Source organism: Phyllobates terribilis, unplaced genomic scaffold (assembly GCF_046119375.1).
Source record: "Phyllobates terribilis strain yellow unplaced genomic scaffold, ASM4611937v1 Scaffold_1__5_contigs__length_1240528914, whole genome shotgun sequence".
Taxonomy (NCBI): domain Eukaryota; kingdom Metazoa; phylum Chordata; class Amphibia; order Anura; family Dendrobatidae; genus Phyllobates; species Phyllobates terribilis.
The window spans coordinates 974000058-974144236 of NW_027362761.1; the positions used below are offsets into that span (position 1 = coordinate 974000058).

The window sequence follows — 144179 nt, forward strand, 5'->3', positions numbered from 1 at the left end:
TTATTTGGTCACTATGTGGTGGTAATATATGGTCTGGCGGTATTTCTCCCTTGTATGTGATATTATTCAGTCACTGTGTGATCTGGTCATGGTGTGATGGTATTTTTCCCTTGTATGTGGAATCATTTGGTCGCTATATGCTGGTAACTTCTGGTCTGGTTATAATGTGGGAGTATTTCTCCCTTGTATTTGGTATTATTGATCTTGGTATAGTGGATTGTGTTGTGTATGGTGGTCAATTGTTTTCTCTGATATTAATTAGGAGAAGATTCTTTATTTTCATTAGTGATTAAATACTTGGAACAAGATACACTTACAGGAGTTCTCTGGTGAAAACAAGTAATCACCTCTCCACAGGATAAGTTATTGATTGGTGGGGGTCTGACTGCTAGAACCCTCACCAATCAGCAGAATGTGGAGCTTTTATCCCCACTATCAGTGGCTGCGAGCGTTGCGCTTGTTTTTTTCTGGAAGCCCCAAAGAGAATGAATGGAGCTGCGGTCAGACATCCCACCTGCAGCTCTATTTTAAAATGGGGATAAAACTTCTGATCGGTGCGATTTCCAGTGGTCGGAACCAAATGATCAATAAGTTATCACCTATCCTGTGGAGCCCGTGGATTGGTGTGATTTAACCAAAGAACCCCTTTAATGCCAAACTACCATAATAATAAGCTTTATTTTTTTATATAGCACCAACATATTCTGCAGCGCTTTACATACATTATCATTGCTGTCCTCAATGGGGCTCACAATCTACATTCCCTATCGGTATATCTTTAGAGTGTGGAAGGAAACCGGAGAACTTGGAGGAAACCCACACAAACATGGGGAGAACATACAAACGCCTTGCAGACATTGTCCTTAGTGTGATTTGAACCCAGGACCCCAACGCTGCAAGGCTGCAGTGCTAACCACTGAGCCACCATACTGCCATAATTATACATCCCAGTTATATTTGACGCACAGTAGATGTGCAGGAGCCGCCTGTGTTTTACAGTTGACACTCAACTATAACAGGGATAATGGCTAACAGGTATTTGCATATAGCTGTAGGGTGGGCCCCTAAGGTCAATTCCTCCTGTGGGCCCCAGACACCCCAGTCTGATGCTGCTGGCAGTAGTAGGCCAGTAATGAAGGCTTCATCTCACCCAGTACACTAAAAAGCCTCCAAGTCCAGAATATACTAAGCTGGAATCTTTCACCATGTTGTACAGGTGAGATACCTAAGCAGAACATATACACCATGTATGGCTTCTTCAGTCACCGCCTGACAATACATATTTTGTCTTTTTCATAGTCTCGTGAACAGTAGACAAGTAGAGGACTTTGTTAGGCTCACTTTGTGAAATGGACTCACCAAGCCCCAGGTGGGTACACGGACCCCGGGTGTAGGTGCAACTGGCAATGGAATGTGGGGAGCGAGGACGTGGCACACAGGATGAAGTGAGGGTAGCAGGGATAGAAGCAGGTTAGCACAGTGTGCACAGGAGGTGGAGTATGCCACACTAGAATCTTCAATCACAATCTGAAGACACGTGTGTGTGTCCTAATAGGCCTTAAATAGGTCTAGGGAAATTATGTCACAGATCCACGCTGTGCAACTTGCAAAACCCAACGTGGAGCACAACAGAGGGCAGTGGACCCTGGAGAAGGGAGCAAATTCCAAGATACTTGGAACAGGAGTGCAGCAGACTTTTTGCACCATGTTATATTGTTTTTTGCTTTGTTTTTTGTTGTTGTTGACTATGCATTGTCTGATTCTCTTCTTTTTTCTTAGGGGTTTAGTAATAATTTATGTCTCTCTTGTTTTTTCACGTATTTCCTGTATATCCATTTGTATCTGGTGGTTTCCTTAGGCGGTCTTGGATCTCAGCTTAAGGCCCCATCACACTAAGCAAGTTCACTAGCGAGATCGCTGCTGAGTCACAAGTTTTGTGACACAACAGCGACCTCAGTAGCGATCTCGCTACGTTTGATACTTAGCAGCGACCAGGCTCCTGCTGTGAGATCGCTGGTCGTGTCGGAATGGTCTGGACATTTGATCGTTGAAGCCCCGCTGGGTAGCATGCATCGGTGTGTTTGACACCTTACCAACGACCTTGTTGACGACTCAGACACAGAAACACATAGGCGTGCATCGTTATACAGATCGTTACAGGTCGCCGCATCGTTGCTGCGTCGTTGGGAAGATCTGACTGTTTGACATCTCACCAGCGACCACATAGCGACGCAGCAACGATCCCTGTAGCGTCGCTTAGTGTGACGGGGCCTTTAGTTTTAGGTTACCACTTGAAGTCTCCTTGAAGATGTAAAGCAATCTAGAAGTGTATTTGTATTTACTGATCGTTCGCATTTATAAAAAGCCGTGAAGACGGATACATAAAGGCGCGCATCCTCTTTAGGGCCTTCTGCAGCCGCCCTACGTTGAGAAGTATAGCTTTCCAGTTTCCAGTTGCTGGCTGTGACGTGCTGAGTGCATAGGGAAGTGAAAATGAAATTGCCTTTTTCCGAGAATGGCTGATCTGGGGGGCGGTCTCACCAATGAGAAGGCTGCAGTAAAAAACAGATCCTCCTCTCCCTGTCCTTGTGCTGAGCAAACATGAAACAAACAAATCCTGGGAGGGGGGACTCTTCTGCCTGAGCTCTCTCAATTTCCTCTCCTTGTTTTGCTTTCGATCTGGAGCCGTCACTTTTAGTTTTGATCCTGCGATCATTTACTACTGGTATGTAACTTGCATTTTAGAGCGCACCTTGCCACCTTGGAGCTCTAATCGGTATCGCCACTTCTATTTGGGAAACCATTAAATAACAACCTGATATGTTCCAGTTTGTCTGCTCGTAAGCTTCCAGCGACGTCCACATTTACTACAAACACAGGAAGCAGTAATTACAAAATAAAATCCTCTAGAGCCAGGCTGTTAGGAAGCTTTAATTTGGGGTGAAGTTTTAATTTCGCTTTTGGATTTAAGCTCGATGATCCTGCCTCTTGCCTGGCAGGCTGCTCTGGTAGACCTTCATATATGCAGCTGGATATCTCCTCCACAATAGGAAGTATGGACTGGTGCAGGTAATCATTACACTGCTTAGATAACAGGAAAAATGTGTCTTTGTACCGATGTTAGCCTGTAGATAGAAAAATAATCAAAATTGAGAGTCCACAGTGCTGGATACATTTTCAATTGGCCATTAAAAGGTATCGACCAGTTTTGATTATTTTACTGTTTCGATAATTCAGGCTTTGTAGCTGCTTGGAGGGAAGGGCAGCAGTGTTACAGTGTGATTGCTGGCAGGATGGTTGGGCAGCAGAGCCCAGCTGACAGGCTGCTATTTACAACATGAGCTAAAAGCTTCCAAAATAGCAGTGATCTCAGCGGGCACACACTGGGAGGACTGCTAGCAAAAGCTGCACTGCATGGGGGGAAGAAATGCATTTGTGTGTTATTTTACGTGCTTGTAAATCATTTTGTAAGATTACTTTTATGTAAAACATAGAGATTATTAATTTCCAGGCAGGGTGCTGTGGTTGCATAAGGTGCTATTGCATTTGATTATAGCTGCTGAATGTGTGATCCTTTCTTTTCTCCATTCTCCATGTTTTGCAATGCTGTGACAGTGTCTTAAATAAATACATTAGATTTGGAGCCCCTCATGGGGTCCCCAGTAGGGTGCCAGCTGATATGCACTTGTCATTATCATAGCTATTTGATATCTGTTGGATTTGTTGAAAGTTTTGTTGTGGCTTCACCATATTGTTAATTTTCTGCATCTGCAATCTTTCCTGTCTATGTGGCATATGGTTGCACTCATTTATTATGCCCAGCTCTGTTTACAAGCAGTACACATTTGGTAAGCGTGTCCTGCTCAGGCCCATGTACTATGCCCTGAGATTGTCATTGAGGTCTTCCTTCAAGACACTAGGTTTTTTTTTTTCTGTTTCTAGTTTATGTCGCCTTTTTCTTCCATGTATGGAGTAAAGCTGTCAGGGGCTGAAGTGGTTAAAGAGCTCTAAAGCTTTTTCTCTCCTTTCAGTCAAGTAAGTTTGTTGATTGATGTCTGACACAGCCAATGGGATTGCAGGGCTGAGTGCAGATCAGCCAGTCCGGGCACTTGTGACTGTCAGGGGGAAGGGAGGTCTGTGTGCTGGCAACTTGTAATAAGCTGCGGGGGAAGGGACTTGCAGGCCCAGGCTGGCTGACTGTGGCACCATTGCCTCCATCCAATACATGCACAGTGCAGACAAGACTCATTCTCATCACTGAATACTGTGAGCAATGAGCAGATCGCTGCATGTTACACTTCGTCCTTTATACAGAGCTTATAAAACACTGTATATAAAACACACTGCAATATTTACTAAACTTGGAAACACTATAAAAAAAACAACAAAACATTAAATAAAAAAGTTCTGTAGTGAATCGAAGTGTAACGTGAAGACCCCTGCCCCGATGCCAAATCCGTAATAGGGCCCGTGCTTACCATGGGCTATTTATAATACCGCTGCCTCCTTATGGGGCAGAGGGACCTTTCCGCCTCTCGGATACCAGGGCCTCTGCACTAATGTTACTTTTGTATCCCCTATATCTAGCTTGTTTGGTGAACCTTTATCAAAGCAAAGGCTACAAATCTAATTATTTGCTGTGTGATACACAAGCGTTTGTAATTTTTGGCATCATTTGTATTGCAAGCACAATATTTTTGGGGGAATTTTCTAACCTTGACTTGTGTAATTTTACTAATTAATTAAGCTTTCATTTTGATAGTGTTCTTGTAAAATGAAAGCTGCATTGTGATTGGCTACTGAAGATGGCATCTGATACAAAACTTGCCATGAGCAGTACATTGTAATCGAGAAAGGTGCAATGCGACCTGGGCAGTTAGGTTTAGGCTACGTTCCCACATTCAGGACCCACTGCGGCCCCGACGCTGCAGAACTTCCGCACTATTTCATGTAAATTAGCGGACTTTTTTTTTTACAAATGCAGATTTTCCCCATCTAAGAAAGTGTGCGGGGAAAATCCACATACGTACTCGCAAGAGAAATTTACATGCTGCGGATCTGAAATACGCGCCACATGTCCTTGTCCACTGGTGATCTGCAGCTGCAGGGAGACGCACAGTAGACGTTGGATTTCTAGAAATCCCATTCACTATGCTGTAACATCTGGCCGCTGCGGTTTTGACGCTGCATAAATATGCAGCGTCAAAACCGCAGCAAATTGTGAACATAGGAACGCAGCCTAAGGGTATGTGCCCACGATGCATCCCAGCCTGCGGCCCTGACGCTGTGGAGGAGCCGCCGGCGGATATGCAAATGAGCGGCGCCTTTTTTTTTTTTTTTTTGTCAGCTGCAGACTTTCCTCATAGAGATTAGATCTATGGGGAAAGCCCGCATGTGGACCTGCCAGAGAAATTGACATGCTGCGGTTTGGAAAGACGCGCCACATGTCAGTTTCCGCAGGTGAGCCGTAGACGCATAGTGGACATGGGATTGCTACAAATCCCATCCACTATGCTGTAACATCTGGCCGCTGCGGGTTTGAAGCTGCATAAGTCCGCAGCGTCAAACAATGAGCGGAGCAATTTTTTTATTTTTTTTTCATCTGCGGACTCTCCTCATAGAGGTTAGTCTATGGGGTAAGCCCGCATGTGGACCCGCAAGAGAAATTGACATGCTGCGGTCTGGAAAGACGCGCTGCATGTCATTTTCCGCTGGTGATCCGCAGGTGCACGGAGACGTGTAGCGGACATGGGATTTCTACAAATCCCATCCACTATGCTGTAACATCTGGCCGCTGTGGGTTTGACGCTGCATAAACCCACAGCGGCTCCTGACCGTGTGCACATAGCCTTACAGGTAGGTTGTGGCATTATTTTTGAAATGCAACATCTTGTAATTAGCTGATCAGAGAAGAGAATGGTTGATCGTTTGCCTGAAACATTATTTTAATTGGGTGGAGGGAGGATGTGGCTGCAAAAACAGATATGGTGGCATCTATTGCTATTCAGAGCCACTTAGAAGCCCCTTTGGTAAAATGCCATGCCCTAAGGTTGATCATTTTGAGGAAAAATATTTGTAACTTCATTTTTTTTCTCCTTAAAGAAGTTCTCTCACTAACTTTTTTATTCATTAAATGTGTGTACATGTATTAATATGCACACCTACCGCTGTTCCCTCCAGTGTCCAACACCATTCTGCTCCTCTTCTCCGTGACGTCACAGCTCTTTAGACTCTCCAGGTCACACTGTGCTTTGCGTAACCCAGAAGTGCCTTTTACAATTTAAGTCTATGGAGCGTTAGAACGAGGCCCCATAGGCTTACATTGTAAAATCGGCTAGTCGCAATTGCGGTTACGTCACTCAGGAGAGAAGAACGACGTTGTACACCAAAGAAAGCAGTGGTAGTGGATTATCACAATCCCACTGCGATAACAACAATATCCACTGGATACTTATGTATTCCCTGCTACCCAAAGCACCTGGAAAGTTGTGTTAGACTGTGTGCCCACTATGCGTTTTTTAAGTGCTTCCGCAGCGGCAATTTCGCTGCAGAAACGCTTAAAAAAACGCTTGGTAGAAGGTCTTCCATGTTCCCCAATGATAATCCGCATGTGCTGTGCACATGCTGCGGAAATTTCCACTGCGGATTATCATTGCGGAAAAAAACGCAGCACTACCAATTATTTTGTGTAAAGGCGGCATTTTCGCCGCCATTGACTTGCATTGGAACGCATGGAATCCGCATCACTTCATCTGCAATGTGCGGATGGTACCCGGGTTTGGAGAAGAGGAGACTCTCCTCTGGACCCGGGTACCATAGTACCTGTGAAAAAAAAGAATAAAATAAATATTATACTTACCTTCTGATGGCCCCCGGTCTCCATAGCCATGCGTCCTGGCTTGCCGGCAACTCACGATGGTCTGAAAAGGACGTCGGCAGGTCCTTCAGTGTACCGCGAGCTGCCGGCAAGCCCGGACGCATTGAATCAAGAAACCGGGGGCCATCAGAAGGTAAGTATAGATTTATTTTTTACCATTCTTTACGGTCACACTATATAAATCCATGCCGTTTGCATGGATTTTTATACTGTGACCAAGTTGTCAAGCACTTTCCAAGTGATGCTAAAATCGCTTGGAAAGCGCTTGACAACCCGCATGCAGAAATGCATGTGAAGAACGCTTCACATCCGCATGTCCCTGGCGGGAAAAACACATGTACAATCCGCATGCGTTTTTTCTGCCAGGAAGATGCAGAAACGCTCAGGAAAAAATCCGGAGCATTTCAGCATCGTGAGCACATAGCCTAAAGAGGTTATCCAGCATTAACTAACTTTTTTTCTTCTTAAACAGTGACTGACGTTTTAATCAGGGGAGGACACTGACAGCTTAGGGTCCCTGTGCAAGAAATGTGTCTGGGCCCCCATACTTTTATGGCGATAAAGAGATTATATATATATATACATATACATACATATATATATATAGTACAGACCAAAAGTTTGGACACACCTTCTCATTTAAAGATTTTTCTGTATTTTCATGACTATGAAAATTGTACATTCACACTGAAGGCATCAAAACTATGAATTAACACATGTGGAATTATATACTTAACAAAAAAGTGTGAAACAACTGAAAATATGTCTTATATTCTAGGTTCTTCAAAGTAGCCACCTTTTGCTTTGATGACTGCTTTGCACACTCTTGGCATTCTCTTGATGAGATTCAAGAGGTAGTCACCGGAAATGGTCTTCCAACAATCTTGAAGGAGTTCCCAGAGATGCTTAGCACTTGTTGGCCCTTTTGCCTTCACTCTGCGGTCCAGCTCACCCCAAACCATCTTGATTGGGTTCAGGTCTGGTGACTGTGGAGGCCAGGTCATCTGGCGTAGCACCCCATCACTCTCCTTCTTGGTCAAATAGCCCTTACACAGCCTGGAGGTGTGTTTGGGATTGTCCTGTTGAAAAATAAATGATGGTCCAACTAAACGCAAACCGGATGGAATAGCATGCCGCTGCAAGATGCTGTGGTAGCCATGCTGGTTCAGTATGCCTTCATTTTTGAATAAATCCCCAAGAGTGTCACCAGCAAAGCACCATGCTTCACGGTGGGAACCAGGCATGTAGAGTCCATCCGTTCACCTTTTCTGCGTAGCACAAAGACACGGTGGTTGGAACCAAAGATCTCAAATTTGGACTCCTCAGACCAAAGCACAGATTTCCACTGGTCTAATGTCCATTCCTTGTGTTCTTTAGCCCAAACAAGTCTCTTCTGCTTGTTGCCTGTCCTTAGCAGTGGTTTCCTCGCAGCTATTTTACCATGAAGACCTGCTGCACAAAGTCTCTCCTTAACAGTTGTTGAACAGATGTGTCTGCTGCTAGAACTCTGTGAGGCATTGACCTGGTCTCTAATCTGAGCTGCTGTTAACCTGCGATTTCTGAGGCTGGTGGCTCTGATAAACTTATCCTCAGAAGCAGAGGTGACTCTTGGTCTTCCTTTCCTGGTGTGAGCCAGTTTCTTTGTAGCGCTTGATGGTTTTTGCAACTGCACTTGGGGACACTTTCAAAGTTTTCCCAATTTTTCGGACTGACTGACCTTCATTTCTTAAAGTAATGATGGCAACTCGTTTTTCTTTACTTAGCTGCTTTTTTCTTGCCATAACACAAATTCTAACAGTCTATTCAGTTGTGTATCCACCAAACCTCTGCACAACACAACTGATGGTCCCAACCCCATTTATAAGGCAAGAAATCCCACTTATTAAACCTGACAGGGCACACCTGTGAAGTGAAAACCATTTCCGGTGACTACCTCTTGAAGCTCATGAAGAGAATGCCAAGAGTGTGCAAAGCAGTCATCAAAGCAAAAGGTGGCTACTTTGAAGAACCTAGAATATAAGACATATTTTCAGTTGTTTCACACTTTTTTGTTAAGTATATAATTCCACATGTGTTAATTCATAGTTTTGATGCCTTCAGTGTGAATGTACAATTTTCATAGTCATGAAAATACAGAAAAATCTTTAAATGAGAAGGTGTGTCCAAACTTTTGGTCTGTACTGTATATATAAAATTATATTCAGACTTGCATCTCTCTTACATAGTTTCCTTTTATGTCTATTACCGTCTTATTACAAAGTGCCCTCCCTTGTTATGTACAGCCCTGTCCCTTACATATCAAATTATATAGAGCCTTCTCTTTATTACATAGCGTCTTCTTTTGTTAGATATATAATGCAATGACTGCTGATGGAACAAGGGAAAGCTCCTTTTCTAATGTAGGAGACTGATGGACCGGTCTTCTGGTTAGATGCTGCCCCATCAGCAGTCATTTTATATGTAATAAAGAGAGGGAACTGTGAATAACAACAATACGCTATGTAAGACGCTATGTAAGGGAGAGTACTGTACATAAAAGCAAAGGAAGCTATATAATAAGGGAAGGCACCATATATAACTAGAGAGGATGGTAGGTAATAAGGGACGGTGTTATACATAATAAAAGAGGAAACGATGTAACTACGGACGGCGCTATACATAATAAGTGAGTACGCCACATACTAATTGACTGTGCTATATTCCTGTATGTGTCTGCAGTGTCGGTGTGCTGCCCGCTTTTACAGACGCATTGAGCATGTCCTATTCTGATCCTCAAAATCAGGTCAGAACAGGACATTTTTTGACCCTCACGGATCTCATTCTCAGATCCGTGATTTTCACGGATGTGTGAATGGATCTATAAAACTTTGCGAGTCTGTGTGCCGTCCGATAAAAAAAATCTGGCAACACAGGAACATTTCACACAAATGTGAGAATGTGGCCTAATGGATTTTACAAACTACATTTGTAATGTTTAATGTAAATCCAATTAAGGGCTCAGTTTGTTTATTTAAATGTCAATTTATTATGCCATGCATCTGCTTTTCTTTTCTTTTTTTTTGTGCATATATTTGTGTTTCTTCATATATCTTGTTATACCATACCTGAGGAACGAACCTAAGTTGTCTCAAAAGCTTGCCTTGTAACATCATTTATTTTATTTTTGTTAGCCATTAAAAGGTATCATAACTAGAAGATTATCTTGTTTTTCCCACTGAGAGCAATCTTTTTTTCAACTGGCTAACACGATACCAAACCACCCCCCTTTTTTTTTTCTTTTAACAAATTACATTCTCACTCCAAGTCACACAGTACAGATATAAAATAAATACTTACATCCAGTAACTGCTGACATCTCGTCTGATTAGTAGTTTTCTGCCATTTCTTCTCCATCTGGTCAGACCTTCATGTCGATATCTCCCAGCCACGACTCGTCTTGTCACGATGATCACTGCAGCCCTAAAAAATAACAAGGTCACATATATTGTATAGATACAAGTGTCTCCCCAGCACTGCGTCCTTGAATACAGATATGAACCCCACCATTAATATACTAATAGCCAAAATATATCAATCATTCCTCCCCCCCCCCCCACCTCCATCCTTGTCCTCTTCCCCACCATCCCTCATTGTCCTGGACCTCTCCCCAGTGTATTGGTAAAAAAAACCAAAAAAAAAACCACTCCACTCTCCATCTCTTCCCCCGCAGCATCAAGCCGCGCGTCTGTGTCAGGGAGAAAGCGCCAGGCTGGAAGCAAAGGACTGATTCCTGCAACTCCACTGTAATTTTCTCCTGTAAGCAGCGGAACTGCAGGGATCGCCGCATATGATGAGAGCAATCTGGCTATGGGCCCTCAGGAGCCTCGGGCTTCGAGAAACGGGCCAGATTGCTCTCATTATTACGGCCCTGCACGGGCCCCCCTCTACCTATGGGCCCCCGGTGCAGCTGCACCGGCAGTATGTCCACCCCTGGTTTTAATTACCTGACCAGCACCAAAGTGATACCATGATGTGTCACTTAGATTACTGGGTGCAGCAGTTCTGACACAATCAGAACTTTTAGATTTAGCAATGTAGCAAAGCTGAGAAAGCTAACCCCGCCCACACCAGGCTCTATATATAATGGCTATAGACCCTGAGCTGCTTATCACAGGAGGGGGCATGTCAGACTACCAGGCATTTACTGCTGTGTCCCAGCAATAATAAGCTCCTGGTGCTAAAACAATCATTACAGGTAAACAAAACCTGAGCTTAATAAGAGAGGCATCCCTGAAATCTGTGTTTCAACCTCTATCTCATGCTGTCTTCAGATTACATAGCAAAAAACTGCTGACAGATTCTCTTTAAGGCTAGGGACCTGCTAATGTCACTCGCCATGATTGGCAGTGGGCTTTATACAGTGTGATCAGATGTTAACTAAGAACTTGTTAAGTTTTGACATTTTTTGCTTAGCTGCAATAGATGATCTATGAGTTTTGTGCAATCTATGTCTTTTTTCAAATGAGAAGCCGAGGAGTAGTAAGTGGGGGAAGGTGGATTAATTGGGAAGCAGGATAAGGATAGATTGGAGGGATAATAGAGTGTTTGCTGGGAGTCTACTAAGTAGAATATTGCAGTCGTTGAGGCAGGAAATGATGAAACCATGTGCTGGCATTTTTTTTATTTGGGTTGAGGAAAGGATTCTGGAAATGTTTTTTGAGTTGCAGGCGGCATGAGGTGGTAAGGGATTGGGTGTGTGGTTTGAAAGACAGAGAAGAGTTAAGGGTTACAATGGACTTGTGATACAGGTGAGAGTGTGAAGTCATTTACATTGACAGATAGATGATAGATAGGGAGGTTGAGTGAGATGGAGAAAAGATGATGAGAAGAAGGATACAGCTGATAGTAACTCTGGGATTCTGGACAACAGAAAGGTGACGTGGTCCCAGAGATGAAGATGTGGTGTCATCAGCTTATATATGGTACTGCAAGCCAAGGAATAGATAGAGAAGAGTAGGCGTCCCAGGACAGAGCCTTGAGGGACATCAACAGACAGAGGGTGGGATAAGGAGGTAGTGTGAGAGATGCATAATGTGGGGTTAGGCCACGTTCACACGTTCAGTATTTGGTCAGTATTTTACCTCAGTATTTGTAAACCAAAACCAGGAGTGGGTGATAATACAGAAGTGGTGACGTGTTTCTATTATAGTTTTCCTCTGATTGTTCCATTCCTGGTTTTGGCTTACAAATACTGAGGTAAAAAACTCACCAAATACTCAAGGTGTGCACGTGGCCTTAGTGGAGTATGTGATTATCCTGGAAAGGGGCAAGATTTTTGATGCTAGGAGATAAAAGCATTTTGTAGGAAGGAATGGTCGACTGTGTCAAAGATGAAGAATAGGTTAAGGAGGAGTATGTCATTTGTGGCTTTCGTTAGGGCCATTGCAGTAGAATGGTAACAAATAGAATAACATAGAGGTGTACTGGCCTCCTTTCCACCCCCAACCTGTGTATCCAGTGTAGCACAATGGTCGGTGCTGGCTCTGGCAATCTGTGATTGACTGCAGTAGTCAGGTGTCTGCATCATTAAAGAATCATCCAATAATGAAGCTCTCACCTCTTCTTCATTAAAGTGGGGAAAACCTACAACAAATCAGCAGCAGCCCAAGCATGCTGCAAATAAACGCAAGCGCAGCATGCCTGGAAATAGTCTACAGCCCGTGAAATACCCACTTGCTTTTTACCCCATAAAATAGAAAAATTTAGTATTTTCCCCAAAAATTATGTAAATAACAACTCTCTGGATGTTTTCTTCTGGCAGAACTGAGCTCCCTAAGAAAACTTTTATTTTTTTTATTTTTTATACTTTTCTTACAGTGTCTTCTGGTTATTATGGAATTTGGGACCAGAAAGATTTTGGGACCACTACAGTCTTTATTTCTCCTTATGTTAGTCTGGTTAGATAGAGTGCCATGATATATATTTTGTATGATAAGTTCTCTTTTCAGTAGAGAAGTGTAACTGTGACTATTTCAAACAACATTATTGTGCAACTCCTCAGAACGAAACCTGAAGCACTTGTTCTACTGGCTAATAATTGTTATTTATACATACATTTTTACTTTCATCTCACATCAGTTTCTTTATTTTGGATAGTTGCCCATGTTGATACAATCAGCTTTATAGGTAAATGCCAGTGTCTATAAGTATGACTTATATGTGATCTCATAGTTCCAGATAAAATCAGAGTGGGGAATATTTTTTAAAGCTACTGTCTAGGAAAAAGCTCAAAATTCATGTGAATTGTTAAGAGATGATTATCTGCTATTTATTTTCGCCAATTCATGCAGCTTGGTTGCTTTTTAGCTCCGCTCCATTAGATTTGACCTGTGATCTGTGACTACAGTTTAAAGGGAATCTGTCAGCATTTTTTTTCTATATAATCTGAAGACAGCAGGAGATAGAGTCTGAAACACAGAATTCAGGGATATGTCACTTGTCAAAAGTATGTGCTGTTTTTTTACTAACTGAAGGATTTTTCACTAAAAGATTAACATTGCTGGACTAGTCTGGCAACGCCCCCTCCTGTCATAAGCACCTCACTGTCTATGGACTTTGTACACAGAGAGCCTGGTGTGGGCGGGGTTAGCTTTATCAGCTCTGCTTCATTCTCAATCTAAAAGCTCTGATTGTATCAGAACCACGGCACCCAGTAATCTAAGTGATACATCCTTGTATTCAGCTTATATTTACCTACATTATGCTGCTCTCAGATGAGGTAGCAAAAACCTGCTGACAGATTCCCTTTAAGTACAGTGTCACAGGGAATCTGAGACACACCTCTTTTCTCATCATTGGTTCATCATGCTGCTCTCCCTCCCATTCTGCTTCCTCTGATTGGCTGCTGTGTATAGACACATCTGTTACTGGCTTACTAGGAAGCTAATACACTGAGAATTAGGTATTTGCTGCATATATGTATGTTGTCAATAGAGCCTTAATAAGGGGGAGCCTGGAAGGTTAATTGTCTTCTATAGCGCACAAGTTATAGCCAATATAGTCTAAAGTTCATAAAATGTGTCTGTTGCATCAGCACACCCCCTCCTTATCTAATCAGTGTGTAAATATATAATGGGACTTTTTTTTTTGCCTGTGCTATGGATATAGCTTTTTATCAATGCCTCAACTCTGATGAAGCCTCCTGAACCGCTCAGATTAAAAGGTTGAGAGAAATGACACACCCCTGTCAGCAAAAAAGCCTCAAGAATGTCCTCCTGAATGGGTTACTGTTGAGCTAGGCACTCTTGGAAAACAGGTTTGACAACTCCGAGTCCTAAGTGTATAATTTCACATAGGTCTAACAGCAGCTCTGCTACTTGTAAGACAAGTGCCTTTATTCCCATTACTAAAGGCATTGTGAATATATAGGCGTTACTCCTGTGTAGTAGTCAGTAGGTTTGGAAATAGTCATTAGAGTCACTTATAACAAAGGGGTGATCCTTACTGTATGTAACATATGTGAACATGGTATGTTCATCCACATACAGAGGGTATATCACACTCAGTAGTGATGTGTACTAAGGTTGGGTTAATACTTTGTCATGTTGGAGTTTTTTGACCTTATCCTTTGCACTACTGTGTGGGCACACAAGTTTGTCATAGTTCTTCATCACTAATCTTACCAGTAAACTACTTTTTTTTCCTACCAGTTGTATGCATTTATTGATTTTTATTATTGCTTCTTTATTTTTTAAATATTACCCTTTTTGCTTTATACTATGTATGCACACAACGTATTTTTCAAGCGGCTCCACTCCGAACCCTTCCTGAATGTGTCCAGAAAACTCTCAAAAGAATGAACACATGCATTTTCTATGTAAAAACGCCTTGCTATGCATATGTTCAGTCTTTTGAGTGTGTTTTAACCCCTTCAGGTTTCCCAAGATGCCAAGCGGACCATTTTTCTTGCGCTTCAGAAAAAAGAACGCTGACATGTCCTGAAGCGCCTTCCTATTGAAAAACTGTGTGTTTGCCCGCCTGAAAAAAAGGTTGTGTGCACATTGTGCTCATACCCTAATTGTCCCGTTTACTTGTTCTTTGCACACTCATTTACTATAAGGAAAAGTATATGCATTTTGTGCAAATTTTTTGGTCCCAAAACCTTGATCAGAATCTCTTGAGTATACTTTTCCTTATAGTAAATGAATATGTGGTCTATTTTGTCTTTCATAGTGAAGCATGTGGGCATTGAACCCATCAATGTCCAGAACAGGATACTATGGATAAATATTAATTCCGGCTTATTTTTAGTTTGTGGGGATTATATATCATATGTCTCCAATTATTGAGAGATTTCTTCTCTTTATGAGAATAACGATTAGTTGGAATTAATGTGAAATGTCCATAGAGTAGTAACAGGCCCATGTACACTAGCCACAACAATTCTGATAAGAATCTTGATTATATCCTCTTGTATAGTAAACATTTTGCTTTTTATAGCATAGGTGGGCATTAAATCCATTGATGTCTGGAATAGAACACCACGGTTAAATATCAATTCTGGTCTATTTTTATTGCTGTGGGGGGGTACATATTATATATCTCCTACTCTTTGGGATATATTCCCTCTGTATTAGAACATTGATTAATTGGATATAATTTTTTTTTATTTATTTATATGTTTTTTTGTATTAGGATATTGATCAATTGGAATTATTGTGGTATATCTATCTAGTACCAATAGGTCTATATACATCAGAAGACTGTCACAACCAGAATTATTAATGTACATGTCTCCTTGGATTTGATTACCTTAATATTACTTGCGTATCAATATGATTGGGATGATATTTGGGTTCCATCTATTGATTTTGTGATCCTTGTTATTTTACACAATTATTTGACATCACTTAATTCTATTCTTTCATGGATGTTTGCTTATTTACAATCTGATTAGCTGTCATACCTGTCAATCTTGAGAGGGTGTATAAGAATCCTGAGGAGGCGGTCGATTTTGGCCTTAGAAAAAGCCGGTAACCCCGGCGAAACGCGCGTCAGGGACGATGTCCTGTTAATGTTTCATGTATCAGCACACTAGGGACCCTAATGCCAATCCCCGGTCCTGCCTTGTGCCGGCTTTGTCTGTCAAGTACCTCATGGTATTATGAGCAACATGCAGCAGACAGCTTGCTGCGGTGCTCTTGTTATCGGAGTCCATTTAACGGCACTGACCGCGTGCGCACCACCTGCACGTGATCAGTCTGGGAGTCTAGCGTGGGAGACCGCTCTGACTCATGCGCTGCTACCTTGCATATATCGGCGAGGTACCTATACAAGCGCTGGTGGCTCACTCACTCAATCGTGGGGTGTGAGTCTTAGTGCTGACACTTCTGTGGCATGCAATAAATCTCCTCACTATAGGACTGTACTGTCACGATAGCGATCTTGGATAATGATCTATTGTCTTTTTACCTACTATAGACACGAGTATATCAGTCCTATAGAACTGACATACAATTTAATATGAGGTCAACGGATGGTGGGCTTCACATCAGCTACCATTTATACTGAGGATGATTTCCATCACACGGCACATTTAATAGTAATAAATTTTGATAGGCAAAGACAGGGATGGATAGGGTCCCTAGATAGGAGATTTGATAATACCCAACCATTTAATTGTAGGGACATTGGTTGTGGAATAATCTATATTGGTGCTGCTACATTGAAACCAGCAGTGGCCCAATATACATCCCCTTTGGATGTATGATAATCTATTTTATTAATATTTTTAGTCTCAACATTAAAAGTTAAATTTTATTCACATTCTTTTTCTTCTTTGTTGCTCAGCTGAAGGCTATCCCTCCCGAGTCGCCCATGTACAGGAACACTCGACACTTCAGAGCTATCTTTTTTTGTGTTCACTGTAAGACACATCTCCCAGCTATTTATCACCCCAATGAACAAAAAAAATTGGGAGTTGGGAGGCCCCCCATACACATTGGACGGTGGACCAATCCCACCAAAATCAGTGGGTTCGGATGACTTTTGTAGACTGTATATGGAAGCTGTTATCAGGGCTGTTGAGTCGGAGCCCATTTTGGTGGAGTCGGTATAAAATGGACCGACTCAGACTCCTAAAATATATAATAAATTGTGTACAGTAGTTCAATGCAGTTTGTAGGGAATATTTTTTCATAAGAATTTGGGAAAGTTATGAAATGTCCTATAAATGTCTGTCCTATTCCTGATCTAAGGGTCTTAACTTTTAGCCAAGATTAATCTGTGCTATAGTAAATTTATCACTTAAACATGAGCTGTGTTTGAGGGAGTCTGAGTCGGTGGTATGGAAATTCAGGAGTCGGAGGTTTGGCTTACCGACTCTACAGCCCTGGCTGTTATATATGGACTCAGTATTCTCTGTTATTGGCACAACACAGAGCTGATAGCTGGTGAAACGCTTGTTGGCTTTGGATGGTGTATTTGAGGCTCTGCCTTAGTACATCCTTTGTATATATGGGGATTTTTCCTCTGGTTTGCATTTGGTTGTTGCGGTGGTTTGATGGTTTCGCACAAGGCACTTTTACAGTAGTGTGCATTGTTGCTTTTACTTTGCATATGCATAAACACAGCAAAAATGGCAACAGTATTTACCTGCCCAGGTCTCAGAACAGGATGCAGCAAACCCATATAATAAAGATGGCAGCAACACAGGTGCAAAATACTCAACAGCATATGTATATATTGGACATTTTCTTTGTAGCAGTTAAATATCATCTTATTCACAGTTTTGTACTTTTTTCAGAAGAGAAGATCATAGGTCTATTGTTAGAATCTGAAACAGGAAGTACAGGAAGGAAGGAACTTGCAGAACGTTAAGGAGCTTATTTTTTCGTTTTACTTTTTTTGTGGATATTTATGCATATATATATATTTTTTACAATATATTTATAATTTGATATTTAAATACAAAATTTTACCATAATTATGTAACTTTTAATAACACAACAACAAAAGAGATGATATACTAAAAACAAGAACGGAGTACTGATTTCCACATTTCTAGCACTAATATAATACCCTTATATAATCCTCATTTTACTGTGCATATCAGTAATTAATGTATTTGTTATAAATATTAGTTGTAAAACTATGACACCCCCTTATGCTTGATATATTCAACAGGGCTCTGCAGTCGGTAAGCCAAACCTGACTCCCGACCTCAACTCCTCAATTTCCCTGACTCTTACTCCACAGCCCTGCCTCACTACTGAGCATGTACATAAAGTGCAGCACAGATTCATCTCAACTAAAAGCTGAGATGTAGGACATTTCATAATTTTCCCAAATTCTTATGAAAAAATATTCAGCACATCCTGCATTGAACTATTGTACCCAATTTATTATATATTTTAGGAGTTGGAGTCGGTCCATTTTATACCAAGTCTAACTCCTCCAAAATGGACTCCGACTCTACAGCCTTGACAATATATTTAACTTTTATTTATAAAATGTTACCTATATAAAAAAATGCCTTTCTTGATGAGTTGAACAGTAATCATTCATGATGGCAAAAAGGAAATCTGCCTCTACCTATAGAAGAATTTCTCAGTGAACTACCTTAAGCACGACCTAGTGCCTAATGTACACATCTTCAGCAAATGGTGGACATACTGTACTGCTTGATCAAACAGGAGTACTGCAAAATAATACAGATAAAATTAGCAAATACTAAGGGTCTGTGCACACTATTTTTTTTTTTCTTTCTAGAACCCACCTGTAAAAGCGCTAGAAAATGGCAAAAAGAATGCACATATGCATAGCAATGTAAAAAACAACTTACAGTGCTGTATATATTGTGAACTTCTTTTAGCCACTTCAGGCTTCCAAAGTGGCAAAGTGGTTAAAAGAAGTGACCTGACCATTCTTCTTGCGGTTTCCGCTTGGGAGCCGCTGACCATAGCTAAAATTAAAAAAAAAAAAGGTGAAAGACATAAAAAAAGATGTTTCAGGATAAACACCGCCGGAGTGTTCCTGAAGTGTCTTATGTAGGAAAAATTCAGCACGTATTATAGCGTCTAAAAAGGTGCCATGTGCACATACCCTAACATACAAGGCCAAAATTTTCTCCATCTGGTGAATTTGTCTTAAGGTCTCTTTCACACGTCAGTGTCTACAGTACATATGGTTTTCACACGTACCGGAGACACTGACACACGTAGACCCATTCAAATGAATGAGTCTGCGCACATGTCAGTGTGTTTCCACGGGCCCTGTGTCCGTAGGAAACACGCTGACATGTCCGTTTTTTGCACGGGCCGCAAAACTTCCCACACTGATGACACAGATGATATCCGTGTGTCATCAGTGTGACACGTACTGGCGCCTGGGAATCAGTTGTACAGTTAGCACGGTTCCCAAGCGCCAGGTACTGAAGGCATCTGTCATCATTGTCTCCTGCTTGCACTGCGATCAGCACCAGCAGGGGACAAAGTTAACAGATGTATTGTGCCCTGCTGTGTCCACAAAGTGTAAAAATAAGAATAAGATGAAAAAATCCTTACACTCACCTGTCCGAAGATGTAAAAATCCAGTAATCCATCTGACTGAAAGGTGACCGTACACGCTCAGGAGCAGGGCAGAATGACTGAACTGCGCTGAGCTGAGTGAGTGACACTCAGGACACCACTCAGTGAGCTCAGCGCAGGTCAGGGGCCCGCTCGCTGCAGCGAGTCATTCTCCTGTGCTCCTGAGCGTATGTAGTCACATCAAGCCACCGCAGACACTGATGCAGAATTGTCGGTCAGATGGATTACAGCGTGGTCCAATATGTAGGACAGGTGAGTATTGTTTATTTTATTAATATTTTAACACTTGCTGGACACATCAGGGCACAATACAACTGTCAGCATTGTCCCGTGCTGGTGCTGATTGCAGTGCAAGCAGAGGACAATGATGACACATGCCTTCAGCACACTGCGCTTGGGAACAGCGCTAGCTGTACCGCTGATTCCCAGGCACCGGTACGTGTGATCCTGATGTGGCACATGGTTGCTACACAGGTAGACAAGAACACTGTTTTTTCCAGTACCGGAAATATCGGGACATGTGAAAGAGCCCTTTGACTCATTCCTGGCATATATGATTAATGGAAATATATCCACTGTGAAAAGACCCTACATGTGCTAATCTGCATGTTTTTGTCTTTGCCTAATGCCAGTACACAATGGTTCTCTCTGGAAAATATGACGACCTACTGTTTAAAAACAGATGTACTATATAGAGTTTCCATTTCAATTAATTCAAAGACGAAACAAATTTTTGGTTGAGTTGATGAAAATGAAACTATAGTTATTTTCAGACTTGGAGCCCATGTGACAGGAAAGGGTTAAAATAGCAGTTTCAGGATCTCTTCTGTTTATTTCAATGTGTGTTCGGACTTGATATTTTACGTGTTTCACGAGAGGATTGCAAGTCCTAACAGAATTGGGAGAAGCCTGTGTAAAAGCTGGAACAGTGGGTTACATTTGTAGAAATAAAATGCCATATGTTATTTTTCTGTAAGCAAAAAAAGCTCAAATTTCACATGTTTTTCAATAGTTTTAAAATAGCACAGAAATACGTACAATAATTTTAATTGGCAATACATCGGCTAAAATTCAACCTCTAATATAAAAAAAATGGAGCCATGGTCCCGCCCTGACAGCTGTAGCTTCGCTCAGTACACTACGCCTCAAACACAACTTTGCTTCAGTGGGCACAACTTAGAAATGGTCTTTTTTTTTTATTTAGGGCTTATGCAGACGTATGTGTAGCGCCCCGAGGGTTCGGCCGCTACAGGGGTATTGCACCTCAGCCCAGAGGTGTGGTATTCCACTCCCAGGTAAGGATGGAGTATGGACCAGGGCTCAGTTAGCTGCATACAGCACACACACCCCATTTCCGAGGGACAGCTCAACGGTGCTCCCACTAGACAGAAGTGCAGGCACGACCGACTATGTCCCTGGCTGGAGTGGGGAGGGGGGTGGAACACCCAGTGCTGTAGGAGCAGATAGGGGTTGGTTTCTGAGCGTAGGAAGGAGCCCATTGGTTGCTGGTCACCTGGGCTCATGGTCAGAGGGAGGTATAAAAGGTGGGCACCATCTTAGATCTGGGTTCAGTCTGTTCAGTCAGTGAGAGGAGAAGACCGGGAGTGGAGGCTCTGTTGGAGCTCCACTCAGGAGCGGGCCTAGAGAGAGGCCGAGGAAGAGAGAGTGGAAGAGAGAGAAAGGAGGTGAAAGGGAGCTGTGATTACGTCTCATCCCAGCTCCACGAGAAAGGAACAGAAAAGGAGAAGAAGAGACAGAGAAACAGAAGGGCTCAGGAACAAGAAGGTGGAAGGGACCCTAAGAACCCACGAGAATACAGGGTGAAGGGTCAGGCAGATTAAGGGTGCCGGATCCCAAGTTGGTGGAGGAGAAACTACCCTCAGCCAAAGACCGGACGTCGTGATCATTTACTGGTGCGACACCTGATCAAACCTGCTAGGAAGGCACCATATAGGACAGCGGAGAACGGGGCCCACGTTTACCCGCACAAGTCCGCGGCAGCTGGACAAAAGTGGGTCACTGGTGAGGCAGGCCAGAGAAAGGAAAGAAGGGGGTCCTGTGCCATATTCCTGAGCTGCCTGGGAGTTGACCGAGCCCCTCACCTGGTGGACGCAGCACGGCTCGGGCGGTCACTACCTGTACAGAAGTGACCCGGAGTACCTGAACTGTGAGTAAAAGACATGGGACTGCAGTACGTTGTCTGTGTGCTCTTTCGCTCCTCCAGCACTAACGGTACTGGGACTCTCACCACCATCACTCCCACCATCCACTACACTGCCCTGGGGCCGCACTCTTCCCGTGGGGAGTCACACCATCCCAGCTGCATACATCATCGGCCCCAGCGGTCTGCCCTGCAGCGGCGGTTCCTAATAACCGCAATCCATGGGTGGCATAGTCGGACATTATCTAAAACATCTAAAAGACTGCCACTGGTCTGACCACCCTGAGCCACGGGACCGGGTCGCCACTACTACCCCCATCGTCTCCCTATTGCCCGGTTCCGAGTGCCCCACGGCCCAGGGGGCGAGTCATATGTGGATCCGATCACGGACCACAATGCACGGACTGGCTGGAGCATGACAGCTTCATATATTTCTATAAGGCTGTCATGCTCGGGTTGGGAGACCCACAGCCAGTCTTTGCATTGCGATCCATGATCCAATTGTTTATAAAACATATGTAAAAAACAAAACAAAAACAAAACTCGACCTTAAAAGGTGTAGTCAGTCACCTAAAATGTTTTCTAACTATCTGTCCTTACACCCTAACCACTTTTGTAATTTGCTTTATTACACAATACCCTACACTTCTTCTCCCTGTCTATCTAATCTCTCTAATCTCCAAATGTGTGTGTGTGTGTGTGTGTGTGTATGTGTGTGTGTGTGTGTGTGTGTATATATATATATATATATATATATATATATATATATATATATATATATATATATATATATATATATATATATATATATATATATATATATATATATATATATATATTATTAATAATAAAATATTTTTTTTTTACTGCACTGTCTGTGGCGTCTCGTTTGAGAGGAGTCACAGGTGGCCGGGGCTGCACTTACTCCATGCAGCGTGATGGACGCTGTGGGAGATGTGAGTGGAGCGCCGGCTCTCTGTTTCTATCTCTGCCGCCGCCTCCATAGCTTCTGCGAAAGATGATGTTGTCAGGGGACAGAGATAGAAGCAGAAAGTGACACCAACGCCGCCCCACAGCTTGTAGCACTGCCCTTACAGAATCATTATGAGGGGACGGCGCAGTTGTCATTCACTGCTTCTAGCACTGCCCCTTGATGACTACTCATTTGAGGGCGTTGAGGATCCAGGATGTCTTCAGAGGGGGCACCACTGCTAGAAACTAGTGAGTATAGGATACATAGTTTAGAAAATAAATTTTAGGTGTCAGGACGACTCCTTTGAGTCTCACCAGATAAGGCTATGTGCACATGTTCAGTATTTGCAACATCATTTCTGCAGCAAAAATACATCTTTTAGTAGAAAAAATGCTGCATAAAATACATGCGTTTTTTAATTTGGTTTTCTGCATGCGTTTTTTCCCTATTCATGTGAAAGTTTAACAAACGCTGCAAAAAGTCTGAAGGAATCGACATGCTGCAGATGTGAAACTACCTTACATTTAAACAAATATACATAAAAAAGAATGTATATAATACAGCAAATTGCCTCCAACAGGAGACTGTCATAGTGAAAAAGATTTGTCCTGAGGTCAGGCGAACATTGGATCTTTCATTTTGAAACCTTATACCCACAAATATATTTTACCACAAACGCAATTATCCAATCTATGGTAATAATCATTGTGACTGTAATATTGACATTGCTGTACGTGGACAATTCTCAGACTTTATCAGATGAGTCAATTGTAGCAATAAAGACTGGAATCCAGGGATACTTTTTTCTTTCGCGTAATACAATTTTACGACAGATGGAATAGTTACCACACTGTCTGCATCACGTGCACGGCCACCGCACTTCTATCTGTTTTTCCTCTTAGAAAATTTTTAAAATGTACAATTGGCTGGTACCTTTCCCTTTGTCGATGGGATGTGTCCCGTCACAGCCTGACACTGCTAAAACCGTTTAGCAATGTTATACCATATAGGCATACGCGCTCAGCTGGTACCTAACACCCAGTTGCCAGATAATTCATACATGGTTAGGAGGCATAAAGGATGAATAATAGAATGCAGAGTTGTGAGAAAAGATGTTGCAAAATTATTCTCTTATGAAAATAACACTTAATTTCAGATAACTGTCATTCGACAACTATTCCTCCTTACCTCTCCCATATACATGAGTAGTTGACTAAGCCCAGCGTCCTTCAGAATGGAGAGAGGGGAATAATCCTAAACCAGAGCCGGCTGAGAGTTGCGCTGGCCTAGTCTGGTATCAGTCTATGGGCCCCAGGCAGATCCTAAAAGTGCACATTGTCCAAAACTCCAGAACATTTCAGAGAATATTATACCGACCTACTATTATGCAAGGAGGCTGAGATTCATGTTGCCTGTGGTTTGGACGGACAGCATGAATTGCCTGACAGGTTCCCTTTAATGGAAAAGTACACATGACAAAAGCTTCCAACTGGGACATCTTTACCTGTTGCTTGGACTTTGTAGTTCCATTTGTGTGCTCTGAGCACAAGGTGAGCAAATCAATCCAGCCTTTTTTGTGTGTCAAGAATGTGGACATTTGCCACAAATTTTCCTACATGGCTCTCTCGCCTTGGAACAGGGTTACAGAACTTACTGCCAACCTGTGATGTTCTCTTTAAACACCCTTTTCATTCTTTTTTAGAAGCCTTTTCTAAAGGCTCGCATACATATTAGACTAAAAATAGATGGAACCCTCCGATATCGACAGTGTAATGTGTATGGGAACCTCCCAACTCTCACTCTCATGATAGATGATGACGGGGGAGAGAGGGAGTTGTTGAATTTCAGTAGCCAATCCTTATGTCCAGGGCAGAGATAAGCTGCTGCCAGAGAAGTCAGATGTCAGTGACTCTCTTATAGAGGACACACGGACACCCCACTTGTCCCAGGCCTGAACCATTTGCACCTAGCTCTTTTTTTTTTTTCATTTGCACATTGTTGGCTGTGAAGTGGGTCAACTGAGAATAGTCCGTCAGCTTGTTCAGATGGAGAGGTTGTAACTCCTTTTATCTATCTTTTTCTGAGCTCCTTATGGTTGATTTATGACGATATCAAAATTAAATTCAACTTGCATGTGGTCTCTGCTCATAAATCAGTACAGAGGAGTTCAGAAAGTAACAGAGCTATAAACTCTGCCACAATGAGCTAACTGATAATTGTCAGCTAATCTCTTTCTGCAGTTACTAATGTGCAAGGAGCTTGTAAGAGTCAAGTGGTGCAAAATTTTTAGTAAAACCCAACTGCAAAAATTGTTTAGCTGGAAACAACCGAGCGCTGTACTTCCCTTTCTTCTGCAGATCCAAAGACTATGAATGGAGTGGAAGTCAGACTTGCGCACCTCAGCTTTATTCAAGATGGGGTTCTGCAAAGCTGGGTTCATGTGTTTCCGTCTCATTGTCAGGATCACTGGGGGTCCAAGCACTCGGCCTCCAGGGAACAGTAATTTATTTCCTTTCCTATTAATAGAGGATAACTTATAAACTTGGGAATAAGCCTTTTAATTAAAATCTAACTCAAAATCAAACAGTTCTGAAGGTACCTTAATAAATCCAATATTTTGTTTACATGAGTTCAGGAAACTAAAATATGAATAATTTACCCTGTAAAATGATTATTTCTTATTTGCGTCCCTATCCTTAACCAAGGTGGTTATGGATGTCTTGTTCCACATGTTCTGTAAGTTACACTCGGGATACTGGGTCCATGTTGGAAAGCAGGGACACACATGAAGTGAACCAGTGAAACGTTTTGAAATTCTTGAAACAAGACACTGTTCTTTCCATATTTCAGGTGCTTGATAGATGGTATAAATCCGACAGAAACAGTTGCCCACAATTTGTTGATTTGCTTATTGTGTTGTTCACTGTCAATACATCTTTATCTTTGCATTTCTTACCACTCTCTTCAAACCTTAAATGACATGGAATTTGAAAGACATGAATGAATACTTTGAACTGTTCCTATCTCTTAGGAGGGATAACGCACTGCTGTAATGTGATTAAAGCCCCCGTCTCACATAGCGAGATCGCTGCTGAGTCAAGGTTTTGGTGACGCAACAGCGACCTCACCAGCGATGTCGCTGTGTGTGACACTTTGCAGCGATCAGGCCCCTGCTGTGAGGTCGCTGATTGCTGCAAAGTGTCCTGGACCATTTTTTGGTCTTTGCCCTCCCGCTGTTCAGCACACATCGCTGTGTGTGACCAGCGGGAGCAGCGATCAGGCTGGTAACCATGATAAACAGCGGGTTACTAGGGGCACACGCGCACTTAGTAACCCGCTGTTTATCATGGTTACCACTCTGCTACGGTGAGCGGTAACCTCCTGCTCACCATAGCAGGCTCGTATCCATGATAAACAGCGGGTTACTAGGTGTGCGTGTGCACCTAGTAACCCGCTGCTTATCATGGTTACCAGGATGCTCCTGCTTCAGCAGGCTGGTAATCAGGAGCAGGACATCGTGGAAAGATTCTTTCCGCGATGCTCCCCTGATCGCTGGTGAGCCTGCCTGTTTGACAGCTCACCAGCGACCACATAGCGACGCAGCAACGATCCCTGACTGGTCGTATCGTTGTCGGGATCGCTGTAGCGTCGCTAAGTGTGATGGGGCCTTAGCTCGCTTGTATCTATGATACAGATAATAACCCGATCCAGCAAAACAGGACCAAACCATGATACTACCACTATTGTGTTTCACAGATGGTATGAAGTTTTTATGCAGTAATGAAGTGTTTTCTTTCTCCGAACTTAATGCTTTTGATTTAACCCCTTGGTGACCAATAGACGTCTTTTTTTACTAAACTGCGATATAAGAGACTAGCGTTCCCCGACAGGTGACAAGCCTGTAGCTGTCAGCTGTACACTATAGCTGACAACTTGCTGTACACTATAGCTGACAACTTGCTTCATCAGCCACGATCAGTGTTGGCACTGACCATGACCATTTAACCAGGACTGTGGAGTCGGAGCCTATTTTGGTGGAGTCTGTATAAAATGGACCGACTCCTAAAATATATAATAAATTGGGTACAGTAGTTCAATGCAGTTTGTGGGGAATATTTTTTCATAAGAATTTGGGAAAGTGATGAAATGTCCTATTCCTGATCTAAGGGTCTAGACCAGTGTTTCCCAAACTCCAGTCCTCACGGACCCCACAGGTCATGTTTTCAGGATTTCCATAGTATTGCACAGGTGAGAGAATTCCTGATGCCTTGATGATACTTCCATCACCTGTGCAATACTATGGAAATCCTGAAAACATGACCCGTGGGGTCCGTGAGGACTGGAGTTTGGGAAACACTGGTCTAGACTTTTAGCTCAGATTAATCTGTGCTACAGTAAATTTATCATTTTAAACATGAGCCATGTATGAGGGGGTCTGAGTTGTGGAGTCGGTGGCATGAAAATTGAGGTGTCGGAGTCGGCGGTTTGGCTTACCGACTCCACAGCCCTGCGTTTTAACCCCTTAAATTCTGCTGTCAATAGTGACTACAGAATCTAAATGGTTAACAGAGTGTGGGGGCTCCCTGTTTAACCTTATCGGCACCCTGAGATCTTGATTGTGTGGTCCTGATGTTTGCCATGGCAGCTCATGGCCAAATAACGGCCTTAGAGTCTGCCGGCTATAGCGGCCTGTTCAGAATTTATCAAAATTTAGGAGGTAAAAAAAAAAGTTTTCATTCCTGTCATGCCAGTTTCCATTACTTCCTGAAAATAACCAGAAGGGTTAACCAACTACCTGAAAGCAATTTTGAATATGTTGAGGGGTGCGGTTTTTAAAATGGTATGACTTTTGGGTGGTTTCCAACATATAGGACCCCTAAAGTCACTTCAAAACTGAACAGGTCCCTATAAAAATAAGCTTTGTAAATTTCCTTGGAAAAATGAAAAATTGCTGCCACATTTTTAAACCTTCTAAAATGTTAACAAAATAAAACACTACTTTACAAATGGTGCTGATGTAAAGCAGACATGAGGGAAATGTTATTTATTAATGCTTTTTTGTGGTATGACTATTGGGATTAAAGGGATAGTCATTCAAAGTTTGAAAATTTCAATTTTTAAAACATTTTTGTCAAATTTCTGATATTTTTTATAAACGCAAAACAAATCAACCTAAATTTACCATTATTCTAAAGTATTGTGTCACAGAAAAACAATCTCCAAATCAATGGGATGTGGTGAAGCATTCCAGAGTTATTACTACATAAAGTGACACTGGCCAGATTTTAAAAAATTGGTCCAGTCACTAGGGGGTTAAACCAAAAAGCTTGATTTTGGTCTCATTCATCAACAAAACAGTATTCCAATAACCTTCTAACTTGTCTAGGTGATCTTTAGCAAACTGCAGATAGGCAGCAAGGTTCTTTGTGGAGAGCAGAGACTTTCTACTTGCAATCCTGCCATGCTCTCCATTGTGTTCTCCTGATGGTGGACTCATGAACAGAAAGGCTATGTGCCCACGATGCAAAAATGCTCCGGATTTTTCCTGAGCGTTTCTGCATCTCCCCTGGCAGAAAAAACGCATGCAGATTGTACATGCGTTTTTCCTGCCAGGGACATGCGGATGTGAAGCGTTCTTCACATGCATTTCCACATGCGGGTTGACAAGCGCTTTCCAAGCGATTTTAGCATCACTTGGAAAGTGCTTGACAACTTGGTCACACTATATAAATCCATGCAAAAGGCATGGATTTATATAGTGTGACTGTAAGAAGGCCAAAAAAATAAAAATAAAAAAATCTATACTTGCCTTCCGATGGCCCCCGTAGTCTTGCTTCCCTCCGCCCTGGCTGCCGGCAGATCGCGGTACACTGAAGGACCACGTGACCCGTCACATGACTATGACGTCAGCGCAGGTCCTTCAGTCCATCGCGATCTGCCGGCAAGGGAGGACGAGTGCACCGGGGGCCGCCAGAAGGTAAATATAACATATTTTTTATTTTATTCTTTTTTTTTACAGGTTCTATGGTACCTGGGTCTGGATGGGAGTCTCCTCTCCTCCACACCCGGGTACCATCCGCACATTGGAACGCATGGAATGCGCATCTACATATACAGTAATGCGGAATCCATGCGTTCCAATGCAAGTCAATGGCGGCGAAAACGCAGCGCTTCCGCAAAATAATTGGTAGTGCTGCGTTTTTTTCCGCAATGATAATCTGCAGCGGAAATTTCCGCAGCATGTGCACAGCACATGCGGATTATCATTGGGGGACATGGCAGGCCTTCTACCATGCGTTTTTTAAGCATTTCTGCAGCGTTTTTGCCGCTGCGGAAACGCTTAAAAAACGCATCGTGGGCACACAGCCTAACATTAGCTTATGTGAGAGGTTACCTTGGGTTGCTTAGTTAGGTAATTGCGGAGAGGTTACCTTGCATTCTCTTGTGATTTTACAGACTATTATTCAGCTCTTTTGGAGTGATCTTTGTTGGTTGACCACTCCTGGTAAGGGAAATAATGGTCTTTAATTTTCTCCATTTGTTCACAATCTGTCTGACTGGATTGGTGGAGTCCAAACTCTTTAGAGATGGTTTTGTAACCTTCTCCAGCCTATTGAGCTTCAGCAACTCTTCTTTTAAGGTTCTCAGAAATCTTCTTTGTTTGTGCTATGAAACACTTCTACAAACGTGTTGGGAAGATCTGTTCTTTAAATAAAACAGGCTGCCCACTCACACCTGATTGTCATCCCATTGATTGAAAACATCAAACTCTAATTTGATTTGGTTCACTCTTTCTATATTTAGGACTTGTGTGAAAATCTGATGTGGTTTAAGATCAAAGTTATATATAAATATGGAAAATTCTGATGGGTTCACAAATGCTTAAGTTCTACTGTGCATATACTAGTTTACATTACACCAGAGCTATAAAATAAGACTTCTTACCCTATATTTACAATTGTATTATATGTATAAGTGATTTTTCCACTAACTTTACATTGTAATAGGACATCGTATGAAGTGGATGAATAATTTGTGGTACATTTAATGTGAAGGGAAATATGATAATAATGGATGCACATATGTACCTATCCTTCTGCACACAAGATATTACCTATTATGTGAAGCTACTGGTACAGAATACGTCACAATTTCTTACTCTCCAGCATATTTGGATGCAGCTTTTTTGGCTTTTCTTTGTAATCTCCTTCTCCAGTGACTCAAACCAGAATAGAAAGAGAAGGGAAATGACCCCAGGGAGACTTTTATCCATTTCCCACAAATCTGCTTCCAGATTTCTTTTCATTCCCAGTAGTGAATTGCTAATATTGACCACTTCGCCCTTTTTTGGAATTATTTGTCTTTGACACAAGTTATGGTAACATTGGTTTTACATATTTAATGCTGAAAATGTATGTTAATAACTAGGATACATTTTAGCATACTGATAAAGTACAGACAATAAGGTACATTTATTTATGGTAGTTATACTTTTACCATAAAAAAGAATAAATCATATCAAAGGGCAGGACTTCAAAGTCGCACCAAATTAGACTTGTTTGATCTTTGTTTAGAAAAGTGGCAGATGACAATAGCATACATACAGCTAGCTAACTACTTTTTTTTTTCAAATTAAAAGGTTATTAACAAAATGTAATGTTAATAACCCACTGAATATGCGTAACTTACTGACAGCTGGGGTCCAGCTGCTGCAACCCCCATCAATCAAAAAAAATTAGGGCTCTATAGATCTGTCTTGAATGGAGCGGAGGTGAGTATGCTCGACATTTACTCCATTAATTGTCTGAGACTGCCAGAAATGGCTGAATAGTTCCATATAAAATGAATGGAGTGGAGGTTGAGAATTTTCACTTCTGTTACATTCAAGATGAGACTCTGGAGTTCTTGGGAACACTGGGTGTCCAAGCCATTAGACCCCTAGGTTATCCCACAATCTGCATATTTAGTAAGAAGGTTAGTCAAGCATATTAAACATATTATATTAAATAGTTAACCGACGAACGCTCCCAGACATCTCAGCCAATGCTCCCATACACAGAAGAGCTGACTGACACATCAGCTAGTGGCTTGTCTTGACTTTCGCGATTGATCTGTCTCAAACATTAGTTGCCCATACAAATTAGACTGTTAGCAGAACCCATTGATATCAACGGGTTCAGCCTACATTAGCCTAATGTGAATGGGAGCACTAACCTGTTAAAGGGGTTATCCAGGACTATATTAATATTTTACTATTGGCCGAAGAACTAACAGGCAGTTAGTTACTGACTATCTTCCTGTTCTGCCCAGAGCAGATCTCTGCCAGCACAGAGCTGTCACAGACCGCTCCTCCCAGCGATTCAGCGGCTTTCACTGAGGTCACATCGATAGAGCGGCTCCTTCTGTTTTGCTCTGCTCTGACGGGACGTGACTGCCGATGTCATGCTGATTGACGTCTGGCTCCCCGCTGCCTAACTGCAGGAAGCTGTCTGTCAATCAGCATGACATCCGCTGTAATGCCCCATTGACGGAGCAGAGTGGAAGAAGAAGAGCTGCTCTGTTGAAGTGGAGCAGCTGAATCGCCGGCAGGAGCGGTCCGTGATTGCTCTGAGACAGCACAAGATAGAACAGGCAGATAGTTGCTAACTAGTTAAATACCTGCCTGTTAGTTTTTTTGTCTCATAGTAAAAAAATAATTTAGACCTGGATAACCCCTTTTAAGTAATTTTCGTTATTACTTTCTTTCTTGTGAATTTTTCTAGCTTTAGCCATCTGTGGTTTACATTGTGCAATATCTGGCCTGATATAAACGTTCATCGGTTTAGCGATTACATTCTTGACCTTATCAATATAAGTGCTGAAGGGAAACAATGACTCTTGGTTAGCAATCAGTGTGGGAGCAATAGTCATATGCTCATGTGTTACATGAAATTGTTGAGCAATTTCCGTAAGATATGTAATACAGTATGCTGCATGCTTTTGTGCAGTACTGTTTTGCAATAAACTTTTCTTGCTGCAATCTGTAAAAAGGTGAAGCACTGCTCATGTATCAGGTCATTTAAAGTTACACAATCCCTGAATTCAGAAACCCTTTCGTCATCTTTTCACAATACAGGTGCAGGCACAACTCATCCAAACAATGTGACGAGTGATCACATAATATACCTGTATACCCGCAGAGCCCAGGTCATGTAATTATATCACTTGACCCTATTCCTAGGTGAAATAAATAATAATCTTTTTATTTATATAGCACCAACATATTCCACATCGCTTTACAATTCAGACAATTTACAGACATTTTCAGCACTGTCTTCTTTGAGACTCACAATCTACATTCGCTATCAGCATGTCTTTGGCTTTTGGGAGGAAACCGGAGAACCTGGAGGAAACCCATACCAACTCCTTACAGATGATGTCCTTGGTGGGATTTGAACCCCAGACCTCAGCGCTGTAAGGCTGCAGTGCTAACCACTGAGCCACCATGCTGCCCTATCATACAGCAGGATACCGTGGGAGCTATATCGTTAAGCAGCTAAAAGACACAGATGCGAGTCTTTGAGATTTACACTGGTAATAGAATTTAATTGACTATAGATTTTCATCAGACACCGCGGTCTTCTGCTGACAGCCTCCAAACATTTCTTGCAGCCATCTATAAGCTTCTTGCACTTCTCAGCTGAAATTTTCTCCCACTCTTCCGTTGCAGTTTGTTCAAGCTCTTGAATGTTTGCAGGGTTCTTTTTCCCCAATGGCAGATTTCAGCTCACCCAAAGATTTTCAATGGAATTGAGGTCAGGACTCTTTGCTGGCCATTTTAAAACAGTCCATTTTTTCTTTTTCAACAATTCCTGTACTTTTGAATGTGTGCTTTGGGTCATTGTCTTGATGGAGGACCCATGATCTTTGACTCAAACCAAGTGTTCTTACACTGGGCAGGACATTTCACTCTAAAATCTCATAATTGTGATTTTCATGATTCCTGTGATACGGTCAAGGCCTCCTGTACCAGACGCAGCAAAGCAAACCCACAGCATTATGGATTCTCCACCATGCTTAACTGTTGGCGCAATGAAGCTTATAAGAACACCTTACCGTCTGTAAACAAACTGTTTCTTTGCATTGCCAAAAAGCTCTATTTTCATTTCATCTGTCATTCATTTTCCCAGGATTGTGGTTTGTCAAGGTACTCTTTGGGAAAGATCAGTCCTTCCTTTTTATGTCTCTTCTTCAGCAATGGTTTCTTCCTTGGCCTTCACCCATAAAGCTCTGCTTGGTTTAGTGTGCGGCATATGGTACTTGTTGAAACCATGACCCCAGACTGTTCTAGGTTGGCCCTCAGGTCTTTAGATATTTGACGTGGTATTTTTTCCACAATTCGCACCAACCTTCAAAGACCTCTCTTGCCAATTTTCCTCTTTCCTCCATGTTTAGAGAGGTTCTTGACGGTTCCATACTTGGCAAACTTCTTAATAACATTGCACACTCTTGAAACTGGGATAACAATGTCTTTGGAGATGGCCTTTGGCTGTGTGCCCACGTAGCATTTTTCAAGCGTATATGCTGCGGAATTTCCGCAGCGTAAACGCTTGAAAAACGCATGTATATCCGCACCCCATGGTCCCCAATGGGATTCCGCAACTTCTATGCACATGCTGCGGATTTTTCCGCAGCGTTTATGCCGCGTTCAAAAATCCGCAGCATGTCATTTAATTTTGCGTTTCCGCAAGCGGAATTGCCTTAGTCCAATGCATAAAAAACGCAAGGCAATTCCGCATGTGGAAAACGCGTGATAAACGCGCGAAAAATGCGCGATAAACGCGTGCGGAATTCCGCATGCGTTTTTCCGGGAGAGGACTTGCATTTATGCAGCAGAAATTTTCTGCTTCATAAATGCAACGTGGGCACATAGCCTTATACACTTTGGATGTCTTGTGTTTGCTAACAATAGTAGTTCTGATGTCCTCAGACAGCTTATTTGTCTTTTATCATTGTGACAAAGGACCAGAGACTACCATGTGGCTTTTTAAAACACTGAAATCATCATTCATTGGCTAATTCATGTCACATGGGCACCGACAATTAATCAGATGAATCTCTTTTGTGATTTACCTCAGGCGAGTTAAAATGTGTTTCCATACTAGATTAATGTAAAGGGCGCCAATACCAGTGTCACAGTAAGCTTTAGGTTTTTCTATTTTTCCCTCCCATTGGTTTTTGTTTTGAATTTATTGTTTATCATTTGCTCTTTTGTATTTAACACTAATGCTCTATGCAAAAAAAACTGTTTCACTTGAGTCATATTTTTCAGGAGATATTCCACATTATGTACTTAAACTTCATGGGTGCCAATAATGATGAGCAGGACTGTAAATGGGTGTCTTTCATCATATGAGACTGGTGTGCCTATATTGAAAATCCATGTCAGTATGTCTGTATAATCCTGATATTAAAATGATAATTTTATGAGTCCAGCTAAAAAAAGAGTTCATGTGCTCAAATATGTTCAGTACTGCCCACCCAGCCTGACAGCTGCAGCTTGTACTGAGCAGTGTGAGATTTCAGCAGCAGAAGGGAGGAGGGGCACACAAGAGCTGTCAGAGGTTAAAATAATAGAATGCATACTTATGCACTGACCCTTCTCTGAGCTGCCGTTCACATCCGAGACCGCCGGAGTGAGAGTAGTGTGAGAGTGACTATGCATTCTTTTATTGCTCTAATCCCCTGGTTGCCTACTTCACAAAAAAATGTAAATTTGGTGAGAACCCCATTATACTTAAAGAAAAAGATCATACAGTGAGTCTGACATGGATTTTTTAAAGTAAGTACACCAGTCTCATGGGGTCTAAGTAATCTATTAAATGATGTATGCAGTTTTTATTGTGATGATCCTGTGTCAGTCTACACAGCAAAAATGTATAAAAATTATTAGATCTAAAGGCTTTTTGCAAAAGCAAATATTTGTCATATCCACGTGACATAACTCTTGTAGAAATGCATATAGAAAATCACATGTGCCCAGCAAGCACTACGTTCTCATCAGCAAAAGACAGAGTCCGAGGGGTTAGAGCCACATATAGTCATGCCCGAAAGTGTTGGCACCCTGGAAGTTGTTCCAGAAAATGAAGTATTTCTCCCAGAAAATAATGCAATTACACGTTTTGTTATACACGTTTATTTCCTTTGTGTATAGTGGAGCAACACAAAAAAAACCCTGAAAAAAAAAGGCAAATTGGACATAGTTTCACACACAGCCTGAAAAAATGGGCCGGAGAAAATTGTTGGCACTTTTCCAAAATTGTGGGTAAACAACTTTGATTCAAGTATGTGATGCTAGTTCAAACTCACTTGTGGCAAGTAACAGGTTTGGGCAATATGAAAATCACACCTGCAACCAGATAAAAAAGGAAGAAGTTGACTCAATCTTTGCATTGTGTGTCTGTGTATCATGGTCACACTAAGGATGGAGAACAGAAAGAGGAGAAGAGAACTGTCTGAGGACTTGAGAACCAAAATTGTTGAACAATATCAACAATCTCAAGGTTACAAGTCTATCTCCAGAGATCTTGATGTTCCTTGTCTATGGTGCATAACATAATTAAGTTTACAACCCATGGCACTGTAGCTAATCTCCCTGGATGTGGACATCAGAAAAAAATGATGAAAGGTTGCCACACAGAATAGTCCAGATGGTGGATAAGCAGCCCCAATCAAGTTCCAAAGAAATTCAAGCTGTCCTGGAGGCTCAAGGTGCATCCATGTCAGCACGAACTATCCGTCGACATTTGAATGAAATTTAAACGCTATGGCAGGAGAGCCAGGAGGACCCCACTGCTGACAGATAAAAAAGCTAGACTGCAGTTTGACAAAATGTATGCGAGTAAGCTAAAATCCTTCTGAGATAGAGCTTTTTGGTAAAAAACATCTTTCTACTGTTTAACGAAAACGGAATGAGGCCTGCAAAGAACGGAACACAATACCTACAGTCAAATATGGTGGAGGTTAAAAGATGTTTTGGGGTTTGCCTCTGGGTTTCTTGACTGTGTGCAAGACATCATGAAATCTGAAGATTACCAAAGGATTTTGGGTCGCAATGTAGTGCCCTGTGTCAGAAAGTTGGGTTTGCGTTCTAGGTCATGGGTCTTCCTGCAGGACAATGACCCCAAACATACTTCTAGAGGCTCCCAGAAATTGATAGAAACAAAGTGCTGAAGAGTTCTGAAGTGGCCAGCAATGAGTCCGGATCTAAATCCCATTGAACACCTGTAGAAAGATCTTAAAATTGATGTTGGGAGAAGACGCCTTCAAATATGAGAGACCTGGAGCAGTTTGCAAAAGAAGAGTGGTCCAAAATTCCAGTTGAGAGGTGTAAGAAGCTTGTTGATGGTTATAGGAAACGATTGATTGCAGTTATTTATTCCAAAGGGTGTGCAACCAAATATTAAGTTGAGGGTGCAACAATTTTGTCCGGCCCATTTTGAGGTTTTGTGTGAAATTATGTCCAATTTGCCTTTTTTTTTTCTCTGTTTTCTTGTGTTGTTCCAATACACACAAAGGAAATAAACGTGTAGAACAAAACATGTGTAATTGCAATAATTTTCTGGGAGAAATTTTTATTTTCTGGAAAAATTTCAAGGGTGTCAACACTTTTGGTCATGACTGTATATGAAACATTTATGATATATCCTGTGAGCACATCATAAATGTCTGCGATGGGACAACCTATTTAAGTAATAGTAAGGCTGTGTGCCCACGATGCGTTTTTTAAGCGTTTCCGCAGCGGCAAAAACGCTGCAGAAACGCTTTAAAAACGCATGGTAGAAGGCCTGCCATGTTCTCCAATGATAATCCACATGTGCTGTGCACATGCTGCGGAAATTTCCGCTGCGAATTATCATTGCGGAAAAAAACGCAGCACTACCAATTATTTTGCGGAAGTGCTGCGTTTTCGCCACCATTGACTTGCATTAGAACGTGCCAATTCCGCAAGACTGCATCTGTACTTGCGTAATTGGCGCGTTCTAATGTGCGGATGGTACCCGGGTGTAGAGGAGAGGAGAGTCTCATCCACACCCAGGTACCATTAACAAAAGCTGTAAAAAAAGAATAAAATAAAAAATAAATGTATACTTAGCTTCTGGCGGCCCGCGCTGCGCTCCTCCTTGCTTCCCGGAACTTCGCGATGGAATGAAGGACCTGTGCTGATGTCAGAGTCATGTGACGGGTCACGTGACGCTGACGTCGGCAGGTCCTTCAGTGTACCGCTGCCGGCAGCCGGGACCGAGCGAAGCAAGACAGCGCGGGCCATCAGAGGGTAAGTATATATTTTTTTATTTTTTTACATTTTCTCGGGTCACAGTATATAAATCCATGCTGTTTGCATGGATTTATATAGTGTGACCAAGTTGTCAAGCACTTTCCAAGTGATGCTAAAATCGCTTGGAAAGCGCTTGTCAACCCGCATGTGTGGCGCCCTTGAGGGTTCAGTTGCCACAGGGGTACTGCACCTCAGATTGAGGTGTGGTATCTCCTCTTCCAGGTAAGGATGGAGCATCTTTCAGGACACCACTTCACCACTCCTGTCCTGAAGGGGGCCTAAATGCACTAGGGTGCTGCCCCGGTCCGGGATAGAGGAGATGGGGGGGAACCAAAGATAGGGGGAACCATGTAGTGGGTGAGGGTGGAGGACACACTTTTAGAAAACACTTATTCATTCATATTTAATCTACGGCCATCTTAAGTTCAAGATCTTTGATTGAGGGTCTTCTGTCAGGGTCCAGCAAGAGGCTGTAGCTGGCGGAAGGTTCGCGGTCCTCGTACTCTGGCCTTGAGACGAGGAGCGGGTCAGAGTTAACCACTGTCTCTACCCGGTCAAGGTCCTGACCTAAGAAGGCCTTGGAGGGGAGCGGAGGAGATAGGCTCCACAGGCAAAAGGATCCCAGGGGGATACGGACGGAGCGGAGTCGCCACCTGTATCTCTTAAACTGCGTTTATCCAGTGGGACCCGGCCTTACACCACGTTCATACCACACACAGTCAGGAGAAGACTCAGTGGGAGAACTTACCAAGGAGAGGAACACACACCAGAGGGATCTCGACAGGTGCTCCTGATCTACCTGTGAAGTGCTGAACCCCCTTGCCGGTGGCCGCAGTACGCCGTGTGTAGCAGAGAGAAGCTTTGCGGCTGAAAGTTCATCTGAAGTGAGTAAAGACCTGGATGACTTCATACACCGCCTCCACTTGTTATTTCCTGCGCGGCACTGCACCCACCATTCCTTCTCTCTGCCCTGAGGCCTGCTCAGCCTGTGGGGAGCCGTTCCATCTTAGCTGCCCCTGACACCAGCCTCAGTGGACTGTTGCAGCGCCGGTGTCCATTACCGGAGACCACAGGTGGCGTAGTCGAAATACCACTCATCCTTGAAAGCCCAATACCTTCTTTTTATTGTGACAGCAATGGGCACGGAACGGGTCGAGGCCACGACTGCATCCCCCGCGACCCCTACACTGACCCGGCTCCGAGTAACCCCACAGCTCAGGGAGGGCTAGTGCGCCCCACACACATGCGGAAATGCAAGTGAAGGACGCTTCACATCCGCATGTCCTTGTCAGGAAAAATGCATGTACAATCCGCATGCGTTTTTTTTCTGCCAGGGAGATGCAGAAACGCTCAGGAAAAAATCCTGAGCATTTCTGCATCGTGGGCACATAGCCTAAATGTCATTTTCTGGTAATGTAACAGTTTAATATTGCTTATGTATGACACATTTACGCTTCCTTACTACCTATTAAAAGATCCGTTCAAGCCCTTCTCATATTGACATTGGTGGATGTTGTGAATACCAACATTACTTTACAGGGTTAAGGGAAAACTAAACTTTTGGAAGTTTGTGCAAAATCTTGTTTGCTTTTTGATATGAGCCCCATGAGGCACTGCATAAGCATTTACACACTCTGTGTTTTCCAGTTACACTTGTTTGATCTTTATTTAACTCCTTCTCATTCTTGGTCACTTAAGGCCCCGTCACACTTAGCGACGCTACAGCGATCCCGACTACGATACGACCTTCAGGGATCGTTGCTGCGTTGCTATGTGGTCGCTGGTGAGCTGTCAAACAGGCAGGCTCACCAGCGATCAGGGGAGCAGCGACATCGAGGAAAGAATCTTTCCACGATGTCCTGCTCCTGGTTACCAGCCTGCTGAAGCAGGAGCAGGCTGGTAACCATGATAAACAGCGGGTTACTAGGGGCACACGCACACCTAGTAACCCGCTGTTTATCATGGTTACCACTCTGCTACAGTGAGTGGAAGGTTACTGCTCACTGTAGCAGAGTGGTAACCATGATAAACTGCGGGTTACTAAGTGTGCGTGTGCCCCTAGTAACCCGCTGTTTATCATGGTTACCAGCCTGATCGCTGGTCCCGCTGGTCACACACAGCGATGTGTGCTGAACAGCGGGAGGGCAAAGACCAAAAAATGGTCCAGGACATTTTGCAGCGATCAGCGACCTCACTGCAGGGGCCTGATCGCTGCAACCAGAATCCATGCAACCAGAATTGCCAACTTGACTTTTTAGTTTTTCTAGACCGCTTATAAAAAATCTGACAGACAATATTTTTTTATGGACACATGGGAATACCCCTTTAATAATTTACTATGGTTTTCCAAGATCCTATCACAATAAGTAGTAGTTGTAGTAATAATAATATTAGCAAATTCCTCCAATTAGAAATGTAGTATAGCTCTTCTGGTTCGCTATTTCACTTACCCCATGTGCATGTATTGCAGGACCTTCAGTATCCATGGTTACGACCACTGATATAGTAACAAATAGTTGCTAGTGGCCGTAACCATGGATACCTAAGGCCTTCATGTATACAACCCATTATTCTGATATAGAGATATCCGCTGCATTCATTCTAAACTGTAAAATGATAATTACAGTCATAATACGGTAATCTGTATGAGTTTCTCCAGCTTCAAATAAATCATAGACTCTTTACTTTTTTTTTTTTTTTTTTTTTATAGACAGGGCAAAAAAGTGCCTTATTTTTACGACTCCTGGAATTTCTGTATGATTGGCAACCCTGTGTGTACAGTTTGGGTAACAGAACTGTCTGTGCATACAGAAGAGGTGTGTGAACATATTGTGGAAGCTGCAGAGCTGTGTGTATAATGGACATGTGGCATAGAAACACTAACAGGAGCATACTGTTAACTATTACCTCCCTATTGTAGTAAGAAGATTAGTGCTACTGACCCATCCATTTATTTTCACCAGCAGGGAAGTTTTAATTAGCATTAAACAAATTTTTCCTATTTCCTAATATCTAAACCTATAGGTATATGTCCCTTCCAATCCTACTTCAGGGCAGGATGTCACGTGGAAGGGAAAGGAGGGCATTTAAGGGGTAGCAATGGAGCCCTGGCTGTTCTAGTTATGGCCCTAGATGTGTCTTACAAGCGCTTTGATTTTTAGATTCGCATTCTGTACAGGGACGACCCTCTTTATTAATTCAGAGTTCATTAATAGGGTATATGAAAAATGTTTTTTTTAAACCAGACAATCCTAATATTTTTTTATTGACTCGACTGGGAAAAATATGAAAAAAGTGTATTTTTTTTTTTACGGAGGTCTAAGAGGTAATGTTTCTAATTGTGGAGCGTGTAATACCAGCTCTGGCACGTCAATGTAAGGAGGCTTATTCGCAGTGCAATGCACCTCTGGGAAATTTAATTAAATATTATTATTAAATATGCAAATCTTTAGAGAGGAAGAGGACTAGAACTGTATAGCGCCACCTGTTGGAAGCAGCGATCCTATAAGGGTCAATAGTGACTTGTAGGATCGCTGCTTCCAACAGGTTGCGCTATAGAGTTCTAGTCCTCTTACTCTCTGAACGGGCAATTTGCATAATTATTTTTGGACAAAAATGCTAAAACAATTCTTTTTATATAGGGCCTCTACTTGTTCCTAAATGAAGCAGCCAGAAACGTTCTATGAACTATAGTGGACATCACTCCGTTCAGAGTGTGTTATTTCCTATACTGTTTAAATGTGCACTTTCTTCTTAGTAGAAGTCGCCTCGTATTGTAAATGTAAGCCACTCATCAAAGCCGTGATGAAAGGCGATGGACGCTCTATAAATACAGAGGCCTGAGTGAGAAGAACCGTTCTGGCATGCCATGATAAGACACATCGGCTTCCATCACGTTTACTACTGGAGTGATTTTAGTTTTTTGTCCAAGTTTACAGTAATGCTTCCTTTTTCGCATTAAAGGACTCTTTGTCTAGCAATAAAAACAACAATAATAACAAAAAATATTTTCTTCCAGGTTCCAGCTTTCATTCCTGGAAACATGCCTGTGGAACGGATGCGTATGCGGCCCTGGTTAGAAGAACAGATAAATAGGGACTGTATTCCAGGCTTGAAATGGTTAAACAAGGTACTTGTATATTGATTATTTTATAATATACATACATTCTTATTTTTAGATATTAACTGTCCCTGCATTTGCTACCATTCAGCAATGAACGGCGAATATGCTTTGCTTTTCCATTATTTGATGTACAGAATTAAAGGGGTTATTGAGGACCATTTTTTTTTTTTTTTTACTATGGGCCTAAAAACTAACAGGCAGGTAGTTGCTAACTACCTGCTTGTTCTGCCTGCCGCTGATCTCTGCCGGCACAGAGAGGTCATAGACTGCCTGCGTAACTGTAGGGGAGCCGGCTGTGAATCAGCATGATGTTGGCAGTCACGCCAAATCCGCAGAGCAGCCTGGAAGAAGAAGAGCTGCTCTGTCGATGTGAATCAGCGGCAGGAATTGTCTGTGACTGCTCAGCACAGTCGGCACCAGTAGAAAAGATGGGTGGGTAGTTACCAATTACATTTCTGTCAGTTTTTGGGCCCATAGTCCTGGAAAACCCCTTCAGAGTAATGAACTCACAAGCACAATATATCTTATTTTTTATGCCACACTCCCCAGTCACATGATTTTTTTCTTTCTTCATCTATCAATACAATGATATGTAGAACACCAATGTACATTGCGTTATGCACTAAAGCCTTGTGCACATGAGTGTATTTTGGTATTGTGTTAGATAGGTATTCCTGCCAGGAGCAAATATCACTTATCCTCTGTGTAGGTGATTAAGGCCAAATACTATCAGTATTTGGTCAGTATTTTTTCTCAGGAGTGGGAGCCAAAACCAGGAGTGGGTGATAAATGCAGAATTGGTGACTTGTTTATATTATACTTTTTCTCTGATTGTTCCTAACCTGGTTTTGGCTCCCACTCCTGAGAAAAAATACTGACCGAATACTGACCAAATACTGATAGTGGGGCCGTGGCCTAAATGTCAGATCAGTCGGGAGCAAACCCCTGGTTTGCCAAATTACAGGGACCCAGGTCTCCCATTCCCCCCACTTCATTCCAACCCCTCCTAGCGGCAGTGCTGGGGTGGGGGAATAAAAGACCAGGGTCCTCTTTCTGTAGAACGGATCTAGCCTTTATCACCCATTCAGCGAATAAATGATACATTGTGATCAGAAGCTTATATATTTTTGATGGATTTCAATGTGGCTGTGCTTACTAATATACAGTTAGGTCCATATATATTTCGACAGAGACAACATTTTTCTAATTTTGGTTCTAGACATTACCACAATGAATTTTAAACAAAACAATTCAGATGCAGTTGAAGTTCAGACTTTCAGCTTTCATTTGAGGGTATCCATATTATAATTGGATGAAGGGTTTAGGAGTTTCAGCTCCTTAACATGTGCCACCCTGTATTTAAAGGGACCAAAAGTAATTGGACAGATTAAATAATTTTAAATAAAATGTTCATTTCTAGTACTTGGTTGAAAAACCTTTTGTTGGCAATGACTGCCTGAAGTCTTGAACTCATGGACATCACCAGACGCTGTGTTTCCTCCTTTTTGATGTTGTGCCAGGCCTTCACTGCGGTGGTTTTTAGTTGCTGTTTGTTTGTGGGCCTTTCTGTCTGAAGTTTAGTCTTTAACAAGTGAAATGCATGCTCAATTGGGTTGAGATCAGGTGACTGACTTGGCCATTCAAGAATATTCCACTTCTTTGCTTTAATAAACTCCTGGGTTGCTTTGGCTTTATGTTTTGGGTCATTGTCCATCTATAGTATGAAACGATGACCAATCAGTTTGGCTGGATCTGAGCACACAGTATGGCTCTGAATACATCAGAATTCATTCGGCTGCTTCTGTCCTGTGTCACATCATCAATAAACACTAGTGACCCAGTGCCACTGGCAGCCATGCATGCTCAAGCCATCACACTGCCTCCGCCATGTTTTACAGATGATGTGGTATGCTTTGGATCATGAGCTGTACCACGCCTTCGCCATACTTTTCTCTTTCCATCATTCTGGTAGAGGTTGATCTTGGTTTCATCTGTCCAAAGAATGTTCTTCCAGAACTGTGCTGGCTTTTTTAGATTTTTTTTTAGCAAACTCCAGTCTAGCCTTTTTATTCTTGATGCTTATGAGTGGCTTGCACCATGCACCCTTTGTTTCATGCAGTCTTCTCTTGATGGTAGATTTGGATATTGATAGACCTACCTCCTGGAGAGTGTTGTTCACTTGGTTGGCTTTTGTGAAGGGGTTTCTCTTCACCATGGAGATTATTCTGTGATCATCCACCACTGTTGTCTTCCGTGGGCGCCCAGGTCTTTTTGCATTGATGAGTTCACCAGTGCTTTCTTTCTTTCTCAGGATGTACCAAACTGTAGATTTTGCCACTCCTAATATTGTGGCAATTTCTCGGATGGGTTTTTTCTGTTTTTGCAGCTTAAGGATGGCTTGTTTCACCTGCATGGAGAGCTCCTTTGACCGCATGTTTACTTCACAGCAAAACCTTCCAAATGCAAGCACCACACCTCAAATCAACTCCAGGCCTTTTATCTGCTTAATCGAGAAAGACATAACAAAGGGATTGTCCACACCTGTCCATGAAATAGCCTTGGAGTCAATTGTCCAATTACTTTTGGTCCCTTTAAAAACAGGGTGGCACATGTTAAGGAGCTGAAACTCCTAAACCCTTCATCCAATTTTAATGTGGATACTCTCAAATGAAAGCTGAAAGTCTGACCTTCAACTGCATCTGAATTGTTTTGTTTAAAATTCATTGTGGTAATGTCTAGAACCAAAATTAGAAAAATGTTGTCTCTGTCCAAATATATATGGACCTAACTGTATATACCTGTTATAGGTAGCGTATGGCTTCAGGGGTGCGGTTTACAGAGCAAAAGGAACAGAGCTATTTTTAAATTTATATATTTAATCCGGAAAAGTAGTCAGTGTTTATAAAAAATATACAAAGCTGTAACAAAGTTTGAACAAAACAATATGGTATATACAACCACATAGGGTAAAAGGGATAACAAAAGCAAAAGTGCTAAACCTGTGTCACAGAAATGGCTCAGAGCTTAGCGGAGGGAAGCACTCCTTAGAACAACTCCTTAGAGCAGCGGACAGAACCACACAGTACTGTGTCTTCCACACAAAAACTTTTCATGCAAATTTCAGATTTCTTTTTCACCACTTAAATAAAAAATAAACTATACATGTTTGGCATCTGCGTACTTGTACTGACTTTGTATTGCCAGGTCAGTTTTACCATATAGAGAACATGGTAAATAAAAAAACAAAACAAAAAACAAATGTGGAATTGCACTTTTTGCAATTTCACCGCACTTGGAATTTTTATCACGGTTTTCCAGTACACTATATGGTAAAATAAATGATGTCATTCAGAGGTACAACTGGTCTTGCTAAAAACAAGCCCTCATATGGCCATATTGATGGAAAAATAAAAAAGTTATGGCTCTTGGAGGAAGGGGAGGAAAAAACAAAAAGGAAAGAAATGGCCATGGCATGAAGGGGTTAAAGAACTGACTGTTCCCTTGATGTAACCCACTCGATAAATGGTGGGTGCAATTGTCATGAGATGTTATTCACTTCACTAGTTGGTTTTGGGCTATGTGCCCATGATGCAGAAATGCTCCGGATTTTTTCCTGAGCGTTTCTGCATCTCCCTGGCAGAAAAAACGCATGCGGATTGTACATGCGGATTGTACATGCGTTTTTCCTGCCAGGGACATGCGGATGTGAAGCGTTCTTCACATGCATTTCCGCTTTCCAAGCGATTTCAGCATCACTTGGAAAGTGTTTGTCAACTTGGTTACACTATATAAATCCATGCAAACGGCATGGATTTATATAGTGTGACCGTAAAGAATGGTAAAAAATAAAAAAATAAATCTATACTTACCTTCTGATGTCCCCTGGAGTCTTGATTCGATGCGTCTCGGCTTGCCGGCAGCTCGCGGTACACTGAAGGCCCTGCCGTCACATGACTGACGTCAGCGCAGGTCCTCCAGTCCACCGCGATCTGTCGGCAAGCGAAGACCAGCACACCGCGGGCCATCAGAAGGGCCATCAGAAGGTAAATATAATATTTTATTTTTTATTTTAATCTGTTTTTAACAGGTTCTATGGTACCCGGGTCCGGAGGAGAGTCTCCTCTTCTCCAAACTCGGGTACCATCCGCACATTGAATCGCATGGATTCTGCATGTACAGATGCAGTGATGCGGATTCCATGAGTTCCAATGCAAGTCAATGGCGGCGAAAACGCAGCGCTTCTGTAAAATAATTGGTAATGCTTCGGATTTTTCCGCAATGATAACCCACAGTGGAAATTTCCGCAGCATGTGCACAGCACATGCGGATTATCATTGGGGAACATGGCAGGCCTTCTACCAAGTGTTTTTTAAGCGTTTCTGCAGTGGAATTGCCGCTGCGGAAACGCTTAAAAAAACGCATCGTGGGTAAACAGCCTTAATGTAATGGCTCATCGGTGTATTATACACAACAATAATAGTTATTAATACTTTTTACATACTTTAGTTTGACGGTTATATAAAAAGTTGCATAATGCTGACAGCACTGCTAACTAAAGAGAAAGCAGTTCCTTCATACTCTCCTTAGGCGAAAGCTACACTAAAGAATTTTTGTAGCGCTACTGATTGATATTTAACTATTCAACTACCGGTGCAGTCCAAAGGAACACTTTGAGATGCATGTTATCCTGTGAACTGTAGCTGTCAGTTCATAGTTACAAATCAATCAGCAGTGCTGCAAAAAATCTGGGTGTTGCCCTAGACTTACTGACTTTCTTTCCAGAGCAGCAAGAATTATTTTGATTTGTTTTTGTAGCTTCCTTTTATAACACGTATTTACAAACATTAGTGGTTATCCACAACAAATCAAATATTTTGCAGAGGTTTTTCTCAGATGAGCATTTGTTGAAAATCAGTGGAGCACTGGCGGACACAGACAGAAAAGGGCCCCTGTGCAAGAACAATATATGGGCCCTTTGTAGCCCAAAAGCTCCTGCTTTGGAGGAATAAATGTGCAGCCAGATTTTGCCCAGACACCTGCTTAAAGGCAATGCCATACAGCAAAGACTGAAGGAATCTACTTGCTATAACCACGGGACAACTATTGGGGATCTCTCATGATATGGACACACTATAACACCTATGGTGACGGCAATTTACGTCCTATCCCTCACCTTAGTGTGCTGTTTACATTTTGTTCTATTTAGCAACTTTATTTTTATTACTTAATCTCTAATACCACCATCATTTTCTACAAGGTGATTTTTAAGTTTTCAGTTATTGGTAGCAGTTTAATCAGGTTGTTGCTTTTAAGCAGTTGTCTTTGGTGTATGGCATTGCCTATTAAGCAGTTGTCTTTGGTGTATGGCATTACATGTTAAGCAGTTGTCTTTGATGTATGGCATTGCCTGGTATACAATAATCCTTGCTGTATGGCATTCCCTATTAAGCAGTTGTCTTTGGTGTATGGCATTGCCTGGTATACAGTAGTCCTTGGTGTATGGCATTGCCTATTAAGCAGTTGTCTTTGGTGTATGGCATTGCCTGGTATACCATAGCCCTTGGTTTATGGCATTGCCTGTTATACAGTTGTCTTTGGTGTATGGCATTACATGTTAAGCAGTTGTCTTTGATGTATGGCATTGCCTGGTATACAATAATCCTTGCTGTATGGCATTGCCTATTAAGCAGTTGTCTTTGGTGTATGGCATTGCCTGGTATACCATAGCCCTTGGTTTATGGCATTGCCTGTTATACAGTTGTCTTTGGTGTATGGCATTGCCTATTAAGCAGTTGTCTTTGGTGTATAGTATTGCCTGTTAAGCAGCTGCCTTCATTATACTAATAGATATTCTTTACATACAGATCTCTCCCCATCCATCCATTGATCCATCCCATCATCCATGTCAGTGAGGGGGAGCAGGGGATAATCTTTGTCAGGGTTGGTGCAATGGTGCTTTGTGCATTTCTTCTATTCCCTGCAGTGTCCTGAACAGGAGATGCTGGGGTTGTGTGTGACTGTGTGGGAGTAGTGTAGGCAGAGTTATAGGTCTGTGCTCACTGCTGGCTTGCAGCTCAGCCCAAGGAATGATGGGAATTGTAGTATAAAGAGAGCAGAGGATTGTGAACCTGAAGTGACTGCCAGGACACAGGAAGCGAAACAAAAAGGCATAAAACAACATGAAACTTGGCAGAAATGGTACATGGGGATTTTTTGTGGCATTATCCTTAAAGGGGATGCGCGCCGTAAGGATTCTCCTGTATAAGCATCGGGAACGATGGTCACGTGACCGCAAGTAATACGATATGCATACCCCCGGTCAGAATCGAACTAGACTGTTTCCAGCGCGCTGAATGCAAGTGTTTTGTGTGAGGCCGGAAATAGTCTAGTCGGACTGTGGCCGGGAGTATGCATATCGCTTACACCGGAGAATCCTCACCGCACGCAGTGCACCCTGTGTGTGAGGATTCACAAGTCTTCAATCACCTAGAGTGACTACAGACTTGTTGTCTTAGACCGGCCAACCCCTTTTAAGCATTTATGGCAAAACTAGTAACGGAGTCAAGGTAGTAAACAACCTATTTAAGTTTTGTCAAAGCCAAATATCGGGAAGTTTAAAAAACAAAGCAGCTTAAATTAACACTGGACACACCAACAAGAGACAGAAACCTCAGCGTCAAAAATGGCTATACAAATGTTTGTAAAAATCGCAGTTAATCTAATTCGGGTATGTGCACTCGTTCAGTGTTGGCAAGAAAGACGCTGTGCAAAATACACGTTTTTTTCTTCCTGTTTGATGCTTATTTTGACCGTTTTTTCCCATTATTAGGACTCGTGCAGACGACCATATAGCTCAGACAAGTGCTACCTGTGGTTTTGATGGTTTGCACCCATACGCAAATTATTCTGGGCCTGTGCACATGTCCGATTTTTTTTTTTTTTTCTTTTTTCCCCTTAGATGAGGGGGTGGTCCAAGGAACTATTTGCCTCCCAGAATCAGATGGCACTTCAACTCTATGGCTCACTTTTTTCTCTCCACCTTCCGAGAGAATCAGATCACAGTCAGATCCGAGTGTGATTAGCATAATCAATAATCTGATTTATTTTCTTGGATGTGGAGAAAACGGTCATCTGCACAGAGTGAGTGAAAAATGCTGAATGAATTGACATGCTGCAGATATGAAACTTCAAATCTGCAAGGAAAAGACGAGCAGTGTGTGTATAAGATGTCAGAAATCTCATTCATTTTGCAGAAACAGTAAAATGCTGTGGTTTTTTTGCATAAAAAAAAAAGTGGCAAGAATGCATTAATTAAAGCAGATTGCTATTGCTTATTTCGGTGCAGGCACCAAAAAATGCAGAGTAAGGCTGTGTTCACACGATGCGTATTTCATGCGTTTCCGCGGCGTTTTTGCAGTTGCGTAAACGCCGCGGAAACGCATGAAAAACGCATGGTAGAAGGGCAGCAATGTTCCCCAATGGAAATCCGCATGTGCTGTGCCCATGATGCGGATTTTTCCGCAGCGTTAACGCTGCGGTCAAAAATCCGCAGCATGTCAATTAATTTTGCGGAAACGCGGCGATTTCGCCGCCATTGACTTGCATTAGAACGCGCCAATTCCGCAAGACAGCATTTGTACTTGCGTAATTGGTGCGTTCTAATGTGCGGATGGTACCCGGGTGTGGAGGAGAGGAGAGTCTCATCCACACCCAGGTACCATTAAAAAAGCTGTAAAAAGAAGAATAAAATAAAAAATATATATATACTTACCATCTGTCGGCCCGCGCAGCGCTCCCGCTTGGTTCCCGGCACTTGCAGTGAGTTGTAGGACCTGCGGTGACGTCAGAGTCATGTGACGGGTCACGTGACGCTGACGTCGGCAGGTCTTTCAATTCAAAGTTGCCGGCAGCCGGGAGAACGGAGTGAGCAGGACAGCGCGGGCCATCGGAGGTAAGTATATACACTCTCTCGGTTCACACTGTATAAATCCATGCTGTTTGCATGGATTTATATAGTGTGACCTAGTTGTCAAGCACTTTCCAGGTGATGCTAACATCGCCTGGAAAGCGCTTGTCAATCTGCATGCGGAAACGCATGTGAATCTGCATGTGGATCCGCATGTATTCTGCAGGAAAAACGCATGCACAATCTGCATGCGTTTTTTCTGCCAGGGAGATGCAGAAATGATGCAGAAATTTTCTGCTTCATTTCTGCATCGTGTGCACATACCCAAAAAGTGTTTTTGCACTTGTTTAACATGTTTTTTAATAAAGAAAAACAGTTGTAACACTTTTGATAAATTAGTGTGAACTTGGCTTTACATGAATTCTCTATGCAAATACTTCATGCTCTCTTGGATTGTCAGACTGTACTTAGCACGTCCTTGATGGATCGTTCATTGCTATAGACAATTGCAATCATTTTGTCTGTACTGTACTGCGCTCACAGGGAAGAATTGCACAATATTTTAGGATTAATCATGAGGAAGTTAAAATGTGTTTTTTGTCAATTTGCATCTGGTGTGTTTCCTGTGCACCGCTGATGATGGGTGAGTTCTTACAGAGTGCTTCTCTGGTTGTCACGGCTGGTTATTACATCTCAGCAAGTACATGCAGGTAAATCATTACCAATAGCAATTCCCTAGCTGTTTATCAAGTCAAGGCCTGGGCTCTGCTGGGTGGGAACACACTTCGTGACTTATCGGAGTGTTGTGGATGGGGTGGCAAGTCATGACATGAAAGAATGGGAGTCACTATAGTAATCATAAGGCACAGGAATCAGCGGATTTGTGTCATGTAGGATTATTGGATCACTTTTAAGAATTTTCACACGTTTTTGCAGTAACAGATCAAGTATGAGGAGTTCAACTAAAGGGCCTCTCAGAAAACAATTCTTAGTAAGGCTGTATCACCCAGACAGTAGATATTGCAGCTTTTTTTTTTTAAGGGAACTTGTAATATAAAAACCTTGGGCAGCCAGGTATATTTTTCTCTGGAACGCTCCAGCGGAGATAATATACTTTAAGGCCATGGCCCCACTATCAGTATTTGGTCAGTATTCGGTCAGCAGTGGGTGATAAATGCAGAATTGGTGACTTGTTTCTATTCTACCTTTTCTCTGATTGTTCCTCACCTGATTTTGGCTCCCACTCCTGAGAAAAAATACTGATCAAATACTGACCAAATACTGATAGTGGGGCTGCGGCATTAAGATCTGGCCTGAGACCATAGCTGGAATCCAGACTAGTCTGGCGCAACCCCCGGGCTGGCTTTTACTGCCATTGTTATAAGTGATTGACTAGTCCTTCCCATAGTGAGAGACCTCTCAATCAACTACAGTGGGGCTAGTAAAAGCCTGTCCGCATGAATCAGGTGACAGGTTCCCTTTAAAGGTGTTATCCTGGACTATTTTATTATTTTACTATGGGCCTAACAACTATCAGGCAGGTAGTTGCTAACCACCTGCTTGTTCTGCCCGCAGCCAATTTCTGCCTGCTCAGCGATTCGGCGGCTTCCGCTGACATCATGTCAGCAGTGTAGCTGTTTCTCTTTCGGGCTGCTCTGATGGGTCGTTACTGCCGATGTCATGCTGATTGACAGCCGCTTCCTGCTGTTTTATCAATCAGTATGACGTCAGCAGTCACTCCCCATCGATGGAGCAGAGCGTAAGAGGAAGAGCTGCTCTGCTGACATGGAGCAGCAGAATCACTGGCAGGAGCTCTCCGTGACCACTCTGAGCCGGCACTGGGTAGAACATTCAGGTAGTTAGCAACTACCTGCCTGTTAGTTCTTAGGCTCACAGTAAAAAAAATCAAATAGTTCCTGGTAACCGCTTTTAAGTTGAAATGCTGGATGCAGGAAAAATGGTCTCATGTGAAAAATTATCTTCAACAGAGCAGCCCAGAAGAGGAAGAGAAGCTCTGTTAGATGAAAAGCTGCAAAATCACCAACAGGAGCTGTCTATGACCACTGTAAACAGGCATGTAGTTCTTAGGTCCATAGTAAATTTATTTATTTATTTTTATTTTTTTCTTTTGACCCACTTATCTAATATATATAATTGTCTTATCCCGTCTGTCCAGGAAATCCCACGTTTCTGATTGGTCCGGCCGCGGCCAATCAGAGACGCGGGATTTCAGAACAAGATGGCGGCCGTTAGCGGCTCATCTGCCGCACGGAGGTCAGCGGCGATTCATCGCGACCAATCAGCGATATTGGCGCCAAATTTACACTCTCGCCCTCACACGCTCACCCTCAGCCGCTCACATGCACACCCACACCCGCTCCCAAGCACACCCACACCCGCACACCCTCACCCGCACCCGCTCACCCTCACACGCACACCCTCACATGCACACCCTCACATGCACACCCTCACATGCACACCCTCACACGCTCACCCTCACACACGCGCTCACGCTCACCCTCAGACGCTTACGCTCACACGCTCCCACTCACACCCACAGACGCTCACACGCACACGCTCCCACTCACACCCTCAGATGCTCACACTCACACCCTCACCCTCACACGGTCACCCTCACATGCTCTCACACTCACACCCTCACACGGTCACCCTCACACGCTCTCACACTCACACCCTCATACGCACACCCTCACACGCCCTCATACGCACGCCCTCATACGCACACCCTCACACGCACACCCTCACACGCACACCCTCACACGCACACCCTCACACGCACACCCTCACACGCACGCACCCGCACACGCACGCACCCGCACACGCTTACCCTCACGCGCTCACCCTCACGCGCTCACCCTCACCCTCACGCGCTCCCCCCCAGATGCTCCCCCTCAGACGCTCCCCCTCAGACGCTCCCCCTCAGACGCTCACGCTCACACGCTCACCCTCAGACGCTTACGCTCACACGCTCCCACTCACACTCTCAGACGCTCACACTCACACGCTCCCACTCACACCCTCAGTCGCTCACACTCACACCCTCACACGGTCACCCTAACACGGTCACCCTCACACGCTCTCACACGGTCACCCTCACACGCTCTCACACTCACACCCTCATACGCACACCCTCACAGGGTCACCCTCACACGCTCTCACACTCACACGCTTTCACACCCTCACACGGTCACCCTCACACGCTCTCACACTCACATCCTCATACGCACACCCTCACACGGCTACGCGCTAACCCTCATACTCTCACACGCACACCTCCACACGCTCACCCGCTCACCCTGTGCTAGCCGGTCATCTTCCTCACACGCTCACCCGCTCACCCTGTGGTAGCCGGTCATCTCCCGGCTGCTCGCAGCAGAAGTACACCGACCGGCGGCCTCACTCCCTGGTCCTCCAAAATTCATTAGGGGCCCCGGGGGGATACATTGGGGGGTTAATTTAAAGTAGTGCTCAACCCATTTAAATACTGCTTCGCTGATTAGTCGCGCCTGGTCGGCCACATACATATTCTAATCTAGAATACCCGATGCGTTAGAATCGGGCCACCATCTAGTGGCTTTATATTAAAGTGGATCATAGGATTTTTACAATGCATACTATCTACAGTTGCACATGGCTTTATATTAAAAAAGTGGATCATGGGATTTTTACAATGCATACTATCTACAGTACCATCTGAAACCTTTTTGCCTTTTTGGCACACATAGCCTTTAATAGTTATATGGCATGTCTGCACAAATGAGAGGAATGCCTTCTAAGTGTGAATCCCAACATTAGAACTAGAGCCTAGGGCCTAATTCATATCATCATGTGAACGGAAGGGGCTCTGACTAGTGATCCGTTTCTGTCTATCTGTATTAGGGCTCTTTTGTCACAGGTGTGTCAGATATGACAGACAGAGGCCTGCAGTTGGTTGCAGGAGATCTCTTCGTTTGGCATTACAGACACCTTCTGAGATCTGTCTTACTCTAGGACCCAGCGGCTACCTTCCTCTTGCTAATTAACACCCTGGCCTGGGTGTATAAATACCTTCACTTTGCAATAGGGATGCGCCGGTGATATTCACATGATCCCTTGTGAAGGCTTGGCGCAAGTGCAGTTCTTACTTCCTCTTTGGTGCTAAGAGGACGTGTGTGCAATCTCTCTGAAGTTGACTCAAGCTAAGCTACTTACCTCGTGTCTGTCTCCCCTTGCTGTCTTTACTGTTAGTGGGGACCGACTAGCGCTCATTCCCCTGTTCCTTAGCCAGACCCTAGCTCTAGGGAGAGACAGGGTTTTAGGTTCCTGCTCGGCGATTGGTGAGCAACCAATATAGGGATGGTAGGGAAGGACAGGGTGATATCAGATCAGCCTAGGAGGTCTCCACCCCCTCTGTCCTTAGTGTTTGGGCTCCCTTCCCCTCATCCCTTCTTGTTGCACTTTGTCTTTCCTACACTGTGTGTGACATCTTTCACACATCCTTATATTTCCGGTACTGGAAACAACAGTATTTGAGATGTCCGTGTCTACCTGTATGGCATACATGTGGCAACCATGTGCTGCATCAGGATCACCCGTACCAGTGCCTGGGAATCGGCGGTACAGGTTGTGCTGTTCCCAAGTGCTGGGTGCTGAAGGCATCTGTCATCATTGTCCACTGCTTGTGCTGCAATCAGCGTGAGCAAGGGACAGTGCTGAGAGTTGCATTCTGCCCCCGCTGTCCAGCAAGTGTAAAAATTAAGAATAAAATGAAAAACACTTATAATCACTTGTCCAATATACTGTCCCACACTGTAATCCATCTGACCGACAATTCTACATCAGTCTCTGCGGTGGCTTGAATCGACCGCGCACGCAGAGGAACAGAGGAGAATGACTCACTGCAGCAAGCGGGCTCCTGTCCTGTGCTGAGCTCAGTGAGTGACAGGACACCGCTCAGTGAACTCAGCGCAGTTCAGGGGCCCACTCACTGCAGTGAGTCATTTTCCTCTGCTCCTCAGCATGTGAAGTCTCTACCACAGATGCTGATGCTGAATTGTCGGTCAGTTTGATTACAGCATGGGACAGTATATCGGACAGGTAAGTATAAGTGTTTTTTATTTTATTCTTATTTTTACACTTGCTGGACACCGCAGGGGCAGAATACTACTATCAGCATTGTCCCCTACTGGTGCTGATCGCAGCACAAGCAAGGGACAATGATGAGAGATTCCTTCAGCACCCAGCACTTGGGAACAGCGCTAACTGTACCACTCATTCCCAGGCACCGGTACATGTCACACTTACACACGGATGTCATCCATGTGTCATCAGTGTGAGATGTTTTGCGGCCGGTGCAGCGTAAAGAAACAGACACATCTACGTGTTTTGCACAGGGACACAGTCTGTGGAAAAACACTGACGTGGGTGCAGACTCATTCATTTGAATGGGTCTACGTGAGTAAGTGTCTCCAGTACATGTGAAAACTGTCACCACACATACTGGACACACTGACCTGTGAAAGAGCGGGCGCATGTATTACTATTTCATGCAGAGGTTTTTATTTTTTTTACTTAGCAATCGATAAAGGACCAATTGTCAGAGTCTATCGGACTTAGGGCACATTCACGAGAGCTACTAAATACAGTGGTGGCCAAAAGTATTGGCACCCCTGCAATTTTGTCAGATAATACTCAGTTTCTTCCTGAAAATGATTGCAATCACAAATTCTTTGGTATTATTATCTTCATTTAATTTGCTTGCAAGGAAAAAACACAAAAGAGAATGAAGCAAAAATCAAATCATTGATCATTTTACACAAAACTCCAAAAATGGGCCGGACAAAAGTATTGGCACCCTCAGCCTAATACTTGGTTGCACAACCTTTAGCCAAAATAATTGCGAACAACTGCTTCCGGTAACCATCAATGAGTTTCTTACAATGCTCTGCTGGAATTGTAGACCATTCTTCTTTGGCAAACTGCTCCAGGTCCCTGATATTTCTCCAAACTGCCATTTTGAGATCTCTCCACAGGTGTTCTATGGGATTCAGGTCTGGACTCATTGCTGCCCACCTTAGAAGTCTCCGTCCAGGCTCCACCTTCCACAGTCTCACCACCCACTCATGGAAAAACTCCACTTCTGCACCACGTCCTCACCAATCACACATTAACAGCTCCTATCACACACCCAGCCAGCAACTTTTGTTTTGGCCAAAAGATTTTTTAAGCTGCCACCAGGACAAGGAGTCTCTTTTGGCCGGGCCCTACTCTACTCTAACTTATTAAACATTTCTTTACATATCCAAAACTCTTTTTAGGTATATTTTTATTTATTTTTCTTTAAGGGAATGTGTCACATACATTTTCCCCTGAGATGAACGGAGCAGTTGGTCAGATATGCATGTGGCCACTTCATTCATTTCAATGGGAGTTCTAGCCATTTCCAGAGCTCCCAGTCAAATGAATCAAGCGGCTGCACACATGTCTGACCAACCGCTGTTAATTTTAGGGGGCGGTTAGAGTTACGGGGCCCCTGTTCTCTGGATCAGTGGGAGTTCTACTTCGGGGACCCCCCATTGATCACAAGAACGGGGTCCCCGGAAATCTCATCGCCCCCTGAAACGAGTGGAGCTGCTGATTGGGCATGCGTTCAGCCGCTCGGTTGTAAGGGCCAGCTCACACTACAGATTTTCAAGCAGAATTTTGGTGCGGACAGGTCTTTTCTCGGCACAGCTGCAGGTAAACCCGCCGTTCCACAATCCTCATCGCTGTCTCCCATAGAGATGAACAGGTGGCATGAATTAGGCGGCCGCCATGGATATTCAGCAGAATGTCGGCGTGGCCAAACTTCTGCTTGTAGATTCGCAAAGTGAACTGGCCCTAATAATTATCCCATATGTTGTGTATAGGGGATAAGTATTTGGTTACTAGAATATCCCCTTTAAGACAGGCAACTGTACCTTATTCCAGGCTGCAGTCAGTAGGGTTTAACTTAGTAGTACTTAGTAGTTTGCAGACAGGCAGCAGACAGAGACGTGCCACCCTCACTGCTCATGCAATGTGAAGTTGGAGGCCAAGAAGAGAAGCGGGTGGGTGAATGGGGAGGTTGAATGGGGTAATTGGTGGTCGGACGGGCAAGCACGGGCACCTCATCACTTTCCGCCAACTCCTGCTTATAACATGCCGCAAGGTCGTGGGGTGGGCAGGCAGCTTCTGATGTCACTGATGTCAGACATGGCTAGCCCCCTCTGCTGCGGCCATACAATGTAAGTAGCTGCAGCTGTGAGTGACTGGGACCCTGGGGCTTAATAAAGTAATTAGCCCGGGACCCAACGTGGCTCGGCTGTTCTGCCAGAGTGTCTCACCCAGTCGGGGCCCCCCCTCTTTGCTTCTGCTTCTGCCCCATACACCAGTAATGGCAGTAATGCCCTGATGGCGGCTCAGGAGAAGCAGAATGGAGTGACCTGTCTCCTATATATACTGCTGCTCCATCCAAAGTCTATGGCACTGACTAGGATAGCCGAGCCCTGCATTCGGTTATCATCCTCACTTCCATTGACAAGCAATGGAGCGGCCAGGGGAGAATCTAGTAGATCTGGTTGCTAGATGCTATTTTTTTGTAGAAAGAATTTCCCTTTTAAATTTTCAGAATAAAAATAAATTGATCAGCACATGACTGTAGTAACAAAGCAGAGCTGTGTGTCCGTATACACACAGTATGTACTATGTCGGGATACTTTTGTGTTTTTAAAAATTGCAATGAACTGCGCTTCATTACAATTGCATTGAAAAAATGTAAAGCTAATAGTGAGAAGATGTGTTTGGGCTCGTTTAAATCCCATGTATTTTACAGAGTAAATGTAGTATTTTCTATGAATTAAAGAAAATAATTAGATATAATAATTGGGTATGACAGTGTATGACCCAGCTCTGTACTGCACTATTGTTTCAGCCAAGTGTTCCCAAGCCGTTATCGGGATGTGCTGGCTCAGCATAAAGTATGCAGATCTGAAGTTTTACTTTCAGATTGCCAGATAAGCAAAGCTCAGCAGAACACACAGGAGAGAAGTTATCACACCACATTTTGTAGAGTAAAAAAAGTCACAAATTTTGCGCAAGTCACATTTTCTAAAAAATGTTGTGATTATTCTTGTGAATTCGCATTTGCTCCACACTTTTCAGACCTGATGGCAGGGGGGCACAGGACCTCCCATTCTCCAACTGAATATAATTTAGGCCAGGAATGGGTGTAATTTACACTGTAAATTTGTACCAACTCCTAGCTGGCATGGATATTCAAAGATGTGCCAAATATGTGCCTCTTAATTCAGTGGAAGACTGTTACATGAAAAGTCAGAATATGTAAAAATTTCCTTATAATATGTAAGGAGCAAATGATAACATGCTGAATTAATTAAAAAAAAGTCTATTCACTTATATTGAGAACTTACAGGGGTTGAAAACAGGCTGATCAGTGAGTGTCCAGCGGCTAGGACTAGCACCGATCATCAAAATGGGGAATTTTTTTGCTCTGTGTCAAAATATGGATCTGCATATTGGATGCCCGACTGCTGCTGCATGCACTCTCTATGGGGCTGCCAGAAAAAGCCGAGTGCTGCACTCAGCTGCCTCATAGTGAATTAAAGGGGTTGTCCAGGTTTTTCAGGAAAGTCTGCAGTCACTCCATGTGACTGCAGACTTGTAAATCCTCACATTTTGTGCAGCGCATGCTGTGAGGATTCTCCGATGCCTGCGGCGAGACCAAGCGGTCATCTGACTGCAAATATGCAATATGCATACTTCTGGCCACACTCTGACTAGACGTGCACGTACCAGTGAACTGAGCAAGGCGGCGCACATCTAGTCAGAATGTATCTGGGAATATGTAGATTGCATGCCTGCGGTTACATGACTGCTCGGTCTCCCCTCTGGCACCACAGAATCCTCACAGCGTGCAGTATTCACAATGTGAGGATATTAACAAGTCTGCAGACTTTTGTGATAAACCTGGACATCCCCTTTAATGGAGGGGCAGTCGAGCATGTGCATTGCCGCTCCATTCGAACAGGGATAAAGTGCCTTGTTCTGTCGATCAGTGCAAGTCCAAGCAGTCAGACCCACATCGATCAATAGCTTCTCATAGATGATAACTTGTTTTCACCAGACAAAGCCTTTTGGGGGGAAAATGGAAAATAGACAAATAACTGGTAACAAGTATGCAGTAATTATGTTTCCAGATTATGTCCGTTCTTTCCATCCCTCTTCCCTTTAAAAAAAAAATCCACTATATATGACTGGTCCTATTGATTTCTTTAGGCCTCAAACTGATAAATAAGTGTTCAAATATTCATCAATTCCATCGGGATAGCTTTTATTTATATTCTATTAAGATCCAATAAACTGAACATTAGGCGTTGTGATGTAGGCAGTCTGTTCACACTATATTTCTCTATATTACCTATCTTCTAGATTTCTCTACATTAATGGGTAATGAATTCCATAACTAATACCAAGTACATCTCTTCTACAGTACTGTAACATCATTGTTATAATACAATATCATTCTTGACCTCAAATATAATAGAAACAACATAAAGCTCCCTGTCCATCCTCCTCCATCATTACAAGTCACATCTCATAAGAATAGAAATTTGAGTAATGTGTTAGCTTTTTTTCATATATCTATGACCACCTAAGGCCTTATTCACACTTAATTTTTGTTCCTGTACATGATATTTGGATCAAATATTCATCTGTTTTTGGTATCTGTATCCGCTTTTGCTGTCAGTGTGTTATCTTTTTTTCTTGTATTAAAAAAAAAAAACTGATGGAGGTTTCCCAATCTTTTTGACCCTTCACAATGCAGCCATGCATGTTAAAATTTTAATGCAAAGCAGCAAGTTTTTATTGGATTACAATTTTTGCAGTAACTTCTATGCATGGTGAATCTCTACTATATGATTTCACTAGGCAATGTGTTCCTTACATCAGGTGCATTCATTCTTCTGGTTGTCTTGATGTACCGTGCTTGATAGGAAAGGGTACAGGAGTATCGAGAGGTAGTCAGATTATCAGATTATTGCCGCTGAGTAAAATAAAGCACAGTTTCAAAGGTCAAGACCATTAACAAATTTGTATTGTTTCCATATTAAGGAGATGAAAATATTTCAAATTCCATGGATGCATGCAGCTCGACATGGATGGGATGTGGAAAAAGATGCTCCGCTATTTAAAAATTGGGCAGTTCATACAGGTATTGAGCATGAAAATCACACAATCACGCTGTACACTGCTTCCAAATTATTATGCAAATTGGATTTGTGTCATAAAGATGTAATTTTTTCTGTTTTTCAAATAAACTCATGGATAGTATTGTGTTTTGTGGCTCTTTAGATAACTGAAATCAACCGTAAACACCTGTGATAATTAGTATTAGTTTAGTATTAGTAAAGGAAAACTACTTAAAGGGGTACTCCAGGGAGATGAAAAAAAAATAAATTGTAATGTCCCAGCCCCCATACACTATAAAGATGAGATGCCCAGTGCACCTCTATTATCTTTAGAACACTTGTAATTCTGTGTGACAGCAGCTGCTCCTCACTGCTTCCCTTTCCCCCTCACCCCCACCTCTAGGTCATCACATCACACACCACACCAGTGTGCAGCTGCCCTCTGTGAGTAACAGCCAGCCTGAGAAAAGGGGCATGGGCACACCCCCTGTTTTCTACAGAGAAACAAGTATTATTAGCTAATAGGTATATGGGATATCTGCGCTGGTCCTGGTCCGGTTAGAGGTACTGATAAAGAAGGCTATGAGAGGGTGAGGTTAAAATGAAGATAATTTATTTAGTGGTTAAAATGCTCAAATAATACTTAGTCTAAAAACACATGTATAATAGAGTCATGAGTTTGTCAGGCTGGGAGTGACTGATCAAATTCAATTTAAAAACACATAATTGATATATTCCTGAGTGGGTCAGGCTAGATGGGAATGGTGGGTATGGAGCTTGATGTTGGATGAAGGTCACCTGAAAGGAAGGGAAATGTGGTTAGAGGATGCCCTAATCCCTTTTTTTACTTACACATAGGTTGTATTGTTGATGCAGATTGTTACCTGCTTGGTGTGAGATGGCAACTCTTGTGGTGGTCCAGATCCGTGTGTGGATGCTGTGTGTCGACTGACTGTAGGGAAAAAAGGTGGGGGGGAGATCAAAGGGAGCACACTAATGGTTGATAGATAATGGCGATCTGTCAGGATTTTACCTGGCTTTTGGAAAGGGAGTGATGACACAGGTGCAGTTGATTCCAAAACCACTGGAGGTACTACAGGCTGTGCGCTGTAATCTGGGTAAGGTTTAGAGAGTTAGAAGTCTCAGTAGAAATAATACATTTAGATTAGTAGCTAAACAGTAATGAGGTGAATTACCCTGGGTTGGTAAGTGTGATTTCTCAAGAGTAACCGGTTATCCGGTCGGTATTACTGTGCACCTATTTGTGGTGGAAGTTGGTGGGTACCCTAGGTTCCCCAATCTTCAGCAGTCCAACCCGTGGGTCAATGACCGGAGAGGTTTAGTTCCTGGGGAACGCGATCCTGTAGAGTCCTGGATTGGCGGATTATTGCTGTGAAGGTTGCTGGTTGCTGCATGCAGAACGAATCAGGTTGTGATTCTGTTCTGTTAATCCAAGGTGGTCTGTCAGCTGGTTGCTGACAAGGATAGGCAGCCAGTGGCGGTTCGCCTGTGCTTGAGAGGTAGTTTAAACCACCGTTAATGTCCTGATAGTGGTCAGTGATACGTGGTATGGCTGAGGTCGGTGGTGCCGCGTGGTAGACGGCAGGTTGGTGGTACTGGTTACGTACCTTCTTGTAGCGGTATTAGCCGGCGGTATTCCGGAGTCGTTCCAGGAGCCTGTCGCTTTACTGACCTGCAAATGGGAAAGTCTCATGCTCTTGTAGTGTAGGTGTCTCGCCGCACATGGAGTCCCGGCCAGAGGCTCCAGTGGAGGCGGGCACCCGGCAATTAGCGGTACCTTTTCGTGCGGGCAAGGACCTGCGTGATGTCAGGTCACGTGATGCCTCGAGTTAAGGTTGGTGCAGCTAGCACTGAGGACCTTTCCTACGCGTTTCGGATTTCACAGAATCCTTGACGAACCACTAAATAAATTATCTTAATTTTAACCTCACCCTCTCATAGCCTTCTTTATCAGTACCTCTAACCGTACCAGGACGAGCGCAGATATCCCATATACCTATTATTTAAACCCTTGCAGTCTTTTTGGTTTACTGCCTGTATCCGCAGGAGGTCTCGGTCGTAAGTCTAACAGCGCCCCCTCTATATCTACCTAAGTATTATTAGCTGACTGGCTTATAGTAACAGCATGAGGGGTGAGCAGTGCAGTGAAAAGCAGCTCATGTCACACCAGCCCCTGATAAAGTCTCCCTGTCTGTAGTCCCTGCAGTGAGGGGGTGTCGCGGAGGCGTGGCCTGCCCCCCCCCCCCCTGGCTTCTAATAGCAGCCACCCCCCTGATAATGTCTCCTTCACTGCAGGGCTACTAGCAGGGAGCAGGCCATGCCCCCTCTTCTCAGGCTGGCTGTTACTCAAAGGGGGAAGCTGCACATTTGTGTGTGAGGTAATGTCCCAGATTGGGAGGAGGGAGCAGTGAGGAGCAGCTGCTGTCACACAGAATTACAAGTCTTCTAAAGATAATTAAAGTGCATTGGCATCTCATCTTCATAGTTGGAGGGCAGGGACAGTACAAACCATTTTTTCTCTCCAGAGTACCCCTTTTAAGAAGGACGTTCCACATTATTAAGCAATCCACAGGTTTCAAGCAATATGGGAATATGCTGCTGAAAAACATCAAATAGTGCATTGCATTGGACAAGGTATGAAAACATTAGATATGTCACAAAAACGTAATCCTGATCATCGTACTGTGAAAAGATTTGTGACTGATAAAGAGCACAGACTGGTTTGTGTAGATAAAGGCATAATGTTGAAGGTTTCTGCCAGATAAATTTATCATATTAAGTGAGCAGCTGCTAAAATACCATTACATAGCTGCAAACAGGTATTTGAAGCTGCTGGATCCCGTGAACCTCCAAGGTGTAGGATCCTCCAGAGGCTTGAAGTTGTGCATAAACCTTCTATTTGGCCACCCCTAAACAGTGCTCACAAGCAGAAATGGTTGCAGGGGCCCAGACATACATCAAAACTGATTTTAAAACAGTCTTGTTTACTGAGGAGTGTCGTGCAACCCTGGATGGTTTAGATGGATGGAGTATTGGTTGGTTGGTGGGTGGCCACCATGCCTCAACAAAGCTGCAACAAAAGCAAGGAGTTGGCAAAGTCATGTTTTGGGTCAGAATCATGAGGAGAGAGCTGATAAGCCCCTTAGGGTCCCTGAAGTCTTGAAAATGACTTTGGCAAATATAGAGTTTTTGACTGATCACTTTCTTCCGTGGTACAAAAAGAACCGTGCCATCTGTAACAAAATCATCTTCATTCATAACAATGCACCATCTCATGCTGCAAAGAATACTGAGTCATTGGCTGCAATGGGCATAAAAGGAGAGAAACCTATAGTGTGGCCATCATCGTCCCCTGACCTCAATCCTGAGTATCCTCAAGCAAAAGGTCTATGAGGATGGAGGCAGATCACATCACAACAGCAGCTCTGGATGCTATCCTGACATCCAGCAATAAATTCAAGCAGAAACTATCCAAAACCTCACAAGTTCAGTGAATACAAGAATTGTGAAGGTGATATCAAAGGGACCTATGTTAATGACGCGCCCCCTGGGCCGTGGGGTACTCTGTGCCGGGCCGGTCGTTGCTAGGGGAGATGTCACAGTGGCGGTGACCCGGTCCGTGACCCAGGGCGGTCAATAAAAGGGGTTATTTACAGGGGATTTATAGTTTTTATATATAAAGTTTGTGACGCCACATGTGGTATGCGGCTATATGGAGCCGCCGTTGCGGTGCAGATCCTCTGGAGCTGTTGTTAATGCAGCAGAGTTGGTTCAGCTCTCCACAGGTAGAGCTAAGCTCCAGGACTGTGCTGAGATGTTATGATGAGGTAGATGATGCTGGGCAGTGTAGTGCAGGGGGTGATGGCGCAGCAGTAATAATTCACAGAGACAGTGGGGTGCAGTCTTCTGGGTTTACTCACAGTTCTCACTTTGCTCCTGGTTACAACTGCAGATCATAACTTCCCACATCGTGCTGCGTTCACCGGGCAGAGGTTCAGCAATCCCTCAGGTATTTCAAGAGTGCCTGACAGGACCCCGTTCTATATGCCCTTCTCAGCCGTCTTCCTGTGCTGGCTCTCATCCTTCCTGCCCTGCGCCTCGCAAACAGTGTCCCAAGCCGGTATCCTCTGATCTTTCTGGGCAACCTGGAGTTCCCTGAATCCTATGTGGCTACCTTTTTAGAGAATGAGTGCGGATGTGGCAACTGCACCCTGAAAGAACAGAAGCCTCCGGTTTCTAGTTGAACTTTATAATTCTCACTAGTTAGGGGCCGGTCCCCTCTGCGGCTCGATCCCTCCACCGCCTGGTAGATTCGGGCATACGGGTGGCCTCAAGCACTGCCCGTACCCCTGGGATCCCTTCTTCACTCATGGAGCCTTCCCTCTGCTCCCATTCCTTCCTCCTCTCCTTCTCCTGGGCCTCCTCACTCAGGCCCGCGTTTCCCTGAGCAGAGCTCGTGCTGAGCGCCTGCTCCCTCTGCTTCTCCCCTCTGACTGATCAGTCTTTCCAAGATGGCTTCTCTTTTTATATCCTCCCTCTCTTGTGCTCCCCTGAACTACTTCCTCCACCCACACCCACTATATGGTTCTCCCTACTTTGGTTCCCCCCACTCCAGCCAGGGACAGGGCTCAGCAGGAAGCGACGCATCTTGCCCCTCCTGCCGGTCTGGAGTAGTGTAGTGTTGGATGCAGGTGTTAGGGTCCTGGGCAGCACTCTATCCTTACCTGAGAGTGTGATACCACACCTCTGGGTGAGATGCAGTACCTCTGTGGCGACTGAACCCGCAGGGGCGCCACATTAACATGTAACTTGGCCTGTTAAGATGTTTTTGATTGAAAAAGCTTTTGATTTCAGTAAATCTGAACTCTTAATGCTGCAAATTCAATAAATGACCATTTTTAGTTCTTTACAATCTATTAAATGTTTGGAAACTCTGAGCATAATAATTTGGAACAGTGTATTTTGAGGTTTTTTTAGTTAACAATATTTTCTTATCATTGGGAGGTATGTCCAATAAAATGTGATTTATCCTCTAATGGCTGATGATTTGAACATTATACTGACTCATTTGCATCTACCATTTAGGAAAATCAGAGAAAAATATAATTTGCATAATAATTTGGAACGTGGTGTAGACTGCAAAATTATAAGCATGAGTAGACCACGTGTGTGTTTTCTGATGTCAATGTCTTGTTACGATTGTAGGAAAATATCAACCTGGAGTAGATAAACCAGATCCAAAGACATGGAAGGCGAACTTCAGATGTGCGATGAACTCCTTGCCGGATATAGAAGAAGTGAAGGATAAAAGTATAAAGAAAGGAAACAATGCCTTCAGAGTGTACAGGATGATACCAGTTGCAGAAAGACCATCAAAGAGAGGTTTGATTTTATTTTAACGGCATCTGTAATCATTTACCTAGGTCACAACTTGTTCCCTGTGTGGCAAAAGTAACACGTGACCTTGCAACTTGGGCCAGATTCACATACAGTACAAACCAAAAGTTTGGACACACCTTCTTATTTAAAGATTTTTCTGTATCTTCATGACTATGAAAATTGTACATTCACACTGAAGGCATCAAAACTATGAATTAACACATGTGGCATTATATACTTAACAAAAAAGTGTGAAACAACTGAAAATATGTCTTATATTCTAGGTTCTTCAAAGTAGCCACCTTTTGCTTTGATGACTACTTTGCACACTCTTGGCATTCTCTTGATACGCTTCAAGAGGTAGTCACCGGAAATGGTCTTCCAACAATCTTGAAGGAGTTCCCAGAGATGCTTAGCACTTGTTGGCCCTTTTGCCTTCACTCTGCAGTCCAGCTCACCCCAAACCATCTCGAATGGGTTCAGGTCTGGTGACCGTGGAGGCCAGGTCATCTGGCGTAGCACCCCATCACTCTCCTTCTTGGTCAAATAGCCCTTACACAGCCTGGAGGTGTGTTTGGGGTCATTGTCCTGTTGAAAAATAAATGATGGTCCAACTGAAAGCAAACCGGATGGAATAGCATGCCGCTGCAAGATGCTGTGGTAGCCATGCTGGTTCAGTATGCCTTCAATTTTGAATAAATCCCTAACAGTGTCACCAGCAAAGCACCCCCACACCATCACACCTCCTCCTCCATGCTTCACGGTGGGAACCAGGCATGTAGAGTCCATCCGTTCATCTTTTCTGCGTCGCACAAAGACACGGTGGTTGGAACCAAAGATCTCAAATTTGGGCTCATCAGACCAAAGCACAGATTTCCACTGGTCTAATGTCCATTCCTTGTGTTCTTTAGCCCAAACAAGTCTCTTCTGCTTGTTGCCTGTCCTTAGCAGTGGTTTCCTAGCAGCTATTTTACCATGAAGGCCTGCTGCACAAAGTCTCCTCTTAACAGTTGTTGTAGAGATGTGTCTGCTGCTAGAACTCTGTGTGGCATTGACCTGGTCTCTAATCTGAGCTGCTGTTAACCTGCGATTTCTGAGGCTGGTGACTGGGATAAACTTATCCTCAGAAGCAGAGGTGACTCTTGGTCTTCCTTTCCTGGGGCGGTCCTCATGTGAACCAGTTAGCAGTCTATTCAGTAGGACTATTAGCTGTGTATCCACCTGACTTCTGCACAACACAACTGATGGTCCCAACCCCATTTATAAGGCAAGAAATCCCACTTATTAAACCTGACAGGGCACACCTGTGAAGTGAAAACCATTTCCGGTGACTACCTCTTGAAGCTCATCAAGAGAATGCCAAGAGTGTGCAAAGCAGTCATCAAAGCAAAAGGTGGCTACTTTGAAGAACCAAGAATATAAGACATATTTTCAGTTGTTTCACACTTTTTTGTTAAGTATATAATTCCACATGTGTTAATTCATAGTTTTGATGCCTTCAGTGTGAATGTACGATTTTCATAGTCATGAAAATACAGAAAAATCTTTAAATGAGAAGGGGTGTCCAAACTTTTGGTCTGTACTGTATCTGTCTTTCGTAGTCTTGAGTATGGACCAGTTGTGGGTTTTCTCACATGAATTACTGTACTGTGCAAAGGCTTTATGTGTGGAAAAATTGCTGCAAAGTGAGAGCTTTTAAAACTAGAAGTGTTCATGTATCAATTAACAAAATACAAAGTGAATGAACAAAAGAGAAATCTAAATCAAATCAATATTTGTTGGGACAGCCTTTGCCTTCAAAACATCATTGAAGCATCAATTCAGCAGGGAGGTTGCTCCAAACATCTTGGAGAACTAACCACAGATCTTCTGTGGATGTAGGATTACACAAATCCTTCTGTCTCTTCATGTAATGCCAGTCACACCTGATGATGTTGAGATCAGGGCTCTGAGAGGGCCATATCATCACTTCCAGGACTCTTGACTTGTTCTTGTTTACCCTGAAGGCAGTTGTTAAAGAACATCATTGTAGAAATACATGGAAGGTTTCTATAGTTTCATCAATCCATCTAGAATGTACATGTCAAGCTCTGGCCCGTGGGCCGAATCTGGCCCTCAGGATCATTATACAGTGCTCAAAAAAATAAAGGCAACACTCAAATAACACATCCTAGATCTGAATGAATGAAATATTCTCATTGAATACTTTGTTCTGTACAAAGTTGAATGTGCTGACAACAAAATCACACACAAATCATCAATGGAAATCAAATTTATTAACCAATGGAAGCCTGGATTTGGAATCACCCCCAAAATTAAAGTGGAAAAACACACTACAGGCTGATCCAACTTTGATGTAATATCCTTAAAACAAGTCAAAATGAGGCTCAGTATTGTGTGTGGCCTCCACGTGCCTGTATGACCTCCCTACAACGCCTGGGCATGCTCCTGATGAGGTTGCGGATGGTCTTCTATGGGATCTCCTCCCAGACCTGGAATAAAGCATCCGCCAACTCCTGGACAGTCTGTGGTGCATCGTGACGTTGGTGGATGGAGCGAGACATGATGTCCCAGATGTGCTCAATTGGATTCAGGTCTGGGGAACGGGCGGGCCAATCCATAGCTTCAATGCCTTCATCTTGCAGGAACTGCTGACACACTCCAGCCACATGATGTCTGGCATTGTCTTGCATTAGGAGGAACCCAGGGCCAACTGCACCAGCATATGGTCTCATAAGGGGTCTGAGGATCTCATCTCTGTACCTAATGGCAGTCAGGCTACCTCTGGCGAGCACATGGAGGGCTGACACACTCCACCATTATTGACCCACTGCCAAACCGGTCATGCTGAAGGATGTTGCAGGCAGCAGATCGCTCTGCATGGCATCTCCAGACTCTGTCACATCTGTCACATGTGCTCAGTGTGTGAACCTGCTTTCATCTGTGAAGAGCACAGGGCGCCAGTGTCGACTTTGCCAATCCTGGTGTTCTGTGGCAAATGCCAAGCGTCCTGCACGGTGTTGGGCTGTGAGCACAACCCCCATCTGTGGATGTCGGGCCCTCATACCACCCTCATAGAGTCGGTTTCTAACCGTTTGTGCAGACACATGCACATTTGTGGCCTGCTGGAGGTCATTTTGCAGGGCTCTGGCAGTGCTCCTCCTGTTCCTCCTTGCACAAAGGCTTAGGTAGCGGTCCTGCTGCTGGGTTGTTGCCCTCCTACGGCCCCCTCCACGTCTCCTGGTGTACTGGCCTGTCTCCTGGTAGCGCCTCCAGCCTCTGGACACTACGCTGACAACACAGCAAACCTTCTTGCCACAGCTTGCATTGATGTGCCTTCCTGGATGAGCTGCACTACCTGAGCAACTTCTGTGGGTTGTAGAGTCCGTCTCATGCTACCACGAGTGTGAAAGCACAACCAACATTCAAAAGTGACCAAAACATCAGCCAGAAAGCATTGGTACTGAGATGTGGTCTGTGGTCCCCACCTGCTGAACCACTCCTTTATTGAGGGTGTCTTGATAATTGCCAATAATTTCCATCTATTGTCTATTCCATTTGCACAACAGCATGTGAAATTGATTGTCAATCAGTGTTGCTTCCCAAGTGGACAGTTTGATTTCACAGAAGTTTGATTTACTTGGAGTTATATTCTGTTGTTTAAGTGTTCCCTTTATTATTTTTGAGCAGTGTATTTGGCCCGTGATGCCATATGGAGGAATATGTGGGGCCCATTATACTGTGTGGAGGGCTGTATGGGGATCACAGTTGGGGCATCATACGGTGTTGAGGTCACCATACTTTGCCAGAGGAGTTGAGGAAGGGGGGTACAGTAGGGTCATCATACCAAACGTGTGGAGGAATTCACTGTGGGGGTATCATACTGTGTTTGGGGGGCACTTTTGCTGGCATCATACTTTTATGGGGGCAATGAAAGGGCAATATAGGGGCAAATGAAAATTACTCTGTAATGACTGCAAAGTTGTGAGATATGCTCTTCTGGGACCCCACCGAATATGAAGTTTTTGTGTTTTTTTTTTTTATAAATATCAACAGTGGCCCGCGACTTTGTCCAAGTTCTTAATTTTGACCCTCTGCGTATTGGAGTTTGACATCCCTGATCTAGAATTATCATCCACAACTTGTTCTTTCCACAGTATCCACTTCACTGCCACAATTAATATCTATACATATATTATACTCCTGTATTACTGTATATTGGTTGCCATTGATCGCCGTGTTGCAGTTTACATACAGATATAATTGACATAAAGATCTGAGTACTCCAGGCCATGAACAGTAAGTAGATGTAGGCACATGTATCTTTACAACAGTACAATAGAGAACATCGTATTATAGGAACTTCGCATACTATTTACTGATTTAATAATTTATAGTTTTAGACCCTGTTCACATCACTTTTTAACCTTATGTTTACATAAAAGACGTCAAAACATTGTCCTTTGGACCTCCATTAGATCAATATATGTATTTTTTGCTGTATGGAATAGTGTTGTATACACTTCATCAATCCTATACTATGCAGTATGTATTATTTAAGGCGTGAAACTTTTTGAAAACTGAAAATGACTACAAATGTATTTTTAGTCATTCTGTATCATTCCTTTCAAATGTATATGCTGGGCTATGACTTGTGCCCTGACAGGTGCTTATGCTTGAACCATGCGCAGCTGATGACAAGTTGTGCACAGTTCTGGTGACTCTGCCCAAACCAAAAAATGTTACATGCAAAGACTTTTAATAATAAGTGATGCACTGGCAACGATCCTATAGAAAATTATGGGTTCACTTATGATCTTCAGTCTCCCTCCTTACGACATAGAGTGGTAAAGCATAGAGAGAATGCCTGCTGCCATCGCTAATATCCCCAAATAGAAGTATAACCAACTGAAAGCTGAACAAGTGCCCCTTTGATATAACTTGGCCCTTGCTTATCTTATAGTGCTTTATTCCTGTTACTTCCCCTTAAGGTTTATATAAGACCATTTGTAAAAAAATTCATTTTCATAATCTCTTTTTTCACTTCCTTTTATCTGTAGTGTTCCTTCCTTAACATCTAGCCATGTAATACTAATAGCTTAATTGGTGACAGTGCCAACTACTTATTACATGCAAACAGCAAGGGTTATATATGAGGTGTACTTATGTGGCACATTTATTATAATCAGTGTTTAGGACTCATACTCTTGATTGGACAGATTAAAAGGAACCTGTCATGTCAAAAAACACTAATAACTTGCAGATATGGGGTTAATCTGCAGGTTATCTGCATTCTGAAGCCACGCGGCTGTTGCACTGAAAACATGCCAGCCAGGAGGAAATTAATTTTATTTCTCCCAGTAGCCTCTGGCTTTCAGTCATAGAGGTGCGGCCGGTGCAGCTTCAGTCACTGCTCAGTGCATAGTGAGTGGCAGCTGTAACTGCGCCCCAGACACTGACTGACTGCAGCTCTGTACTGATGCACTACTGAGCTGGCTGTCAGTGCCTGTGGTGCAGTTACAGCTGCCATTCATTATGTACTAAGCAGTGACTGAAGCTGCTCTGGCTGCACCTCGGACTGAAAGCCGGAGGCTGTCAGGAGGAATAAAGTTTATTTCCTCCCGGTAGCTGGACTGTCCGTGCAGCAGCCTCGCGGCTATAGAACGCTATTAACCTGTAAATTAACCTCATATCTGCTGGTTAATAGCATTTTGGAACATGATGGGTTCCTTTTTAAGTTAACAGTAAAGAAATAATGAAAAATAAAAGTGTCAAACATGATGCTGACACATACAGGAAACGTGAAAGTACAGAAATATATAGAAGTGTATACAATGTTTGCATTTATGACATATAAGATAACATATAATGTTTGCACTTTTTATATCGAACATTGTTTTTATGCTTTTCGGCTATATTTTTATTGTTAAAAGCCGTATCCAAAACATGAATTGATTCCAGATCAGACTAATGCCTCTACATTGTTATAACAATCACAAAGCCTTTCTGTCCGATAAGAACTGATTGTAAAAACTGTAGAGTAAAGGCCCCGTCACACTAAGCGATGCAGCAGCGATCCCGACAACGATACGACCTGTCAGGGATCGTTGTTGCATCGCTAATACATCGCTGGTGAGCTGTCAAACAGGCAGGCTCACCAGCGATCAGGGGAGCAGCGACATCGTGGAAAGAATCGTTCCACGATGTCCTGCTCCCGTTACCAGCCTGCTGCAAGCAGGAGCAGGCTGGTAACTATGGTAAACATCGGGTAACCCGATGTTTATCATGGATACGACTCTGCTAAGGTGAACGGTAGCCTCCGCGCACCGTAGCAGAGTGGCATCCATGGTAAACAGCGGGTTACTAAGTGCGCGCGTGCCCCTAGTAACCCGATGTTTACCATGGTTACCAGCCAGATCGTTGGTCCCGCTGGTCACACACAGCGATGTGTGCTGACCAGCGGGAGGGCAACGACCAAAAAATGGTCCAGGACACTTTGCAGCGATCAGCGACCTCACAGCAGGGGCCTGATCGCTGCAAAGTGTCACACATAGCGACATCGCTGGTGAGGTCGCTGGTGAGTCACCAAAACCGTGACTCAGCAGCGATCTCGCTAGCGATCTCGCTATGTGAGACGGGGGCTTTACACTTGTGTTAGGAAGCACTTAGTCATATGCAAGAGCATATCCTATAATAATACAGGTGGCACCAAAGTCCAATAAAATAAGTCTCATTGCTTGTCTATATAATGTGTGGATGGATAGATAGATAGTGATACTATTGAAAATGTGAATACTGAATATTCTTTTACATTTTTGTTTTAGGAAAAAGAGCAAAAGCCGAAAAAGAAGAAAAATTAAAACAAGAGAAGGTGTGTATCTCCTTGCTTTTCTAAAAGCTTTTTAATAGCTATGTCTAATGACATGGGTAGCATAACGGCAGTGACTGTCTGTATGAGATTAGTGGCAATATGTTGGCTATGGGTTGGACTAGCACCAGAGGATGCTTTCATAGATAGAGGCTACCATAATAATGGGAGCTTCCTAAAACAAAAGGCCACTCAGGACATTATAAAATTGAAACAAATTATCATTGGTCATTTCTATGATTTTTACCCTTAGGCTGGAATCAGACGAACGTATAACATCGAATGTGGTATGCTAATGACACTCGGCTCCAGCTCTGCTGCGAGTTTGACCCGAGTGTCCGTGCTCTGTACTCTGATCCTCTCTCCTATGTGAGCCCGCCCCATTGTGTGACACTTGTTCGAGTGCTATACAATGTTTTATCACAGAGCACTCGGCCATGTTATACTCTCGTGTGACCCCGGCCTTCTATTATCCTTATGCAGATTTTGGAGTATAGTTTAGCCCATGTGGCAATTTATAAGTCAGTTTAAATGTCCCTGTTATAATTGGGTAATAATGGGGATACCCAGTCTACTTATCCACGTTTGGGAGACACTGGTATGGCTGCACTATGGACTCACTGAACCATTCCCTCTGGTGGTGTCTTTGGACACTTTATGGACCCATCTTCCTATCTCCATTCATTAGATATTCGTGCAAAGAACTGACTTCCTCCAGAAAAGTTGCAATTTTAGCAACTAGGCAGGGTAAACCCAAGCACAGGTTCATGCAGCGTGTTCCCCCGCTGCGAATGAGGGCATAATGGTGTCAACTAGCACCAAGAGTTTTACTATTGGTCCCCTTTCCAGCTTGCAAAAAAATAAAAATGCTGTTGAATTGGACTGGAGTAAGTTATGACAGCGGAGGGAAGTAGATGGTCACAAGAAGAACAGATTATTGGGGGAAGGGCAAAATATATGTATATTGTTTAAAAGTATAAGACCTGTACAGAGTATAAGGAATGAAGTGTGGGATAAAGCAGAACACTACAATTTGGATATTATTCTTGGATAATTGACAGAAGTCCACAAGATATCATCTGTGTTGTGTAAGAAGGGAATTGGAGAAAGCTTACGACATAAGGAAGTATCGTCTGTCACAGAATAGTGACACGTGGATATCAAACTTGGTGTTAATACTAGTTATACACCTGGATACAATAAAATGGAAAAGCAACTTATATGAAACTCATTTTAGGATCAGGAGTTTCACCATTTTTCAGTGTGGAAGCTTTTATTATTTTCCATATAGGTTACATTTATCTAAAAAAATATACATATTTATACGCTTTTTATGGCATTTACCAAAATCATCCCATCAGGCAGCACGTTTTGTGTCCTGCCAGCCATGAATTTTACATTTATCTTTTCTGTAAAAATGGAAGTGAATAGAAATCCTGCCACATGACCACTTGTCTGTACATGATGAAGATGACGTGCGTATCAGGAGTATTATTTTCACATCCCAATTGAAAATGAGAAATGAGCGACCGGTTTGTTTCAGGTCTACAATATCAGCGAAAACGTTTTGCAATGAGACAGTTTGCAACAGGTGTCAGAAATTTAAGATACTTTCATATAATGTTGAAAATGTCTGGCACCAGTTAAAAAATATATTGACCTTGTTTGACCACCATAAAAATTACCATAGTTTCAAGCTGCATTTTGACTTTTAGGACTCCTGATCACAGCAAAAAAAGTGTTTATGATAAATTATGGTCCCTATGTGGCCACACATGGAGTCCTATGTGTTCATATCACAGACTGTTGTCACACCATGGTGCCTCTGTAATGCTTCTAAGAGAAGATGACTATATAATGTGGCATATATGCAATCATTTTTCTTCTCATTGAAATTTGCAGAACATTTGGCTCCATGGTAGGTTGTAGATTACATGTGTATGACTCTTGAGCCTTGTAGGGTTGCTGAGATGTCATATAGATATGAGATCTGGGCTGCTGGTAAAATGTACCACAAATACAGCATCTAGTAATTTATAAGGTGTGGTCCAATAAAATGATGTTTTCTTCTTTTTTTGTCTCTAGTATTATCATACTGCTATTTAGTATATACTTAAAAATGAAACTACTCAGTGCACAAATTGGCCAATTAAAGGGAACCCACCAGCCACAACAAGGCGTACCTTTCTTGGATGGGACCCTAAACCTAATGTTTATCAAATATGCCTCTCCCGTTTAGGCTCCCGTCAGAGAAAGGCTGACTTATCCTGGCTGGTGGGCTCTCATGAATTGGTCAATTTGTGCGCTAAGTACCTTTAATTTTTTTAAGTATATCCTATATAGCAGTAATTCTGCCCAAATGATACATATCAAATGTTTGTATACTACATAGTCTAATTAGACACAGTTTATGATAGGACTAATTGGTGGATATGAAATACACCGATAGACCTCCCTGCTGTTCTTTAGGTACATCATTATCAAATTCACTGGTCTAAAATACTTTAGAGAAAAAGCATCACATATTTGATATTTAGTTTCAACAAATCTGTTTAAGAATGTAGAAGAGAATCGGTATTGGAGAGCAAAACTTTTTCCTGCTTTGTTGGACGGAGAAGTGATCTACAGAAAACAGGTAGCATCAGTCTATTGTGGTTTTTTTTCTAGTAGCTAGGGTGAAAACTACAATATTTTAAGATTTATTTTTTTACATGTAAAGCCACCACATATATACTGTATTATCAAAATGTATAATAAAAACTTGATTTAAATTTTGGTTAATTTTCTTTTTTTTTGATGATACATTCCCTTCAAGAAGAATGTCTCTGTTCAACATTAAATATTTTTATTATTCTTATTTAGTGAAAAATCAGCACAAATTTGTTGATATGTTGTAAATCATGTTTTATAGTAGCGTCAATTCATTTTTTAATTTTGTGTTCAATACAGAATGATCTGTGCCAGACAGCAATGCCACCAATGAATGGGGCCTGTACATTTACCTCTCCGTATAGATTCATGACTTCACCTGTAAAAGAAGAAGTGGATAGTACTATAAATATTGTAGGTAGGTATCCCACATATCTGTATGTTGGTGGGGACATCGGGACCCGAAGCCCCGAGCAATGCAGGCACTGTCCATCACCGGACTAAGATGGCTGGAACCTGTAGTGCAGTCTAGTCTGGCAGTATGGGTGTGTGTGCTGTCAGCTGTAGTAATCATCTCCCTTCCTTGGCCAATTGGACATCAAAACCAAGCCGCCAGTTATATCTCTTCTTGCCTGGCTCACAGACCTTGGTATTCTGCTCATGGTGGATTTTTCATGTTTCTGACCTCTGCTCGTTTACTGACCATTCTTCTGACATATTTGTATCTTGTCTACCATCCTGGTTCTGACCAGGCTACCTGACCATTCCTGCCAGCCTGCGCCACTGAACAGCTACCGATTCTTTGGCCTCAACCCAGGGGCCCCTGTCACGGGTGTGTCAGATGTGACAGACAGTCGCCCTGCAGTTGGTTGCAAGAGATCTCTATGTTTGGCATTACAGACATCTTCTTAGAGGCTGGCTGTCTCTAGGACCCAGCGGCTACCTTCCTCTGGCTAATTAGCTCCCTGGCCTGAGTGTATAAATACCTGGTGTGTCTGAGAGGGAGGTGCCGGCGATATTCATGACTACTTATGAGACTTTAGCAAGAGCAGTACTTCGTTCTCTCTGGAGCTTGAGGCCGTGTGCGCATTTGTCTGGAGTCATCTAAAGCTAAGAAATCCCCCCCTGCTTGTCTACCCTTGTTGTCTATAGAGTTTAGTGGAGATTGACTAGTGCTCATCTCCTTCCCTAAACTTAGCCATACATCAGGGAAAGTCATGGCGAGGCACGCGTGCAGCGATAGGTGAAGAGCCAATATAGGGTCGGTAGTTGAGACAGGGTGACACTAGACCAGACTGGGAGGTCTCCACTCCCCCCTTTCCCTAGTGTCTGGGCTCCCTTTCCCTCTTCCCCCTGTGTTTCACTAAGTTTTTCCCACACCCTTCGTGACAGTCCCTGTGTAAGACCAGATCCCTGTAGAGGAGCTAAAGGGTGAAGGCCAGGGCAACCACTGAAATCTGGTAAATGGAGTGTGGCTAGCTCAGAACAGGATTCTGGTAGCCATTTTTAGAGCTGTCAGGTGACTATGAACAATGCCTCCCGTTACAGATCTCAATCGTAACCTCTGATTGGAACCAGGGGGATTTTAGAAGAGTTTTTATTTTTTGTTGTTTTTATTTTATTTTTTAAGCTATCTCAAACAACCACTTTAAGTTTTATCGGGAATTGTTGGTATGTAATATTGACTGCTGTGCTATTCTCTTTTCAAGTAAGAATCTGGATTTATTAGCACAAGAGGTGATTTTTCATGGTTCAGTACTTCATCCATGCTTCCAACAGGACGTGACAATTCTATTCCCCTGGGAACTGACAACTACACATTACTCAGTGGGGAAGTTGTCGCTCTTAAAAACAGCAGTTATGTAGCAGGAATTTTAGAGCAGGTGGAACAGTTTAACAAAGTCATTTTAATGTTATGTGATACAAAATGTAGAAAATATTAACGAATATTGAATTTTATATTGTTATACCACATACAACCCCAATTCCAAAAATCTTGGGATGCTGTGTAAAATGTACATAAATAAGAAAGCAATTGGGGTTCTATGTCCTGCTGTGCAGAGGTGTATCTAGGTCTTCTAGCCAGCCGGGGCAAGAATTCAGTTTGGTGCCCTCCCCTTCCCCGCTCCTTCACCAGCACATGTGATTTGCACACTAAGGCCATGGCCCCACTATCAGTATTTGGTCAGTATTTGGTCAGTATTTTTTCTCAGGAGTGGGAGCCAAAACCAGGAGTGGGTGATAACTGCAGAATTGGTGACTTGTTTCTATTATACCTTTTCTCTGATTGTTCCTCACCTGGTTTTGGCTCCCACTCCTGAGAAAAAATACTGACCGAATATTGATCAGATACTGATAGTGGGGCCATGGCCTTAGCCACATGCCGACAAGCTGCTCTTCCTAATTTTCCCTGAGAGAAGCAGAAAGAAAAGCTCGTTGTCACGTGACTAAGTGTGAAAATCGCATATGAGTGATGTGGCCATGTGATGACTGATGGAACCTGCAAGCAGAGCTGAATCCTGACAGTGAGGATATTACACGCTGTTAGGATTGGCTACAGGGCTTTATTTTATAATTAAAGATATCTTCCAGGTTTGAGATGAAAGTCTGCAGTCACTCTGTGACTGCAGGCTTCTGAATTCTCACAGCATATGCACTGCACACATTTAGGATTCTCCCTTTCCATGGCAAAAGTGGATGGTCATGTCACCACAAGTTTGAGATTTGTATACTTCTGGTCACATTCTGACTAGACGTGTCCTGCCTTGCTCAATTAATTTTCATTGCGTGAGGCCACGCATGTCTAGTCAGCACGTGACTGCATGTATGCAAATCACCGGCACGAGAGAATCCTGACAGTGTGCAGTGTGCACTGTGAGAATTCAGAAGTCTGCAGTCACATAGAATGACTGCAGACTCATCACAAAACGTGAAAAACATTTTTAATGCTCCAAACATAAATAAAAATATAAAAATGTCAGCATCATAAAAAAACATTTACATCCTGGTACCTTATAGGTGACACTGTTTCTGGAGTCGTTCTTTCTTTTCTTCCTCTTGTCCAGACACATGATGACTTTTCCCATGCACAGCTCGTCTCTGCAGACTTCCATCTTCTCCGGTCTTCTGCAGCACATCCACACATGATGCCCCTAAAGATAGGAGTGTCATTATAATTCTCCTGAATAAAAATATCTGCCCTACGCTGATCCCCTGAATAAATAATTGCCCCTCACTATATTCCCTGCACAAAATATGATACCCACACTGTCCCTCTTATGGTACATGCTCTCCACACTGCCCTCTCCTTTCCATACTAGGACCCCTCTTCACACTGTCCTTACACTGTGTCCCCCCCTATAGGACCCAGTCTCTGTACTGTGCCCCCTCATCACGCTCCCCCCTCCTTAGCATACTGTCCCCTCCTGGCTGTGACCTTACACTATCCATCCATGCTATCCCCCACCCACTACTCAGTCTCAATTCTGTGCCCACTCACACTTTTCTTCCCCCATACTGTCTCATCACACTATTTTCCTCAATAGTCTCCTTACACGTTTCCCCTACCTCCTCATATTTCCTCATCACACATCCCCCCCCCAAGTCCGTATACAGTGTCCGCACACATCCCATCACCCTCGCTTCCCATACTGTGTCCACACACATTTTGACCCCTTGCTACCAATAATGTTTCTGCACCCACCCCCCACAGATTAAACCTCTGACCTGCACCTTCTCTGCAATGTACTCAGTGTATGAAAAATCCTGTAAATAAAATGAATTCTGTACAGTTTGTTTGTACCATCATAAATATGATGCCTTTAAAAAGCTGCTTACAGTTGAGGTGAGATAAGATTTTAAGCATCATATATTTTATACGATGAGTTAAGGGAAGTTGTCATCAGAAAATAACAAATTATTTAAATCCTTTTTTTATATTAAATATTTGTGGGGGTATGAGTCTGATATTAAGCTTAGTAACTATTGCAAAAATGGCAAAGCATTTATATATCTGTGATCAAAATGTATCTTTTTTTTATAGTTGTTGACGGACCGATGTACAACACTTACAACACTAATATGGTGGAAGATTTGATTGTCACCAATCCCCCCGATGTTTGCCAGGTTGTTGAAGTGATGACAGAAAGTGACGAGCAGCCGACTCTCCGGGCACAGCATTACCCTCTACAGATATCGCCAGTTTCTTCATGTGCAGGTGGGATTTATTTCTGTACAAAGTAATTCACTAAAGAGAAACACTGGACGATCGATATGCTATATACAGTACAGACCAAAAGTTTAGACACACCTTCTCATTTAAAGATTTTTCTGTATTTTCATGACTATGAAAATTGTACATTCACACTGAAGGCATCAAAACTATGAATTAACACATGTGGAATTATATACTTAACAAAAAAGTGTGAAACAACTGAAAATATGTCTTATATTCTAGGTTCTTCAAAGTAGCCACCTTTTGCTTTGATGACTGCTTTGCACACTCTTGGCATTCTCTTGATGAGCTTCAAGAGGTAGTCACCGGAAATGGTTTGCACTTCACAGGTGTGCCCTGTCAGGTTTAATAAGTGGGATTTCTTGCCTTATAAATGGGGTTGGGACCATCAGTTGTGTTGTGCAGAAGTCAGGTGCATACACAGCTGATAGTCCTACTGAATAGACTGTTAGAATTTGTATTATGGCAAGAAAAAAGCAGCTAAGTAAAGAAAAACGAGTGGCCATCATTACTTTAAGAAATGAAGGTCAGTCAGTCCGAAAAATTGGGCAAACTTTGAATGTGTCCCCAAGTGCAGTTACAAAAACCATCAAGCGCTACAAAGAAACTGTCTCACATGAGGAGCACCCCAGGAAAGGAAGACCAAGAGTCACCTCTGCTTCTGAGGATAAGTTTATCCCAGTCACCAGCCTCAGAAATCGCAGGTTAACAGCAGCTCAGATTAGAGACCAGGTCAATGCCACACAGAGTTCTAGCAGCAGACACATCTCTACAACAACTGTTAAGAGGAGACTTTGTGCAGCAGGCCTTCATGGTAAAATAGCTGCTAGGAAACCACTGCTAAGGACAGGCAACAAGCAGTAGAGACAAGTTTGGGCTAAAGAACACAAGGAATGGACATTAGACCAGTGGAAATCTGTGCTTTGGTCTGATGAGTCCAAATTTGAGATCTTTGGTTCCAACCACCGTGTCTTTGTGCAACGCAGAAAAGGTGAACGGATGGACTCTACATGCCTGGTTCCCACTGTGAAGCATGGAGGAGGAGGAGTGATGGTGTGGGGGTGCTTTGCTGGTGTCACTGTTGGGGATTTATTCAAAATTGAAGGCATACTGAACCAGCATGGTTACCACAGCATCTTGCAGCGGCATGCTAATCCATCCGGTTTGCGTTTAGTTGGACCATCATTTATTTTTCAACAGGACAATGACCCCAAACACACCTCCAGGCTGTGTAAGGGCTATTTGACCAAGAGGGAGAGTGATGGGGTGCTACGCCAGATGACCTGGCCTCCACAGTCACCAGACCTGATCCCAATCGAGATGGTTTGGGGTGAGCTGGACCGCAGAGTGAAGGCAAAAGGGCCAACAAGTGCTAAGCATCTCTGGGAACTTCTTCAAGATTGTTGGAAGACCATTTCCGGTGACTACCTCTTGAAGCTCATCAAGAGAATGCCAAGAGTGCGCAAAGCAGTCATCAAAGCAAAAGGTGGCTACTTTGAAGAACCTAGAATATAAGACATATTTTCAGTTGTTTCACACTTTTTTGTTAAGTATATAATTCCACATGTGTTAACTCATAGTTTTGATGCCTTCAGTGTGAATGTACAATTTTCATAGTCATGAAAATACAGAAAAATCTTTAAATGAGAAGGTGTGTCCAAACTTTTGGTCTGTACTGTAGCAGCATTCATAAATCTACTGCTGCACTGTTAGCCTCTGTTCACACCTGCGTTGTGTAATCCCATTTCTATGTTCTCTAGGATCAGAGCAATGTAATTAATGGAGATGACATCTGTTACATAATGGATGCAAACTGCACTAGAACCATTGACTAAAATAGAGCCTGTCTGGTTTCCATAGCTGTATATGTTATTTTATCTGAAGGAAAAAAAACAAAAAAAAACGCAGCAAATCGTAAGTGTGAACAGGTCCACATACACATTAGACTAAAGTTAGCTGACAATTTAATGTTGATGTATATGGGCATCTCCCAACTATTCCCCAAGAGATGATGTCGAGGGAGAGAATAAACTGGCATATTAACTTTGCAATGGCCTTTTGTTCTGGTCCTGGTCCGCTTGGGGAGTCTGACAGTGGATCTGCCATTGCGAGCATAGGAGCACTTGGCTGAGCTGAGCGTTCCTGTGCATGGGCAAGATGGGGAAGATAGCTGTCGGCGGAACAATGTGTATGGGGGCATTTAGTGTTTCACTATGTAAATTATATATATAGTGGGATAAGCACAAATTAAATATGTATTATGTTCGGTTGTAGTGTTTTGATGCAGTGGTGCTGCTCTGAGAATAGGGAGAAAAAAAACAGCTGAACTGTATTTAAGACCTCATTCAGACACCTGTATTTCACGTAGGTGTTCTATCTGTATTTTTCACAGATACAACACATACCCCTTATAGGCTATGCTGCTATTCACACGTCTGCTTTTTTTCATTTACTGTATGTCCGTGCAAAAATCACATGGACAGGTCTGTTTCTTTCCAGCAGCACAAATTAAACATGCCAATACAAGTCTATAGGTCAGTGAAAAACACGAACAGTATACGGATAGCAACAGTTTGTAACCCGTGTGATGCCCATATTTAACATTGCATAGTATAGGAGAAGCTTTGTAATCTATTTTCTTTATCTATACATGAAAAACTCTGATTAAACACTGATGACGCACATATCCAAAAAACTGATGACACCAGTACCATTTTTTTGCGTACATGAAAAACACTGATGTGTGAATGAGTGCTTAACTCTGTTTAAGGATTGTATCCAACATTGCATGTTCCTGTTTTGGATTGAAAATTGCAAAATCTGTAGTCTGAGCTGAGTTTAAAAAAACAACAACTATGTAATTAAAAATGTATATAATAATCAAGTAACTGCTTCAATTTTTCAATCATACATAGCACAATAACAATATGGTAACATCCATATAAGGGCCAATAAATTATTTGTGTGTGAGTGTGTGTACAGTGGTGTGAAAGTGTTTCCCCCCTCCTGATTTCTTATTCTTTTGCATGTTTGTCGCACTTAAATGTTTCATATCACAAAACAAATTTAAATATTAGACAAATAGAACACAAGTAAGCACAAAATGCAGTTTTTAAATGAAGGTCATTATTATTAAGGGAAAAAGAAATCCAATGGTGTGTTTTGGATAATTGTCTTGCTGCATAACCCAAGTGCCCTCCAGCTTGAGATTTTTTGATAGACAGCAGAATTCATGGTTTCATTTACCACAGCAAGTCTTTTCTTAAATGCTGTGTTACTTCTACGCCAGATGTAATGGGACATACACCTTCCAAAAGGTTCAACTTTTGTCTCGTCAGTTAAGAGTATTCTCCCAAAGTCTTGGCGATCATCAAGATGTTTTCTGGCAAAACTGAGACGAGCCTTTATGTTCTTTTTGCTCAGCAGTGGTTTTCATCTTGGAACTCTGCCATGCATGCCATTTTTGCCCAGTCTCTTTCTTATGGTGGAGTCATGAACACTGACCTTAACTGAGGGAACTGAGGCCTGCAGTTCTTTGGATGATGTTGTGGGGTCTTTTGTGACCTCTTGGATGAGTTGTCTCTGTGCTCTTGGGGTAATTTTTCTCAGCCGGCCACTCCTGGGAAGGTTCACCACTGTTCCATGTTTTCACCATTTGTGGATAATGACGCTCACTGTGGTTCACTGGAGTCACAAAGCTTTAGAAACGGCTTTATAACATTTTCCAGACAGATAGATCTCAATTACTTTGTTTCTCATTTGTTCCTGAATTTCTTTGGATCGTGGCATGATGTCTAGCTTTTGAGGATCTTTTGCTCTACTTCACTTTGTCAGGCAGGTCCTATTTAAGTGATTTCTTGATTGAGAACAGGCATGGCAGTAATCAGGCCTGTGTGTGGCTAGGGAAATTGAACTCCACTTCCCAAAGATGTGATAAACCACAGTTACTTTATGTTTTAAGTTTGACAAACATGCAAAAGAAAGAAGAAATCGGGAAGGGGGCAAATACTTTTTCACACCACTGTATATGTATTGTTATGCTTGGTTATATAGATGTGGATGCTTTAACAGTTCTTTATAGGCCCCGATTCATTAGTTTTCATCAGCATTCTGTTTGAAATGTAAAATTTTTGTGGAAAAATTTAATGCAACTTTTTGAATTCTTCCGCCAGTCTTGGACAGCTCCACTGACTTTTTGAAAAGTGGCCTTGAGCTATCTGAGAGGTTGCCTGGCCTTGAGCGGTCAACAAATTATGACAGAATTGTACTCTAACTTATCACTGGAATACATTTCTTGCTGTGGTATATACAGTTGAAACCAGAAGTTTACATACACTATATAAAAAGACACATATGAATGTTTTTTCTCAATATCTGACATGAAATCAGAATAAACCTTTTTGTTTTAGGTCAATTAGGATTACCATAATTTTTAATATTTGTCAAATACCAGAATAATGAGAGCGAGAGCATGTTTTAAGGCATTTTTTTTTCTATAGTGTATGTGAACTTCTAGTTTGTGTCAACTGTATGTGCCAAAATCATTAAGATGGTAGTACTCGGGCAACCCCTTCTGAATATTTCCCCCCAGTAAAATAATGACCCTAATACTCCCCTCCGGCTCTGTCGGGGATTGCATGACATTGTTATATCATGCGATCTCTGCAGGCGTTCAGAGCTGGCCTCACTCTCCTCTCCTATGGACGTAATTGACATCTGAAGGAGGTGAGAACTATGGTTCTTTCGGATGTCTGATTTGTCTGAAGGAGAGGAGGAGCGTGAAGCCAGCGCTGATTGACTGGAAAAATCGCGTTAAATAACCATGTCATGCAATTCCTGGGAGAACCAGTGCTGATACACCTAGAACGGCTCTGGCATCGGAGGTGAGTATAAGTGTTATTTTATTTTGGGAAAATATAGAGATTCAGAAGGGGTTGTCGCGAGTTGGTGCATCTTACTCCAGTGCATTTTTATTAAGACTTGTGTACAAAAACGCCAGTCTTGGTGACCAGGACCCGAGTGCCAACATGCACTGTTGAACAACTATCCTACTGTGTATATCGAATAAATAGATATGTCGTCACTGGATAAAAAATCCCCTGTCACACATGGTATAAATGATACATCGCTGGGTGGCGGGGGTGTAATGCATTCAGCCTGTCTCTGCTAGGACGGTTTTCTCTGCCCTTCTGAGATTTATGTCCTTGTTTAACAAGGATTTCTCCTCTTCTCCCATAGTAACCATCCAAGCATCTGTCACTTTACTTCAGGCCTCCGAGTCCACAAATTGATTTATCTAGGTGATGTTCAGCTCATCATTATGCTCACTTCTGTGTTAGTAGCCTTGTTTTACTGAAAGATCAGAGTAAAAAAAATCCCAAAAATGGCACTTTCCAGCAGAATGTCATTGACAAGTAATAGATATGTGACTGAACCATTAACCCAAAGCAGAACAATAATGGAAGCATAATGGAGCAAGATTATACAGATGTAGCAGAGCTGAATGCTATGTGTATGGGCAGCTCTGCCACATCTGGTAATCCTTGGTTATGTCTGTATTTTAGCATTGTGAATAACCTGACATATGTCACGGTAGTAAAAAAGAGGGATAAAAGGGGAGACAAGGGGCGCAGAGTCTGTAGATGAATATGTGCATTTGCCACAACAATATTTGTTTTTTGCACTCAACCTGACATATGTGTAATAAAGTGCAGTCCCTTGTACATAGTAATGCCATGCCTTGTTTTCATTTCATTTTCTCTTTTCATTTGGCAGAAAGTGAAACGGACAGTGTGCCCAGTGATGAAGAGGGTTCGGTGAGTCTGCTTCATATGATCATAGTTATATGTGATGTGTTTGGTTAATGGAGGCCAAGGATACTGAAACTAATACAGATGATCTGTCTCCCAAAAGCCCCAAGTTATTTGCTCGTTTTTGGCCAGTGATTATTTCTTTCACATAGTTTTTATTTTATAGTTTCTTGATTTATACCGTGGTGGTGGTATTTTAGAGGGCGATATTGCACCCTCTAGGCTAGCACTGTTATGGCACATTATCTTTCTTACGACTTTTCATTTTATGCACTTAAAAGGAACCGATCAGGTAGGATAATGCTATAGGATTAACCCTATATCTGCAGGTTAAAAGTGTTATGAATGTGACCGCCCGTTGTACTGAAAGTCTGCACACGGGAGAAAATGAACTTTATTCCTCCTCCCGGGAGCCGCCGGCTTTCAGTCATACAGGCATAGCGGCACAGCTACAGTCACTGCCTACAACACTTTGACTGAATAGGTTGCTCATCAGTGCAGAATCGGCTGTCTGGCAAAGTCCCAGGGACGCAGCTCACAGTATAGTGAGGGATGACTGAAACCTCGCCAACACACATGCACGACTGAAAACCAGCAGCTCCCTGGAGGAATAAAGTTAATTTTCTTCCGGTGCCGCACTTTTATTTTAGAGGACGGCACCTTCATAACACTAGATTAACCTGCTGATTAACCTTACAGATTCCCTTTAATTTAGGCCTCACAGTAAAGTCCTGTGCATGAAGCCTGTTTGATGGAAACATGCAGTCCTTGTGCTCCAATATTAGGTGGACACTATGCCACCAGTGGTGCCTCCATACCATATTGTCTTCTAGAAGCCATACCTCCATAATGCAGCATGGAGTGGAATGTGCCAAATTTTTTCTTAATTTTGTATAAATAATGTTATAATATTGCATACATAGGAGTGTATATATGCTGTGTTACAGATCTCTACAGCACATCCAAGTGTTTAAGGCTTTAAGATCACACATATTCCTTCCCTCCCAAAAATATTTTTGCATTGCATTGGAAAACTTTATAAAACCTAATTTTAATTATGGAAGTTCTAGTATAATGAAGTCTGCAATAAATAAATGGATCCGCGTCAGGTTTATAGCACGCTTGAGACGCTGGAGGGGTTAATGTCCCAGCTCAGTGTTTCCTGGCAGGACTGTTTGCTTTGGGAGGAGCCCTTTCATGAAGGAAAGCAAGACAGAAATGAAATGCAGGTGACTTGGTTACAGTTTGTACTGCCTAACCTTGTACAATTAACACACGCATTCATAGGGTTTCAAAGGATAGTCATGCTTCCTGGGAGGTCAGAATAATTATTTAAGATGCTGCAGGTAGAAATAAAACATCTCGTAAACATATTAAGAGTAGTCAATTTCTTGCAAGTAAAATGCAATTTTACTGTCATGGGGGTAACTGTGAAAAATCATTCATTGCTTACCCAGTGCTTGATGAGAATGTAAAGGATGAAGGCAAGAACTCACAATGATGTCTACCAAAAAACGAATGATCATGGGCACCCAAAAGGTAGACTGAAACTTTCAGCATTAAAGGCAGCTAAGTCTGAGGATTTTGGCGGTCAATCTAACATCTGCCATTAAAAAGCATACAGTGCGGTATGCGTTTTTGATGACTTCTGCTGATAACTGATGCTGGCCGTAAACGTTAGATAGTTAACCTCCCATTATAAAAGAAAATTCCTTTGCCAAGTTTTAACATAATGCATCTCTACGAACCTTGTTTTGGGCCTTAGTCTCAAAGTTGTTCCACCGACCGTGTCGGCCGCATCAGTAACCCTCCCGTAGTGCCTGGTAAGAATTCAGTGCAGAGGAAAATTGCAATTTCTTGTAGCACTTCTCGAAAACCGCAGCAGATGCAAAGACGTCCACAGATCAGGTACATGAAGACTCCAGTACTACTACCCTTACATGTAATGTTGCGTAGACCTCTTTGTCACTAATGGGTTTTGGATCTGCGCCACTAGAACTTTCCAGTTTTCTCTTCCATGCTATGAATAAGGATCTACGTAGCCGAAACGCGTAAGCCTCTGTACGCTTTTATTTGCACTATGGTCTCATGTTTTTAATTATTTTTTTTCAAAATAAAGGCTATTTTTTAAGTCAATTTCACGAGTTGCTAGATAACTACCCTTTCATCACTGAAGGCATTACTGTTGTATTATTAATATTATGTAATTTAGTGTTGAGGGAAAAAACTACTGGATTTTTACTACGGGGCAGGGCTTTATTATTTCCCTTTGGGTATCTATACTAACACAGCATAATTTTTTTTTTTTTTAAAGAGTCGATTGCAGAGTCATAAGACTGTGGAAAATAAAGAATGTGTACGGACAACAAGCCCAAGAGGTTTCTGTAATCTCCCTGGCATGGCAACATTTGTAACGTCCAATAAACCAGACCTCCAGGTCACTATAAAAGAGGAGAAATATCCCATGCCCTATAATGCATCATGGCCAATTTTCCCAGAAGGCAACCCCTGCACGCAGACAGCCAGCATCTCGACAATAACCACCACTCGAAAAGACCATGAAACCAGAGCTACCGTCATTAAGAAGACATCAGATGTTACTCAGCCAAGACTCAAGACATTCTAACAAGGACTTGTATTGTGAATAGTTTTTTATTTTTGTCTTTGTCTGAGAGAGAAACAACATGTTGTGTTATAGTATTTAATTCACAGTTATCTACCTTTGGGTGCTTTTAAAAGACCATCAGTGAGCGAGGACAGTGAATGTGGACACCTAAGGTTTTCTCAGGAGTAAGGCCTTGCTAAAAAGGTCTAAAAGATAAACCGAAAACAGGACCAAGACTGCCAGTCAACATAAAAATGGCCTTAGATTGGACTGGGGAAATGTAATATGGATAGAATATACACATTTTCTTAAGGAAATACAAATCTAGATTGTAAATATGTATATTATTTGCCGCAGTTTTAGCACATTGGCATTTTGCTTGTGCACCTTAAAAAAACGAGCACTTACACAGGAAACATAGCTGTCAATAGCACTGCTGTAAGTTCTAGTTAGGCCAGAGCCTATCGTTAAAGGGGTTGTTCACTACTCTGACATCCCCTTCTCAATGACTGTATTTCCCCATGTAAAATAAAAATAACCTGCAATCGCCTCCCATGGCTGTGTGATATTGGCTGCAGGGCTCACATGACATAACAATCAACGTCATCTAATGGGCCCGATCACTTTCCCCTCCTTCGGACGAAATTGAAATCCGGAGAGAGGGAGAATTACTGCTGCTTCAAAAGTCCGTTTTGTCCAAAGAATGTAAGGGTGAAGTAGTGCATTGGCTTGTCGGCTTGTTGGCTGCAGGGCTTACGTGACATAGGAAGGTCTTGTGAGCCCTGGGAGGCCCAACACTGACAACACTGGAGCAGTGGCGGCACTGAAGGTGAGTACAGACTGTTTTTATTTTATATGGTGGAATATAGTAATGGAGAAGGAGTTTTTTGAGTAGTGGAGAACCCCTTTATCCTTGTGTAAGAAGACGAGTGCAATCAAAATGTGAAAGTATTTGCTATAGCAATCAATCAAATTCTAGTAGTCATAAGAAATGAAAACTACACAAGTTACCTTATTGGTTGCTATGGGTAATACCTCCATTTTTTTGTATGCATTGGATTTCATACGTAAGATTCGATAATCATTCACAAAGCAAAGATGATCGCCTTCTACAACAGTGAATGGTTTATGTACTGTAAATGAAGATTACAGTTTTTATGATAAAATAATTATTAAAAATATAGCTTATTTTATAAATTTGCTCATACCTGAGGTACAATAGGAATTTAAGTTTCTTCACAGTTCTTATATCCTCTCCATAATATTAATATTATGCAAATTAGAAAAATATAACTAATATTTCCCAAAGTCTTTTTTTATTGTTTTATACAGGGAATATTTAATTTTAAATCTAAACTAAATATAATTGTGTTTTTTTTTTTTACTTTTTATACAACAGATTTATTTTTTGATTTCAGTTTTTTGTTTGCTAGCTAAATAGCAATTTCCAGGCACATTATCTAATTTTTTAACATGAAACTGAAATATTGATTTAATATGTAGAATGCAAATTATCCTGTGGATTGAGAAATAAATATTGATTGCAGTTCTATTTGTTGAAGTCTTGAATCTTTCGGGGTTTTTTTTTTTTTTAGATTTATTATATTGCTACCCTAACTGTTCCTACTCTTTGATTATCTGAAATTATCATACAAAGTAAAGGAAAAATTGCCAAGGATGATGCATTTCTGAGTAGCACACCCCTTCATCAAATCCAGGACTGGACTGGGACTAAAATTCAGGCCTGACATTTGAAAGCACACAGGCGAATTGAGTGTGGTGAATGTAAAATGTGTTTGTGCATTTGTAGGTTCTGGCCATACTTGACAACTCCCCAGGAACGTCCAAGAAGTCTCCTGGAAAGAGGGGAGACATCCAGGTATGCAGGAGACGGCAAACAATGTATAGAAACCCTAAAGTAAGTCAATGGTAAACATGTAAAAACCATAGGGTACTTTGTTGACTTTTTTTTTTTTTAGATAAATTGACTAAAAACAGTAGGAAAGCAGTTTTTGGGAGTTTTGACAGCATCGTAATAGATATTCAGGGGCAGAGCTAGGGTGTCACCATGACATGGCCTATAAGTGGTGCGGGGCTGAGAAAAGGAGAACCATCCAGATCCCAACCCTCGCTGTAAGTCATGATATAGCCATATAATTAATACATATACAGTGGAGTACTGAAGCATAAATGGACAGTGGAGTACAGAGACATTACAAGTCCCAGTATTACCTAGTAATAAATATGCAGTGGAGAAGAACCTAATTATTCAAACACTAATGTGTGCTCATAGGCTGCTGTGCACTAATGCTGCTGCATGCAGAGAGAGGTCAGAGAGGAAGAGGAGAAGCCATAGAAGCCTGCTCTAGAGGAAGATGAGAGAAGACTGTGGAGCTCGGTGACTTCCTGAGTGATCCACAGCTGGCACTGGTCCAAGTATTGCCAGATGGGAAGTCCATCTCTGGTCTCACCCAATTCAACATTGGATAAATATTAAATTGAACAGGTGCAGTCTAACTGGGGAATATTTAAAGAAAACTTTCTACGTTTTAGACAGTGTAAATGTAAACTAGACTATCTTAAAATGCAACAATCTTATCAAAGTGGATTATGCTGTTTGATAAATTTGATGCATTTTTAAAATGTCCATTTTAAGTTTATATCACCTATTAACAATTGGTTGGCTTACTTTGTACCAGAAATTTGTGTCAAATTTTGTTTCATGGTGGCTGTTCAACCCATTGCCCTTTTCCAACAAACCATTACAATTTTCCTGCTAGGCTGTTGGGCATGCCAGAAAGTGGTTAATGCACATAATCAGTGTGGTACAGGACATGTAAGACAGTCTCCATGTACAGACCTTCCTCCACATGTACAGTTGCCAGTTAATAATTGTACCAACAAACTGGGTAATTGAAGAGTAACCTATCCAATGACAAGTCTGACTCAGACATTGAAAAGTTAGGTAACTGGCCTCATTTTCACAGTCAGGCTGACGCCATCAGACTAATACCAGAGGATTACAATGGTCCAACAGAAGACAACCCCACTTAGAGTTGATTTAGTAGACACTTGCCACTAGTTATAGATTATTGATTTATAGATACAACATAATGATAGACATGTAGAAGAGATGGCAGTGCAAATGTGTCTTTCTCCATTCACCTCTGCTGTAAGTTCTGAAAACAGATACGAGCATGCTCCGCTATTTTTAAAAGAAAAAAAGGGGTTTGGTACCATGTTAGCCAGTTGAAAAAAGATTGCTACCAGTGGGAAAAGTAAGATAATCTTGTCGTTATGAGACATTTTCATGGCTAACAAAAATAAAATAAATGATGTTACAAGGCAAGCTTTCAAGACAACTTAGGTCCCTTCCTCAGGCATGGTATAACAAGATATATGAAGAAACAAAGATATGCACACAAATAAAAAAAAAAAAAAAAAGGAAAAGAAAAGCAGATGCATGGTATAATAAATTTACATTTAAATAAACAAACAGCTTCGAGAGTGAGTCTTTAATTGGATTAGATTAGTGGTGTGAAAGTTTTATGGTCCCAATATTCATGTAAGATCAGAGGCCTGGTGCCCTCACTGTCTCTGGAGCAGATTCCTCAGATTTTGTAGTGAGACATAAATCCTCCTGACATATTTATTCCTGTGTGGAGGGTACGTACCAAAGACCCTAATCAGTTTGTGTTCCCAAACCCTTTGATGTTTTTGCGGATTTCATATAAAAACGCATTTCTTCAGACTGGCCAACTGCCCCCCCTCCCTTATCTAACTATCCCCTCCCCCATACAAAATTTCCTTCCAAATCAGATCCCTCATATCATCTGTTCACACACCCCCATGTACTTAATAGACTTATGTGTCTATACTTGTTCATATACTGGTTGGTGACTAGTTCATTGAGCATTAGGTGATTACCCTATTTATTACATTGATGGTTGACCGTACAATACAAGCAATTGTTACCATCCACCTTTCGTGTCTCCCCTATTTCCTCATAGATTGTAAACTTGTGATCAGGGTCCTCTCTCCTCCTGGTATCTGTTGATTTATGTGATTATTGTTATTCTGTAATGTCTTTTATTGTCTGTACAAGTCCCCTCTAAAATGTAAAGTGCTGCGGAATATGTTGGCGCTATAGAAATAAAAATTATTATTATATTGTTGGATTTGTGTTCTGGACCATACCTGTGGAAGGGACCTAAGTTATCTCGAAAGTTTGCCTTGTAACATCATTTTTTTTATTTTTGTTAGCCAATAAAAGATATAACTACCAGATTATCTTGTTTTTTTCCCACTGAGAGCTGCTATTTTTGGAACTCCCATAAAAATTAATGCAAATAACAATGCATTTATCAGCCATTTATGGCATATTCTGTGGATGTGTCATAAATATCTCAGATGGGAATACTCTTTTTACATTTCTCGGGGCATCTTTCCTTTTTTTCAGCATATGACCAAAAATGAACATTTGTTGTCCCAAACAGATACAGAAGCAGTCTAGTGAGTAACTTGAGCCCTTAACCTGCTCAGAACATTAAAACCAAACTTGGGAAATTCCCCACTCCTGCATTCCTCTGAGAGTGTAATTACACTTAACACTACAACTTAAGAGTTCAAACAATGTAAATTGTGCAATCCACGTTGCATAAAAACAGAACCATATTTGTACAGGATGGGTTTAACGTAGATCTTATCTGACCTGCATAAATCAATTAAACCATAAAAGTTTTTTTCTTTCAAAATGATATAGTGAAGAATATTATTTATTATACAAGGCATGAGGAGAAGTAGTGGGATTGTTTTATTAACCCCTTAGTGACGGAGCCAATTATGTCCTTAATGACCGAGCCAAATTTTACATTTCTGACCACTGTCACTTTGTGGTAATAAGTCTTCAATGGATCACACTGATTCTGAGCATGTTTTTTTGTGACATATTGTACTTTATGATAGTGGTAAAATTTCTTCGATATGACTTGTGTTTATTTGTGAAAAAAATGGAAATTCTGCAAAAATGTAGAAAATTGTGCAATTTTCAAACTTTGAATTCTTATGCCCTTAAATCATAGCGTTTTATCACACAAAATAGTTCATAAATAACATTTCCCACATGTCTACTTTACTTTACATCAGCACAATTTTTGCTAGAACATTTTTTTTTTGTTAGGAAGTTATAAGGGTTAAAAGTTAACTTGTGATTTCTCATTTTTCCAAAAAAAATTCCAAAACTATTTTTTTTTTTTAGGGCGCACATCACATTTGAAGTGACTTTGAGGAGCACATATAATAGAAAATATGCAAAAGTGACACCATTCTAAAAACTCCCCCCTCTCAAGGTGCTCAAAACCACATTCAAGAAGTTTATTAACCCTTCATGTGCTTCACAGGAACTGAAGCAACGTGGAAGGAAAAATGAACATTTAACATTTTTCACAAAATTTTAATTCAGACCCCAATTTTTTTATTTTCATAAGGTTAACAAGAGAAAATGGACCACACAACGTGTTGTGCAATTTCTCCTGAGTAAGCTGATACTCCATATGTGGGGAAAAAACACAGTTTTGGTACACGTCAGGGCTCGGAAGGAACACGGAGCACTGTGTGACTTTTTGAAAGCAAAATTGGCTGGAATTGAGAGTGGACGCCATGTCGCGTTTGGAGAGCCCCTGATGCGCCTAAACAGTGGAAACTTTCCCCCATGTGACCCTATTTTGGAAACTACACCCCTCAGGGATTTTATCAATAGTGAGCATTTTTAACCCAGAGGTACAACACAGAATTTGATAACATTAGATCATCATATTGAATATATTGACATTAGTCTTGAGCGCAAGTGCTGGCTACTTGAGTTTGCTTCGGGTGCTCGGGTATGCACCGAGTATTGCGGGTGCTCGAGTGACATGCTCGAGTCCCCGCCCCGCATGTTTTGCGGCTGTTAGACACCCCCCCCAAAAAAAACATGTGGGAATTGCCCGTGTATGGAAGGCAATCCCAGCTTGTTTTTTTTCAAGCTGTTATAAAGTATTCTAATTTACTGAGATAATGACTTGTGTTTTCATTGGCTGTAAGCCATAATCATCAACATGAACAGAAATAAACACTTGAAATAGATCACTCTGTTTGTAATGACTCTATATACACTGCTCAAAAAAAATAAAGGGAACATTTAAACAACAGAATATAACTCCAAGTAAATCAAACTTCTGTGAAATCAAACTGTCCACTTAGGACGCAACACTGATTGACAATCAATTTCACATGCTGTTGTGCAAATGGAATAGACAATAGATGGAAATTATTGGCAATTATCAAAATACACTCAATAAAGGAGTGTTTCTGCAGGTGGGGACCACAGACCACATCTCAGTACCAATGCTTTCTGTCTGATGTTTTGGTCACTTTTGAATTTTAGTTGTGCTTTTACACTCGTGGTAGCATGAGATGGACTCTACAACCCACAGAAGTTACTCAGGTAGTGCAGCTCATCCAGGATGGCACATCAATGCGAGCTGTGGCAAGAAGGTTTGCTGTATCTGTCAGCGTAGTGTCCAGAGGCTGGAGGTGCTACCAGGAGACAGGCCAATACACCAGGAGACGTGGAGGGGGCCGTAGGAGGGCAACAACCCAGCAGCAGGACCGCTACCTAAGCCTTTGTGCAAGGAGGAACAGGAGGAGCACTGCCAGAGCCCTGCAAAATGACCTCCAGCAGGCCACAAATGTGCATGTGTTTGTACAAACGGTTAGAAACCGACTCCATGAGGGTGGTATGAGGGTCTGACGTCCACAGATGGGGGTTGTGCTCACAGCCCAACACCGTGCAGGACGCTTGGCATTTGCCACAGAACACCAGGATTGGCAAAGTCGCCACTGGCGCCCTGTGCTCTTCACAGATGAAAGCAAGTTCACACTGAGCACATGTGACAGACGTGACAGAGTCTGGAGATGCCGTGGAGAGCGATCTGCTGCCTGCAACATCCTTCAGCATGACCGGTTTGGCAGTGGGTCAATAATGGTGTGGGGTGGCATTTCTTTGGAGGGCCGCACAGCTCTCCGTGTGCTCACCAGAGGTAGCCTGTCTGCCATTAGGTACCGAGATGAGATCCTCAGACCCCTTGTGAGACCATATGCTGGTGCGGTTGGCCCTGGGTTCCTCCTAATGCAGGACAATGCCAGACCTCATGTGGCTGGAGTGTCAGCAGATCCTGCAAGATGAAGGCATTGAAGCTATGGACTGGCCCGCCCGTTTCCCAGACCTGAATCCGATTGAGCACATCTGGTACATCATGTCTTGCTTCATCCACCAACGTCACGTTGCACCACAGACTGTCCAGGAGTTGGCAGATGCTTTAGTCCAGGTCTGGGAGGAGATCCCACAGGAGACCATCTGCAACCTCATCAGGAGCATGCCCAGGCGTTGTAGGGAGGTCATACAGGCACGTGGAGGCCACACACAATACTGAGCCTCATTTTGACTTGTTTTAGGGACATTACATCAAAGTTGGCTCAGCCTGTAGTGTTCCACTTTAATTTTGGGGGTGACTCCAAATCCAGGCCTCCATTGGTTAATAAATTTGATTTCCATTGATGACTTTTGTGTGATTTTGTTGTCAGCACATTCAACTTTGTACAGAACAAAGTATTCAATGAGAATATTTCATTCATTCAGATCTAGGGTGTGTTATTTGAGTGTTCCCTTTATTTTTTTGAGCAGTGAAATATGAGTTTCACTTTTTGTATTGAAGAACTGAAATAAACTTTTTGATGATATTCTAATTTAGTGAGATGCACCTGTATGTATCACAGAGATGGCTGTCCTCTGTGATGTAACCCGGAGTGTTGCTCTAGTGCACGTAAGCACTAAGAGGACTGATTGGTGCACCTAGGACTAGGTTACGGGTAGTTTGGAGAGTTGGGTGGGTCCAGCTACCCACATACCTCACCTCTGGGTGTGGTTAACGGCCTATAAAATGGAGGACGTTTGTTTGGCACATGGTTTGTTTTTGGAGAGAGAAGGCCTCCTGTGTGTGGTTGTATCCAGACTGAGCCAGTGGACTGGATGCTCTCCAGCCTGGGTGCCCCAGGACGGGCTACCTAGAGACTGCACAAAAGGCTGTTTGTTTTCCTTTTGGCTTTTTGCCGGTTTTATGAAGCAATAAACCAACATCGATATTTAAAGAAACATGCCTCCTGTTTGCCTCCCGCAAGTGAGTAGAAACCCCACACCGAGTACAGGTCAGCAGATCCCGGCGGGCCAGATGACCGAGGACCGGAGGACGAATCAAGAGATCTGGGGGACAGTGGAGGTACTAGGTGGGCTCATGGGGCATCTTTTTTTTCTCTCCTCTGACATGTATATCATGTCAGAGGAGAAAAATCATTGTAACCACAGGCACACTTTTTTCGTGATCACCGTTATTCACTGAATAACGCCGATCACGTGATCAGGGACCGGAAAAAAACAGCCCAAATCATGTTCTCCAGGGTCTCCGCTACCCCTGGTAGCGGAGACCCTGAAGAATTTCCAACTCTGGGGGGCGCTACAACCTTTTTCCCGATTGCAGTTTTAAAACAGCAATGAGGGAATAAGGCTCCTTAACGGATGCCGTTTTAATGTGTATCGATGGTCGTTAAGGGGTTAAAATAATACAAACACTTTATATTGAGTCAAGGTATGTATGTTATCTGTATACTATCTTTGAGATCTTGAGTCTAAGGACACTGGCACTGTGCCACTTGGCCAGCTTGTGCACAGTTTACTACTGTTGATGTGACTTTGGTGTTTTTTGGTTGCATAACTTTTACATGTGAAAGAAGCTAACCTATACAAGTCCAAAAACACATCTCAAAATTATTGAACAGTAGCTTTGTTTCCTTTAGGAGTCAAAACCAGAATATTTTAAATGAGGAATTGAGTCTGAAATATGTTCTAATACACTGATGAGCAAAAGGGTAACAATGTTTTGAACTTTTGACTTTCAGGCTCTATATCTCGTCATCCACTACTGCTTCGAACGTGAGACTATCATCATTTTATAGACAATCATCTTGGCTATCTCATACATAAACTTGACTTGCAACTATTTTGCATATGATTAGTTATGCAGATTCTTGTCATGTCACTGCATTGTTACTGTTTTGCTTCAAAAATCTACATTTTAATTTTTATTATTTTGTTAGTTTTTGGTAAATCCACCTTTTGGCTTTCAACACTGCCTGAATCATTCTGGGCATGCTTTCATCAGATTCAAACATGACTTGACCGAAATCTGATCCCAGGTCTCTTCTACACGTTCTAAAAGTTGATGCATACTGGTCGTTTCACTTGGGTATGTATAAAGTTTTTTCGCCAATCTCGACGTATGCCTCAGTTTATTGTCCTGCAGGAGCACTGTTATCTTTTTCATACCCATAGTTACTAGAGTGTATGAAGTAACTCATCTTGTAGGATACTCGCATATAGCTTAGCATTGAGACCACCATCGATCCTGGTCAAGCATCCAACTTCTTTGGCTGTGAAACAACCCCGTGTCATCAGACTTCCTCCATCGGACTTGACAGTTCCTTCAATTTCTCTATTCATTAGCTACTTTTTCCCTTGTTTCTTCCAGATCCATTTGCACCCATCAGAGCCTAGTCTCTTGACTTTCGTCTCACCACTCCAAATCGCCTGTTTCCAATCTTCTACTGTCCACTTTTTGTACTTTTCTGCAAACTCGAGCCGATGTTTCTTATGACGATATTGAAGTCAAGGCGTCTTCACTTTTTTTTATAGAAATTCAATAGAATCCGGCACTCATTTGCTGAATTTTATTAGTAATTACAGTATTGTGTATATACAATTCATCGACGTTTCGGTCTCTACGACCTTCTTCAGTTTGTACCCTAAAGATCATTTCAAGTATGCATAAATGAGAATATGTATATATAAAGATAGATTCCGGCTCAACAGGACTAAACAACAGCCCCTATATGATCAGGGATTCCAAAAGTATCAAACGCAAGGTTCATTGGCGGCACTTGTAGCGAATCGAGCGAAGACCAGTCTAAGGTCCCCCCATGGATATTGATCAGGGTTCGAAGAGTCAGGAGAGGATACCTCTATCGCATGTGGAGCCGTGTGTTCCCTGGCGTCCTCATGGGGTAATATATATATGCGTATATCGGGATCACATGCCAATGCACCTTACGTTTGATACTTTTGGAATCCCTGATCATATAGGCTCTGTCGCTTGAGTCCTGTTGAGCCGGAATCTATCTTTATATATACATATTCTCATTTATGCATACTTGAAATGATCTTTAGTGTATAAACTGAAGAAGGTCGTAGAGACCGAAACGTCGATGAATTGTATATACACAATACTGTAATTACTAATAAAATTCAGCAAATGAGTGCCGGATTCTATTGAATTTCTATACTGAATGGAGTGGGATCCTATCCGTGCACCATACTTTAAAGGAGTGCCGTTCTTCCCTCTATAAATTCATGTTTTTTGAGCCACCATTCCAATCTTGTGTACTGTACCCACACGCTGCTTAAATGGGCGTCTGTGATCTCACTATTGTGAAGCGCACTAGCCACCTCCACTGCTGTGTTTGTCGCGCCAGAACTGATAACCTTGTGATGAACCAACTTGTTGACTCTGATATTTTGCCTCGATGTCCGCTTTTTGAATGGATGAACGGACTTAATTTCATATTCTTCCAACTGTCGTGGCTGTCACATGATGCAGTTTGGCAATTTTCTTGGCCAAGAGACCTCTATCGATGAGCTGGATGATGCTGTTTCTCTTTTCTTGGGAAGTCTTTATGGCTGCTCCTTGATTAGAGCCAGTGACCTTGCGCTTGGCAATCAACGTAATAACACACTGAGCTATTAGAGAATGTGAGAACAGATTGTATTTTGTAGTATACACTAAGAAAAAGATTTTTCCACCATCAGAAGCAAAACAGTAACAGTGCAGTGACATGACAAGAATCTGCATAACTAATCATATGCTAAGTAGTTGCAAGTCAAATTTATGTAGGAGATAGCCAAGATGATTGTCTATAAAATGATGGTAGTCTTACATTTGAAGTAGTAGTGGATGATGAGATTTGGAGCTTGAAAATCAAAAGTTCAAAACATTGTTACCCTTTTACTCATCAGTGTATGACATAGAAGACATATGAAAACATGACATTGAGAGACTGTGATTGTGTAAAAATGTGGCAGAAGAGGAAACAGTCCCTGATGATCTGATGATGATGATTGTAATGCACTAAGGTTAAGATGGGTTTGTCCGAGTAGTGGACAGTCCCATTAATTGCCAACCCTGTACATGGGAGGAGGTTTTAGGAAGTATAAGGGGGTCATGTCCTCTAGAGTCAGTTTGTGAGTAATTCTGAGAGAAGGCAAGTATAGGAACAACACTAGGCTGACCAGGTCAGGGCAGGGGTATTAGTGCAGAAGTGGGCTATAGACAGAAAGAAGATAACATGGAGATGGCGACTTCAAGTAATTTGTGCTGTGTAATGGAAAAGTACTAAGAAAGCTCTATGCCGCCACTTACAACTGATATGTCCGTGCGTACAAAACAGAAAATAATGTTAAAAACAAGCTTTGTACCTTCTACCTACTGTATATATCTTATACCAGTTTCAAAAGAAAAGAATGTTCTATTTTAACAAAGTAGACCGAGATTTTTCTTGTGTACTGCATAAGCCGGAGGTTCCTATACCGCCATACAGTATGTAACCTGAGTGAGGGATACCAGAGCAAAAATGTAATGTACACACCCAAAGGAACCCATGCAACTGGTGTCCAGGGTCACAGCAACACCTCGGCAACCCTTATAACTACGTTTTCAGAATGGAATGGGTTGATGAAAAGCTTCAGTTCTACATCTAAATAAGTTGGAAAAATAAGTATTTGATACACTGCCGATTTTGCAAGTTTTCCCACCTACAAAGAATGGAGAGGTCTGTAATTGTTATGGTAGGTAGACTTCAACTGTGAGAGACAGAATCTAAAAAAAAAAAAAAGAAAATCACATTGTATGATTTTTACATAATTAATTTGCACTTTATTGCATACAATAAGTATTTGATACAATAGAAAAATAGAACTTAATATTTGGTACAAAAACCTTTCTTTGCAATTACAGAGGTCAGATGTTTCCTGTAGTTGTTGACCAAGTTTGCACACACTGCAGCGGGGATTTTGGCCCACTCCTCCATACAGATCTTTTCCAGATCTTTCAGATTTCGGGGCTGTCGCTGGGCAACATTGCATTTTAGCTCCCTCCAAAGATTTTCTATTGAGTTAAGGTCTGGAGACTGGCTAGGCCACTCCAGGACCTTGAAATGCTTCTCACGGAGCCACTCCTTAGTTGCCCTGGCTCTGTGTTTCGGGTCATTGTCATGCTGGAAGACCCAGCCACGACCCATCTTCAATGCTTTTATTAAGTGAAGGAGGTTGTTGGCCAAAATCTAGCAATACTTGACCCCATCCATCCTTGCACAACAGCACCCTCAAAGTATGATGTTTCCCCCACCATGCTTCATTGCACATTTTTTTTAATGAGGCTCTCCTCTATGTCTCTTCAAAGGGGTATTGGAGTGCGTCCTAATTTTTGGCAGCCCTTGAACTTGCTGCATATGCAATAACAATATAGGAGACCCACTCCTTAATAAGGGGAAAAAAAAGTACTGAGGCCCTTCACTACGTCTATTCAAATTGGTATTGGTGTGCGCCCTAATTTTTGGCAACCCTTGAACTTGCTGTATATGCAATAACAGTATAGGAGACCCACTCCTATGTTGTATGTTGCAGTACCAGATGGCCCTTGTTGAAGAACTATTAAAAAAAATCCCATCTGACAACGCTGGAGGCAGAGGTCACAGTTTCTTGGACAACCAAGGAGTACAGGCGAGGGAGAAACAAACCAGATACAAGGGAACGCTGTCAAAAGGTCTGGGAAAGTTTTCTCAGACACTCCCAGCACCCAGGCCTGATGCGCGGGTTTCTCTGACAAGGAGAGAAAAGTGTTGGGAGATGCTGAAGGACTACCTTTGCAACCATACCCGCATCCTCCGTGATTCCTCTGTGCCTTACAACTATTGGGTATCCAAGCTGGACATGTGGCATGAACTGTCTCTCTATGCCTTGGAGGTCCTGGCCGCTAGCGGTTTGTCAGAGATGGTTTTTAGTGCCACCGGGGATAATGTAACATATACGCAATAACAGTATAGGAGACCCACTCCTTAATACTGGGAAGGCCAATTCAATTTGATTCTATATTCTACAATATTACCTCTCTTATCTGAAATTCGATTACGAGTGAGTATGGATAGCGTATTACACCAATCCAGCCAGGTATTATTGCCTTATAATGCGTACTGCTGCTGCAAAAAAAATTAAAAATCTATTCTATTCCCTATTAATACGGCTGTTACCTTGCACCTGTCCCTATTGTAAATTTTGCTATCATCAGCTGGAGACAGGGGCTGGCTGGCAAATTTTGGTCTGGGGGTCAAGCACACAGCAGTGGCCAATTAGCAGCGGTCCATCCTTATTGTGTTTACATCTGGCTGATTCATAAAGGGAGCAGATGTTACAAGACTTTAAAAAGATAAAGCTGGAGTAATGATGGGATAGTTGTGGTCAAATGCCGACTAGATTCTCATCCATTTGAATCAGTGTACTACTGAGAGAGGTGTCTGACACTGTAGTCGGCATGTGACCATAACTATGCAAACTCATACTTGCGATCACTATGCTGGGAATACAGAGGAATCATGACAGTGTGTGCACTGCGCTCTATCACGATTCAGTAACGTTCCATTACACAGAGTGACTGCAGAAAAAAACAGTCCACCTAAAGAAGCCGCCATTAACTTTTTTTTTCTTTAAGCATGTATAAATGCTAGTGTAGTGTCAGTGTGTTAATATACTTACAGATCGCCATCTTCTCCACTATCAAGCGCGGCTTCGCTCCTCTTCTGGCTCACCTGACGGCTATTCAGACTCTCTGGGTCATGCTGGGTTCTATGCAGGGGTGGATTAAGAGTAGCAAGGGCCCCGGGCAGTTTAGAAGGCGCGGGCCCCCCCCCACACACACACACACCTGATGTATCACGTGACATGTCACATGATCCCCTGTGATAGTTCACGTGAAATTAATTTGGCACAATATTAATTATAATCATTTTTTTTAGGCTGTGTGCCCACTATGCGTTTTTTAAGCGTTTCCGCAGCGGCAATTCCGCTGCAGAAACGCTTAAAAACACTTGGTAGAAGGCCTGCCATGTTCCCCATTGATAATCTGCATGTGCTGTGCACATGCTGCGGAAATTTCCGCTGCGGATTATCATTGCGGAAAAATCTGCAGCACTACCAATTATTTTGCGGAAGTGCGGCGCTTTCACCGCCATTGACTTGCATTGGAACGCATGGAATCCGCATCACTGCATCTGTACATGCAGAATCCATGCGTTTCAATGTGCGGATAGTACCTGGGTTTGGAGAAGAGGAGACTCTCCTCCGGACCCGGTTACAATAGAACCTGTAAAAAAGAATAAAATAAAAAATAAATATTATACTTATCTTCTGATGGCCCCCGTTGTCTTTATCCAATGCGCCCTGGCTTGCCGGCAGCTCGCGATGGTCTGAAAAGGACCTGCCGTGACGTCATTTAGTCATGTGACGGGTCACGCGACCGCTGACATCGGCAGGCCATCAGAAGGTAATTATATATTTATTTTTTACCATTCTTTTACGGTCACACTTTATAAATCCATGCCGGTTGCATGGATTTATATAGTGTGACCAAGTTGTCAAGCACTTTCCAAGTGATGCTAAAATCGCTTGGAAAGCGCTTGTCAACCCGCATGCGGAAATGAATGTGAAGAACGCTTCATATCAGCAAGTCCCTGGCAGGAAAAACGCATGTACAATCTGCATGTACAATCCGCATGCGTTTTTCTGCCAGGGAGATGCAGAAACGCTCAAAAAAAATCCGGAGCATTTCTGCATCGTGGGCACATAGCCTTACATTAATTGTATGACTCAATATTGAGCACACATAGCCATCTATACACAGCAGGAGGCCGCACGTAGCCATCTATACGCAGCGGGAGGCCGCACATAGCCATCTATACACAGCGGGAGGCCGCACGTAGCCATCTATACACAGCGGGTGGCCGCACGGCGCCATCTATACACAGCGGGAGGCCACACGGCGCCATCTATACACAGCGGGAGGCCGCGCGGCGCCACCTATACACAGCGGGAGGCCGCACGGCGCCACCTATACACAGCGGGAGGCCGCACGGCGCCACCTATACACAGCGGGAGGCCGCACGGCGCCACCTATACACAGCGGGAGGCTACACGCCGCCCCCCCAGAGACAGCAGGAGGCCGCACGGCGCCATCTATGCACAGCAGGAGGCCGCACGGCGCCATCTATACACAGCGGGAGGCCGTACGGCGCCATCTATACACAGCGGGAGGCCGCATGGCGCCATCTATACACAGCGGGAGGCCGCACGGCGCCACCTATGCACAGCGGGAGGCCACACGGCGCCACCTATACACAGCGGGAGGCCGCACGGCGCCCCCCCCAGAGACAGCAGGAGGCCGCACAGCACCATCTATACACAGCGGGAGGCCACACAACGCCCCCCCAGAGACAGCAGGAGGCCGCACGGCGCCATCTATACACAGCGGGAGGCCGCACGGCGCCATCTATACACAGCGGGAGGCCGCACGGTGCCCCCCCCGAGACAGCAGGAGGCCGCACGGCGCCATCTATACTTAGCAGGAGGCCACACCCAGTCACGCACGCACACAAACATATACAGACATATACATACACGCATAAACACATTTGAAACACAAAAATACATATAAACAGACATCACACAATGATATCTGCCTGCACGCACACACACACACACACACACATATACACACACACAGACACACACACACTCACCATCCCCCGGCTCGGCTCCGTCCTCTCCGGTGCAGCACTGCAGGCCGGGTGCGCACTGCGTGACGTCACAGCTAGGAGACACGGCCGCGCACAGGGCCGTGTCTCCTAGCAGTGATGCAGCCGGGCCAGCACAGGGAAGTTAACTGCTGCAGTGCTGGCGCGGCCGAAGAAGAAGCAGCGGCCGTGCGCCGCTGCTGGGGGAGCGGTCCAGGGCCCCCCCCCCGCCACTGTCTGCCGGTATGTGCCGCGGCGCCACACATATAATGAGGACAATCTGGCCATAGACACCCTGGAGCCCCGGGCCCCCTGGAGGTTCGGGGCCCCAGGCGGTAGCCCAGATCGTCCTCATTATAATCCGCCTATGGCTCTATGTGACCTATAAAAGTTTTTTACAATATAAGTTTATGGAGCGTGAGAACGAGGCTCAATATGAGGATCCATAGACTTACATTGTAAAGAGACTTCCAGGTCACAGAGCATACAGTGACCGGGAGGGTCTGAAGAGTGATGACATCACTCAGAAGAGGAGCAGAGCGGTGCTGGATACCGGAGAAGACGGCGCGAGGTGAGTATATTAACATACTGACACTGCTCTAACATCTAGACAGAATTATGGGAAAACAAGTTAATGGGAGGATTCTTTAAAGCAGAATATAATTGACATACAGTTATATGTACCTATGTATCTACTCTATGTGTAGTAGATATGGATAGAGGATAATATGTGGGTGTATAGGATACATCAGTGACATATCATCTATATATTATATCATATATCTGTGCAGACAGTATATTACATCCAGTATACAGGAGAAAATGTGACTGGTATATGATATACTGTGACTACAGACATCAGATGGTATGTACTGGATAATATGTGACGGTTATATTGTACTATGAACAGAGACAGCATATATTATCCTGTATATAACATCAGATGTCTGTGCACACTGTATATTACATAAAGTATACTGTACAGGGCAATATGTATATTAAATAAAGTATACAGGAGAATATGTGACTGGTATATGATATACTGTGATTACAGACATCAGATGGTATGTACTGGATAATATAAGACTGTTGTACACTATACTAGGAGTACAGGCATCAGATATTACACCATTCACATATTACCCTGTATACATCATCTGATGTCTGTATATGCAGTATGGACGAATATTTTTTCAGAGGGGCCACATAACAGACCATGACTGTTGTGGAGGCCAAACCAAAAGGCTGTCTGCTCAATATGATTATTAACACATTAATTACAATTCATATTAAAATTAAATAATAATTATATCATATAATATTAAAGGGCAGGTGAGGGGCTCTGCTTCGTGTTGATCACATGTCCTACGTCATCCACAAAGTGTTCCCCGTCATGCTCCAGCGTAGTTGCACTTCTCTCTGCCTTGTTGAGGGCAGAGCAAAGCACTGTTCTGCACATGTGCGGGGAAAGGCCAAAGAGTGCCGACGCATGCACATTACACTACTTTGCTCTGCCCTCAACAGGGCAGAGAGAAGTGCAACTATGCAGGAGCGCAACAGGTAACACTTTGTGGATGACGTAGGACACTTCATCCACACGAAGCAGAGAAGGAGGACAGCATCGCAAGAAGAGAGGAGGAGCTGGATTAAGACCAGCGATGCCTATTGGACCGGACTGCGCCGTAGGTGAGTATAATAAAACATTTTTTTTTGCCTTACAGGGCGTCATATATACAGCATTCCAGAATGCTGTCACATGGGGCTGAAAGATGGTGGTTGTAGGTTATATGGGAAAAAGCTGGTGACAGGTTCCATTTAAGTATGCTATAATCTACCCTATATACAGTATGAGGTCCACACACAGCCCCCAATATGCAGTATGAGCCTCCACATAACCTCTCTATGTACAGTATGAGCCACCACATAGCCCTTTATATTTAGTGTGAGCCACCACATGTTCCCCTATATTCAGTATGAGCCCTCACATAGCCACTCTATATACAGTATGAGCCCTCACATTGCCCCTATATACAGTATAAGCCCCCACATAGCCCCCTAGACACAGTATTAACCTCCATATAACCTATGTAAAGTACGAGCCATCACATAGCCTCTTATATACAGTGTGAGCTCCTACATGTCCCCCTATATTCGGTATGAACCCTCACATAGGCCCCTGTATATAGGCACATATCCTATACATATATCTAAAAAAATAAAACACACTCATCTCGCTCCCGATCCCCCAGTACTCTACTCTAGTCTCTGGTGCACTGAGTATCTGCACAGCAGTCACAATGAAGTGACGTCATCACGTCTGCTGGGTCAGTCGCACACACTGGTGGAAGAAGGTGCCGGCGGCTTAGTCCTCCACCAATGTATTCTTCACTGTCTGCATCCTGAGGGTGCAGATAGCAGTGGTATCTGGATGAGGGACGTGGGATGCAGGCCTGGGAGTGCACGGTGCAGCCCGTGGGCCACTGTTTTCAGCCCTTCGGCTGCACTTTGCCCAAGTCTGGTGTATGATATACTGTGACTACAAACATGAGATGATGTCTGATGTCTGTAACGCAATATATTACATACCAGTCATATATTAATCTGTGTACTGAGTACTATACAGTGTGCACATTCCTACAGTGTTATCTGCTCTGGACTGATCACACCTGAACCTGGCTGCAGGACCTCACATATTATAATGTATGGCAGTATATATGATCTATAATGTCCTGGAGCCAGGTTCAGGAGCAGTCCGTGAAGGATGACTCAGTATATTCCTTGGTCTATATGCCAGACAGGTGTAATCAGCTTAGCCTTAAAGGAGGTGTCCACTACTTTCACATTAATGCCCAGGATAGGGCATCATTGTATGATCGGCCGGGGTCCCGAAGCGGCACCCCCGCCGATCAACTGTTATCAGTGCTGGCGGCGCCGGCCGTAAGTACTTACTTGCGGTGCTTGACCGTCAAGTTGTAGTGGCCGGCGCTTTTAACTGCACTTCCGCCTCCTATTCAATTGAATGGAAGGCGGATGTGCAGTACCCCGCGGCGGCCACTACAGATGGACGGCCAAGCTCCGTAGGTAAGTACTTCTGGCCGGCGGCCATCGCCGCCAGCACCGATAACAGCTGATCAGTGGGGGTGCCGCGTGCGGGACCCCGGCCGATCATACATTGATGCCAAGTAGTGGACAACTTCTTTAATTGAAGTGCTGGGTTCGTGGTATGAATGTCTCTGCCAGACACAGCATGCACTAGAAAAAAGTAAATCCAGCTTCCACGAAATAAAATCTTCTTTCTTTGTTTAATCCATTAAAAAGTAGAAGCAAGGGTACAACCAACGGTGTTGCGTTTACTTTTTTTCCCTCACACTTCCCCTAGTGGTTGTACCCTTGCTTATACTTTTTAATGGATTAAATAAAGAAAGAAGATTTTATACCGTGGAAGCTGGATTTACTTTTTGCTAATACACCTGTCTGACCCTCACTGAGTTATTGCTGCAGCCTGAAGTTTCCTGCACATCAGGTAACATTGGAACCGATAACTCCCACTGACCTGAACTGCATGAAAGTTCAAATTACTGCAATAAATCCTCACACCAGCCTCAGAGCCTGCACTGACACAAGTCGCAGGATCCGGCCCTGTCCCTGGCCTCCTGCCCCGGCCCCCTGCTGACCTCTTCTCATGCTCCTCTCCAGTCTTCCATGAAGAAGCGTTCTGGCCGGCGCACTGGTGAGGAGAGATCAGCAGACACGCCCACACAGTGTGCACGTGTTTATAACACAGGGATGTAGCTGGCACTTGTACAAGTAATGTACAGTGCCAGCAGCTGTCTTCTAGGCAGCAGAGTCGGGCGGCCCGCAACTGCTGCTGGGGAGACCGGCCCAGGGGGCACTTGCCCCTTTGCCTCCCAACTCAGCCCACCCCTGGCTAGAAATAAGTGTTGTTCATTGTCATCGAATACATCTCTTCCACAGTGCATTTCTTGATTGATATTTTCCATGCACTCGCTGACCGATTTCATATTTTTTAACAGTGATCTTTACTCACGAATTCATGAAAGCAGGCAGGGTTGCTTGCATCCCTTCACAGTTTGTTGCTGCCACGTCCAAAAAAAACTTTTTGGGGCCGTTTAAAAATCTATTTTTTATTGTATAATATTACCTCTCTTATCTGACATTATTGTACGGATGACATTTAGCATTCTATTTCCTATTGATAACGCTGATGGCTGCTTTTAAAATAGGGACAGGTGCTAGATGGTATTATCAGCTGGAAATGAGTGTTCATTCTGGATGTGTCTGATCATGTCTCACACACCACATAGCCAGATAAAGTAGTAAAATGTTACAATTACATTTACTGGTGAATGTATTTTTTACCGTTGAAAGAAATCCAAAAGTGCAAAAACACATCAAAAACACTATGTGTGAACATAGCCCAAGCATTTTTGTTTTTGGTTATTTATTTTGCCTTATATATGTCATTACCCTGGAAAGAATGTTTCTTAGCATTTTTTCCAGGAAAATCCATTTTGGCTTCGTTTTTGTATGTTTTATTGTCCATCAATAAAAGTGGCGTAATACTCTGACAACATTGTTCACAGCAGTGACCTGGGAGTCAGAGATGCTTCCAGGGGTCTTCCCCATGCTATTCCCATGTAATTTGAGCACTGTTTAAATCGATTTGACCAATTTTTAGGCCCCCTCCAAACCTCTGGGGGTGGAGGGTGCCGCCAGAAAAATACTCGAGTTTCCCATTGGCTTACATTGGCCTCGTTACTCTGGTCGAGCACCTGAGCATTTTAGTACTCACTCATCACTAAAAATTATCCTATATCACCTTGTAATATGAAAAGGGAAAGAAAAGTGGGATATATCAGTGTTGTCATATTTTGAGCAAACTAAATTACCAACGTGTAATTATCTCTTCACCATGAAAGCACCCAGTGGCGTAACTAGAGTCTGATGGGCCCCGGTGCAAAATTTTAACCTGGGCCCTCCCGCTGCATGTTGGTCAGATGTATGGGCCCTTGTAGCGTTCTAGATCCTATAGGTATAGGATCGCTGCATAGGGTCTCGGATCCTTTTTTCTTATGTATTTTAATACCAATCTGATTGTTAGTTTAATATTAATTTCTATTATTCATTCATTTAATATCTCCATTTTTAATTCTATATATTACAATATGTCTTATCCTAAATAATTAATTGCACATGATCTTGGATCCAATTTATCTATTCTTGAAAGTTCCTTTTTAATTTTCTTGATTTTAAACTATTCACTGTTTGTTGTTTTATTATTCTTGTTCATGATTTTGTATTTATGAAAATCATTGTCCCCATTTTTAATCCCCCTTTTTAACTCTTTCTTTTGTTTTTTTTGTTGCTATTTTCCACCCTATAATCTCACTATGCCCACCACAGCAATCTCTGGCTCCTATTCAATGGCTCATCTTGAGTTCAAATCCTGTTTCTCCTGCACTCCAAACTCCAATCATTTCACTCTGTTCTTTACAACACTTTTTGTTCTTTTTATTCGTTTATATGTATAGTTCCCTTTTGTGTGTCACCTTTCCCTCATCTACCTACCTGCTTACTCTGTTTAATGTCCTCCCTCTGGTTCTTATTCACGATCTCATCCTGGGATCTAATCCCATTTCTCTTTTTACTACTTTCTTTGCAATACTTTGCCCTTCATCTAATTGCATGTATTTGTGTGTGTATACATATATATGATATTTTGTCAGCTATAATGCTTATTTCCCTTTCCTGTATCACCTTTCCGTCATCCACCTAGATGGCTCCTCTGTTAAATGTTGCCCTTCTGATGTCCATACACTGCCCCATCCCAGATTCTAATCCCATTTCTCCTACACTCCAATCACTTCTCCCCAACAATTTATCTTTTATTTATGTTGTATCATTTATATGTACAATTCCCTTCTTTTCTTTGTTTCCTTTCCCACATTTGCCTGGGTGGCTCCCCTGTTAAAAATTCACCCTCCGGCTTCTGTTCACTTCCCCATCCTGGGTTCTTATCCCACTTCTCCTACATTGCAATCGGTCATCTGTTTACATTTTATCAGTAATAAATATGGTCCTTTTTTTTTTTTTTTTGTTTACTTAATCAATTTGAAATTGCCGGCTGAACATCCCTCTCCTTCCTAATTTCCCCAATGGTTTAAGTGTTCCTGTGAGTGTTTCCTATGTAATTGGCATCCATTTTGGGCCTTTAAAAACCCATCCGTTGTCATGTTTGGCACATTTGTTTTTTTCACTTGAAAAAGACGCCGGTACGGCATTGAAACGCGTTGTGAATAAAGATCCTTTTCATCATCATCATCATCATCATCATCATCATCTCTGAAGAATTCAATTACTCCAGCAGCGCAGCCCACTTGCGTGTTCATCCAACTGGATCCTAGATCCTATAAAGACATACGTGTTAGCCCTTCTACAGTGACAATGTGTTCTATAGAAAAAATAAGAATTAGTTTTATTCAAAGTCTCCCCCTCTATAATTATTACACATAATGATCTGTAATATCCTTTAAAAAATTGTTTATTTTGGTTGTGTTTAAAAGGTAGCTCAATGTTCTCAATGTCAGCCCTAGAACACTTAATAGCTGTTAAAATAGGATTTAGGTAGTTTTAATATAGAGCAGCAATAAGGGCCCCACTGCTCTTTGAAACTCCAACCAATTAGCTTATTTGTAATTTGTAAAGAATATTTAATATTACTAATATTAGTTTATATTTCCTGTTTCAAAGTAAACTTTCCAGATTACAGACAACATTCAGTATTATTCACTGTTTTAGGTAAATCTAATCTCTAAATATTTACGCAGCAGCCTACACCACTCCCTCATGTCTTTTAATGTCTAATTAAATTTTTGCCTGAAATTCACTTACTTTAATTTATAAAAGGAATTTGAAAGTGTTGATAAGCGATATTAGGGTGACTTGCAGCAATTAGGGGAAAGTGAAGTTTATGTCATTCGACACGACCAGTAGTAACACTGGTACAAAGGCCGGTGCCTGCGTCCTCCTGCAACAGAAACTGCAGAAAGAACTACGGAGTTTGCTGTGCAGGCACCACATTCACCAGCTATTTATCACAAGCGTGTTTGATAAATTGTGGCCAGCATCAACAGGTCCAAATATAAAGTTGTTCAAGAGATTTTCAGCTGCCTGGAATCAACTGGATAAAACTAAGTTTTTGCCTGAAATGGAAGATGACATAGTTTCAACTGAGCTAGGTCCACTTAAGGAGTGTCTAGTTGAATTTTGCACCAACCAACTTGCACAATGCCATTCAAGAGATGACTACAAGGAATTGCTAACACTGGCACTCCTGTTCCTTGGTTCGCCGGCAAACCCAGACATACACATCAACACTCCAGGCTCCTACCTGTCACGAGTGTGTCAGATGTGACAGACAGTCGATCTGCATCTGGCTGCAGAAGGTCACTTTGTTTGGCATTTTAGACGTCTTCCTAAATCCTTCTCGCTTTTGGACCCAGCGGCAACCTCCCTCCTGCTCTGATTGACTTACCTGGTCTGATTGACAAACTCTGTCTGCTGCAGGGAGTTGTTGGTGATTTTCACATTTTCCCTTGTGAAGGCTTGGAGCTACAGCAGTCGGTTAGCTTCCTCTCTGGTGCCCTTGGAGGACATTTGGTGTTATCTCTCTGGTGTCTGCTCAAATTAAGTTTTCCCCCTTTGTTTGCCTCCCTGGTTGTCTTTAGTTTATAGTGGGGACTGACCAGTGCTCACCTCCCTATCTAGGGCCTCATTCTAGGGATATACAGGGCTTAGGTTTCCTGCTCAGTGATTGGTGTGGACCCAATATATGGATGGTAGTGTAGGAAGGGTGTCATTAGATCTGCCTAGGGGTCTCCACTCCCCCTTTCCCTAGTGTCTGGGTTTCCTTCCCTTCATGCCTTCGTGTTGCACTTAGTCTTTCCCAGACTGTGTGTGACACTACCATCTAGCCCAATGGATGGCCAAAGTGATATACAGTTGTGTTCAAAAGTTTACATACCCCAGCAGAATTTTTCCTTTCTTGGCCTTGTTTCAGAGAATATGAATGATAACAAAAAACATTTTCTCCACTCATGGTTATTGGTTGGGTGAAGCCATTTATTGTCAAACTACTGTGTTTTCTCTTTTTAAATCTTAATGACAACCAAAAACATCCAAATGACCCTGATCAAAAGTTCACATACCCCAGTTCTTAATACCGTGTATTGCCCCCTCTAACATCAATTACAGCTTGCAGTCTTTTGTGGTAGTTGTGGATGAGGCTCTTTATTTTCTCAGATGGTAAAGCTGTCCATTATTCTTGGCAAAAAGGTTCCTGTAAATTCCTGGGCTGCCTAGCATGAACTGCGTGCTTGAGATCTCCTTAGAGTGGCTGAGATTGAGGTCTGGATTGGTGTCAGGAGACTGAGATGGCCACTCCAGAATCTTCACTTTGTTCTGCTGTAGCCAATGACAGATTGACTTGGCCTTGTGTTTTGGATCGTTGTCATGTTGGAACGTCCAAGTACGTCCCATGCGCAGCTTCCGGGCTGATGAGTGCAAATTTGCCTCCAGTATTTGCTGATAACGTACTGCATTCATCTTTCCTTCAACTTTTACCAAGTTTCCTATGCCTTTGTAGCTCACACATCCCCAAAACATCAGCAATCCACCTCCGTGCTTTACAGTAGGAATGGTGTTCCTTTCATCATAGGCCTTGTTGACCTCTCTCCAAATGTAACATTTATGGTTGTGACCAAAAAGTTCAATTTTGGTCTCATCACTCCAAATTAACTTGTTCCAGAAGTTTTCAGGCTTGCCTCTGTGCTGTTTGGCGTATTGTAGGCGAGATACTTTGTGGCATTTGCTCAGTAATGGCTTTCTTCTGGCAACTCAAGCATGCAGCCCATTTTTCTTCAAGTGCCTCCTTTTTGTACATCTTGAAACAGCCACAACGCTAGTTTTCAGAGAGTCCTGAATTTCAGCTGATGTTATTTGTCAGTTGTTCTTTGCATCCTGAACAATTTTCCTGGCAGTTGTGGCCAAAATTTTTGTTGGTCTACCTGACCGTGGTTTGGTTTTTACAGAGCCCCTGATTTTCCATTTGTTAATCACAGTTTGAGCGCTGCTGACTGGCATTATCAATTCCTTGGATATTTTTTTGTATCCCTTTCCTGTGTTCTACAGTTCAACGTAGATCCGTTGACAATTCTTTTGCTTTCCCCATGACTTAAAATCCAGAAATGTCAGTGGCGGGATGAAAGATGCAAGAGTCTGTCTGGATCTCAGAACCTCTCTTAGCTTTTATGCACGCACACTGATTACAAACAAACAGGTCACAGGTGAGGGTGTTACCTTAAGTAGCCATTCAAACCCATTTGTGTCAAATTCAGTGCATGTTATCAGGCCAAAATCACCAGGGTATGTGAACTTTTGATCAGGGTCATTTGGATGTTTTTGGTTGTCATTAAGATTTAAAAAGAGAAACCACAATAGTTTGGCAATAAATGACTTCACACAACCAATAAACATGAGTGGAGAAAAAGTTTTTTTTGCTATCATTCATATTCTCTGAAACAAGGCCAAGAAAGCAAAAATTCTTACGGGGTATGTAAACTTTTGAGCACAACTGTACACTCTGAAGATCTTCATGTTTCGTCACCAATTTCGTTTAACTTTGACAGAGTTAAAAAAAATCTCTGTCAATTTTCAACTTTTACTGTCCGCTTATACTTGAAGGCTTGGTACCTCCATCAGATCCCAGCCACATCGCTGCAAAATGAATCAATGGAATCACCTATGGTACCTCAGTGAGATTATGGTGGGTTTGGCTTTTTTTGACAGGGAGGTTTCAACCGCAGAAAGGTAGAGATGGTGCTGGCTCTGCAGAAGGAAGGCAACAATGTCTACTCAACTCGTGTGCAGATTGCAGAAGACCCTGTGTCACACAAGAAGCTTCATCACTTAATGTCGTCCAACACAAAAAAACTGTTTTTCACCCCCGGAAGAAGGCACAGGGCCGAAACGCGCGTACGGGCGGTGGCACCATAGACTGACCTACACATGTGAGTAGTTGTAGCATATTTGCATATGTATTTAGGTGTGGGATGTTTCTTTTATGAAATTGTACAATGCTCTGTGCACTTTAGCACCTACTTATAGTCCAGACATAGGAAGTATATAATAATCTATGAGTGGATACTTTGTTATACCCCTCTTGATTGTCTGTACCTTTATTTGTATGCTCCCTCCTCATGTGGATGCCTATCTGTGGTTCTTTACTTGGCCCACCACTAATGTATTTGTTGCCATAGGAATTTTGAATGTTTTTAATGATTTACATCAATAAAATTTATTCTATTTTCATATATTGTTCGTTATACATTTTTTTCTTTTATGATTTGACAGAAAAAACTGTTTATTGCACTGGAAATAAGCCAAGATTTTCTTCATCAAGATCCTTGTCTGTGGCACACTAATGCAAGTTATATCGATACATCCTCAAAAGTCGCTGGATTGAAAATCGTGAATAATGCTGCCGAATGCTCCATTGCACTCATGAGTACATTCAATTCATCACTGAGCACTCAAGAATAATAATAATAATCTTTTTATTTATATAGCGCCAACATATTCCGCAGCGCTTTACAATTCAGACAATTTACAGACATTAATAGTCACTGTCCCCATTGGGGCTCACAATCTGTATTCCCTATCAGCATGTCTTTGGAGTGTGGGAGGAAAATGGAGAACCCAGAGGAAACCCATGCAAACATGGGGAGAACATACAAACTCCTTGCAGATGTTGTACTTGGTGGGATTTGAACCCAGCGCTTCAAGGAGCTTGTATGTTCTCTCCATGTTTGCAGGGGGCTGCAAGGTTGCAGTGCTAACCACTAAGCCACTGATGCTGCTTTGTGCTAAAAACAAGAAGACAAGAAACAGTTTATTCTCCAGTGTGTGGGGAAGAATCGCCATCACTATCCTAAACTAAATAAAGCATGCTTCGTTATAAGAAAGTGAAAGCGTGAAACTACTGTAAAATTGTACATTTACTTTGCTGCAAGACATTTATTACACATAATTGTTAGTTTTGTGATGATTGAGCCACCAGTAAACAATGTTGCAATGTTACGAAACTTTGTGTATGTACCAAACACACCAAAAGGAATTATTCCCAGGGGTAAGAACAGAAAATGTAAACAAAATTTTTTTGACTTTCACCCTTAGGCTATGTGCCAACGATGCTGAAATGCTCCGGATTTTTCCTGAGCGTTTCTGCATCTCCCTGGCAGAAAAAAAACGCATGCGGATTGTACATGCGGATTGTACATGCGTTTTTCCTGCCAGGGACATGCGGATGTGAAGCGTTCTTCACTTGCATTTCCGCATGCGGGTGTCAAGCGCTTTCCAAGCGATTTTAGCATCACTTGGAAAGTGCTTGACAACTCGGTCATACTATATAAATCCATGCAAACGGCATGGATCCATGCAAACTGGCTTGTTCACTATCACCGTTAGGAAAGGCCAGGTGATGCAAATTTCCCAACTTATAAAAACCCAACCTCCTCTAACCTTGTGCCAAAAAACAGCAGCCATGGGTTCTTCTAAGCAACTGCTTAGCACTGAAAATGAAAATGGTGGAGGCCCACAGAGCAGGAGAGGAATATAGGAAGAAGATAGCAAAGTGTTTTCAATTGCTCTTTCCTCAGTTCGAAATGTAATTAAGAAATGTCAGTTACCAGGAACAGTGGAGGCCAAGATAAGGTCTGATAAGCAGTGAGAGCTGCTGCTAGGATTCTTAGAGAGAGAAATCAGAACCCCCGCTTGACTGCAAAAGACCTTTAGAAAGATTTAGCAGACTCTGGAGTTGTGGTACATTATTCTACAGTTCAGAGACACCTGCACAAGTACGGACTAAGCATGGGGGTGGATCAATCATGCTTTGGGGTTGTGTTGCAGCCAATGGCACGGGTAACATTTCACGGTTAGAGGGGAGAATGGAATCAATGAAATTTCAACAAATTCTTGATGCAAACATAACACCATGTGTAAAAAAGCTGAAGTTGAAAAAAGGATGGCTTCTACAAATGGATAATGATCCTAAACACACATCCAGATCTAAAATAGACCTCAAAAGGCGCAAGCTGAAGGTTTTACAATGGCCCTCACAGACCCCTGATCTAAACATAATTGAAAATCTGTGCCTAGACCTCAAAATAGCCGTGCATGCAAGACGACCCAGGAATCTCACAGAACTGGAATAATTTTCCAAGGAAGAATGAATGAAAATCCCTCAAACAAGAATTGAAAGACTCTCGGCTGGCTACAAAAAGCATTTACGAGCTGTGATACTTGCAGGATAGGGAGTGTTACAAGGAACTAACCATGCAGGATACCCAAACTTTGGCATTGACCCATTTTCCTTTTTGTCATTTTTAAAATGTAAAAAATGACCAGGGGTGCCCAAACTTTTACATGCCACTGTACATCCTGGCCACTTTATTTAGTAATGTCTCTCCGCTTTGTATCTTTGTTTAATAATGTCCACCATCTGGCCCCTTTTTTAAATAATGTTGTCTCCTTCATAGTGAGCACAGGGGGGCGGGACGGCACGGCACATGGCAGTGATATCATGCTCCTCTGGCTTATCTAGCTGAGAACAAAAGGATTGGCAGTCCTAATTTGGATATGCAGGATCATTATCTCCCTTAAGATTGCCTTCAAATCATCATTCTCGGCAGCATATCATTCTGTGTAAAAAGCTCATGCTCTGCCAAGAACAATGGCAGGCTATGCACATTGACTAGTGTATCAGTAATCGTTCTGTGTACATGGAAAGTGCGACTAGCCTGTCTAAACAAGCTATTAAATGATTGCCGAACAGCAAACATGTCTAATCGGCAATGGTAAACCTTCCCTTACACCAAAGTGTTACGGATCCGGGTGGTGGAACCTCTGTGCTGCGGTGCAAGGAGGGACCAGAGGGGCGTAACTAGGTATCAACTCGGACTGACCAAGGTCGCACAGCGGCTCAATCGACTCCATGAACCAGGGAAGTACCGAGCAGAGGGACCAGGTGCTACTCTGGATCAGTCCTTGTATGAGAACAGGTGACTCCCACGGGTCAGAAGGCAGGGACTGACCGGTACAGCCGATGAGCATGGCAGGCAGGCTGACAGGTGATCCGGGTAGACGGACTGGCAGACACCATGGGTAACTGGCAGGAGCCTCCAGGTAGGCTGGCTGGTAGGCACGGCAGGTAACTGGTACGTTCTCCGGGTAGGCAGGCAAGCCTGGCCCATAGACAGACTGGCGGGTTTGGACCGTAAGCAGACTGTCGGGCTGGACTGGTAGTCAGGCTGGCGGACTGGACTGGTAGTCAGGCTAGCAACGGGACCTGAGGGCTGAAGCAGAGTTAGTGCACAGAGCTACAACCTTGCACGGGCACCTCCATTTTGGAGGAGGTGCCTTTTATACGGAAAGTCCTACGATCATTGGCCAGGGACTCCTTAGGACGGCGCACGTGGCCCTTTTAAGAGGGAGGGAACGCGCGCGCGCCCTAAGCACGGTGCCCGTGAAGCTGCGCGCGCCGGCAGCAGCAGGAGAGCCGGAAGACGCCGGGCCAGGAGCGCAGCGGTAAGGGGAACAGCGTCTCTGCCTGTCAGAGGGCAGAGATGCCGATGCTACAGTACCCCCTCCCCCTTTACACCCCCTCTTTTTTAGGCCTGAAATCTTTTTTTTAAGAAGAAACGGGGCGTGGATGTTCTCCCTGGGTTCCCAAGTTCTCTCCTCTGGGCCAAACACCTTCCAATCCACCTGAAAAAAGTTTTTTCCTTTTACCCTCTTGGTGGCCAGAATGTTCTCTACCTCATAGACGTCCTCAGCGGTGACCGGAGCTGGGAAGGTACCTGGCTCGTCGGAAAAAGAATTAAGAACAACCGGTTTGAGGAGAGATACGTGGAAGGAGTTGGGAATCCGTAAGGTGGCCGGGAGTTTTAACTTGTAGGCCACTGGATTGATTTGCTTGAGGACTTCAAATGGACCGATGAACCGTGGACCCAACTTATAGGAGGGTATTTTGAGACGAACATGTTTGGAGGAGAGCCAAACCTTGTCTCCCGGACGGAATTGAGGTGGGTCCAGACGTCTCTTGTCGGCATGTCTCTTCATCCGCTCGGTGGATTGAAGAAGTGCGGATCTAGTGTCCTCCCAAATGGTGGAAAATTCGCTGACCAGAGACTCCGCGGCAGGATTGTCCACTGAAGCGGAGACGGGAAACGGAATCCGGGGGTGTTGACCGTAGACCACAAAGAACGGGGACTTGGAAGAAGATTTGCTCTCATGGTTGTTATAGGAGAACTCGGCCCATGGTAGGAGCTCTACCCAATCGGTATGGTGAGCATTGACGAAGTGCCGGAGGAAGCTGGTAAGAATCTGGTTGATACGTTCCACTTGGCCATTGGACTGAGGATGATAAGCAGCTAAGAAATCCAGGGAGACATCCAGCAGCTTACACATAGCTCTCCAGAAGCGCGAAGTGAACTGGACCCCTCGATCAGACACAATGTGGAGGGGTAGGCCGTGGAGACGAAAGATGTTATGGATGAAGTCCTTAGCCAGCACAGATGCAGACGGGAGACCAGGCAGAGGGATAAAGTGGGCCATTTTAGAAAAGCGGTCAGCGACCACCCAAATGACAGTACAACCGGCAGAAACAGGGAGATCAGTAATAAAGTCCATAGCAATGTGTTGCCACGGGGCAGCAGGTATGGGAAGAGGCAGGAGACGGCCGGCTGGAAGATGTCTGGGAACCTTGTTGCGGGCACAGGATGAACAGGCTGTGACGAAGTCTACAACATCCTTGCGCAGGGAAGGCCACCAGTAATGCCGGGTAATGAGCAGGTAGGTCTTCCTCTGGCCAGCATGGCCGGCTAATTTAGATGAATGACCCCAGTGAAGAACCTTCTTACGATCCGGAACTGCTACAAATGTCTTACCGGGTGGGAGACGAGACAGGTCCAAGGGAGCCAAATTCATCACTTTGGGGGGATCGATCATATGCATAGGCTCCTCCTCTTGATCGGAAGACAGGAAGGATCGGGGCAAAGCGCCGGCTTTAACGTTCTTGTCTGCAGGGCGGTAATGTAGAGTAAAGTTGAAACAGGTGAAGAACAAAGACCACCGGGCCTGACGTGGATTAAGTCTTTCGGCATTTTGTAGATATGCCAGGTTTTTGTGGTCAGTGCAGAGCCCCCTCTAGCAGGTAACGCCACTCCTCCAGCGCCAATTTGATGGCTAGCAGTTCTCGGTCTCCTATGGAGTAGTTGCGCTCGGATGAGGAGAAGAGCTTGGGGAAGAAGCTGCAGGTTACCATTCTCCCGGATGGAGATTTCTAGGTGAGCATCGCTCCGGAAGAGGAAGCATCAACCTCCAGAAAGAACTGTTTGTTTCAATCCGGACGGTGCAGCACCAAGGCAGAAGAGAAGGCTTGTTTTAAGGAGAGGAAGGCCTCCTCCGCTTCGGATGTCCATTCCTTAGGATTTGCTCCCTTATGGGTGAGCGCAGAGATGGGTGCAGTCCAGGAAGAGAAATGTGGGATGAAGAGGCAGTAATAGTTAGCGAAGCCCAGGAATCGCTGAATCGCCTTCAACCCCTCCGGTCGGGGCCACTTTAAGACGGCAGAGACCTTCTCAGGGTCCATCCGTACTGTAGACCAGTCTTAGAGAAAATATAGCCCAGGAACAGAAGAGAGGTCTGCTCGAAGAGGCATTTCTCAAATTTTGCGTATAGGCGATTCTGACTGAGCCTAAGCAGGACCTGATGAACATTCCTCCGGTGTGTGGGTAGATCTGGAGAGAAGACCAAGATGTCGTCCAGGTACACCACCACGCATGAATATAAGAGGTCACGGAAGATGTCGTTAACTAGTTCTTGGAAGACGGCTGGAGCATTACAGAGACCGAAGGGCATCACATGGTATTCATAGTGACCGTCCCGGGTATTGACTGCCGTCTTCCACTCGTCTCCTTGGCGGATCCGGACCAAGTTATACGCCCCACGAAGATCGAGCTTGGTGAAGGTCTTCGCACCTATAAGGCGGTCAAACAGCTCTGAGATGAGCGGCAGGGGTATTTGTTTTTGATTGTAATCTGGTTGAGTCCCCTATAATCGATAAAGAGGCGTAGTGAACCGTCTTTCTTTTTTACGAAGAAGAATCCTGCTCCAGCCAGGGAGGTAGATTTCTGGATGAATCCCCTAGCCAGATTTTTTTCGATATACTCAGACATGCCCCGGGTTTCGGCCAGCGACAAGGGGTAGATACGCCCATGGGGTAGAGAGGCACCGGGTACCAGGTCGATAGGGCAATCATATGGCCTATGAGGTGGCAGTGTCTCTGCTTCCTTCTTGTCGAAGACATCTGCATAGGACCAGTAAGGTGCCGGTAGACCAGGTAAATTAGCCGGAGTAGACGGAGGTCGAGCCGGGCGAACCGGAACCAGGCAATCCTGACCCCAATGGAGCACCTCACCGGATTGCCAATTCAGAACGGGTTCATGTCTCTGTAGCCAGTGTAGACCTAGCAAAAGGGAGTGAGAGAGTCCGGATAGCACATGGAAGGAGATCCTCTCCGAGTGCAGCATTTCCACCTGAAGGGTTACAGGCTCTGTGATGAGCAAGATGGTTACTGGAAGAAGTCTTCCATCCACGGAAGTGACTGCCAATGGTTCAGCCAGAGGTTTGGTGGGAATCTGATACTTCTCTACAAGGGACTGAGAAATGAGATTCCCAGCGGCTCCGGAATCCAGGTGGGCGGTTTCAAAGAAGCGGGTCTCTCCACAGGAAATAGAAACGGATAGAGTCAAGGACGGAGAGGATTTACTCTTGCCTAGAATGACCTCTCCGAGCGGTCCTAGACACTGGAGTTTCCCGGCTTCACCAGACAGGAATGGATCAGATGCTCCTTACTACCACAGTAGAAACAGCTCCCCTCGGCTTGGCGTGTTTCTTGGCGAGACTTAACCATCTTGGTCTGGTCGATCTGCATGGGTTCGGGCGAGCGTGCCCGGGGAGTTGCTGTTTGGGAGGCAGGTTTCTGGAAAACAGGAGCAAGACGAGGAAATTTTCTCTCCCAGGTAGTCTCCTTAGCTCATTCCAGGAAACGGATGTCAATCCGGGTAGCTAGTGACACCAGGTCATCCAGGGGGGTTGGAATGTCCCGGCCGGCTAGCTCGTCCTTGATCCGTCCGGAAAGACCCTCCCAGAAGGTGGACACTAGGGCCTCGTTGTTCCAGGCAAGCTCAGATGCGAGGGTACGGCACTGTATGGCATACTGGCCCACGGTGAGATTCCCTTGGCGGAGACGGAGCAATGAGGAGGCAGTAGAAGTCCTTCGTCCGGGCTCATCGAAGACCTTCCGGAAGGCAGTGAGGAAAGCCGGAAGATCGGACACCAGGGGATCCCCTCTCTCCCATAGAGGGTTTAGCCATGCCAATGCTTCCCCGGTGAGGTGAGACATGATGAACGCCACCTTGGCCCGGTCGGAGGGAAACTGATGTGCCAGTAGTTCAAAGTGTAGCGTGCACTGGTTCAGAAAACCCCGACATAAGACGGGGTCACCCCCAAAACGAGGAGGCGCAGAGAGCTGGGGTCCGGAGCTGGATGCCATGGCACTGGTAGGCAGAGGCGCCGCCGGAGCGGGTGCCGCTCGGCTCGAGGCGGACACAGGTAGGACGGACAGCGTGTCCAGGTGAGAGTTGACAGACCGCAGGTAGTTCAGGATGGTTTCCTGTTGGGATCTCTGACGAGAAACCTCCTGGTACAGGTCAGCAAGCGAAGGAGCCTGGGGGCTCAATCGACTCCGCGAACCAGGGAAGGACCGAGCAGAGGGACCAGGTGCTACTCTGGATCAGTCCTTGTATGAGAGCAGGTGACTCCCACGGGTCAGAAGGCAGGGACTGACCGGTACAGCAGATGAGCACGGCAGGCAGGCTGACGGGTGATCCGGGTAGAGGGACTGGCAGACACCACAGGTAACTGGCAGGAGCCTCTAGGTAGGCTGGCTGGTAGGCACAGCAGGTAACTGGTACGTTCTCCGGGTAGGCAGGCAAGCCTGGCCCATAGACAGACTGGCGGGTTTGGACCGTAAGCAGACTGTCAGGCTGGACTGGTAGTCAGGCTGGCGGACTGGACTGGTAGTCAGGCTAGCGGACTGGACTGGTAGTCAGGCTGGCGGACTGGTAGTCAGGCTGGTGGACTGGACTGGTAGTCAGGCTGGCGGACTGGACTGGTAGTCAGGCTGGCGGACTGGACTGGTAGTCAGGCTGGCGGACTGGTAGTCAGGCTGGTGGACTGGACTGGTAGTCAGACTGGCGGACTGGACTGGGAGTCAGGCTGGCGGACTGGACTGGTAGTTAGGCTGGCGGACTGGACTGGTAGTCAGGCTGGCGGACTGGACTGGTAGTCAGGCTAGCAGCGGGACCTGAGGGCTGAAGCAAAGTTAGTAAACAGAGCTACAACCTTGCACGGGCACCTCCATTTTGGAGGAGGTGCCTTTTATATGGGAAGTCCTCCGACCATTGGCCGCGGACTCCTTAGGACGGCGCGCGGCCCCTTTAAGAGGGAGGGAGCGCGCGCCCTAAGCACAGTGCCCGGGAAGCTGCGTTTGCCGGCAGCAGCAGCAGCAGGAGAGCCCGGAAGACTCCGGGCCAGGAGCACGGCTGTAAGGGGGACGGCGTCTCAGCCTGTGAGAGGGCAGAGACGCCGATGCTACACAAAGCTGCCTATTCGTGGCTATAGAAATAGTTTTCGTTCTTCCTCCTGGAGGAGAGCTATTTTGCATAGTTGATACATTAAAGTTCTACTTCTGAGACTCCTCTATCACCTGTAGATTAATACACACCAAGTTTATTGTTAATCAGTAGCAAAAAAATAGACTTTGACCTCAACTCAAGTTGTAAAGTAAAAATGTAGCCCAGGTAATGTTGTGCGCAGCCAGGTTGGACTTTTCCCCTTAAAGCTGCAGCTGTTGTCCTAACATACCATGGAAATGCCAATTCTTCATAAATTACTGTGATAATTTACTTTTATAATATCCCATATTGGTCAAAAATGAGCCCACATTAATGGTAAATACCTTTTTTGTACAGAATGGAGTTCATGAGCTGATTCTCTGTAATCCGATTACTTTGTGTTAGGCTGCATTCACACATTGTGACTGAAATTGAGTTTATTTGCTGAGATCATGGGAGAAGTCCTAAGTTTTTGCTGCAACTTTTTAAAATTGTGACAAAATTAAGCATTTTTGACACTATTGAGTAAAACAAACGCAATGCAGCAGGAACGTGTAAACACAGAATTAGGCCTCATTCATATGTCTCTGTTACATATACTGTGTTCTATCACGGAAACAACACGTACCCATTATAGTCTATGGGGCTTTTCACATGCCTGTGTTTTTCATGGACTGTGTGTCCATGGAAAACTCAGGGAGACATGTCTATTTTTTTCTGGCAGCACAGATGACAAGTGTCAATACAAATCTATGGGTCTGTAAAATCACGGACAGCACAGGGATGGCATCAGTGTACAGTATGTGAGCTGTCCGTTATTAACATTGTAAAGGATAGGAGAAGCTTTGTAATTTATTTATCCATACATGAAAATCACTAACCAAACACTGCGGGGCCTAGGCTGACCGCACCCTCTGGCCAAAACACTGACCACTCACCGATCCAAAACACTGACTGCCCACCGATCCAAAACACTGACCGCACACTGATCCAAAACACTGACCACACACTGATCCAAAACACTGACCACACTGATCCAAAACACTGACTACACACTGATCCAAAACACTGACCACACTGATCCAAAACACTGACTACACACTGATCTAAAACACTGACCACACACTGATCCAAAACACTGACCACACTGATCCAAAACACTGACTGCACACTGATCCAAAACACTGACCACACACTGATCCAAAACACTGACCACACACTGATCCAAAACACTGACTACACACTGATCCAAAACACTGACCACACACTGATCCAAAACACTGACCACACACTGATCCAAAACACTGACCACACACTGATCCAAAACACTGACCACACACTGATCCAAAACACTGACCACACACTGATCCAAAACACCTACCACACACTGATCCAAAACACTGACTACACACTGATCTAAAACACTGACCACACACTGATCCAAAACACTGACCACACTGATCCAAAACACTGACTGCACACTGATCCAAAACACTGACCACACACTGATCCAAAACACTGACCACACACTGATCCAAAACACTGACTACACACTGATCCAAAACACTGACCACACACTGATCCAAAACACTGACCACACACTGATCCAAAACACTGACCACACACTGATCCAAAACACTGACCACACACTGATCCAAAACACCTACCACACACTGATCCAAAACACTGACCACACACTGATCCAAAACACTGACCACACACTGATCCAAAACACTGACCACACACTGATCCAAAACACTGACCACACACTGATCCAAAACACTGACCACACACTGATCCAAAACACCTACCACACACTGATCCAAAACACTGACCACACACTGATCCAAAACACTGACCACACTGATCCAAAACACTGACTGCACACTGATCCAAAACACTGACTGCACACCGATCCAAAACACTGACTGCACACTGATCCAAAACACTGACCACACTGATCCAAAACACTGACCACACACTGATCCAAAACACTGACTACACACTGATCCAAAACACTGACCACACACTGATCCAAAACACTGACCACACACTGATCCAAAACACTGACCACACACTGATCCAAAACACTGACCACACACTGATCCAAAACACTGACCACACACTGATCCAAAACACCTACCACACACTGATCCAAAACACTGACCACACACTGATCCAAAACACTGACCACACTGATCCAAAACACTGACTGCACACTGATCCAAAACACTGACTGCACACCGATCCAAAACACTGACTGCACACTGATCCAAAACACTGACCACACTGATCCAAAACACTGACCACACACTGATCCAAAACACTGACTACACACTGATCCAAAACACTGACCACACACTGATCCAAAACACTGACCACACACTGATCCAAAACACTGACCACACACTGATCCAAAACACTGACCACACACTGATCCAAAACACTGACCACACACTGATCCAAAACACTGACCACACTGATCCAAAACACTGACTACACACTGATCCAAAACACTGACCACACACTGATCCAAAACACTGACCACACACTGATCCAAAACACCTACCACACACTGATCCAAAACACTGACCACACACTGATCCAAAACACTGACCACACTGATCCAAAACACTGACTGCACACTGATCCAAAACACTGACTGCACACCGATCCAAAACACTGACTGCACACTGATCCAAAACACTGACCACACTGATCCAAAACACTGTCCACACACTGATCCAAAACACAGATCACACTGATCCAAAACACTGACCACACACTGATCCAAAACACTGAACACACTGATCCAAAACACTGACTGCACACTGATCCAAAACACTGACTGCACACTGATCCAAAACACTGACTGCACACTGATCCAAAACACTGACCACACTGATCCAAAACACTGACCACACACTGATACAAAACACAGACCACACTGATCCAAAAACACTGACCACACATTGATCCAAAACACTGAACACACTGATCGAAAACACTGACTGCACACCGATCCAAAACACTGACCGCACACTGATCCAAAACACTGACCACACACTGATCCAAAACACTGACCACACACTGATCCAAAACACTTACCACACACTCATCCAAAACACTTACCACACACTGATCCAAAACACTTACCACACACTGATCCAAAACACTGACCACACACTGATCCAAAACACCTACCACACACTGATCCAAAACACTGACCACACTGATTCAAAACACTGACCACACACTGATCCAAAACACTTACCACACACTGATCCAAAACACTGACCACACACTGATCCAAAACACTGACCACACACTGATCCAAAACACTGACCACACACTGATCCAAAACACTGACCACACACTGATCCAAAACACTGACCACACACTGATCCAAAACACTGACTGCCCACCGATCCAAAACACTGACCGCACACTGATCCAAAACACTGACCACACACTGATCCAAAACACTGACCACACTGATCCAAAACACTGACTGCACACTGATCCAAAACACTGACTGCACACCGATCCAAAACACTGACTGCACACTGATCCAAAACACTGACCACACTGATCCAAAACACTGTCCACACACTGATCCAAAACACAGATCACACTGATCCAAAACACTGACCACACACTGATCCAAAACACTGACCACACACTGATCCAAAACACTGAACACACTGATCCAAAACACTGACTGCACACTGATACAAAACACAGACCACACTGATCCAAAAACACTGACCACACATTGATCCAAAACACTGAACACACTGATCGAAAACACTGACTGCACACCGATCCAAAACACTGACCGCACACTGATCCAAAACACTGACCACACACTGATCCAAAACACTGACAACACACTGATCCAAAACACTTACCACACACTCATCCAAAACACTTACCACACACTGATCCAAAACACTTACCACACACTGATCCAAAACACTGATCCAAAACACCTACCACACACTGATCCAAAACACTGACCACACTGATTCAAAACACTGACCACACACTGATCCAAAACACTTACCACACACTGATCCAAAACACTGACCACACACTGATCCAAAACACTGACCACACACTGATCCAAAACACTGACCACACACTGATCCAAAACACTGACCACACACTGATCCAAAACACTGACCACACACTGATCCAAAACACTGACCACACTGATCCAAAACACTGACTGCACACTGATCCAAAACACTGACTGCACACCGATCCAAAACACTGACTGCACACTGATCCAAAACACTGACCACACTGATCCAAAACACTGTCCACACACTGATCCAAAACACAGACCACACTGATCCAAAACACTGACCATACACTGATCCAAAACACTGACCACACACTGATCCAAAACACTGAACACACTGATCCAAAACACTGACCACACTGATCCAAAACACTGACCACACACTGATACAAAACACAGACCACACTGATCCAAAAACACTGACCACACATTGATCCAAAACACTGAACACACTGATCGAAAACACTGACTGCACACCGATCCAAAACACTGACCGCACACTGATCCAAAACACTGACCACACACTGATCCAAAACACTGACCACACTGATCCAAAACACTGACTGCACACTGATCCAAAACACTGACTGCACACCGATCCAAAACACTGACTGCACACTGATCCAAAACACTGACCACACTGATCCAAAACACTGTCCACACACTGATCCAAAACACAGACCACACTGATCCAAAACACTGACCATACACTGATCCAAAACACTGACCACACACTGATCCAAAACACTGAACACACTGATCCAAAACACTGACCACACTGATCCAAAACACTGACCACACACTGATACAAAACACAGACCACACTGATCCAAAAACACTGACCACACATTGATCCAAAACACTGAACACACTGATCGAAAACACTGACTGCACACCGATCCAAAACACTGACCGCACACTGATCCAAAACACTGACCACACACTGATCCAAAACACTGACCACACACTGATCCAAAACACTTACCACACACTCATCCAAAACACTTACCACACACTCATCCAAAACACTTACCACACACTGATCCAAAACACTGACCACACACTGATCCAAAACACCTACCACACACTGATCCAAGACACTGACCACACTGATTCAAAACACTGACCACACACTGATCCAAAACACTTACCAGACACTGATCCAAAACACTGACCACACACTGATCCAAAACACTGACCGCACACTGATCCAAAACACTTACCACACACTGATACAAAACACTGACCGCACACTGATCCAAAACACTTACCGCACACTGATCCAAAACACTTACCGCACACTGATCCAAAACACTTACCACACACTGATCCAAAACACTTACCACACACTGATCCAAACACTTACCACACACTGATCCAAAACACTTACCACACACTGATCCAAAACACTTACCACACACTGATCCAAAACACTGACTGCACACTGATCCAAAACACTGACTGCACACCGATCCAAAACACTGACTGCACACTGATCCAAAACACTGACCACACTGATCCAAAACACTGACCACACTGATCCAAAACACTGACCACACACTGATCCAAAACACTTACCACACACTGATCCAAAACACTTACCACACACTGATCCAAAACACTTACCACACACTGATCCAAAACACCTACCACATACTGATCCAAAACACTTACCACACACTGATCCAAAACACCTACCACATACTGATCCAAAACACTTACCACACACTGATCCAAAACACTGACCACACACTGATCCAAAACACTGACCACACACTGATCCAAAACACCTACCACACACTGATCCAAAACACTGACCACACTGATCCAAAACACTGACTGCACACTGATCCAAAACACCTACCACATACTGATCCAAAACACTTACCACACACTGATCCAAAACACAGACCACACACTGATCCAAAACACTTACCACACACTGATCCAAAACACCTACCACATACTGATCCAAAACACTGACTGCACACTGATCCAAAACACTGACTGCAGACTGATCCAAAACACTGACCACACACTGATCCAAAACACTGACCACACTGATCCAAAACACTGACTGCACACTGATCCAAAACACTGACTGCACACCGATCCAAAACACTGACTGCACACTGATCCAAAACACTGACCACACTGATCCAAAACACTGACCACACACTGATCCAAAACACAGACCACACTGATCCAAAACACTGACTGCACACCGATCCATAACACTGACCACACTGATCCAAAACACTGACCACACACTGATCCAAAACACTGACCACACACTGATCCAAAACACTGACCACACACTGATCCAAAACACTTACCACACACTGATCCAAAACACTTACCACACACTGATCCAAAACACTTACCACACACTGATCCAAAACACTGACCACACACTGATCCAAAACACTGACCACACACTGATCCAAAACACCTACCACACACTGATCCAAAACACTGACTGCACACTGATCCAAAACACTGACCACACACTGATCCAAAACACTTACCACACACTGATCCAAAACACTGACCACACACTGATCCAAAACACTGACCACACACTGATCCAAAACACTTACCACACACTGATACAAAACACTGACCACACACTGATCCAAAACACTTACCACACACTGATCCAAAACACTTATCACACACTGATCCAAAACACTTACCACACACTGATACAAAACACTGACCACACACTGATCCAAAACACTGACCACACACTGATCCAAAACACTTACCACACACTGATCCAAAACACCTACCACATACTGATCCAAAACACTGACCACACACTGATCCAAAACACTTACCACACACTGATCCAAAACACTTACCACACACTGATCCAAAACACTTACCACACACTGATCCAAAACACTGACCACACACTGATCCAAAACACTTACCACACACTGATCCAAAACACCTACCACATACTGATCCAAAACACTGACCACACACTGATCCAAAACACTTACCACACACTGATCCAAAACACTGACCACACACTGATCCAAAACACTGACCACACACTGATCCAAAACACCTACCACACACTGATCCAAAACACTGACCACACACTGATCCAAAACACTGACCACACACTGATCCAAAACACTTACCACACACTGATCCAAAACACTGACCACACACTGATCCAAAACACTGACCACACACTGATCCAAAACACCTACCACATACTGATCCAAAACACTGACCACACACTGATCCAAAACACTTACCACACACTGATCCAAAACACTGACCACACACTGATCCAAAACACTGACCACACACTGATCCAAAACACTTACCACACACTGATCCAAAACACCTACCACATACTGATCCAAAACACTGACCACACACTGATCCAAAACACTGACCACACACTGATCCAAAACACTGACCGCACACTGATCCAAAACACTGACCACACACTGATCCAAAACACTGACCACGCACTGATCCAAAACACTGACCACACACTGATCCAAAACACTTACCACACACTGATCCAAAACACTTACCACACACTGATCCAAAACACTGACCACACACTGATCCAAAACACTGACCACACACTGATCCAAAACACCTACCACACACTGATCCAAAACACTGACCACACACTGATCTAAAACACTTACCACACACTGATCCAAAACACTGACCACACACTGATCCAAAACACTGACCACACACTGATCCAAAACACCTACCACATACTGATCCAAAACACTGACCACACACTGATCCAAAACACTTACCACACACTGATCCAAAACACTGACCACACACTGATCCAAAACACCTACCACACACTGATCCAAAACACTGACCACACACTGATCCAAAACACCTACCACATACTGATCCAAAACACTGACCACACACTGATCCAAAACACTTACCACACACTGATCCAAAACACTGACCACACACTGATCCAAAACACTGACCACACACTGATCCAAAACACCCACCACATACTGATCCAAAACACTGACCACACACTGATCCAAAACACTTACCACACACTGATCCAAAACACTGACCACACACTGATCCAAAACACCTACCACACACTGATCCAAAACACTGACCACACTGATTCAAAACACTGACCACACACTGATCCAAAACACTTACCACACACTGATCCAAAACACTGACCACACACTGATCCAAAACACTGACCACACACTGATCCAAAACACTGACCGCACACTGATCCAAAACACTGACCACACACTGATCCAAAACACTGACCACGCACTGATCCAAAACACTGACCACACACTGATCCAAAACACTTACCACACACTGATCCAAAACACTTACCACACACTGATCCAAAACACTGACCACACACTGATCCAAAACACTGACCACACACTGATCCAAAACACTGACCACACACTGATCCAAAACACCTACCACATACTGATCCAAAACACTGACCACACACTGATCCAAAGCACTTACCACACACTGATCCAAAACACTGACCACACACTGATCCAAAACACCTACCACATACTGATCCAAAACACTGACCACACACTGATCCAAAACACTTACCACACACTGATCCAAAACACTGACCACACACTGATCCAAAACACTGACCACACACTGATCCAAAACACCCACCACATACTGATCCAAAACACTGACCACACACTGATCCAAAACACTTACCACACACTGATCCAAAACACTGACCACACACTGATCCAAAACACCTACCACACACTGATTCAAAACACTGACCACACACTGATCCAAAACACTGACCACACACTGATCCAAAACACCTACCACACACTGATTCAAAACACTGACCACACACTGATCCAAAACACTGACAACACTCCAGAGGCGTAGCTATGGGTTTGGTTCAGGAGGGGGCGAAACTTATGAGCGGGCCTCTAACCAGGTAACCCTGATTGTAGCTATGGTGGCGCACCCTAATAGTGGATGTAGGAGAACCTACAGATGACCGCGCTGTTACTAAAAAAAATCTTTATACAAAGACCAACACCAATATTATCGCCATATGGTGACCATATAAGTCATGTGAACATATAAGAAATTACAGTACAGTTATAGATGGTGACTTACATTTGACTTTCTTTCTGATGGAGTCATTCACTTTTACCCTCTTTTCCATCTGGCCCAGACAGACATGACAATTTCTTCCAGCCAGGACTTGGCTGCAGAGATTACAACAAAGACACATCTGACTTCTCACATTTCAGGCACCGTCCCCATCTATTCCCAACCTGCACAAATTCCTTAGACCCCAATGCTGAGCCGCTGCTGCCGTATGTGTCCCTATTATTGCACCTACTGTGTGGTACTATATGCCCTCTACTTTTTCTCCTACTGGTGCCCTAGATTCCCTTTTCAGTACATTCATAAAGTATGATGTCAACAAAAGTGCCCCACAAACACCATAAGATACCCACACAGTGAATTCCTCCACAGTACCCTCCACACGCACAGTATGATGACCCTACTGCACCCCACCCTTGAAATCTCACATAAAAGTATGTTGACCCCAACACAGTCTGATCCCCCCAACTATGACCCGCACACAGCCCTCCATGGAGTATAATGGGCCTACATACAATATAATGGCCTCCTCACAGCATGATGAACCCCACACAAAACCATCACACTATAATTGCTTGCATACAGTATAAAGGTTCCCATATAGTCCTCCAAATATTTTCGTAGCCCCTACATATCCTTCCATATAGTATAATACACCCCATAGTCCTTCATATAATATAATGTTCTCCCCATAGTCCTCTATATAGTACTGCACTCCCCATAGTCCTCCATGTAGTATAATGCACTCTCCATAGTCCGCCATATAAGATAATACACACCATAGTCCTCCATATAATATAATACGCTCCCCATAATCCTCCATATAGTCTAAAGCACCCCATAGTCCTCCATACAGTATAATGCACTCCCCATAGTCCTCCATACAGTATAATGCACTCCCCATAATCCTCCATATAGTATAATGCATTCCCTATAGTCCTCCATATAGTATAGTGCACTCTCCATAGTTCTCCTGACAGTATAATGCATTCCACATAGGCTTCCATACACTAAAATGCACTCCATAGTCCTCCATATAGTATAATGCACTCCCCATAGTCCTCCATACAGTATAATGCACTCTTCATGGTCCTCTATACAGTATAATGTACTCCCCATAGGCCTTCATACATTATAATGCACTCTATAGTCCTCAATATAGTATAATACACTCCCGACAGTCCTCCATAAAGCATAATGCACTCCTCATAGTCATCCATACAGCATAATGCACTCCTCATAGTCCTCCATATAATATAATGCACTCCCCATGGTCTTCATACAGTATAATGCACTCACCATAGTCCTCCGTATAGTATAATGCACTCTCCATAGTTGTCCATACAGTATAATGCACTCCCCACAGTCCTCCATACAATATAATGCAATCTCCATAACCCTCCATATAGTATAATGCACTCCCCATAGTCGTCAATACAGTATACTGCACTCTCCATAGTACTCTATACAGTATAATGTAATCCGCATAGGCCTCCATGCAGTATAATGCACTCCCCTTAGTCCTCTATACAGGGTAATACACTCCATAGTCCTCAATATAGTATAATTCACTCCTCATAGTCATCCTTACAGTATAAGGCACTCCCCATAGTCCTCCATATAGTATAATGCACTCCCCATAGTCATCCACATAGTATAATGCACTCCCCATAGTCATCCACATAGTATAATGCACTCCCCATAATCCTCCATGTAGTATAATGCACTCCTTATAGTCATCCATATAGTATAATGCACTCCCCATAGTCCTCCATATAGTATAATGCACTCCCCATAGTCATCCACATAGTATAATGCACTCCCCATAGTCCTCCATATAGTATAATGCACTCCTTATAGTCATCCATATAGTATAATGCACTCCCCATAGTCCTCCATATAGTATAATGCACTCCCGACAGTCCTCTATTTAGTATAATGCACTCCCCACAGTCCTCCATACAGTATAATGCACTCCCCATAGTCGTCCATACAGTATACTGCCCTCCCCATAGTCTTTTATACAGTATACTGCACTCTCTATAGTCCTCTATACAGTATAATGTACTCCCGATAGGCCTCCATGCAGTATAATGCACTCCCCATAGCTCTCTATACAGTGTAATGCACTCCATAGTTCTCCATATAGTATTATGCACTCCCGACAGTCCTCCATATAGTATAATGCACTCCTCATAGTCATCCATACAGTATAATGCACTCCCCATAGTCCTCTATATAGTATAATGCATTCTCCATAGTCATCCATACAGTATAATGCACTCCCCATAGTCCTCCATATAGTATAATGCACTCCCCATAGACTTACATACAGTATAATGCACTCCCCATAGTCCTCCATATAGTATAATATACTCCCCATAATCCTCCATATAGTATAATGCACTCCCTATAGTCCTCCATGTAGCATAATGCACCCCTCAAAGTCCTCCATATAGTATAATGCACCCCATAGTCCTTCATATAGTATAATGCACTCCTCATAGTCATCCATACAGTATAATGCACTCCCCATAGTCCTCCATATAGTATAATGCACTCCCCATAGTCATCCATACAGTATAATGCATTCCCCATAGTCATCCATACAGTATAATGCACTCTCCATAGTCCTCCATATAGTATAATGCACTCCCCTTAGGCCTCCATATAGTATAATGCACTCTCCATAGTCCTCTATACAGTATAATGTAATCCCCATTGGCCTCCATGCAGTATAATGCTCTCCCCATAGTCCTCTATACAGTGTAATACATTCCATAGTCCTCAATATAGTATAATGCACTCCTCATAGTCATCCATACAGTATAATGCACTCCCCATAGTCCTCCATATAGTATAATGCAGTCCCCATAGTCCTCCATATAGTATTATGCAGTCCCCATAGTCCTCCATGTAGTATAATGCACCCCTCATAGTCCTCCATATAATATAATGCACCCTATAGTCCTTCATAAAGTATAATGCACTCCCCATAGTCCTCCATATAGTATAATGCACCCCATAGTCCTCCATATAGTATAATGCGCTCCTCATAGTCATCCATACAGTATAATGCACTCCCCATAGTCCTCCATAAAGTATAATGCACTCCCCATAATCATCCATACAGTATAATGCATTCCCCATAGTCATCCATACAGTATAATGCACTCCTCATAGTCCTCCATGTAGTATAATTCACTCCCCACAGTCCTCCATATAGTATAATGCACTCCCCACAGTCCTCCATATAGTATAATGCACTCCCCATAGTCGTCCATACAGTATACTGCACTCCCCATAGTCCTTTATACAGTATACTGCACTCTCCATAGTCCTCTATACAGTATAGTGTACTCCCCATAGGCATCCATGAAGTATAATGCAGTCCTCATAGTTCTCTATACAGTGTAATGCACTCCATACTCCTCAATATAGTGTACAGTAATGCACTCCTCATAGTCATCCATAAAGTATAATGCAATCCCATAGTCCTCCATATAGTATAATGCACTCTCCATAGTCATCCATACAGTATAATGCACTCTCCATAGTCCTCCACATAGTATAATGCACTCCCCATAGTCATCCATACAGTATAATGCATTCCCCATAGTCATCCATACAGTATAATGCACTCTCCATAGTCCTCCATATAGTATAATGCACTCCCCTTAGGCCTCCATATAGTATAATGCACTCTCCATAGTCCTCTATACAGTATAATGTAATCCCCATTGGCCTCCATGCAGTATAATGCTCTCCCCATAGTCCTCTATACAGTGTAATACATTCCATAGTCCTCAATATAGTATAATGCACTCCTCATAGTCATCCATACAGTATAATGCACTCCCCATAGTCCTCCATATAGTATAATGCAGTCCCCATAGTCCTCCATATAGTATTATGCAGTCCCCATAGTCCTCCATGTAGTATAATGCACCCCTCATAGTCCTCCATATAATATAATGCACCCTATAGTCCTTCATAAAGTATAATGCACTCCCCATAGTCCTCCATATAGTATAATGCACCCCATAGTCCTCCATATAGTATAATGCGCTCCTCATAGTCATCCATACAGTATAATGCACTCCCCATAGTCCTCCATAAAGTATAATGCACTCCCCATAATCATCCATACAGTATAATGCATTCCCCATAGTCATCCATACAGTATAATGCACTCCTCATAGTCCTCCATGTAGTATAATTCACTCCCCACAGTCCTCCATATAGTATAATGCACTCCCCACAGTCCTCCATATAGTATAATGCACTCCCCATAGTCGTCCATACAGTATACTGCACTCCCCATAGTCCTTTATACAGTATACTGCACTCTCCATAGTCCTCTATACAGTATAGTGTACTCCCCATAGGCATCCATGAAGTATAATGCAGTCCTCATAGTTCTCTATACAGTGTAATGCACTCCATACTCCTCAATATAGTGTACAGTAATGCACTCCTCATAGTCATCCATAAAGTATAATGCAATCCCATAGTCCTCCATATAGTATAATGCACTCTCCATAGTCATCCATACAGTATAATGCACTCTCCATAGTCCTCCACATAGTATAATGCACTCTCCATAGTCATCCATACAGTATAATGCACTCCCCATAGTCCTTCATAAAGTATAATGCACTCCCCATAGTTGTCCATAAAGTATGCTGCACTCCCCATAGGGCTCCATGCTGTATAATGCACTCCTCGTAGTAATTTATACAGTACACTGTACTCTCCATAGTCCTCTATACAGTATAATGTAATCCCCATAAGCCTCCATACAGTATAATGTACTCCATAGTCCTCAATATAGTATATAGTATAATGCACTCCCCATAGTCCTCCATATAGTATAATACATTCCCCATAGTCCTCCATATAGTATAATGCACCCCATAGTCCTTCTTATAGTATAATGCACCCTAACGCTCCCTCTTTCATTATTGCTTTCAACTGTATCGGCATACAGGATGCCAATACAGTTGAACTTGCGGCAACGACGTGCATAGGGTCCCGGTGCCAGCGCCCATGGCTCACGGACCCCATAGCGGCTGCATGGCCTGCGGCAGTGCAGGGAGATCATGTCTCCCTGCTCTGACACAGAATTTAACTGCGCACGCCGATACAATTATGAGTAGCATCTCTGGGTGGGCCCCTCAAAGTGAGGGATCCGGGGTGACCGCACCCTATGCCCAAAACACTGACCACACACGGATCCAAAACACTGAAAACACATGTACCATTTGCATATGCGAAAAACACTGATGTCTGAACGAGGCCTTAATATAAGTATATAATGGCCTAACCCTTCCCTCCAATTTATAGACGTACGGTTCTTTAGTAATAGAGGAATTCCAGCTTTCCCCCACTACTGTGCAACTGAAACTGACATTGGCTTCTGCTGAAAACACGTGGGTTAAACTTGCAGCACAATCTGGACATTATCATATGATCGTGATCTACAGCTACCTGTTCATGGGGTTGAATATGAATTGTTAAATTAAGATGTAAATTGTCTCTTCAGAGAGGAAGAGAACTAGAACTCTAGTGCCACCTACAGGAAGTAGCAATCCTAAAAGTCAATATTGACCCTTTTAATGAGCCTTGTCACATGACTTAGGATAAAAGCCAGAACCAGAAACTAAATTTGCAGACACTGTGTTTCGGGGTACTGCCCCTCATCAGTGCAAAGTGTAAGTTCTGATTTGGCTGGGTGAGAGGCGTCAGTTAAGAATTGTCATGTACTTCCTGGGAATTGTCACATTGCTGACAATTATGCTTTTGATTTCTTTTAACTAGACACATTAGAATACTGTAATATTTTTGGTGATGAAATATATCAATATATCACAATAACTAAAACTTCATGAGATATTATTGTGGGATTCAATGGTTATTTGTATGATACAACAGTGACATCTACTGTCCAGTGTGAGTTATACAGTCACATTACAATAAGACTGAGTGACTACTGCAGCCCACAAGATTGCACACAACTTTGAAAAATTATAAGTGACGCTTGCAGCCAAGTGTAAAATGGGGGTTAATTGGTGTCCCAAACCTGTCATATAATACATTAAAAAATCTGCATAATAAAGGGACTCAAACCCATAAAGTCTTTTTTTTTTTAAAAACTGCTATTATTTTTTCTTTTACTTGCATGTTCAAAGATAATGACAAACAGTAACAATGCAGAGTCACGGAATATTTCATCAATGCAAAGTCAACTTGCTACGTGTATATTTTTCCACCGATAAAACCTCCACGTGATCCAGAGTGAAACAATCCAGAATCCGTGAAATGACACGCATCAGCTGCATGCACAACCAACACTTCATGGAGACATTGTGCAGCAGGAATTGGTGTGTAAACACACCTGTTGCAGCGACATTTCGGGTTGGACCCCAGTAGTTTATGGCATATATCCAATACTATGTGGGTGGTCTTTTTTACAGTTTTTGATGAGGAATCGGGATCTGTGTGTAAAATAGAATAAGTGCATTTTTGTGTTTTTTTATCTAGAATTTATTTTGCTGCTTTGTGAATAAATTTTGATATTTTCGTATTTACTGAATGTCAACTAATGAAAATCATTAATTGATTCTGAATTGTGCTTCAGCAGAAAACTAATAAAAATGACCTAGACAAAAATGATGGTACCCTAAAAAAGCTTGAAAATTATTTGAGCATAGAGACATGCTAAACTAAGGTTTGTCCTCTAATTAGTATCACAGGTGTATACAAACTTGTAATCAGTCAATCTGATTATTTTAGGGGTGAAAAGTAGTCCCTGTGCTGTTTGGTATCATGGTGTGTACCACATTGAACATGGACAAAAAAAAGCTAAGGATAAAGTTGTTTTAGGAGATTAGAAAGAAAATTATAGACAAACATATTAAATGTAAAGACTATAAGACCATCTCCAAATAGTTTGATGTTCCTGTGAGCTTTCATCAAAAAAGTAACAAACAGTGTACTGTGCTGCAGTCCAGCACGCAATTCATTTTGCATAAAAATATAACATATCACACACAGAAACACTGCGGGAACAAACACTACTACCCTCATCATTGTCCCTGCTGGTGCTGACCACAGCAATGGCAGGGAACCATGATGAGGACAGCATTCAGCACCAGCGGTTGGGAACAGCACTAACTGTGGCGCTGATTCCCAGGCGCCGGTATGTGTCACACGGATGACACACGAATGTCATCTGTGTGGGATGTTTTGCGGACCGTGCATCCGCAAAAAAAAGGACATGTCAGCGTGTGGAGCACATTGACACACGGTCCGTGGAAACACACTGAGATGTGCACAGACTCATTCATTTGAATGGGTCTATGTGTGTCTGTGTCTCCAGTACATGTGGAAATTGTCACCACATGTGCTGGAAACACTGACGTGTGAAAGAGCCCTAAGAGAGACTGGCATAAAAATGCCAAAGGTTTAGCGACTTTTCAAAGTTTTAAGCCAGAAATTAAATAGCGTTCCTTTAAAAAAGGATGTAGTGATAAACAGCTTCTCCTTCATACTAAGATCGATGGCGGACAGAACAGAAAGACAAGAAAAAACACAAAATGTGCAAAATTTAGCTGACCTTTATTGATATAACCATGAGTTTAATATCCCCCTATTTTTGTCAGATACTGTCTTCACTCCTCCTTTTATTATGTGCTGATATCACAGGTCTACAAAAAAATATTTTTTGTAATCATCGCAGTTGACCTTCTACTTTTCTACTGTCAGATTTCAAAAATGTATATATAGAGTTTTTCTGTAGCTGGTATAGTTTCCACAGAGCAGCATCATTATTATAAGGTATAGGAAATACACTGGCGACATTAAGAAAACAGTAATCTACATATCAGAAAAAATGCTTGACCTTACAAAACAGTTGTTATTGAACCAAAATAATTTCACATGCAAAATAGAAACCAAAATATGAGCAAAAATTAAAAGTGCTTGACATTAGACTGTCAGTTATACAATTTTTCAGGGTTGACCCTATATAACATCAAACAGTAATCTGCCATCATTGAGTCATTCCAAAATCCCTGGTAGCGGTGTTCCATTACTTTAATGTCCTGGTGAAACCGCTCGCCTTGTTCATTGCTTACATCCCCAAGATTTGGAGGGAAGAAATCTAAATGTGAATGCAAAAAGTGCATTTTCAGAGACATGCGATATCCAAGACACTAGTATGCATTTAGCAGTTCCTCAACACCTTCAACATATTCTGGAGATTTATTTTTTCCTAAGAAGCTTTCACAGATCCACTTGAAGCTTTTCCAAGCTCTCAATTACTTATCATTTAGAGCTCCTTCAAACACATCATCTCTCATAAGCTCTCTGATGTGAGGACCAACAAACACACCTTCCTTTAGTTTTGCTGGTGAAATGCTGGATAATTTCTGTGAAATGTACTGGAACCCTTGTGAATTTTTCTTTGCCATGGCTTTCACAAAGTTTTTAATCAATTCCAACTTTATATGTAGGGGAGGAAGAAAGATTTTTGTTGGAGCAACTAAAGGATTATGCTGTACATTGTGTCTACCTGAAGCATAGATGTTTCTCTGTCCCCAATCACGTGGAATATTAATGCTCTACTGTATTTCTATTGTCCCATAAACACAAGAAGCAACAATATTTTGTGAAACCTCCTTGCATTCCCATTAGCAGACCAATCACTTTCAAATCTCCACTGATATTCCATTGATGATGCTTATGTTGTATAGCATCCAAAACAACTGACAGATTTTCATAACTTTCCTTTAGATGACATGTGTGAGCAATAGGGAGTGATGGTTTCATATTTCCATTGTGAAGTAACACTGCTTTCAAACTTCTCTGGGATGAGGCAATAAACAATCGCCAATCTGCAACAAAATACTCTTGATTCAGTTCTTCAAAGAGGCCATGCACATGGTTACAGTACACCATTGGTCCATCAACTGTGAAAAATTGTGTTACACTGTTATTTCTGTTTCCGTAATAACACACTTTGACATCATCATCAAGAAGATTCTTCTGTTTCAACCTAGATGCAATAACTTTGGCTTTATCTTTTGACAATGACAGGTCTCTGTTGAGATCATTAAATTCATGTACTGGCTGCTCGGCTGCTCCATCAGGTACATACTCATCTTGACTTGAGGTCTCCATGCCTTCGCTAGTAGCTTCAGCTCCATATTCTACTTCAATTTCATCCAATCCAGACAACGGTGGTGCAGGAACTGGCAAGGTATCATCATGTGGAACTGGCCTAATTGCAGATTCAAGTTCAGGGTAATTAATCTTATGTTTGTTCTTTGTAGAAAAGCCTTTCAGTTTGACAAAACAAAAGTGGCAGTCATCACTATGATTTTTGGGTTCTCTCCAAATCATGGGAACAGCAAATAGCATAGCCACTTTCCTCATATTCAACCAGTCACGAAGACCATTTGAACAACTTGAGCATATCACATGAGGGGCCCAGATTTTGTCTTGATCACCAAGTGGACAGTTAAAGTACATCTGGTACATCGTTTTAATATCATGAATGATTGAACGTACTTGGCCTTTTGGTGTAAAAGAACCACACACATAGCAGAATCTGTCCGGATGATTGACACACTGTCGGGACATTTTTCTCCTTTAAATCAGATCAAACAGTAGAATAAGTTCAGTTCAATGGTGGTGACAAACTCAAAGAAAAAATGCAATGAGCCGGTATGTAGATATTTTCCCAGAGATAAGAGGCAGCTTGTATTTATAAACTAATTTTACTGGAGGTAATCTGGTAGATAACTACACTGCTCAAAAAAATAAAGGGAACACTTAAACAACACAATGTAACTCCAAGTCAATAACGCTTCTGTGAAATCTACCTGTCCAGTTATGAAGCAACACTGATTGTGAATCAATGTCTCCTGCTGTTGTGCAAATGGAACAGACAACTGGTAGAAATGATAGGCAATTAGCATGATACCCCCTATAAAGGAGCTGTTCTGCAGGTGGTGACCACAGACCATTTATCTGTTCTCATCATTTTTGGCTGTTGTTTTGGTCACTTTTTCATTTTGCCATTGCTCTCACCCCTAGAGGTACAGTAGCATGAGGCGGTGTTTATAGTACAACCCACAGAAGTTGCTCAGGTAGTGCAGTTCATCCAGGATGGCACATCAGTGTGAGCTGTGGCAAGAAGGGTAGCTGTGTCTGTCAGCACAGTGTCCAGGGCATGGTGCAGATACCAGGAAATATTGAGGGAGCCATAGGAGGGCAACAACCCAGCAGCAGGACCGTTACCTCCTCTTTTGTGCAAGGAGGAACAGGAGGAGCACTGCCAGAGACCTGCAAAATGACCTCCAGCAGGCCACAAATGTGCATGTGTCTGCACAAACGGTTAGAAACCGACTCCATGAGGGTGGTATGAGGGCCCGACATCCACAGATAGGGGTTGTGCTCATAGCCCAACACGGTGCAGGACGCTTGGCATTTGCCACAGAACACCAGGATTGGCAAAGTCGCCACTGGCGCTCTGTGCTCTACACAGATGAAAGCAAGTTCACACTGAGCACATGTGACAGACGTGACAGAGTCTGGAGATGCCGTGGAGAGCGATCTGCTGCCTGCAACATCCTTCAGCATGACCGGTTTGGCAGTGGGTCAGTAATGGTGTGGGGTGGCATTTCTTTGGAGGGCCGCACAGCTCTCCGTGTGCTCACCAGAGATAGCCTGACTGCCATTAGGTACCGAGATGAGATCCTCAGACCCCTTGTGAGACCATATGCTGGTGCGGTTGGCCCTGGGTTCCTCCTAATGCAGGACAATTCCAGACCTCATGTGGCTGGAGTGTGTCAGCAGTTCCTGCAAGATGAAGGCATTGAAGCTATGGACTGGCCCGCTCGTTCCCCAGACCTGAATCCGATTGAGCACATCTGGGACATCATGTCTCGCTCCATCCACCAACGTCACGTTGCACCACAGACTGTCATGAGTTGGCGGATGCTTTAGTCCAGGTCTGGGAGGAGATCCCACAGGAGACCATCCGCAACCTCATCAGGAGCATGCCCAGGCGTTGTAGGGAGGTCATACAGGCACGTGGAGGCCATACACAATACTGAGCCTCATTTTGACTTTGTTTTAAGGACATTACATCAGAGTTGGATCAGCCTGTAGTGTGTTTTTCCACTTTAATTTTGGGGGTGACTCCAAATCCAGGCCTCCATTGGTTAATAAATTTGATTTCCATTGATGATTTTTGTGTGATTTTGTTGTCAGCACATTCAACTTTGTACAGAACAAAGTATTCAATGAGAATATTTCATTCATTCAGATCTAGGATGTGTTATTTGAGTGTTCCCTTTATTTTTTTGAGCAGTGTATATACAGGTGTGAGGTAAACGGGTCAGCCTATTCCTTACAGATGAACACTTGCAGACAGGCAGTTTCTCAGTGTGATATTGGCTGCTTTCAGGTTCTCTCTCTGTGGAGACCCTCACTCAGTTAACCCTCAGTGTAAGCGGCCTGTAGAGGACTGTCTCCTGTCACAGTCTCACATACCAGTCCTTGCTGCCATCACCATCCTTTTCTGACTGACTCAAATCTTACCACCTCATAACAGTTAGCTCCTCCCCATAACATGTGACCTTCCGAGAAGCAGTCATTGGCTGACTGCACTGTCAATAGTCCTTCCCATAAAACTCACTAAAAACTTTAATGATGTTGTCCCTGTAAGAAAATTCACAATTAAGTACGACAAGCAAAGAAATGGGAATAACATAGAAAAACCACATACATTGAAAATGTAGAAATAACGTAATAACAAAAATGCTTTTATATCAGAAACTTTATTTGATAGACCCAGGCCTGGCGCCAGCACCCGAGTAAGTCCCGGGGCCCTTAGCAGGCGGGGGGGGGGGCCCACTCACCGTCGGGCACCCCGCCGCACTATGGGACCAATGAGCGGAGGAGAGCGGTGTCAGCGCCCGCTCCCCCCGCTTGCTCAGGGCCCCGGCACAATACTTATCTCTCCCCGTGCATCCGCAGCAGCTCCAGTGTCTTCCGCGTCCTCTGACTGTGACATCTCAGGTCAGGGGGCACGGTGACGTCTGTCCACTACGCCCTCTCCTGAGCCGTCACAGTGCAGAGCGGGAAGATGCCGGCGACACTGGAGCCCAGAGCAGCGGCAGCAGGTGAGAAGTGAGGTATTTGATTTTTCTTTTAATGTATAGGGGCATTATAAGGGGGGGGGTGATATTCTGCATGGGGCATAATATGAAGGGGGGGGGAGTGACACCCTGCATGGGGCATTATATGGGGTGGGGGAGTGACATCCTGCATGGGGAATTAAAAGGGGGGGCATTATATGGGAGGGGGTGACATCCTGCATAGGGCATTAAAAGGGGGGGAGGGACATCCTGCATGGGGAATTATAAGGGGGGGTGACATCCTGTATGGAGAATTATAAGGGGGGGTGACATCCTTCATGGGGCATTATAAGGAGGGGGTGACATCCTGCATAGGGCATTATAAGGGGGGGTAACATCCTGCATGGGGCATTATAAGGGGGGGAGTGACATCCTGCATGGGGAATTATAAGGGGGGTGACATCCTGCATGGGGAATTATAAGGAGGGGTGACATCCAGCATGGGGCATTTTAAGGGGGGGTGACATCCTGCATAGGGCATTATAAGAGGGGGTATCATCCTGCATGGGGCATTATAAGGGGGGGATGTGACATCCTGCATGGGGAAATATAAGGAGGGGAAGTGACATCCTGAATGGGGCATTACAAGGGGGGGAGTGACATCCTGCATGGAGCATAATAAGGGGGGGGAGTGACATCCTGCATGGGGCATTATAAGGGGGGTGACATCCTGACATCCTGCATAGGGTATTATAAGAGGGGGTGACATCCTGCATGAGGCATTATAAGGGGGGGTGACATCCTGCATGGGGCATTATAAGGGGGGTGACAGCATTATATGGGGGCCAGTATCTTGTATGGAGCGTTATATGGGGGCCAGTATCCTGTATGGAGCGTTATATGGGGGCCAGTATCCTGTATGGAGCGTCATATGGGGGCCAGTATTCTGTATGGAGTGTTATATGGGGGCCAGTATCCTGTATGGAGCATTTTATGGGGGCCAGTATTCTGTATGGAGCGATTCGCCGATTTCTGAGCTATTGTAGAATTTACAATAGATATTGCTCATGTAATGTAAGAAGTGAAATCTTTGGCCTTGTACTATATATATATATATATTTCTCTGCGGTATCTGTGCATCATGAATCGTGGTACGTGTTAAAAGGGCTCGCTGAGGCTCTTTTGCCCAGGGCCCACGAAAACCTGGAGCCAGCCCTGGATAGAGCAAAACTAAGCATATTTTTGGAATCAGCACATCAAACTCCATAAAACAGA

General features: G+C 43.3%; 1 protein-coding gene and 2 long non-coding RNA genes across 9 annotated transcripts; 2 read left to right on the top strand and 1 right to left on the bottom strand.

Annotated features, from left to right (window-relative positions):
• The first annotated feature begins 2540 nt into the window (after positions 1–2540).
• On the top strand, positions 2541–88270 carry IRF2 (interferon regulatory factor 2). 6 transcript variants are annotated; one of them, XM_073642715.1, is made up of 9 exons: positions 2541–2725; positions 40913–41023; positions 59076–59175; positions 64379–64555; positions 71377–71423; positions 74370–74487; positions 78112–78285; positions 84079–84119; positions 86428–88270. In XM_073642715.1, exons 2-9 carry the CDS (start codon positions 40937–40939, stop codon positions 86737–86739), a joined length of 1056 nt encoding a protein of 351 aa, XP_073498816.1. In that variant the 5' UTR covers positions 2541–2725; positions 40913–40936; the 3' UTR covers positions 86740–88270. The 6 variants fall into 6 exon arrangements, with proteins under 6 accessions (XP_073498816.1, XP_073498824.1, XP_073498831.1 ...); XM_073642723.1 differs by lacking the exon at positions 2541–2725 and adding an exon at positions 2795–3069; XM_073642730.1 differs by lacking the exon at positions 2541–2725 and adding an exon at positions 3101–3195.
• Positions 2740–24379, bottom strand: LOC141156556 (uncharacterized). 2 transcript variants are annotated; one of them, XR_012247673.1, is made up of 3 exons: positions 24082–24379; positions 10214–10336; positions 2740–3125 (listed from the first exon to the last, which is right to left on the bottom strand). It is a non-coding gene; the product is annotated as an uncharacterized lncRNA (long non-coding RNA). The 2 variants fall into 2 exon arrangements; XR_012247666.1 differs by lacking the exon at positions 24082–24379 and adding an exon at positions 23766–24031.
• Positions 88271–104206: 15936 nt separating the features above from the next.
• On the top strand, positions 104207–113831 carry LOC141156566 (uncharacterized). Its single transcript, XR_012247683.1, has 3 exons — positions 104207–104388; positions 112570–112790; positions 113134–113831. It is a non-coding gene; the product is annotated as an uncharacterized lncRNA (long non-coding RNA).
• Positions 113832–144179: the final 30348 nt, after the last annotated feature.

Bases quoted from the DNA above. Each gene is read 5' to 3' on its own strand.
- IRF2 (XM_073642715.1), top strand. From the start codon at position 40,937: ATGCCTGTGGAACGGATGCGTATGCGGCCCTGGTTAGAAGAACAGATA. The intron at 74,488-78,111 runs GTAGGTATCCCA...TTTTTTTTATAG, and splicing joins TAGTACTATAAATATTGTAG to TTGTTGACGGACCGATGTAC. The intron at 78,286-84,078 runs GTGGGATTTATT...TTCATTTGGCAG, and splicing joins GCCAGTTTCTTCATGTGCAG to AAAGTGAAACGGACAGTGTG.